The following is a 117976-nucleotide window of genomic DNA, read 5'->3' on the forward strand; positions in this document are numbered from 1 at the left end:
ACAATTTTGCCCATTGCACTATTGCCCATTGCATTATTGCTTTATGATACTATGACAATTTTGCCCATTGCATTATTGCTTTATTGAACTATGACAATTTTGCCCATTGCACTATTGCCCATTGCGCTATTGCTTTTTTGTACTATGACACTATTGCCCATTGCACTATTGCCCATTGCACTATTGCTTTATTGCACTATGAAACTTTTGCCCACTGCTCTATTGCCCATCGCACTATTGCAATTTTGCCCATTACACTATTTCGCTATTGCCTTCAGCCTACCACTTAAAACTTGTGCTTAACGCTAACCGACTAATTCATTAAAGAAAACTCAAAATTGATGAGTAAAAAGGGAAAACAAAATAAAAGTTTGTAAACTGTAGCTTAAACGAAATATTACAACGGTCATACCTTCATCTCTGTGAGGGGAAGCAGCTTGCCTACAGATTTGTACCGAAACTCCCCTCGACCGTTCAAATGGGTCACACCTATTTCAGTCATGCCATAACCTAAAGACAAACGGAAACTACTTCAGACATAAAACATAACTTAACAGTTCACAAGAAGTGGTAAAGCAATTGTTTTTTTATAATTTGAGCATGCTTGCCTAAGATATGCATGCAAAAGGATAGGCAAGTCATTGTCCGCGGAACATAAAGGTTGAACAATCTAGGTAAATTCACGTTGGAACACGCATGAGCTGCTCCATCTTCATTCAGAAATGTTCATGGTAGCATATATTTGCTTCTACTAGGTATAAACACGATAGAGAAAGCATGTCCATGTCTATGGAACTGTACGTTTGCCAAACCTTGGTAAAGACACGGTAGAACAAGCATGTTCCAGCTCGTGGGGCCGTACGCTTGCCCTGTCTTGATAAGTCCAAGGAACCGTTTGTTGGCTCGTCTAAGTAAATATACAGCAGAGCAAGCATGCCCCAGAAGGAGAGAGATCAAGGCTGCCTTGTCTGTTTAACCGTTCACCTTGTTTAATACACAAAAGTACATTCATGCCCCGTTAGTTTACGGTAAAGCGAGGTTGTCCCTATCCGTTTAACAGTACGTTTACCGCTCCTTGGGAAAGACAGGGTAGAACAAGCATGTCCTTGTCCATTCAGTTGTTTGTTTCCTCCCCTTGATAAAGAAACGAAAGATCAAGCACGTTCTGGTCCGTTTAACCCTACGTTTACCACTCCTTAATAAAGACAAGTTAGAGCAAGCATGTTCTGGTCCGTTTAAACCTACGTTACCACTCCTTGATAAGAGCATGTTAGAGCAAGCAGGGTCTGGTCCGTTTAACCCTACGTTTACCACTCCTTGATAAAAGCACGTTAGAACAAGCAGGGTCTGGTCCGTTTAACCCTACGTTACCACTCCTTGATAAAAGCATGTTAGAGCAAGCAGGGTCTGGTCCGTTTAACCCTACATTTACCACTCCTTGATAAAAGCACGTTAGAGCAAGCAGGGTCTGGTCCGTTTAACCCTACGTTACCACTCCTTGATAAAAGCATGTTAGAGCAAGCATGTTCTGGTCCGTTTAACCCTACGTTTACCACTTCTTGATAAAAGCATGTTAGAGCAAGCATGTTCTGGTTCGTTTAACCCTACGTTTACCACACCTTGATAAAAGCATGTTAGGGCAAGCACGGTCTGGTCCGTTTAACCCTACGTTTACCACTCCTTGATAAGAGCACGTTAGAGCAAGCAGTGTCTTGTCCGTTTAACCCTACGTTTACCACTCCTTGATAAAAGCACGTTAGGGCAAGCAGGGTCTGGTCCGTTTAACCCTACGTTTACCACTCCTTGATAAAAGCATGTTAGGGCAAGCAGGGTCTGGTCCGTTTAACCCTACGTTTACCACTCCTTGATAAAAGCATGTTATGGCAAGCAGGGTCTGGTCAGTTTAACCCTACTTGTACACAACACGATTGAGTCAGCATGTCCTTGTTCTTTCAACCGTAAGTAGCTCCTCCTAGGTAAAGAAAAAAGCATGTCCTTGTACGTCCAACCGTACATTATCCACTCCTATGTAAAGATAGAGCAAGTAGTCCTTGTTCGTTCAACCGTACGTTAGCCCCTTCTTAGTAAAGATAGAGCAAGCATGTCCTTGTTCGTTCAACCGTACGTTAGCCCCTACTTAGTAAAGATAGAGCAAGCATGTCCTTGTTCGTTCAACCGTACATTAGCCCCTACTTAGTAAAGATAGAGCAAGCATGTCCTTGTTCGTTCAACCGTACGTTAGCCCCTCCTAGGTAAAGATAGAGCAAGTATGTTCTTGTTCGTTCAACCGTACATTAGCCCATCCTAAATAAAGATAGAGCAAGCATGTTCGTGTTTGTTCAACCGTACGTTAGCCCCTCCTAGGTAAAGATAGAGCAAGCATACCATGTCCTTGTTCGTTCAACCGTACGTTGGCCCCTCCTAAGTAAAGATAGAGCAATCATGTCCTTGTTCGTCCACCCGTAAGTTAGACTGTCCTAGGTAAAGATAGAGCACGCATGCCCTTGTCAGCCCAACCATTCGTTAGACTGTCCTGGGTTATGATAAAGCAAGCATTTCATTGTCCGTTCAACCGTTAGTAAGCCATTCCTAGGTAAAGATAGAGCAAGCATGTCCTTGTTCGTCCAACCGTTCGTTAGACTGTCCTGGGTTATGATAAAGCAAACATGTCCTTGTCCGTTCAACCGTTAGTAAGCCATTCCTAGGTAAAGATAGAGCAAGCATGTCCTTGTCCATTCAACCTTTCGTTAGACTGTCCTAGGTAAAGATAGAGCAAACATGTCCTTGTTCGTCCAACCGTTCGTTAGACTGTCCTAGGTAAAGATAGAGCAAACATGTCCTTGTTCGTCCAACCGTTCGTTAGACTGTCCTTGGTTAAGATAAAGCAAGCATGTCCTTGTTAGTTCAACCGTTAGTAAGCCCCTCCTCAGTAAAGATAGAGCAAACATGTCCTTGTTTGTCCAACCGTACGTTAGACTGTCCTAGGTTAAGATAAAGCAAGCATGTCCTTGTTCGTCCAACCGTTGGTTAGACTGTCCTAGGTAAAAATAGAGTATGCATGTGCTTGTCTATTCAAACGTTTGTTTACCCCAGTTTGGTTAAAAGACGGTAAGGCAAGCATGTCCTTGGCCATTCAACCGCCCCGCTGCCCTTCCTTGGTAAATAAACGAGAGTGCGAGCATTTCCTTCTTCGTTAAACCTTGTATCCCAACTTTGGTTAATACACGATAGTGCGAATATTTCCTTCTCCCTGTAAAATGGTTTCCTGCCTTGCTCAATACACAGTTATAAATACTGGACCTTGTAAATGCAATTTTCGTTGACAATTCGTAACAGTCTGCTGGTCTAATATTATAAAATCGTAACCGAGGAAGATTGGCAATGCTCCTAAGCACCGGTTTATATGCAAGATTCTCTTTTGATTTGCATGTAAGGTTCTTAACAAAGCATAAGCATACTATAACACAATGTGCAATGTGAACGAAACTGTTCATGTTCTCACCTTGAAAAATGCACGGCAGTTTTAGTTTCTCTTTCACTAAGTCCTCTATCTCCTTACTGAGTGGCGCAGCTCCGCACGCTATCTGGGAAACAGACGATAGATCGTACTCGGAAACCTTCGGACTTTTCGCTAACAGCACCATGATGGGAGGAACTAGTTGCAGATTTGTTGGCTGTAAAACGTGGAAACAGTAGTGTAATACTAAGCCACATGTATAACCTATTTATTGGAAATAATATAAAGAACGTAAAATAACGCTCTTGTACATCGATTTGGTCAAATCTGTTTGGATCTCATAGAGAGCGAGTAAATAAATCCACCAGGTGTGGTGAGGGTGGTGACGGCGGTGGAGATGGTCAAGGTGGTAGTTGTAGTGATGGTTGTGGTGGTGCTGTACTGGTAGTACTGGTAGTAGTGGAGGTAGTGTAGTGTTTTTATTTGAGGTGGTGGTTGTAGTGGATACGGCGGTGATGGTTGTAGTAGTAGTAGTAGTAGTAGTAGTTTTGGTGGTGGTGGTGGTGGTGGTGGTGGTGGTGGTGGTGGTGGCGGCGGCGGCAGCAGCAGCAGCAGCACTAGCAGCAATATTATTATTATTATTATTATAAGTAGTAGTAGTAGTAGTAGTAGTAGTAGTAGTAGTAGTAGTAGTAGTAGTAGTAGTAGTAGTAGTGGTAGTGGTAGTGGTAGTGGTGGTGGTGGTGGTGGTGGTGGTAGTAGTAGTAGTGGTAGTAGTAGTAGTAGTAGTAGTAGTAGTAGTAGTAGTAGTAGTAGTAGTAGTAGTAGTAGTAGTAGTAGTAGTAGTAGTAGTAGTAGTAGTAGTAGTAATAGTAGTAGTAGTAGTAGTAGTAGTAGTAGTAGTAGTAGTAGTAGTAGTAGTAGTAGTAGTAGTAGTAGTAGTAGTAGTAGTAGTAGTAGTAGTAGTAGTAGTAGTAGTAGTAGTAGTAGTAGTAGTAGTGGTAGTTGTAGTGGTAGTGGTGGTGGTGGTGGTGGTGGTGGTGGTGGTGGTGGTGGTGGTAGTAGTAGTGGTAGTAGCAGTAGCAGTAGCAGTAGCAGCAGCAGCAGCAGCAGCAGCAGGAGAAGGAGCAGTTATAGAAGAAATAGTAGACCCTAGCCACTCAATAACTCGGTCAACAGCATTTCCATAGTTAATTAATTTCAAACCAACCTTATATTTCTCTATTAGCCGAAGAAAGGTTTCAAAATCAAAGCGCGGCATGATCACGATGCGGGCGCCTGGACAGTGGCCGACGAAACACACCATGTAGAGTCCAAGCGCGTGGAAAAACGGGAAAAACGTCACAAATGTGTCCTTATCGCTGTTCAAACCAGCACACCTGTAAATAAAGCGAAGGCGATGGCTAAGGCGTTGACAGGGTTGTGCATACCACTGGTGTTAGTGTTCAGTTTTATTTTTTCTCTTGAAAAAACCACACAATATGCTAAGGAAGTGTAAACATGTTACATGTTATACAACTAACATTTGTAATGCAGATCATACAGATGAAAAATAATGTTTTACAAAGCTGTACGGCAAAGTACAGATCGAAAACTTGAAATTAATTACTGTTGTTATACATTGAGTAAATGCTAGGTTAATTTCGCAATGCTTTCAATGATTTTAACATTCTTGCTCATAATATATTTTAAACCAAAAATATATCTGTTAATATTTTTGGTTTAAAATATTTTATGAGCAAGAATGTTAAAATCATTTAAAACATTGCGAAATTAACCTAGCATTTACTCAATGTATAACAACAGTAATTAATTTCCAAAGGTAATAAGTTTTCTTTCCATAGAACTGTGGGAAGAGATTAGAAGATAATAGGGTTCAATTTCGTTTAGATGAAAAATGTTGCATTTACGATTAATCCTGATGTCGATGAATCATATTGAGTCTGTTGTTTCCACATAGTGAGTGCATGTCATGTCTGTCCCAGCATGGACATGTAGAAGATTCAAAGAGACATTATCACGATCTACGTCATCAGACGTTTAAATAGCTGATTAGTGTCACCAAGATGTTTGCAACATTGGTAAGTCACCATCATTGTTCATGATATTTTTATTGCAACATATTCTACAGTTTGCGACTGGCATATTCACATTCAAACTTCCGAGTTCTTAAAGAAATTGAGTTAGTTGCATATCCATATACTTTGACCAATTCTGAGTTCGACTGTAATGTTTTCCAAATATTTCGGCTAAAAATCCCCTGAACTTAAAACTTATGTTTTCCTTCCGGACGATGTTTTATTTTTCTTCTTTAATGTTGGTCTTTACATGTTATCGAAACTGTTTTGCGTGTTCAGGCCCCTATGTTCTCTTATGGGAACCCATCCGGAACTCCTCGGCCATTTTGTCGTTATTTTCGACAAAAAAGGCCGAGGAGCTCCGAATGATGGGGACCGTGACCGGTACTTACATCTGCTGGATTGTGTTGGCGACAATAGCGTAGTGTGAAATACAGACGGCCTTAGGGAATCCCGTCGTACCGGAAGACGACATAAGGGCCGCTACAGACGTCCTCGGATCCAATTCCGGTGTCCGGTAGGGGGCGTGACCCGGATCCAGGAGGGACTCGAATGTCTCGTAATCACCCCCGGCTTCTCCATACAGTAACACCTATTTTAAATGTGTTTTTTTTTGTAAATCCATTCATCCAATTTTGTGATAAAATTATTTCGTTTATGAAAATATAATAAAAGTATACTACATGTATATACAAAAATAAGCTTTTATTTGTTTGGTTTTCTAAAAAAAAATCTTGACCAGTACGAACAAATTATTTTACGATGTTTTAACAAAGCGGTTTCGAAGAAGTTATAAAAGGAGCAAAAACGTGTGCAGGCTGTTGCTTGGAAGACCATAAACATACGAAAGTCACGAAGCAATTCTTTCAGCAGTGGCTTATAATATAATATCATGTCTATATGACGAGATTAACCCGTGGACATATTTACCCAAGGGGCAAATGTTTCTCATATATGCACATGGTAATGGTATTAAATTGCGATGCAAGGTAACTCATGATAATATTGGTATCATTTTGAAAGGGTTTACTGGTTGTCTGTTTGATAACGATTATGCAGATTAAACGACGCATAACAATTCTAGATGATGTTTTTTAACAAGTAAATACTAAATATGTGTGTATTCTATATGTATAAAACTCAATGTAAAACCATCCAAGCGTGCCGACGATATACATAACTACATTTAGTACCAATCACTGACGTGTCATTGAGAAACAGTGCGGCGAACAAATCATTAACATAGGGATATAATTCAAACTGAATTCATGTTACAATTACTGTAAATGTTAAAATTGCCTTGAACGGTACGGAATGGTTAATATTGTTTAAGGCAAGTTCTAACATGGCCGCCAGTCGGCCATCTTAAATTCGATCGAGAAAATATCCATATCGAGCACCGCTAGTGTTCATGACAGTTATTAATGTGGAGTTGCAACAAAATAAGAATAACATGAAGATGTAGTTCGATCCATAAAGTTATGGCTTGGTACGTATCAGTTCTGTGAAATTTCATCAAAATATGTTCAATACCACACTAACAATGGTTGTAAATCAGTGAAAACTTACTCGCGCAAAACATAGCGATGTTTATGAACAACTATGCTCGGTACTTATAATTCCTGTGAAGTTTCTGCAGTTTTGGAGGTTTCGCTCGGACAAACTTTGCGACATGTCTGTCCATCCATCCATCCAACCATCCATCCGACATATGGAAAGCACAGCTACTCTTTAGCGGGGACATTATTCAGCTGTAATTGTGTTTGATAATCTTCCATAAATAGTTGTCTTGGAATGCCGTTATCCTTTGCACTATACTAACATGAAACAATACTGTGATGCATTAATACCTTAATGTGTTCCAACCCCTGTGTCGCTTCCTGTACTTTGGGCAAAAGAGCAGACACGGTAAACAGGAACTTGGTGTTGCAGTCTCGGAGAACTTTGGCCAAGTCGTCTGTCGTAAAGGAGGAGAAAGGAAAAGAACAAAACGTTTATATAATAATAAACAATGCTAAGAAAACATGTATCAGAATATTAAATATAATCTGATTGTTCAGGTCTCAGCCTGTCTTCCACGAAATTCACGGTTCCATCTCCGACCAGGTGCGCATGCTCGTGGTGTCTCATAATCAGACACTATATTCGGTGTGTTGTGTGTGTGTGTGTGTGTGTGTGTGTGTGCGTGCGTGCGTGCGTGCTTGCGTGGGTGCGTGTGTGCGTGTGTACAACGTGATAAATTACGTCATTTACGTCGGAAGGCAACATTTTGTCCTAAATGAAGAATTTAAACAAAAATAATCAAATTCCAGTAATTAAACGAAGGTAGGTCTCTTTAAGCGGCTTATATTATTATTAAAATTGACGCACCCTTGGTATACATCGGGCTGATTGGTTGGAGTGTGGCTCCCACCAGTGCGCATGCGTAGAAGGTGACCAGATAGTCAGGATGATTCGGTGACAACACGCCGATGGCGTCATCTTTCATCACACCTGTCGCCTGCAGACCGGAAGCTGCCCGTTCAATGCGCGTGACTAGCTCGGAATATGTCGTGGTATTCTCGGTTGTGGCATCGACCTTGACATAATTAAAACGCATCTAGACTAGGACGTTTTGTCGTAATGCATGAGGAGGTCGGAGATCTATATTTTCTTTCAGGCTACTGAGAGCTCATGTATATTTGCAGACACCGTGGCTTGATGACAAAGACTCACAGATTTACAATTTTTACAAATTTTAATTTTTGTCTTGGAAAGAGGAAATTTTTGCGTGAATATCTGCAAAACAATGATATATGAAGGCTGACAAAAATCAGATTTTAGATTTTCATATTTCCGTTCGAAAATTGATGTTTAACGGTTTAAGAAAAATGCATCAAACATCAATTTTTGAACATAAATGTAAAAATCTGAGATCTTATTGTTTGTCAGCAGTCTTTAATAACTGGTTTCCATGGATTTTCGCAAAAATTTGCTCTTTCCAAGACAAAAAATTAAAAAAAAAGTTGTCAAAACGTTCAATCTGTGAGAGTGCAGCTTTAAAGTCATGACAAAGGCTCTATAAAGTCATAATAATCAGTTCAACTAGCCAAAATGATATTTTACACATACTTGAACATGTATATCATTAATATATTGACATTGCCTTTAACATAAAATGAGATTTGACAAAACAATAATATTACAGAGATTGTCATCAAAACACTGTGTTTGCAGACAATTGAAAATAGCCAATTTTATATCAAAAGATTGGAGACTAAAGTGCAGAGCGGCAAATTATGTAAATGCATGTATGTATGCTATTTCACTGATATCTAAGTATGCCGATACTTGATAGCTACATAAAAAACAATGATGAGCTCATACATCACGCGAATGACTACTATCAGTATTTATATGAAATTGTTATGTTGGTTAATAACACAGCTGAACGCCTCCTACGCTTCCAGGAAAACCTTGACAACGATGAAGTTGCCCGTGTCGAGATGGATAAGCGCACTAAACTGCAATCTCTGTGCGAGACCCGCTGGGAAGCTAGGGCGGATGCTTTACACACTTTCCTATGCTCATTTAGGTAATCTTGAGTAAACATACTTAAATTATACAATGCCTAAATGCTCTAAATCAATATTCTTCAAAGTGTTTATTGTATTTTTTCCTAATTATGTGATATTTCTTAGTCTGTTATCTTATCACTTTTTTATTTAAATTATGTACGTCTGAATAGAAAGGCTTTCGATTGTTCGCTCACAAACCATGCAATATCGAAACATTAATTGTATTGTGTCATGAATTTCCAGAGTTGTTGTAAGTTCCTGGGACAACTTATTTGCAGTCATATGTTACTAAATGTTTTTCCCATCTTTTCACTTACAAAAAGAAAGATGGACGTTGCCGTGCGCTTTACTAATGCGTTGTTTAATGTTACGTCACTATCAAATATCATTTCAGTCTGAACGCAACGATCCAACAGCATGGGACATTATGTACGAAAAGACTATGTCACTAGCAAGAGACATTGGGGTGGAACCGTCCATTCCTCGAGTCCCAGGGCGACAGGCAAACAGGCCTAACGCACCAGCGGCAACACCCACAGAATACTGGAAGGTCAACATGTCCCTTCCTTTCATTGACCACCTAGTTGTTGAGTTAACAACCCGCCTGCTTAAACCGCATGGGAGATTTACTGCACAATATCTTCTGCCGACGAAAGTAGGTTTTCATTCATCCTTGATGAAATAAAATATGTAATATCAATGAAAATACTTGGAATTGCGTAATGTTATACATGTATAGTTAAATAAAATAATGGGGCTGTTCAAAATGGGTGAAGTCCGAAGGACTCCACCAATATTTTGAACTGCGCCATTGCATACCATACCCCAATAAAATGCAACATGTCGAATTTTAATACTTTTATTTAAATTCATTTAAATCTACATTTCTGCTAAAATAAATTGATTATTCAAGAGCATTTTCTCTTTTTTCTTTCTCTCGTTGTTCTCAACGGTGGGTAAATTAGAACAGCTATCGCAACCTAATTTTATACCACAATGAATGCACAGATAAAATAGTTCCTTATTTATATGATTACTTTCTATCTTTTCAAGGTCAAGAATATTATAAATACGTATTCTTGCTTAAAATGTGTGTTTTCTGTCCGTTATCGTTGTGTATTAAAACGCAAAAACCCGGGCGTTATCGGTAGAAAACGTGCATTATTCAGTAAATTCACGTGCCGTTAATGCCCGTTTTTTTGCTTTACATATGCGCTATCAGGGCCCGCATCATAACAATGAAGGCTGAGCGACCAGGCTTTTGACCGAAAGTTGGTCAACGATGCTAACTTTTGCACAAAAACATATTTTAGCATATATAACGTAGCTGCATACAAATACCAAAACATGAAATAAACCACATATAACTTACATTTTTTCTACTGAGTTGTCTTTTCCTGTCAAGCTGATGTGTTTACTAAATAGTTTGTTCTGCAATTGTTTTGACTATTAAAAGCACTAAATTATGTCTAAAACGACTAACTCCTCCGAACTGTAGTTATTTCTGTCGATTTTATTCAGAACATACGACTTATATGGACATGATTCCATTACGTCGTATGCAATGAACAAAGAAATTTCAAAGATGTTTTCTCTGATGCTGAAGATGCTGTTCATTTTATCAAGAACATGTTTACCAAATTTTCAGGCTTAAATTAGTTATCAAAACAAACAATGGTTAAAGTATGACTGAATAGGTAATTAATTGATTACCCAATAGGCATAGTGTGTAAATAATCCAAGTAATCCAGTCAATTTTCTAAAAAACAACACTTTCAAAACGAATGAACACTGCAAAAAATGGCGTCGAAACAAAATGCAGCTGCTGAGTTATGTTGCGGCCCGAATCGAGCTTAATGTAAAACGTTTTCAATGACATCACTCATGACGTCATACAAGCACCCGTCATAGAGGTTATTTTGAACTAACTGTTTTTTGCATTTTCGTGACATTTAACAGCCTTTTTAAACACCAACGTTTCTTCAACTGTTCCATCCATCATGAAACCATCTACATTAAAATCAATCAAATTATCGTTGCTTATCTTTTTTTTAACTGCTTTACTACATGTTACAGTTTTGCATGTTGCCAATATTGGCAAAAATTTTACTACGATTTCATTGAAAAAAATAGTTCCGTTGTAAATATGCCCCGCCCCTTGGTATTATTGCGCCCAATGACAGGACAGAAGTATCGAACAAACGCACGCGATATCGATGGGAAATGCCATTGCACTTTATACAGAAATAAAGTGCAATTGATAAACAACAACCATCGTTTAGGAATGAAGTGTGAATGTAAATATTCTTTAATGGTATCTTAAAACCATTTTTTAATTGTGATAAATCTTATTTGGGAATAAGAGTGCAACTTTAAAGCATGACTCTCAAATAGTTCAGTTAAGTATCAATAGTTCAGTTAAGTATCAATCATTGTGCAAAGAAACAAGTCCTTACAAAATACAAAATGTTGAACATAATGTAAGGTGAATGCTGCAACTTCAATAAAGAATGATAAAATATGATATAAATAACAGCTGTACATTTACATAACATTTATTTTTTATATTGACTCGTTTTCGAGTTAATGCTAGCTTTGATAACCAGCAATAATATTCGGTTACAACAGTCTAAAATTAAAAAGTGTAATTGCATATTAAGTGTTTCAAGTTTTGTAACGAAACCAGCCATTATAATATGATGTTAATTGGAAAAAATGTACGTTGTCCAATTTCAGTTTCAGCTGTATTTTCAAGTACTAGGCTCATGTGGGCATTAGTGTTATAACAAATATGTACCAAAAATGAACACAATGATGTATGGCAAAATATAATAAAACATTTAAAGCTGCATTCTCACAGATTGACCTTTGACAACTTTTTTTTTTTTTGTCTTGGAACGAGCCAATTTATGCGAAAATGCATGGAAACCAGTGATATAAGATTGGTGATAAAATATCAGGTCGCAGATTTTCATATTTAAGTTGAAAAATTGATGTTTTATGCATTTTTCTTAAACCGTTAGTAACCCTTTTACCCATAAAACATTAATTTTCGAACGGAAAGTATTTTACCACTGGCTTGCAGACATTTATGCGAAAATTTGCTCATTCCAAGACACACAAAAAAAAGAAGAAAAATAAGTTGTCAAAACGGAAAATCTGTGAGATTGCAGCTTTAAATGATACATTCATCAGAAATAAGAACAGGCATAATTGCTTACATTGTGTTAAAAAGAAACTCTACTATCCGATTAAGGAGGCTGAACACTCATAGGTTGGCCTAATTCGTTACTCAGATCATCAAAATAGCTACGTTGTATTTGCTTCACATGATTCAAGAAGAAAAAGCAATCATCGACCATTACATAACTCGATATACGATCTCCTCAATCGCCTACGCAGTTATCCACCTTGACGAACAACGAAAAACGAAAGCTAAAATCCGGGATTATAAATATTCTGGTTTCACAAGCTAATTCCCCGGTACAAACATAAGTGTACCGTTTTAATATGCACACACTACTTTGGAAACAACCGCATTATTTATCCGCTACATTAAATTCAATATAGCTTGAATTTCACCTTTTTATTTGTACCGCCATTGGAAAACCAAGTTATGTGAACTCCGAGTTACATGTATAAGCCGCTAAGTTGGCAATCTATTTTGAACCAACCAATATGTGGGCCATATGTGAAATGCACACATACTACCAGGCAAGGCCATCGCCCCTACTACCCACCGAGGCTCGGAGAAATCAGTAATTTAAATGGCCCATCAAGATGCCAGAAATAAATGTTGTGTTATTCTTACCATGGCAACCTTGTCCCCATAGTGCCGGATTTTGTCAAGCAGGTATGCGGTCATGTTTGTCACAGGAATGTCTTCTAGGCGGAGTGGCGGCTTTTCCGACATGACGGCAAATACGTGGGATATTGTGAAGATGTACGATGACACAAGTCTGATCACAGCCTAGCTTTTAGCTCACAATACGATATTTCATATATTGGTATTCAAATACGGCACCCAATCCAAGTATTGTTTCTGAACATTAATTGTCAGTGGCAATTCAATAACTGATTAAAGCTTTCCACAAATGTCGAATCTATCAGTCAACCGACATGTCCTCGACACAATGGAATTAAGTTGAGTTAGTTCACTTACTTTAAAAGTTGTCACAGCTTGCATAAGTCATTAAGATCCTGTTATAGTCGACATGCACTAACTCCATAATTATGCAGTGTTAAATCAGCATCTTTAGAAGGTCACTAATTTAGCTAAAACAATTAAGGCAAAACACGAATCAAATTTTCATAACATAACTTCGTTTGCACTATTATACTAGTTCTATTTATAGCCATCTGGGAAAAATGAATATAGATTTCAGTGTTATTTATAAGAAGTAGAGCGTAAACTATCAAGCATTATAGGTCGTTCACTGAAACACATCTTGCATAGCTCGTTCAATGAAACACATCTTGTATTGTTTAGTCAAGATCATTTGAAAACAATAATGATAAAGATAAAATTACAGGAAAAATTATATTAAATTAAATTAGTTCGCTGCTACATAACTACATTTTGTAAATATCGACCAAAATCTAAATAAAACCCATAATTTTCATAAACACTTCTGTTTTCATATCGCCGATGGTTTAAAAAAATAACAATATGTGTACATAACCTCAGATCTTGTTCTTCCACCTCAGATAAGTAGATATGCTGGAAACACATTAAGATAAATCAAAACGCTGAAAGTGCTGAGAGCTGGGAGAACGGTATTGTAGGTAACGAGACTTATTTTATTGACGCAAAGTAATTTAAAGCAACGAAATGATTTTAAACGAGTAAGGCAACGTATGTGAAGTACATTGAAGTTCAATAGTAATCTGTGAAGCAACATTAAAATGATCTAGAATGGCAACTGATGTCATGTAGTTCAATAGTGTCATATATAGCAACACTAAAATGTGCAAGTAAGGCAACTAATGCCATGTTGTTCAATAGTGTCATATATAGCAACACTAAAATGAGCAAGTAGGGCAACTAATGCCATGTTGTTCAATAGTGACATACATAGCAACACTAAAATGAGCAAGTAAGCAACTAATGCCATGTAGTTCAATAGTGTCATATATAGCAACACTAAAATGTGCAAGTAAGGCAACTAATGCCATGTAGTTCAATAGTGTCATATATAGCAACACTAAAATGTGCAAGTAAGGCAACTAATGCCATGTAGTTCAATAGTGTCAAATATAGCAACACTAAAATGATCTAGTTAGGCAACTAATGCCATGTTGTTCAATAGTGGCATATATAGCAACACTAAAATGTGCAAGTAAGGCAACTAATGCCATGTAGTTCAATAGTGACATATATAGCAACACTAAAATGAGCAAGTAGGGCAACTAATGCCATGTTGTTCAATAGTGACATATATAGCAACACTAAAATGAGCAAGTAAAGCAACTAATGCCATGTAGTTCGATGGTGTCATATATAGCAACACTAAAATGTGCAAGTAAGGCAACTAATGCCATGTAGTTCAATAGTGACATATATAGCAACACTAAAATGATCTAGTAAGGCAACTAATACCATGTTGTTCAATAGTGACATATATAGCAACACTAAAATGAGCAAGTAAAGCAACTAATACCATGTTGTTCAATAGTGACATATATAGCAACACTAAAATGAGCAAGTAAGGCAACTACTGCCATGTTGTTCAATAGTGACATATATAGCAACACTAAAATGAGTAAGTAAGGCAACTAATGCCATGTAGTTCAATAGTGTCATATATAGCAACACCAAAATGAGCAAGTAAAGCAACTAATACCATGTTGTTCAATAGTGACATATATAGCAACACTAAAATGAGCAAGTAAAGCAACTAATACCATGTTGTTCAATAGTGACATATATAGCAACACTAAAATGTGCAAGTAAGGCAACTACTGCCATGTTGTTCAATAGTGTCATATATAGCAACACTAAAATGAGCAAGTAAAGCAACTAATGCCATGTAGTTCAATAGCGACATATATAGCAACACTAAAATGAGCAAGTAAGGCAACTACTGCCATGTAGTTCAATAGCGACATATATAGCAACACTAAAATGTGCAAGTAAGGCAACTAATGCCATGTAGTTCAATAGTGTCATATATAGCAACACTAAAATGTGCAAGTAAGGCAACTAATGTCATGTTGTTCAATAGTGTCATATATAGCAACAGCAAAATGAGCAAGTAAAGCAACTAATGCCATGTAGTTCAATAGTGTCATATATAGCAACAGCAAAATGAGCAAGTAAGGCAACTAATGCCATGTAGTTCAATAGTGACATATATAGCAACAGCAAAATGAGCAAGTAAAGCAACTAATGCCATGTAGTTCAATAGTGTTCTATATAGCAACACTAAAATGAGCAAGTAGGGCAACTAATGCCATGTAGTTCAATAGTGTCATATATAGCAACAACAAAATGATCTAGTAAGGCAACTAATGCCATGTAGTTCAATAGTGCCATATATAGCAATACTAAAATGATCTAGTAAGGCAACTAATGCCATGTTGTTCAATAGTGTCATATATAGCAACACTAAAATGTGCAAGTAAGGCAACTAATGCCATGTAGTTCAGTAGTGACATATATAGCAACACTAAAATGAGCAAGTAGGGCAACTAATGCCATGTTGTTCAATAGTTACATATATAGCAACACTAAAATGAGCAAGTAAAGCAACTAATGCCATGTAGCTCAATAGTGTCATATATAACAACACTAAAATGTGCAAGTAAGGCAACTAATGCCATGTAGTTCAATAGTGTCATATATAGCAACACTAAAATCATCTAGTAAGGCAACTAATGCCATGTAGTTCAAAAGTGTCATATATAGCAACACTAAAATGTGCAAGTAAGGCAACTAATGCCATGTAGTTCAATAGTGTAATATATAGCAACACTAAAATGTGCAAGTAAGGCAACTAATGCCATGTAGTTCAATAGTGTCATATATAGCAACACCAAAATGATCTAGTAAGGCAACTTATGCCATGTAGTTCAATAGTGTCATATATAGCAACACTAAAATTCGAAGTAAGGCAACTAATGCCATGTAGTTCAATAGTGTCATATATAGCGATACTAAAATGTGCAAGTAAGGCAACTAATGCCATGTAGTTCAATAGCGTCATATATAGCAACACTAAAATGTGCAAGTAAGGCAACTAATGCCATGTAGTTCAATAGTGTCATATATAGCGATACTAAAATGTGCAAGTAAGGCAACTAATGCCATGTAGTTCAATAGTGACATATACATAGCAACACTAAAATGAGCAAGTAAGGCCACTAATGTCATGTAGTTCAATAGTGTCATATATAGCAACACTAAAATGTGCAAGTAAGGCAACTAATGCCATGTAGTTCAATAGTGTCATATACATAGCAACACTAAAATGAGCAAGTAAGGCCACTAATGTCATGTAGTTCAATAGTGTCATATATAGCAACAGCAAAATGAACAAGTAGGGCAACTAATGCCCTGTATTTCAATAGTGACATATATAGCGATACTAAAATGTGCAAGTAAGGCAACTAATGTCATGTAGTTCAATAGTGACATATATAGCAACACTAAAATGAGCAAGTAGGGCAACTAATGCCATGTAGTTCAATAGTGTCATATATAGCAACAGCAAAATGAGCAAGTAAGACAAATTTTGACATGTAGTTTAATAGTGACATTTATAGCAACCCTAAAATGGCAAGTAAGGCAAATTTTGCCATGAAGTTCGATAGTGACATGTATAGCACAACACTAAAATGAGCAAGTAAGGCAACCTATGTCTTAAAGTTCAACAGTGACATATATAGCAACACTTAAATGAGCAAGTAAGGCAACCTATGTCTTGAAATTCAACAGTGATATATATAGCAACACTTAAATGAGCAAGTAAGGCAACTAATGCCATGTTGTTCAATAGCGACATATATAGCAACAATAAAATAAGCAAGTAAGGCAACCTATGTCTTGTAGTTCAATTGTGACATGTTTAGCAACTCTTAAATGAGCAAGTAAGGGAACAAATGTCATGTACGTGTAGATTAATAGTGACATGTATAGCACAACACTAAAATGAGCAAGTCAGGCAACCTATGTCTTGTAGTTCAATAGTGACATATATAGCAACACTAAAATGAGCAAGTAAGGCAACCTATGTTTTGTAGTTCATAGTGACATATATAGCAACAATTAAATGAGCAAGTAAGGCAACCTATGTCTTGTATATGTGTGCATTCACTCTCCCTTGCAATTTAAGCTATTATGTAATTATGTCACTCATGATGAACAAGAAAGATCAGAGATGAAATATAGATGGAGTAATGATTGTAGAGAACATTTTCGCAAGGGCATTAATGGCTGTTTGCCACGATTCAATAACATTGTTAATAATATTGATAACACTAGACAATCTGTAAATGACGCTGTTAATGAATTTACGAATGTTATACGTTCTGTTGCTGACCCTTTATTCTCATAATGTCATAATGTCAATAATAAAGCATATTTCCATGTGGACACATGTATTAGAAATAATGATTGGTTTGACGCTGAATGTATTGAAGCGCATAACGTGTATTTACAGTCATTACGTTTGTTTAATAACGATAAATCGCATGAAAATAGATTGTTATTAGTAGAACATAAACGTGTGTATAACAATATTGTTAGTAGAAAGAAAAATAATGCATACAGATTAAAAATGCAAGAAATAGAACAATTAAAAAAAAGTAAGCCTAGAGATTTTTGGAAATATTTTAAACCAAAATCCAAACCAACGGCTGACAGTATACCAAATGAAACATTTAGGGAATATTTTTAGGCATTAGGTAGTAGTGTCTTTGAATGTTTTAACGAAGAGTCTGAATTTTTTTGCAACACGCATGATTTTGATAAGGTTGATGTTTCATTTTCCGAATTAGATCAGCCTATAACTGTCAATGAAACACATATTGCTATTAAATCATTGAAGCATAATAAATCTTCTGGGAGTGACATTCTGATGAATGAATACTTTATAGAGACGTTCGATATTTTGCCTTCGCTTGTATGTGATATTTTTAACGGTATTTTAAACTCAGGATTTTTTCCCGATAAGTGGATGGAAGGTGTTATTATACCATTGCATAAAAAGGAAAATTTAGATGACGTTAATAATTATAGGGGAATTACACTCGTTAGTTACCTGTCTAACCTTTTTACAACTGTACTTAATAAACGCATCGATACATTTTGTAATGAACATAACATAATTTCGGACGCTCAGTTCGGATTTCGGAAAGGGCGATCAACTGTAGATGCTATTTTTATTCTTACCTTATTAGTGCAAAAATATTTGAATGACAATAAAAGACTTTATGTTGTTTATGTTGATATGATGAAATGTTTTGATTCTATTTATAGAAATGCTTTAAGGTTGAAACTGTACAAATGCGGTATTCAAGGAAAACTACTTAGGATAGTACGAGATATGTATCAAAAAGTTAAATCTTGTGTTAAATCATGTTTTACATATTCTGATTACTTCGACTATGCTGTAGGCCTCCGTCAAGGGGAAGTTATGTCTCCTTTTCTATTTTCTCTCTTTGTTGAAGACTTAGAATTATTTTTACAGAATGATGTAGATTCTGGACTTCTAATTGATGATATTGTCCTTACATTGTTGTTATTTGCAGATGACATGGCTATCGTAGGAAAATCACCTGAAGAAATACAACAACATTTGGATAGACTTTTAGAATACTGTAATAACTGGGGTTTATCTGTAAATATACTTAAAACAAAAAATATGGTTTTTCGTAAAAGGGGAGGGCTATTGCCATCAGAACATTAAACCTACAATGGCCAGTCTATTGAAGTTGTGAATGATTTTAATTACTTAGGAACTGTTTTCAACTATACTGGTAATTATGCTTTAAACCAAGAACATTTAACTGGTAAAGCTTTAAAAGCATTAAATGCATTTTTATGAAAATGTAGGGAATATGACCGGAAACTAAAGATTCTATGTCAACTATTTGATGCTTTTGTAGCCCCTGTTCTAAATTATTCTTCGGAAATATGGGTTATACCAAGTCTAAAGAAATTGAAAGAATTCATTTAAATTTTGTAAACTTCTATTAAATGTTAGAAAAATACATGTACAGCAAGTGTTTACGGTGAGCTTGGCAGATATCCTCTTTATTTACATAGATTTGTTAGAATTATACAATATTGGCTTAAGGTTGTAAGAAGTGATAATATCATAATGCGCACTGTATATAGGTATGCATTATCAGACTGTGTAATAGGAAAGAATAATTGGGTATCAAATGTTAGAAAGCTTTTGAGCGAGTTTGGCTTTGGATATGATTTGATAATGCCAGTGTACCAAATGAAAAGTATTTTTTGTGTGAGTTAAAAACTAGAATAATTGATTGTTTTAGGCAAGAGTGGTATGGCTCTCTTGATAGTCCAGTCTTGTTTTTGTATAAAGACTTTAAAACCACTTTTGGTTATGAACATGAAAACTTTATTATAAAGATTTGCATTAGGAATTGCTCAGACACCGGAAGTGATTTTTTTACAGTTTTTAGAACGAGGTTTTTCTCATGTGGGATTAAATAAATCAATTTTATCGATAATGCGACTTTAATTAAAACGTTATTTTAAACTTTCATTTTTATTGATTTCATACTCAGCTCTTAAATTATAGTTTAATAACTCCATAACTTTTAATGGATTATTTACGGGAGAAATCTCAGAAGAAAAAATCAGCTTGAATGGTTTAAATATATAAAGCGATAATTCCACATTAAAAATATGTTTTATATGACTTACATATTATGAACAATACATAACCAGATTTTAACGAGACTACAAGACTGATCAATCTGATTATTTTTGAAGAAACATAAATATCAAATATTGAAAAAATGTTTTCAGTTCATTCAAAATCTATTAAAACTAAAGCAAAAAACCTGAATAAATGACTTTTATTTACATATATTTAATGTTTCTCTGACTCAACCTCCAAGCAGTTTTTTGTTCTGTTTGGTATTCCATTGGGTTGGAAAAGGTTTAGGAAACCAATTTCGAAAACAACAACTTTTCACTCAAAATATTTAAAACACAGGCATCCTTTTACCTTAGTTTACTTAAAAAGGCTTATCATTAACAGATATGATAATATTAAACTGATTTATGGCGTCAATTATTCAATATAAATTCATATATAAAGTAATGCGATGAGTTGGTGGGGATATTTGACCCTGAATATATCCATGTATTTTACAATTTAATAGTAAATTTGTTAAACAACGAGAACCATGTGCTCTAAATTAAGTTTGATGCTACTATGTAGAAAGAACCAATTAACTAATTATACCAAGATTTAATTTCAGCACAAATCACAAACACAATTACTTTTACATCCCACTTAATTATTCCGTGTTTTTTGAGGGAATTTACGAAAGAGACTTTACCAGTTAAATATAAAATAAAACTACATAAAAGTAAACTTGTATACATTGAGTAATTTGCTTAAAGTGTTATTACATAATGTTATAAGTCTGTCTTTCCTTTTCATTATCTACTTAAGCTTTAATTTCGCAATTACCTTAAATTGAAATTTAATGGGCAATATAACCTAGATCTACATATATGAACAGGAAGTACATAAAACAACAAATTCAGCAGAAAAGTTATCCATACGGAATACATCAATCAGAATTACTAAAAACAACAACATACACATATGATGTTTTTTGCGGAATTTTCAAAAATCAAATTTGGCCTTGCCGGTATCCATAGAAACCATGAACAATAAGAACTTTTACAAGACCAGATCCACGTGTTTACAAACTTGAGACATTGCTCTTAATACCTGGCGTGTGTCAGAAAAGTATATCTCGGAGACTATCTTAAATTCGTTTGTTTCTGTAGTTTTTTCATGTAAATATTGAAGGTTGTACTAACAATGTTCTCCTACTTATTGCATATTTGAATGATATGATTGGTTTATAGCAAAGTTTGGATGCATATAGACCAATCAGTAAACGTTTCGACTAATTTGGACAAAACGAAATTATTAAACACTTGTAAACAATTGGTTTTATAGTTATGCATTTCATCAATATGCATTGGAAATATGAAACAGTCTGATAATAAAGTTGATATGATACGGATCAGATTGGTGGACCGATTGCAAGATAATAAAGACCAGCAGCCAATAATAAACAAGTCAAGTATCTATACGTTGGCTAGATTGCAAGGGACCAGAACCAAATGGTTCGAATATCGCCAAAAGAGCTTTCCTCAAAACAAGCATAGAACAAGTCCGTTTGTGGCCGATCATATTTTATTTTTCCTGACAATGATAAACGCAACAATCTTGTCGACCCACACGCATTTTAAGCTAAAGTTCTCCGTTTAAAAATTGCGCGGAATGGTTTCCACAATTCAAAAAAGCTCTATATCATTTTTTCGAACACATTCCAAGTCACGTCATCGTTTCACACACTAATATGTATAATGCGTTTATGCCAACTCGCTATTATTTTTGTGGCGGATCCGTGGTGTAATGGAAACACACTTGACTGTCAATCCAGGGGTCGGTATACACGAGTGCACATTTAAGAACCAGGGTTACATTCGGTATGTGCACTGTGCTGCAAAAATAAAATAAAAAGACTAACAATCTTATCGGAGCACTCGCCGAATGGACAACCCGAGTGCGAGTAAAAATAAGCTTACGCTCCACCAATCGCTGTCATTTTCAGCAGTGTTAATCTCTTTCAAAGGTTTCCATCGGTCATTTTTAACACAGATGTTTTCATGTCAGGCTCTGTGTCGGTGTTTTTTTTAGCAATTTCGCGTAACCTTGCACTGTTCGTCCGTTTGGGAAGGCATAAAGTGTGCATATTTAGTATGTAAAAGTCACGTTAGTATTATTGATAAATAAATCGACTCTATTATTAAACTAACTGGACTGTGCTGAATAGATAAACCAAGCAGATGTTCAAACTGGACAAATGCGCAAAAGCTACAAAAAGTATGTGTCGTAAGAGATGTGATACATCAGTAAGTAAGATTCAAGGCTTTGTTTACCATATTATCAATATTACGTTAGTTTTTGGAAATCTATTTTTTGTCTTGCAGTTTTTGTGTCATCCGGTGTCTAGTCCCTTTTATCGCTGGTTAAAGTTGTTCTGTGGTAAACTTAAACCTAGTTAGTAATTTAATTCGGGTCATTAAATCCGTTTGTATAAACGCATAAAAATGCAGCGGCTAAGGTAACCTACTTTGGCATTTTAACATAACCACTGCTAACGAAACATCTCACAATGCACTAAAAACATGGTTCCGGTCAGTGCGTGTTTACCGCTTTTTCTGTAAACATTGTTACCTTTTTTCGGCAAATACCACGATATTAAAAATCGCTGTTTTTAATGAAACAAAAATAACAAACAAGTCCATTAGCGCTTTTATTACCATATTAGCGTAAAGATGTACCTGTTTATTAATTATATACCAATATATAGGGCCTATGGTTTATCTTTAATACTGAAATTTGACAAGTCTGTGGCTAAAATGTCATTGTTCTGACTACTGCTAATACTATTAGTTCAGTAGTATAAGTTAAAAAATGTCCTTACCTGTTTCAAGTGCTTATTTCCTTTTTTATTGAATTCTGTGCATCGGCAGCTAGTTAATTAATGACAAACTTAATTAAACCTGCCAAACATCTGATAATGGTAGGTATTCAACCAAATATCTGAAAATTGTTTTCAATGTTTAATCTCCTTTGTTCACTGATAGTTTGATAATAATACACACGCAATTCACCTCAGGGGATTAGCTCATTTCTGAAAAAGAGGTGTTGAACTGTTACTTTGCACACATCTGTTGATCTTGCATCAATTTATAATGCATGAGCATGCGAACACCATTGATATAATATTCACCAATGTTTCGCAAATTTTTTAAAGTAAATACCAGCTGCCAAGATATTATAATGCTAACCCGAAATATAAATATCACTTTTATTCAAATGTTAAGGTATCGTCCATTCAACTGTTATCTAATCGGCTAACATGTCATTAATAACTGACCAATAGACTGAACGAAGTCAATGCTGTATGCTCATAAGATGGACTTTAGTTGCATATTGAAAACCGCCCACTGCCTTAGATATGTAATCAAAATATTAAGAAGAATACAACCATTTAACTACTTTTCACATGTCTTTTGCATCTACAATTATTTGCTTCTTATTTTGAATGATTTTCTTTGATAGTTTTTGGTGACACATCATAGTCTTACGCCTATGTTTGTAAGATACCCAAACGCCAGTACATCATCAATGGTAACATGAATGCGTCTTTAAACTGTACTCACAGAAGTCGGTTCAAGTTTTTCCGAAAAAGCTTGCATCATTCGCTGGTGAGAATAACTTAATTTCTATACAATTGGTTTTCGAATAACTTGACAAAACGAGGGTGATAATCAAACGATAACCACTGGTTTGGACTAATCCACGTCAATACCATTGACTGAAGTTAACAGACGATACTGCCCATATTTGAGAAAAATCAAAGAATCAAAAATTTCCTTATGGTTGAAATGCCCACAACACCGTAGCCACCTTGTGGCACATCGAGGCAGCTTCCTTGGTTCAAATTTGCAGAGCAAATAATTGAAAACTAATTTCCTAACATTCATGCAATTTAAAATCAAGTATATGTTTACCTGTTGGTTCCTGAACGTGCGTGTGAACGCAGCATTAGCGCTTCAAAAACACTCAAACATGAACACAATCAACCATGATAGACCCTCGTTCATAAAAAACATTCCAACTCCAAAGGAATACTCTGCGATTTTGGGATTTTCTCAGACATAGAAGATTTGTTTTGTCTTTTGATTCAGATAACCAAAATTCATTGAAAATGTATTTGGTATATCTGAAATCATTGTTTGTTTACTTCAGTTGTCTTGCAATGATCAGAAAATTGTTGAAAACCAATTCAATCTCACTTCATTTTAGCGAACTTGTCCATGCCCCTTAAACCCAATATATGATTTTAAGAAAATATTTTATTTTCGCTAGCTCGTTAGAATGAAAGTGTATATATAGTGCCAGTAGTACGAAATTTATGGCAGTACACCATGACCGAAGTGTCAACCAGGACGCACAAGAGAAGTCCTAGAAAAAAATCTGGGGATCATATCTCCAGAATCTCATAGATTGCCTTGGTTTAAATATGTCTCTCGCTATGGCACTGATGGATTATAACACAAACTAAAAGACAAAATTGACTGTTTCATATCCAAAACTGTTAGGCCCTTTAAAATATTATTGAAACTTTAGGGCTTTATGATGTCATACCTGTTTAACGACTAATTATTTATATCCCAAAATCAATGGGCCATATGAATTGATATACTATATAACAGAAGTGAATTAGGTTTGAGCGACACTGTAACAGATATTAGTTATGCTCATAAATACCCGACCGAGTTTGGTAAAGAATGCATTATATGGCATATTTTGTGAAATGGTCAATATTTTGTTAAATGATCACATAACTGAAGTCAACAGCTCAAAATGGTTGGTTAACAAAATGGTGTATACAATTAATACCAAGTTTTGACAAGAAATACTCAATTTTGTGGCTGGATAAGAAAACTATGCGTCAACAAATGCAATTAAAAGATATAGAACATTATTACAATATACAATTATTAATTAATGCATCAGTTGGTTTACTACCTTTAAGTAAACTACAGCTACATGCTGAGTGCTAAAATGAAGAAAACAAGATTTATATTTCAAGCAAAACATTCATTGTTAAGGAACAATTGTGGCCCTGGTCCTATTTTGCACGTAACCACCTTAGTTATCTTCGATATCGCCTTTTCTTTATCCTAAAAATACTTCACAAAGTAAATTCGATTAAGTAATTCCTTGCGAATGACACTATTTCTATTCTACTTAATAAACGACGTGCACAAAATTATACACGTTTCTGTCCAACTATTTTCTACGAAAACACAAAGTTCATTGCTAGATCACTCGTATCAACATCCAGGATAAAAGGTTGTGCAATTTAAATTGGTTGTTTGGTCAAAAAGCATGCACTTTGATTGGTCGCAATCGGCAGTTTTATTGGTCAAAACATTCCTGATATAAATAACTATTAAAGAGGAATCCGGCTTGCAATATTCGCTATGCATTTCATTTTAAAGTAACCGACTATAAACACACTTAAGAACAAGTAAACAAATTTAATTCATACCATAAGAAAAGTACTTCAGTCCAGTATATGTTTTTTCGAGTAAGACTGCAAACGTTTTGGCAATCAAATTAAAATGTGGAACATCTTTTGCGTCACAATCAATAGTTTAACACGACTTAGGTAGAATTCGTCACAATTTTATTTCACTGATAAATGTTAACAAACCAGCGTACAGCATTAATTTAGAAGTACTAAATATGAAAGCTGGTAAAGTTTTTGTCACTATACATTTATAGACAAAATGTAATTGTAAAATTGTAACATTTCTTTTAATTTCATTTTTAGTGTTCATATTATCATATATAAGGTGCATTTTTTTTGGTACAGACAAGTGAAGAAATGCAAACCAAAGCAACCAATTTGAGGTTCAGGAAAAAAAGATTAATAAAAATTATATTTAAAGGCTAAGCAATATTACAAATAACATAAATCATTATAGTGCTTGTTAAATGTTATTCAATAAGAATTCGTTACAGTTACAAGATCATATTAAGACTGAATTGAAATCATACGTAAATATACTTGTTTCTATAAGTTTGGCTTAAAGTGGGAAGCAACAAGGAACTCTGTTTTAATCGAACACTTACATTTATGAACGAAAATTATAAAGTACATGAATACGACAAACAACCCAACGTCAATTAAAAAAACGAAAGTAGATCACTAGAGAATGATTCAACCATTTATCTTCGGTAAATATTAAATCTTTCTCTTATTTTACAGTTGAATTAAAATGTAAAATTCTGGAAAAGCCTGATATTGTTTTGGATTTGATCAAATTACAAATGTGATGCTAAATTTGCTACATTGAAAGGACGTAATCAAAGTATCTTCATTCATTTTACGAAATAAAGTATTTAATAGAAACGAGATATAGTTTAAGCTTCAATGTCCTTCTCAATTCTGTCGTGAATGTTTTGTGTTGTACATATATCAATTGTCCACTCTTTATGTCTTAGCTCCGTAGTTTATCCTTTGCATTATGCTAGGCTTTTGATTATCTTGAATTTTAGTGCGGAGATCCGTACGACTCATTTACATTTTGATTCGTCTGTAAGCTTCCATGTGCATGATAAAGAGTGGTTGAGACGTTACACCACTCAATGAATAAACAAACTTGGTTGAGTAGTATTATTCATTTTTAAAAGGTAAGTGGCCACAACAGAAAAGAACCGGTACATGACCTCGCGTGGCCAACCATGGGGAATCCCGATAATGATATGTAAAAAAATTGGAAGTTTTCAAAAAATATGCGAATACATCAACAAGGGCGCCGCTGAGCAAACGCCGACGTTTATCTGTTGTTCTTGTCGACAAGGGTCAATGTTTAAGTTTTGGCACAACGTCAACAATAACACCAAGGTTATCCTAGTTCCATGAAACATTTTCCCATTAACAGATAAATGTAAAAAAAAATCAACCTTTACCCACTATACATTATGAATAACAGATGGGCACTAAAATTTTCAATTGAAAATGAACACAGGGGGCTGTAGAGTCAACTTCAACGAACTTTTGTATTATTTTTTCACTAGTCTAAAAACTGGAGTACCTTAACTCATTAAAGTTAAATATTGATTTGCCTTGCATATGTGTATTTCCTCTAACAAACAACCTCTTTGTACTTAGTTTTCTTTGATTATCTTCAATAGTTTTTGACTTCTGGACAACGTGTTTTGACACATAGCTTTAAATAGTGTTGGTACCAATACCCAAAGTATTTTCATCATATTAGTAACACTGTATATCATTGTATGCTATTAATATGGCTATTGTGTTGTTACAGTCTACGTCCCACTGTTATATTATCATTGTAAGCTATGAAACTTAATGTCTATTCAAGGAAAGGAAACCGACTTATACTTAGGAGATCATTTGCTAGAAATTATTTGTTCAATCGGAGAGAAATTCGCTGAAAGGGGCTTTACCGCGAATGGCGTTAAGGACATCTCGTTAAAGAGTTGCTGCACAGATCGAGAAAAAGATAAAACTGTGACTTCCTGAGAGCAAGTAATTACCATTCAAAGAAATCCATTATCCTAATGTAGAGTATAAGTATCTTCCATGGCCGAGAGGTTAAGATAGGTTCATCCAACTCGAGCGTAGGGTGTTTTGCGGAAACGAGGTTTACCGAGTTTCAGCAAAACACCCTGCGCTAGGGTCGGGATGAACCTATCTTACACGATCGGCTATGGTAGATGCTTTTTCACCCACCAGAGTTAAACAGAATTAAGTAAACTGGAACTCTTTTGTGCTTAGTGAAAATAATTTCGTATGGATATGCGACAAGTCGTGGTTGTCATTGATATGCGCCTAGTGATTCAGATTATGTCAAATCGGTCTTTAAAAAGTTTGATGGAGAGTGAACCATTATTAATACTGTCATTTGTTTCCGTTCCGGATAGAAAAATCTAACCCGAGGGCACCTGCGTTGCCAGGTAACTAGGCTTGCCGAGTTACCGGCCACGCTGCGTGCCCAAGGGTCGGTTTTTATTATCCGGAACGGAAACACATGATTGATATTTTTTCTAGCACACCTTAAATTACATTTTTCTTGCGAAAACAATACATAGAAAAGCGCATTTTTGTATTTTCACCAAAAAGCGCGTGCGATTATGTTTACTGACGTCATGATGCGCAGTAATTTTTATTCAATGCATACGTCAAGAAGTTCCTTCATTATCACGTCTTTTAAGGGTTATTTTGTTTTGTTTTGAAGGTATATTTTTGTAAAGTTAATTTTTATGGAACTCATCTATTGAAATCTCATATTGATGGTCACATGGAGTGTAAAATAAAAGAAATGAATAGTATGACGTCACAGCGTGTGACTCATCTGGCATGGGGGGATGCCAGATGGAGTTTTCCAGCACGGCTGAATTCACAAGAAATGCCTATCCGGTGTGCTAGAATGGTTCTTGCTTGCACAGCAATATGGCAACGTAGCTATACAGTACAAGAGTTTTTCTTATATTTTTAAAACACACAAGAGCCGTGAAATAGGGGACAAATGCTTCTTAAGTGCAATCAGATTAAAAGGATAATGCAATTACTAATATACATATGTCAAGAAAAAGTAACATATAAGCGTATGCCATACCCATCATGTTTGACATAAAGTGTTTGGGAGTGATGAAGTAAGAGGTAGGGTCGTCGGTCGTGCATGCGACACATCTTCTTTATGTACCAACACATATGTAAAGTGATTTATAATCCCTTCTTGCACAACAAAGCTACAGGCCGCTACCAAATGCGATTAAACGTCATTCTGTTTTGAGCACAGATACCTATAATTTCAAAATTTATGACAAAGTTTAAGCCCTGACATAATTACTATATGTGCATACATATAGAATGCAATACTGAATAAGCTCTTAGTATGACCTTGAACTTTTAAGTAGGTTTGTTGGTCTTGCACACTCCACTTCGCATTTATGTACCCAACACAATTGTCAATTTATATCAAATTCAACTCGAGCATGACAAAGTTATATTATACTGTTCATGGAACTAAATTTTTTATTTATGGATTGTTTTACTACTCAAAGACTTCAAAACGGTTCCCTTACATCAGGACATGTAACCCAGTGGTCATTTTGAGTGTGTTTTCATTTTAGGTAAAGAATATCCGGTCCCATTTTCTCGAAACTTCTTAAGTCTCTTATAATATGATCAAGCTTAGCTCGATATTTTTGGTTTGTATTATTTGCGTCATATGTACTTCTTTAAGAGATTTAAGACTTGAAACAGGAATAATTTTTATGATAATCACGATAAACTTAATGTATTGTGGTGTTTTAACGTGAATTTTGCATGTCTAAGATTAACTTGAATGTCAGTGAAGTGTACTATTGCATAAATAATTCAGATTCTCAAAAGAAAAGTCATTAAGTTTAACTGCTAAATTGAAATTGAACGTCTTCTTGCAACGTAGTCAAATGTAAGGATTTCTGACACAGTAAACCGTCTTTATAAATTCTAGGTTGGTATCGATGGAAATAGTTCCGAATGAGCCTGAATCTGTGACAATTATGTTTTCTGCCTCCTTTGATGACAAAGACACTTATTAACTTAATTTTGCTTTCTTCGTGCTGATGTAAAATAATATTTTACTATTTTTATTCCACTTTACTATTATAAAAGCGACATCAAACGAGCTATATATAATGTGATACGTTTGATGTTTAACATGCGTTATAACTGCGATTAAAGTTGATTTGTAAAGACAAGAATGTCAACATGGTACAGACGTTTGCCTAACACATACAAAGTTAACGGTGCCACGACCACAAAAGAAACAAAAAAAATAAACAAAAACAATATTTATTCACGAACAGTTGTTGAAAATAAATTTCCAATAAGTCATGTTAGAAGTTAGATACCTAGAATAAGGATCAATGTCCTAAATAAAAAAGCTCCCAAACAATTTTCATTGATAATGGTATTTCAATGTCGACATTAATAAATCTACAAGCAGTACACTATATGCGCACTATTTAAAGCAATCACTACGTTCATAATGATTCCCTAAAAAGGTTGGAAAGTTTCAAGTAATTCATTCTCTATAGAATAAGAACAAGTCACTCATTCTCATATATTCAATAACTATTGAAAACTCTTAAACTGGACAACCTGTGAAATGATAGTTATGTCTTTGGAACTTTTTTGTTTTAATACACTTCCTTCCTGTTATTGCAATTTTGCACCTCAACATAACCGTGGAAGGAATTCTAGTTACATAACTCAAGAAAGTTCTTGTCCGTTATCTGAGCCGAAACTCACTATCACCATAAAAATGCACGCGAGTGTTATGGCAAGGTGTAAAGTAGTGAAAAGTCATTGACACTAAACTCACTTTGGAGATATAACACACACAAATTCATTAACGTTGTACTTAAAGCATGTTGTAACAAGGTTTATTTCGTTTGTAGCTATCAAGATAAGTTTTGATTCTTGATTTTTTTATTGTATTCTTTATTTTAGTCGCTTGTGAGCTTGTGATCTACAGTATAGTCGACAATACTAACATTTGTACATACTCGCATTATGAATCAGGCATACTTTAAAAGGTCTGCATGGGTAACAGGTACTAATCTAAAATATTGTGTGTTTGTTTTCCTGGTTATCCTAGAATCGTCTTTATTGCTTTGCTAGCCGTATTAATCTTAAATAATGTGTGTTTGTTTTCCTGGTTATACGAGGCATATTCTTTATCGCCATGCTAGTCGTACTATGTGTGTTTGTTTTCCTTATTTTGCGAGGTTTCGTCCAGAATAAATGAATAAAAAAAATCCAAGCAGCACGTTTTTTTAAGAAGTCCATGTTTGTTTCTTCTACTGGGTATCTGATGTATGGTCATTATCTGCCATGTTATTCGTCCTATCGGTTCTAGAATAGTGTGTTTTGTTTCCTGATTATCCAAGATGTCAGTATTTTCCGCCGTAATAGTTTTGATATTTCAATACAGAATAATTAAATGGAATGCGAAACAAGAGGTCCTTTTTTGTTTCCTCTGCAAGTAATTTCTGGTATGGTAATTCTCCGCCATACTATTTGTGTAAGTCGGATTCCAAAGTAGTTGAATGATGTGCCCGATCAATGTTTGGTTTTTAAAGATATCCATGTTTTAACATCTACAGTTTATCCGAAGTAAGGCTCTTATCCGTCCTGTTAGTCGTGTTATTCGTCTCCTTATTATTAAACTGAAATGCCTGACAATTGTTTGTTTAAAAAGTTGCCAATGTTTTAATTTCTAAAGGTTATCCGAAGTAAGGCTCTTATCCGCCCTGCTAGTTATGTTATTCGTTTCCTTTTTAATGGAATGGAATGCCCGATCAATGCTGTTTTAAAAGTAGTCTATGTTTTAACTTTTACAGGTTATCCGAGGAAAGGCAATTATCCGACATGCTTGTCGTGAGATTCGTTTCCCCATTGGTTAAATGAAATACCTGACCAACGTTTGTTTTTAAAGTTGTCCATATTTTAACCTTTACAGGTTATCCGAGGTAAATCCATTATCAGCCATGCTAGTTGTGTTATCCTCTTCCAAAAAACTATAAAATAAAATGCCTAAACGAACTGCTTAGCTAGGTCTGGTATCATTTTCCCTAATGGTTGAATAAAATGCCCGATCAGCGTTTTTCTTTACTTGGCATTGTTTGTTTATTTTACTGTTTATCCGATGTATGGTCATCCGTAGCCTTAGTGTTGGTTGCCGGCCCTGATCCGGTATTCGATTTGAACATGGCGCCGTTATTTTGTACTGCAGATTCAACCTTTGAGTGAACAGCATGTATCTGAAACAATTAAATGTTTATGTATGTTTATATACAATCAACATGTCTTTAACCAAACATTTATCATATTCGCTAGCTAGGCCTAAGTGTCTTGTTTTGTTTGCCATAAGTGTGCGAAGTATATGGGGATATTTTACTTTTTTATATTCTTATGGCCATTTTAATAAGGGACTTACATTCGTTTACAACAAACAATTTTAACTCTAGACTACACAATGTCAAATCGGCTTGTTATAAGTTCGTGAAGTAAATGGGGTTGGATATTCAATTATGTGACAAGAAGCATCCACTTAATTACGAACAAAGATACAACTTTACATACTCCACGCCATTTAGAATACAACGTGGACCACTATATATGTTTAAATGTGTTAACGAATTAATAATTGATTGTATACTCACTTATCTTTCTTTCTAGGAATAAAAAAAATGTATTGTTACAAAATAAGATTTAATAGCCATGCTAATGCAAACCGTTATCCAATGATGTCGTATACCTTTGGTAGAAATACCACAAGCTGTGTGACTGTAGTTCCAATGATGAGACATCCGGACGTGATCCCATACAGCATGACAACCTCATTCTCCATGATAAGAGACAAGGTGAGGCCAACCGCGCTCAGGACAACCACGTTGTATAGACAGAGGCCAATCTGGTGAGAGTCGTTCAGGGCCTCGATCTTTACCTGAAAATGTTCATGGAAAATAGAACCTAAATAAATTTAGTTCCAATATTTTGGCAACTGAACTGCTCATGATTTAACGTACGAAAAATAAAAAAAAACTTGTTCTCGCTATTAAGTTACAATGTTGATATACGGTTTAAATAACATAACATAACATATCGAACTGTTTTTTTCTGCATTAAATGCTTTCACATTTGTAGCCTTTAAAATACGTATACAACCCATTCAACAAATATGAGTGTAGTCTGAGTGGTGTTCACACATTTGTGTTTCTAGTTCAATGTCTTATTGGTCATTGCCTTGTGCGTCGTAACAAACTGCAATGTAATTGTCTTTAAAGTTTCATGTTCGTAAGCGTTCAGGGAATTTATCATCCGGATTTTTGGGAGACTTTCTAAAAGAAAATTTGAGAACTTCTGGATGATTTTGCTTAACTAATGGACTAAATGGTCATATTAACAGGGTTTTTTATGTCTTATTTTATTTTATTGAGAATTTCGTCAAGAAAGACTTTGTGTTTATCTTTATTCATATGGCATTAATGGATATCTTAATTAGTAGTGTTTCATTAGATATACTTTAAACACATCGGAAAAGTTACTTCGCCGCAAAAAAATATTGCTCTTAAAGAAGTATAACTATTTATTTACAGGCAGGTCATGAAATATTTAGATGATCCACGGACGGCAGTCAAAGTATGACGAGCGTCATTGGGGAACAGCGTCCTCACACGATATGTTCTATTTACATTTGCAAACAGCGGTGCGGAACGTACACAATAATAAATCGATTGAGTTCCAATTTACAATATATTATTAAAGGATCGTGCAGTGAACTCGAGTTTGACTGACCGTTTCAAAGCGAAAATGCAATCATTTATCAGGAAAGGGTTTTTCTATGCGTGTCTTGGTCTGTTTGTGTTTTGTGTGTAAGTGTTTGAGTCTCTTTTAATGTCGTTTTGGTATTTCATATTTAATTGGTTTAAGGATAACAGTCGAAAGATAACGAGCGTCATTGTGGAACAGCGTCCTCACATAATATAAACTGATTGGACTTAAATTTGCAAACAGCGGTTCGGAACGTACACAATTTTTAAAAATACTCATCATTTATCGGGAAAGGCTATTTTGATGCGATATGGTCTGTTTATGGTGTGTGTACGTTTGTGTTTCTCTGTAAGTGTCGTTTGGGTCAAAACTTGTGCCTCTAAAAACGGTTTTTGAATTAATGACTACTGGCCTTGTACAAGACACCAGATACAACTGCAAGATTTTTTTTTTAAATGCATAAAATTGATACCGCTGTGTACAACGCATTGCATAACTGATGAAGCACAGCAAAGTTTTTGCTTATTTTTTCACTTAGATGAGCCGTGTCAGATATATGTGTGTTATTAAACTCTGTATATCTATAAGCTGTGGGACTAATACGAACCATTTTAAATCATCCTTACAGTTTTTCTTTACAAAAACCTAATTATCTTAATGTACAACTCGAGCACAGCTTTTAAAGATACTTCGTTCATCCGTTGGACAAATAGTAATAAATCAATCAAATGCCCCATACTGGCAACGCCTACATTCCGTATACAAGTACCAATAGGTTTTTTCTAAATTGATATTAGTTAAATTATATAATACAGCTAAATTAACTGTTTCAGATCTGGAAAGATTAAGTATATTTCATGACACATATAATAAATATACTCGTTAGTGTAGAGCATGATCGTTGTTTGCTGTTATGTTCTAAAATGTCACATCCTTGACACCCGACTCATTCGTTTAAGTTTTCTTAAATGGTGCATCATTTAGAGCTGACTCATTCTTTATTTATTATAATAGCGCCTTCTGGATACCCGACTTGTATGTTTGGTCTTAAATGGCGACTACTTGACACTCTTCTTTTACGTATGGTTTTTATTGGCGTCTCCTTGACACTGGACATAAACTCGTACGCATTGTCTTAAATTGCGCCTGCTTGACACCTGACTCGTACATATGTTTTAAAACGCCTCATCCTTTGCACAAAACCCGACCCATAAGAGCCGACTAAAATGGTCCCTTCTTGACCCCCGACCCATGTTTCGAGCATGAAAAAGCGCCTCAAAAATACCCGACTCATATAAACAGGGTGTTTCATAATATATGTCCCCTTTAAAAACTACGTTTTTCCTAATTTCCTGTTGGCCGGGCTTTTAATATGGCACAATCCAGGGAATAGTCCAGAAGTGGTTAAATCATTTAACGAAAGCAAATCATCAATTACAGTTAATATCAGAACCATGACAATACATATTTAGATTCAGTGTTGAATATGAAACAAAAAGGTTTGAAGAGGGCCAAGAGACAGCCTAACAACCATTGATGTCTACGTCCCGTTTTAAAATGAGAAGTCTGTGGAACTAAAGAAGATATACGATATGTAAAACATCTGTATGGTCTGTTCTTCGGGTGTAAGTTGACATTGACAACGCTGCAAGTTCTACCAGTGTTTTTAGACTTCTAAAGAAGGATTTAAAGCATACACCATAAATTGTTTTCATTGCATTTATCATTTGAAACGTAAAAACATTTCAAGCAGTCATTTGTAAAATGGATGATTTAGACGAAGCCTTTTTCCCTCTCAATGTCCACGTAAATAAAAAGAACTGTAGGTATTGTAGAATTGAACAGCCAAATTAGTATAATGAGATATTCTTGAACGCTGAAAAAGTTACAGTCTGGGTAGCCTTGAAGTGTTGTACGAATTATAAAGTTGTTCTTATTAAGAATGATGATGGCAACAAATGTCGTGACCTGAATGTTTGGAAAAATATATTTTGCAAGCATTGCTAAGGAAAGCTATTTATATACTATCTATGTTGTTAACGTAAGACGGAGCCATTTGTAGAAAAAAACTGGTGTCATAAGAAACTTTCAACGAAGACTTGCATTCGTAAATGCAGAATAAGGACGTCATGTGGAACAAATATTGTAAACTGACTTATTAACAAAGCATACTGTAACGTAGATGAAATTATAGGTTATTTAACATTGTTCTGTACAATACGGATATATATTTAGACGAGTACACAGCTTCGAAAGTCATATTATCATTATTATTATTATTATTATTATTATTTTTTATATTATTATTATTAATAATATTATTATTATTATTATTATTATTATTATTATTATTATTATTATTATTATTATTATTATTATTATTATTATTATTAAAAATATTATTATTATTATTATTATTATTATTATTATTATTATTATTATTATTATTATTATTATATTATCAAAATTATTATAATTATTATTATTATTATTATTATTATTATTATTATTATTATTATTATTATTATGATTAATATTAATATTAATATTTAACATTTTCTGTACAATACAGAATATATTTGTAGGTATATAATAAAAAGGTCATTTGAAATATTCCGTGTTTACAAACGACAATATTGATCCAATAATAACAGAAGCTTTATTGTAACGCTTTATCTAGAAATATATCTGAAATAACATCATATTAATAATGGAATCATGTATATGGTTTTGATTAGCAACACCTGAACATCGGACGGATGTTTATGGTGTGAACTGGCGCCTCCTTGATACCAAACTCCTTATATACCCGACTCGTAATTATGTTCTAAAATAGCGCCTCCGTAATATCCTCCACATGTATGCTCTAAAATAGCGCTTCTTTTATAACAAACTCATGTTAGTGGTCTTGCATAGCGCCTTGATACTCGACTCGTAATTAAGCGCGTCCGTGATACCTATGGTCTAAATAGTGCCTCTTTGCCACTGGAACCGTAATTATCGTCCAAAATAGCGCCTCCGTGGTACCCACACACATATAGGGTCTTAATTAGCCTCCTTGTCATGACCGACTCATGTGTTTTGTATTCGATAGCGCCTCCTTGATACTCGATTCGTATTTATGGTCTAAATTAGCGCCTCTGTGATACATTACACATATGAATGGTTTAAAATAGCGCCTCCCTAATTGCCGGCTGTAATTATGGTCTCAAATTTCGCAATCCATTTACCAGACTCATATTCATGGTAAAAGAAATATACGGCCTTGATTCCAGACGCATGTTAACGGTCTAAGATAGCGTCTTCTTAACAAACTTTTCAGAGTTACTGCTAAGCAAACATTACAGTTGGGCGCATTCGATGACATATTACCTGACTAATTAGGTCCTTCACAGACGATTTCCATTTCGTGCCTTTTTTCTCTGTCGTAATGAATACGTTGAATGATTTTAAGTGTGGTTTTCCGACCAATGTTCTAAAGCGAAACAATACATGTTGGAGCATATGATTTTCATCAAATACCCCTACGTACCGACTCACAGATGGTATTCGGGTCATGTTTTAAATATGATAAGGCATTGTAAAGGTTGACCTTACGTGTCGTGTTTCCCAGGCAAGGAATGCTCCAAACGACAGAAGGGCGCCCTCTATAATGTAGATGGCCCAGCCGAAGTACACCGAATAATCAGACCTGCACATGCGCACAAACGGTCGAATTTTAGCGTCGTTTCCTTCCATATGCATCTGAAAACAAAAATCAAATAATAGTTAATATCTGCATATCGACTTCTGAACATACTAAATACTATATTGAGCTTGTCCCTGTCGTTTTAATGTCTTTATATCATTATGATTACAATGTTAGAGTTTGACTTCTCTAAGAACACCTTTATACAAACAGTATAACACGAAGGTCACCTCTTTTTCTATGTACTGCACTACTACCGAATGCGGCCCAACTGCCTCCCATGCAATAAGGACGCCGGTAATCACAGCAACTAGGATACCGATTATTGCAAGAAGTTGGTAGTCTTTAATTGTCTAGAAATGTTTAAAACAATTATTAAGTAAATTTGTTTTTAATAAACTCGGTTTAGGGGCAATTTACAGGGAACTTAGTCGAAATTAAACAAAAGATGCAAATAAAAATGCTTGTGCTATAATAATGTCGACACATGATTCAGATGAAAGCCAAAAGGGCCTTGGCCGTTGTATTTCTCGTAAAAAGTAGGTTTTATAAACAAATACAATTTGAAACCAGATATTACGTACCTTAATACAAAAATTTAGAGACTGTTCATGCGTTTTGATTTGTTGCAACACGATACCATTAAGATGTTGATTAAAACTCTTACCATTCTAAGAAGTTTTTTGTTGGTGAAGATTCTGTAAACTCGCCATGTTTTAGTGAATAGCGCACCAAATGTCACTGTAAACCCGATACAGAAGAGGCAGACGCGAGCCTATACAAGTAGAAAAGGATAAACTAACAGAACCAAACATTTACAAAAGGAAAGATGTAAAACACCATCGAATACAGTTTTGTCCATTCCAACATCAACTTTTACGTGGATTGGTGGTGTTCGTACGTTTGTATCTCTTGTTAAATTTTGGCCCTTACCTTGTGTCTCTAAGGATGTATAAAAACACTACTGGGTTTGTCCCTGAAGTTAATAGTGTTTTATTGTAGCCTTGTTGCTTATATGTATGTGAAAAATACATATTTCAAAGATAATATATCAATATTACCTTTTCCATGTCGGTCTAGTTAAAGTTGTATTTGAAAAGCATGAAAACCCCATATACATGTATGCTAATTATGAAAAGAAACAGTGATGTTTAAAACAATAATTGAATACCCATGTAACAGTGCAAGTTTATAAACAAAATGGCAAATACAACAAAAATGGAATACGCATTTATTATAAACAAGTGAGTTTTGGGGAACATATTTTTTCAGGACATTGACAGTGTCGATATTTCACAATTCATTGGCAATGCTTGAAACAGTACCATCATACCTTGCACAAGCCTACGTGGTATTCTGGACAATAAGTACATTAAAAATTTAACATTAAAGGACCGTAACTTTGCATGAAACCACATTGCCTTCACATATCACAGCCGTATTTTCTGAATATTTGATGTAAACGTATCGGTTTAATTGAAACTGTTTATTATAAAATGATATATGTAACGTTGTAAACAAACTATTCCATAGTTTACATTTTCCATAATCATCAGTAGAAATATACTTAAGTAACAAACAAGAGCGTCCCGTAGTGATCGCAAATACGTGTATGTTGTTCCTAATGGTTTCTTCCTGATAACTATGATGGCTCTTCCTATAAATGCAAAAATTGTCACATGCAAAGCATTTTCCAAGATTAGAATGAAAATCTTGAATTGGTTTTGTATTGTGCAAGGATGATGTGTTGCATTTTTTCTTCGACACACAGGCAAGCTTAAAAGGACCACGACATCACCTTGCAAACAGCTCCATGCGTCGTCTCTGTCGGTTTGAGAAACACAGTTGAGTAGCACATCATACATCCAAACAGTAACACGTTGTTAATGTTCGGAGAGGACATCTTCACTGATCTAGAAATAAATAGTAAACGATATGTCGACTACTGGTTGACACATAGGATTAAATTAAATTAATCATATACATATTTAAAAACCGTTTCATATTGACGCCCTACTGTGTCTTGTACAAGTGTGTGAGGTAACACAAAGCATGACATGCTCTTCAACATTGGTATGATTCATAAAACAATTATGAATAAAACGTTCATACATGTTTCGTGTTGGCATTCTCTTCAATAGATACTTAAAAGGCAAGACTCGAAATATGAATATGAAATGACCGCACATTACAGTGTAGACATACCACGTGGTTTGTCACGTCACATTTGGTTATTGCAAGAAGCAAATATATTTCGCTTTTAGAATTTTTTTTTGGGAAAATCGCTGTAAGTTTGATATTTCCATATCATTTTTACAATACATAGGGCAGACTTTGAGTAAAATTGAACACTATACCTTGTTACTGAGCGATATGTTGAGCAATTTATATTTTTAACCAAATGATAAAAAAAATATTTTTGCTTTTCGTAATAATAGAATACAAAAATTCTTGTTATTGAAAAAAATAAATAACCTTTCTGGTCTAGTTACCACGTTCGCCTATCAAACGGAAGTTCCATAATGTAAATTCTATCCACAGGGTATATATAATCCTACACATGAGGCCAAAATTCTATAGAAATATGAAATTTTTGAATTCTGTTATTACGAAAAGCAAAAATAATTTGGTTATAGGAAAAAGAAGTTTAGAAAGTTACAATGGCCAACCTCTCTCATTTTTTCCGCAAGCACAATTGAAACATGTTTTCCGATAAATGTTGTCTTACAGCATTAGAAAAACATATACATGTTTATATTTGACTAATAAATACCACAATCATAATGCATAGTAAGTCACACAATTTATTTATCAGGAAACTCATCCCATCAACACGTTGCACGTCGTCGGTTTTTGACAAAAAAGTTGAGGTATTGCGTCATCGGTTGCTTTGAAATGCGAAATAGTTCACATTAGTTGTGTACCAATTTAAACCCTGAAAGAACAATTGTTGTGCATACACGTGTTTCTTTTTACCGAACATGATGTTGACTCGTTCGAATCGTTATGTCACGTGGTCAGCTTTTGTCTTGTGTTAGACCTATTGCCCACTAACACGACTTTTACATTGGGGGTCTCTCGTGTAATATTAGTATAGTCTTAATGGCTGTAAGTTTAAACAGTACTTCTGCTTAAATCTGGACTATTGTGCCTACCCCTTTTCAAGAAAGTTTGTATTGTTTTAACGTACCTGTTGCTCCTGAACACAATGTTGAACCCAAACAAGGAGAGAGCCAGGATGATTCCACAGGCTGCAAGGGTACACAAGGTTATGTACATTACTGGAGGGATGGTGATCTCTCGGTAGGTCACGTATGTCGAGTCACGTGGTATTTTGTTGCCTGGAAGAAATATTTGTAGTCTCAATTTGTAATGGCCGTCGTGTTTATACAAGTAAGTAAGAACAACGACATTAATCTTAAGCCATGTTGGATAGGAGCATTTTCTTTTTGTATACCAAGCAAGTCTGAAGTGTTGTCTAGTAATTTTACGGATTTTTTTAGCGTCTATAAAACGTCGCCTTGTACTTCGTTTATAGTGTTATCTTTAAAAACAAACTCTAAGAAATCCCACCATAATCAAAGACTAAATCCAAAACGTGTGAAAAATGTTATCTTGATATACTCTTAATATAAACCAACAGGCAAGGGGCCTACAAACATGCATAGACAGATATATCACATTCATCAACACTCACAATTACTGAGCAAAGACACATAAGCGGGGTTTTCGGTAAGTTTCGGGACTAGTATGTACGAACAGACCCAACGACAATACTTGCTATTTATAACTAAGTACTATAAGTATTATTATATAAGGTGAATATAAATGCTTATAATTCATTCATTTACAATGCAAATAAAATTAAGTTATTTTTAATTAAACTAGTATTTTTCATTGATTTCAAATTCACAGTCATGTGACAATTACTGGTAAAGCCTAAATGATATGGATAAAAAAGAAATATAATGGAGTTAAAGATTTTCTTCGAGGAGTGACATTTTGTCTGCTATAACCATATTAATCTGACAAAGTTATATACATCCACATGTGGGCGATATAATTGTTCAAGCAACTTGATGTAAATGGCATCAAACTAGCCAATCAAAGCGTAGCGATTTTGGCCTGTGTAAACAAGTCAATTTATTTATTTGGTAGTGACGTCAAACCTAATGATCACCTTAAGATATTTTTGAACTGTAGTACCGAGTCAGATAGGCCGAAGGCAGCAGTTCAGAATGTCATCCACGACACCGAGGGGCAAAAGTTTTCACTGTTGAACAAATGCAAATGCAACAACTGTTTTATTACCTGATTATATATTTTGTTTAAACACGAAAGAGACAAATACCTTTATAAAGCGAATATATTGAAGTTTCACATATTGATTTTAATTACAAAACCAATACCGGAAATTCATGAGTTTAAACGATATGCAGTTTATTTTTACCTATGATGGTGCCTCACGCGCGTGTAACAGTTCAAACTGTCAATTGTTCAAAACATTGTAATGTTGATAACTATTTGTAAAACAGTCGAAATAGTGAATTACATTTATATAGGGCATCGGTTAATAATTTTGAGTGATATTTTCAAAAACCTTTTCAAAGCATTTATAAAACAATTTCAAATGACACAAAATAAATATGGTTTTCTTGGCAACCAAAATCAACATCCTTGTAAATAAAATACCTTATGTGCTTTTAAACGATAATATATAGGTCGGTTATAGTTATTACAAATTAAACTTTCGTAAATTATCACGGTCGCTCTGGCTCACTTTGAATTAATTCGTATAATTTGTAATATATGAACTAGACCCTTTTCATGCTCAATCTTTTTTAGACAGAAATGTTATACGGTGAGTCGAAATGCTATAACTAATTTTAAATAATGATAGTAGGACGTGCACGATTTCAACATATTTGTTTATTTCACTCTACTTTTAGTTTACAGTCCTATCTGTCATACTATATGTTTTACAATATTTATTTAAAAACAAAAACAGTTTCACTTTCCAGATAATATGCCAAGTTTGAGCATGGTATAAGGATTTTTGTGGCAATAATACTCGGAATGTAGACAGTCAATTGATATATGTACAAAACAGAGTACTCAAGACGGGATCGAAAAGGAAGCTTTAAAGCTAATGATCTGTTATGTCAGTAATTCAATTTGCTTGTGCTGGTGAAAATGACGCTATGGTTTACACTATTTAACTGGTTATAATATGGTTGATAGGTTGAAAGGTGTCATACCTTTCCATTTCAATACTCCTTTCAGCCAAATTATTTGCTTGGTATTAGTCGCCTGTGTAACATAACCGACATTCACCCTTTTTCCTCCTGAAATAAATAGAAATTCAAGGAATAAATTTTCTTTTCATTAGGAAACAGTAATTGATCAAACGACGATAAACGGTTATACGAGTAGAATTGTAAACATAAAGTGGTATACTTTTTGCAGTGACTGTTCAAAATGTTTAAAATTCGTAAAATAGGCATACTGTTAACAGTTTCATTTGAATTCGGTAGTCAGTTTGTTTAATGGCAGGATATAAACGAACGTTTCAAACATAATATAATCAAAATTAAGGCATGTTCTAAAACATTGAAGACCTTCTACCTAGACTGTTAACGTTTATACCAAACTAAATGCAGAAATGTTTTACAAGTGGGTATCTATTAAGTTCTAGGGCAAGAGTTATGCCCAAATCAATTCAATATCTTTACATGTATTGTCTCCTTCTTCCTTGTATAATGAACTCTAAAATGAATCTGTATTCTAAGACTTAAATCATAACTCTACATTGCAACCTTTATAAATTACCGTATAAATACAGACATAATATTTAAAATATGTACTCTTAATATCGCTATTCATATAATTGTCAATATTTTAAGAACACAAAACCACAACAAATATATTTGGAAATTAAATACATACTTTCATACATCACTAGTAGTTGTACTATGATAAGTGTTTGCTTAAAGTATGTTATGACACATAATGATATATCTAATAGCGAGGAAAAGGTAACTAGAAAAGCAACGGTTTAGTGGATAAACCTGTATAACGAAATGATTTGTGTTGTGTGTAACCTCAGTCGTTCGTTTCTTTTCTTTGTTTTGGCAACGCGGACGCATTAAGACACACACACAGATTTCGAGATGACTTAATAAAGATGATTCAATTACACAAATTAATAATATCCTTAAAACAGCAATTATACAGCGTCTCGTTCATTGACATGCAAAACACATGCAAATTGTTTCCTTTAAAAAGTGTTCCAAGTTACATTATTATAGCTCCACCGATTTGTCAGTTATGGCAACTGCAAAAACAATTGCACAACGCAAACAATGATGAAAATGACTTTACGGGTATCATAAAACACCATTGGTTTTCGAAATAGCAGACGAGCTAATAATATGTTAGTTATATATAGTATTGCCAACTATAAGGATACTGACTGTTTTGAATTCCGGACCTGTACAAGCAAAAGCGAACCTTGACAATTACAAAAGTACCTTGAATGCGTTGTAACACCATGCTCTTGTCAGGATCAGCGCCTCCATCTTTAAATGAGAGGCGGCCGGATATTCCGACGAATGACGAGTCCGCCATACAGTTAAATATGATTTCGTTAATGTCGCCGTCGGCGTATGCAAACTCGGCGAGCGTTTTGTCATAACCTGTTAGAAAATCATAATACAACGTGGCATTTTAAATTCCTTGAGGTTAATTTGAGCTCTTTCTTGAATATTTTGTATCAAATGTGTTACGTTATTTAAGGAAAATGCAGGGATTAGAAAAATACAAACTCATAATGCGGTGTTTTTGCAACAAGAAACCTTAAACTAATAATTTAGCTATACAGAAAATCTATATATTGATTAATTTTTCTCCCACCTCAGATTAGTAGATCCAAACATTTAACCTTGCTAGTAATTCCTATCTTGCCCTCGGGCAATAATAAAACAAGTACCCGTATGGAACTCCTTTTTAATGGTCATCACATTGTAATTACCTCCTTTATTGAAGACTGCCGTCTGTAGCATCATAGAAACCTTGTCTTGTGGCAATATTTAGAATGCATATTAATTATTTCTCGCTTCAGTTGTCACCATAAAAAAGTTTTCACGCACCTTTCAATAAATAATGCTTCACTCTCCTCATAACTATTTAAAGAACGATCTGACTATTAACATAATCTGAATTCCATGCGCGCATATCCATGACAACCACGAATTATCACATATCCATACGCATTTATTTTCACTACGCACAAATTAATTCTAGCAAAACATATATTTTTTCTTAATTTTGTTTAACTAAGGTGGGAGAAAAAGCATCTACCATAGCCGCACGTGTAAGAAAGGTTCACCCCAACCCTCGCGCAGGGTGTTTAGCGGAAACTCGATATACCTCGTTTCCGCAAAGTACCCTACGCTCGGGTCGGGATGAACTTATCTTACACTCTCGGCCATGGAAGATACTTATAGTCTTATTTTGTCTTCTGTCGTATTAGTTAGATGACCTGAAGTAAGAACATAGTGACCGTATTTTATTTCAGATAATCTAACTGACTAAGAATACAACCTCATTGACTGAGACATTGTCCATGCATCATCTGACTCAAGGAGTGTGTATTGGATGAGAGGCAGAAGACGGATCCGCGAAAGTTGAAAATCTTAACGATTAAGCTTAGTACCATCTGCAATTTTATTGGCTGAAAATCTAGGTTATATTCTAAACCGTATCAGCCTTGAGTTCACACCAAAGAAACGCTAAGCATAACTTAAAAAAATCTGAATATAAGTATAAACATTGGTTCACTAAGAATACAACCTCATTGACTGACACATTGTCTATGCATCATCTGACTCAAGGAGTGTGTATTGGATGAGAGGCAGAAGACGGATCCGCGAAAGTTGAAAATCTTAACGATTAAGCCTAGTACCATCTGCAATTTTATTGGCTGAAAATGTAGGTTATATTCTAAACCGTATCAGCCTTGAGTTCACACCAAAGAAACGCTAAGCATAACTTAAAAAAATCTGAATATAAGTATAAACATTGGTTCACTAATTATGTCGTGTCCTTCTTGTCCTGCTCAACATTGCTCTATTACCTCTACGCGTTAATTCAGAGTCGGTGCAGTGCAGTGCTAAGGCGGCAATCCAGATGTGGTCGTACGACTGGCCGACAACACCTTTGTACATATCAAGGTCTGTATTATAGCCTGTGTCGTTGTAGTAGCGATCCAAGAATTCTGAAACTGTAAATATTTGTTTTTTGAAGGTGAATGACACAATTTTTCCTTAATAATCCTGTTTTACATCATGTGACAACAAAGTCATATTGTTTACATGCTCATGTGGTTTAAAGATTGTTTTAACATGATGGAAATTGTAGATTGTCCATAAAATATCAAGAACCAAAAACTAATTTAGCCACACCTAGTTTAAAAAAATTGACACATAGTTATTATTTACAATATACCCAATACTATATAAGTACATTCACCAAATTATGCTTATCATTTATATTTTATTTCTTTCATAAATAAATTACTCAAGTTTTTTATTAATATCTATTCAACCATGTGACATAAATAAACAAAACAGGATAGTGTCTACACATAAAGGAACGTTATCACGCGATGTGCGTATATACATACTGGCGTACTCATTTCTTGAAGGTACATGGATAATGTGTGACCTAAAATTGAAGTAGAGAGAGGGAAAGAGTTTTAACAGTTTTGCTTCATTATAATAGTTTATGACGTTCTTTTTTAATATGTAAGAGCTTGGGTGATTTACAAAGAAATGCGATAATATCTCATGAAAAAGAGGCTTCCAAGCATTTAGTGAAATTCATCACCAATTGAATAAGTATTACGAACATTATAAAAGCGACGTCTTTCAATATCTTTGGAGACAATTGCGTTTTAAGCTCTATGTATATTTTTGACGCAATTACTAGTTGTTTGTTACTACCGTCGTGCATCGCTTCCCTTGTTTTGGCAACAATATAAAGAATTTTAAAATGACGTATGGATAATCAGCAGTATTCTAGCACACCGGATAGGCATTTCCGGTGACGTCAGCCGTGCTGGAAAATCCCATCTGGCATCCCCCCATGCCAGATGAGTCACGCGCTGTGACGTAATACTTTTCATTTCTTTTATTTTACATTTAATGTAACCATAATTATGAGATATCAATAGTTGAGTTCCATAACTATTAACTTTACAAAAACACACCTTCAAAACAAAACAAAATAACCCTTAAAAGACGTGATACTAAAGGAACTTCTTGACGTATGCAGTGAATAAATATTAATGCGCGTCATGACGTCAGCTAACATCATCGCACGTGCTTTTTGGTGAAATTTACAAAACTGCGCTTTTCTATGCATTTTTCACAAAAAAGTGTATTTTAAGGTATGCTAGAAAAAATATCTATCATGTGTGTCCATTCCGGATCGAAAAATCCGACCCTCGGGCACGCTGCGTAGCCGGTAACTCGGCAAGCCTCGTTACCTGGCAACGCAGGTGCCCTCGGGTCGGATTTTTCGATCCGGAACGAAAACACATGACAGATATTATAAATACGGTATTTCAATTATTGCGCTCAGGAAAAACAAAGACAAATGTAAAATATAAATTTAATTTGGCCGAAATAATGGGCTGCTAGATTTGAAATGAAATTAACATAGATATAAAGTTTTGTCAAAAGCAGCCAAAAATCCTCCATGAAAGAATACACTACATCAGAAAGCATAATAAAGTGAAAAACATCATATAATATTCAATATCCTTAAATAAAAGAGGGAAGAAAAGGGGTAACTATGTAAACAAAGATAAAATTGAGAACTTGTCCGACAAAAAGAAATAAAAGAATCGGGCGGGAGGGAGGGAGAAAACACACGTCAGAACCGGATTAAAACTAGAGAACAAGTGAGAAAGGCGCCAAAATAAAGAAGGGCGGACAATTAAACATGCGGCGCTGAGAAAGAGTCCCCTCCCTTGATAATTATTAAATTTTCTCAAAATTAGTTAAATGATATTATTATTTCTATTATTAAAAGTCAAACCTTCTGGAAAAGTCATTTTGTGTATTATATGAAATGCAATTTGGTAACATGTTTTTTTATGTGAATATGTCCAGGGTCTGTATTACATAGGTATCTTAAGAAAATAAAAACAAAAGTAAAGTGTAATTTTTTTTTTTAAATGGTGTATTCATTTCTAAAAATTCAGTTTACATATTTTAAAAGCAGAATACACGCTAAACATAACATGTGCATAAGTAAAATAAAAAGGAATTTATAGTATGGAAGCTACAAATTCACCACATTCAAGTTGCTAGTTTGATAATTTGACTGTGTTCAACTCTTTAAATTTTATAAAGGCAACTTGGAAATCATCATCATCATCATCATCATCATCATCATCATCATCATCATCATCATCATCATCATCATCATCATCATCATCATCATCATTATCATCATCATCATCATTAAACAATCAAATGTAGCTAACGGAACGGAATTGCATATATTGAGATGGATCGTTTGAAAACATAGAAAACAAACTAGGCGACAATGTTCAATAACCGTCATATATTATTTTGTACATTTTCCATCGTTATGGTGTTGTAACAACGAATATCATAGCGATATTAACAGTAAAACATATACAGTTGTAATTAAAGAAAAAACTGCATATGTTTAAATAGTGATAATTGTTTTAGAAATAAGCATAAATTTAGAATCATTAAGGAAATTGTGATCCTATTTTTGAAGTGTTTCTTGGAAACTCAATGCTCAAATATTGGTGTAAGAACAAAATATTTTTTATATATATATTATATGCCTTCAGATGGTCTTTGAGACATAATTGATTATCATTACTTTAAAACTTTAGCCTTTTTGACTAAATCAAACGTATGCGCGCACAAAGCTTGGCCAAACTCTCATAACATTATTTCTGAAATGGCTTGACATCATCGAAAATTAAGCATGCGTTTCCAATTTAATACAAACTGTTTTACGTTCGAAGCAAAATCTAAAAAAAGAAATTTTCTTGTGAATGCCGAAAGTAAACATTTGCACCACTGTTGATATTTCATTTTCAGTGCTCACTTGATGAATGACAACTGATTTCTCTATGAGACAGCCATTTTCTATATTGTTAAATGATCTTGGCAAGCAGAAAGCCTGGTGTGTCATTATTACTGATCTCATTAATTGCACCTCACAATTTCACGATTTAACGATTTAGTGTTAAGACATTATTTCGTACAATGAATGAGTAACGCTAGATTTTTAAAATGTTCAGTTTCTTATTTGTGAAGAATCGTTACTTAAGGTGGAACTCGACTATGAATTTTTTTTCGAGTTACTGTCTGAAAATTGGCATACGAATAGAAGAGCATATGCCAAATTAGGGACTGTTTTTACATTTTCAATATTCGGAACAGTTTTGAAACTATGACTCCTCAAAATATACCACTGACGTCAATTTCGAGACGTCTCTCATATTTTTGCGTTCCAGCTACAATAACCGATAGTTTCACCAATTCTTCGTTTACCGCTAAGAAATTTAAACCTCAAGTGCGTCTTGTGAAAACGTTCACGCACATATATTTTTCGTTATCATGTTTTACGTTATTTATTTAAAATTCGTCTTTAACGTCATTTTTCGCGGGAAAAACGGCGTCGTGTTTCGCTGAAAAAAGTGCGCTTTTCTTTAATTCTTGAAAAAACTGCTCGTTTAATTTTTGATTTTTTTAACACTAAGTCGGTTAGAGTTTATTAGGTAATTTCTTCGTGGATCGGAAACCACGGTCGCCTCGCTGCGTCCGCTACCTTAGGTTTCTTATTCACGAAGAAATTACTTAATAAACTCTTAACTATACTAAGAGCTCCCAACGTTGTATTTTTCGAATCATTGCACAATATTAAAATATTAAAAATATAAGCCTGATTTGAGCCAGACTAGTTGGTTATAATTTACGGCTGAATTTAAGAAGGCGCCGTTTCCTGCCAAGGCCACCTTGCACTTTTCCAAACCAGTACACATAATTGTAAAATAAGTGGTATACCTCTTATAGAATATCAAAAGCCGGAGCAAGCGGACATTTATTGCTTAACAACACGGTGTCATGCAAAGTTACTGAACTACAAAAAAATCAAGTGCCATAAGAAATAACTGAACTAATTAGAAATCATGTTTTATCAGAAATGACTGAACCAATAAGAAAACAAGTGTCATAAGAAATTTAATGAATCAATCAGAATTAGAATTAGTTTTGAATCTCATATGGTTGAACATGTATGAGTTTATCCTCTTTTTCAGTGTGTGTATACCACGTGATAAATACGTCATAAATGCTACATCGGAAGGCAATATGTGCTTCGCATGAAGACTTAAACAATGATAACATTTTCTTCACCATTTTAAATGAAACAAGAGCAGTCTATGCCGCTTAAAGAGCCCCACGTTTTATTACCAATGCTTCATTAGGTGATAAGTTTCCTCAAATACTTCGACAAACCAGTTTTCAAAATAATGTTTTGACAGTGCTCAATCAGGCGGCGTTTGTTTGAAAAGGTTTGTCGAAGTGTTTTATGAAACTAAATCAAAATTTGGTAAAATACCGAAGGCAGGGCTCTGTAAGTGGCGTAGAATGCGCTAGGTTTGATTTAAAATGGTGAACAAATAGTAAAGTTATCTTGTTTAAAGTCTTCATTTGAAGCAAAATATTGCCTTTAGACGAAGCATTTATGACGTTATTTATCACGTGGTATACACACACTATATTTTATTAGTATTGAGGTTGTCGAAAACGACAATGTGGTAAAATACACATTGTTGACTTATTACATACTGACATCAGTCTTATTTACAAACACAAACATGAACGCATAATTTACATATAGTATGCATAAAGAAACAACATAAATTTACCGGTCATTTCGTGAATACCCCTCTCTTCTCTGGGGTTATAATTAACGGCTGAAGTTAAGAAGGCACCGTCGGCAACTAAGGCCATTTGCTCCGGAGTACAGTCAATGTCATTCTGTTTCATCAGCCAGAAACTACTGGAGAACCAGCCCGCAAACACCCACACGATCTTGGCGCCGTACAAACCTACCTTGTATGCCTTTAATGGGCAAATAATTAAATTAGTTTAATCGAAGGTTAACAATTTCGGTGAATGAGCTAGTCAAAAACAAGATGAAATTTTAATGCGGAATGAAATATTAAGATATTGGAGGAATTATAGCAGTTAAGTAACTTAATTACTTTTTCCGACTGCGTATTACTCTCAGAATTATAAACTAAATATAGAACGGATTATTTACTGTAAAAACTGATAATTTTACATACATTCATTGAACTAGTAAAATCATGCATGGAAGAAAATATTTAATAATACAATATTTTAGTTATATTTTGCTGTGAAAAAGAAATGGCCAGAACGGACAATTTTTACAAATGGTTTTATGGTAACAATTGTTTCGAAGTTCTAAACGGTTTTTCATATGTCGGTGTATATTTTACGAATAGACTGTCTTTGTATAAGATGGCAGAGTCTGTTTTTCAAGGCGAAACGTGTTTTGAATCAAGTTGCTATTTCTTTTCAACACTAGTGCTATGTACCTTATTCAATGTATTATAAAGTATTTGATGCAAGAATAAGTCCTATTCTTTTATATGGGTCTGAGTTATGGGGACTCAAGAATATACAATGTATTGGAACTGTTCATGTTAATGCGTGTAAGAGATTTCTAAATGTGTCACCGAATGCTTGTAACGATGCAGTATTAGCTGATCTAGGAAGATTTCCTATGTATATAATGTATGCAAGGCGCTGTATGAAATATTGGATAAGAATTTTGAGTTTGAAGAATGATAGGTATGTTAAGAAATGTTATGATATGCTTTAAGGCTTTGACTCTTGGGTGTCGAATGTAAAGAATAAGTTGTATGTAAATGGTTTTGGATATGTGTGGGAGCGACAGAGTGTGGGTAATAAAAAACTTTTTTGTATAAATATGTTCAAAGGCTTAAGGATCAGTATGTACAAAATTGGAGGGAAAAAGTTTTCTCAAATAGAAAATTGTTTCATTATGCTAACTTTAAAAATAACTATCAAGTAGAAAAATATGTCTATGTTATAGATATTAAAAAAAATAGAAGCTGTTTTGCAAGATTTAGGAGTTCATGTCATAATCTCATGATAGAAAAAGGAAGGCATTATGGAATCGATAAGGAATATCGCTATTTTCTATATTATGAATGTATTGTAGAAGACTAATTTCATTTCCTACTTGTTTGTCCATTGTATTCACGTATACCCGTATAGTACATACCAAGTTTGTATTACGACTATCCAACCTTACAAACATTCTACAATCTGTTGTCATGTGAGAATGAATTGATTATAAACAATACAGCTTAATTGTACACCATGCTTTTAATTTTCGAAATGAATATTTTACATATAATGGTATACGCACCTGATAATACTCGTACACTATCTATACAATTATTAAGTTAACTATAGCTAACACCTAAATTTATTACAACATTGTTCTGCTAGATATGTGTATGTTTGTCTAATATTGTCATGCTTAAATTTGAATTTGAATGACCAGTTATACCTGTTGGAATGATATATGTATTTCTTGTAGAAATGATTGGGCCGGAGACCATATATCATAATAAATATATATCTATCTATCTACAACAAAAATCCTTTTCACGGTAATTGGCTGTACTTCACCTCGATTTAATAAATACATACAGTGTGATTCATCGATTGTTATGCGAAATATTGTACGTATTACTGAGATGTTGAGATATTGATGGTGTTTTTTTTTTCATATTGGAAGAAAGTGTTGAATTTGACAGACTTGCGTCCCGTAACTGCGGGCAATTCACATACTGAAGTATACAAACATAAGTATTTTTCTAAACATTTTAAATGCATTGTACTTAAAATCACATCCTCTTTGGTAAAGTTACGAAAAATTAATAAATCAACGCATAGTTCTAGAAAGAAATCTTGTAAAACGGTGCAAATACACAATTATGAAAAACAGTTCATGTTATTCTAGATAAACCATCACGAAACGAAATACATAACCTGTAAGAAGGAAATGCAGCCAGTGTGGGTGTCGGTTTATGAGAGCAAAATGCAATTACTTTTATTTTCTCAGAATTTTTTTTTTTACGAATATCAATTTTACAACTTGATTTCAGACACGCCAATCACCCTTGAAGGTATTTACACCGTTTATTTCAAAAGCCTCCAACTTTTTATTAGACAGTATGGTAATTGCCCAATGATGCAACCTTAATGATGCAGTGGTGCAAACTTGGTGATGCAATGATGCCATCTTGATGATGCAGTGATGCCACTTTGGTGATGCAATGGTGCCACCTTGATGATGCAGTGATGCCACCTTGGTAATGCAATGATGCCATCTTGACGATGCAATGATGCCACCATTGTGATGCAATGATGCCACCTTGATGATGCAGTGATGCCACCTTGGTGATGCAGTGGTGCAAACTTGGTGATGCAATGATGCCATCTTGATGATGCAGTGATGCCACCTTGATTATGCAGTGATGCCACCTTGGTGATGCAATGATGCCACCTTGGTGATGCAGTGATGCCACCTTGGTGATGCAATGATGCCATCGTGATGATGTAGTGATGCCACCTTGATGATGCAGTGATGCCACCTTTATGATGCAGTGGTGCAAACTTGCTGATGCAATGATGAAATCTTGATGATGCAGTGATGCCACCTTGATGATGCAGTGGTGCAAACTTGGTGATGCAATGATGAAATCTTGGTGATGCAATGATGAAATCTTGGTGATGCAATGATGCCATATTGATGATGCAGTGGTGCCACCTTGATGATGCAATGATGAAATCTTGATGATGCAATGATGAATCCTTAATGATACAATGATGCAACCTTGATAACGCAGTGATGCAACCTTGAAAATGTAATATTTTTAAATCTGTATTCTGTAGTTCGACTGTTGTAACTAAACATTTTTTTATGCAGAAATGGTAAGACCTTTTTCAGGAACTGCTATTTACGACATAATTGTATAATATTCTTACGGCACACAGCACTGCTCTCGCTCTGTCCTCATACATCGCTGTCATGATAATCCTGGCATCACGTTTCTGTCAATATAAAGAGGATATCTATATAATGTAGAATGCTACAATATATGTTTGTATTCCAAACAGCAGTACATAATAGAAAGCGTACAGTTTCATATTCGTTTGTTAAAAATGATAGGTTTTGATTAGCTATTGTTCGGCAATCGTCCTTACTTTCTAGCGATTTTTATCATGCAATGTTCGTACATTTACTTTCATGTCGGTGTTATCCATATAATTGATTTACCTGACCTATTTTCGTTACACTGTATTTGCTTTTTAAACCAGGATAAGAGTACTTCTGCTAAAAATCTATATCCATGTGTAATAGTGTTTATTGTTTCTTTGACACGATTACCTGCCAAACCAAACCTGCTTCAAAATTTGTGAAAAGCGTCATTAAAGAAGTTTTTGTATTGATACCTATTTGTTCCATCCGGTGTCCACTTGATTTTCGACTGCGTTTCTTGACTTAATTAAAGTTATTGAACAATGATTAATTTGTGAAAGATATAAGAAACTTAAACACTATAATCAGTAATATCTAGTTTTTACTAGAAAATACAATTATAACTGACCTAAGGTTATCTTCCCTAGAATTGTTTAACGTTGCCAAAAATGTACAATGGTAACTATTTGTTACTGATCTTCTTTACTCCAGACCTGTTAAATGCAATCGAGAAAGACGAATGACTACTCATTATTACTGACCTTCAGGTTCTCGACCCTAGACTTGGGATCGTGCACAAAAATCTCCTGGCTAATTATGGTGGCATTCAGATCCGAAGCTCTATGAAAGAAGTCGTCCGTGACCTAGGTCAAAGGAAAAAAAGACCGTTAAAGTTGGTAGACGAGATCCTTTTAAGGAGTATGCAGTAAATGCATCCTTTTTCCACCATGCAATATTAACGCACAGTTGTTCCTAGTTTTTTTTTGGTTGTGAAGCATTTTCGCGCAGCATTTTCAAAACACAGGGGCACTCATCCAAACCCATTCCGTCATTGAAGTACAGATTAGTACCGTCTAGTGCGGACGATTAACTCTTTCGTGTTCTCATCATGAGAAAATATTACTTTTTATTAAAGTATCTACCAGGTGTTATTTCTTTTCATAACACTATGTCTACTATTGAACTTCTTATTTTGAACTTAAGCCTAAAATATATAATCATAATCATAATTTTCAACAAGGCAGTCCAAAGGACGGCTATTTCCCCAGCCGTTGTTTTTTAGTATATGTTGTTTTTCTCACAACCTGACTGGTACGTTGAATCTGATCAAAATCATACACAACCACTGGTCAAGAGTGGGAATATACGAAATACAAGTTGTTTGATCGGTAACCTAAATATTCTTGGATATACGAATGAACATATTATAAAAGGATATTTGTTAGTTATTCATATTGTGTGTAGTGTAGGTACGATCAATGTCAAGGTTATTTTGGCTAATGAAAGAAGGAAAATGAGTCCTTGATTTATAACATCGATGAAATATCAATCTGTGCAACTTGTTTAACAATTTCAATTAACATGTATATCTTATCCTCTATTTAGCATTGTCATAATATGGACCCGAAACTTCATGATGGATTACTGGCACAAATTACAATTGGTTCGAGTTCTTGGATCAAATTCAGTGATTGTTGCTAAAAGTACATAAATGTATAAAGTCAATAAATCCAGTAAGAATTGATATGTCTACACTGCTAAATTATGTTGTGATATTGCAAATATTGGAACTATTATTGACCAATTACAATAATTCACTGTGGTAGCACAATCCATGTCAAAAAGTGGTCTGTATAAGCCAAGGGAATCACTCCAGAGTTTGCCTTGAAGTTTGTATATACATGGTCGATCATTCCTGCCTGGACGTGAGTGGACTGATTATGTTGTCACAACAAAAGGTTCCAAATAGTGGGTCACTCAATGAAGACAACATTGGTACCAAGTTATATGGTTATCCATCAATGCATAAGTAAGTTATAGCGCGGACACGAGCATGTGTACTATGACCTATAAATGTCAGTTGTGACCTTGACCATCGAGGTATGGACCTGGGTCAAGGCCACTGCACTTCGTCTCAATGAGGACAACATTTGTACCAAGTTATAAGGTAATCAATCAATGCATAATAAGTTTTAGCGCGGACATGGGCATGTGTACTCTGACCTTAAAATGTCTCGTGTGACCTTGACCTTTGAGGTATGGACCCGGGTCAAGGTCACTGCAAATCGTCTCAATGGGAACAACATTTGAACCAAGTAATATGGTAATCCATCAATGCATAATTAACTTATAGCGCGGACACGAGCATGTGTACTCTGACCTTTAAATGTCTCGGGTGCCCTTGACTTTTGAGGTATGGACCCGGTCATGTCACTGCACGTTATCTCAATGAGGACGACATTTGTACCAAGTTATATGGTAATCCATCAATGCATAAGTAAGTTTTAGCGCGGACATGGGCATGGGTAATCTGACCTTTAAATGTCTCGTGTGACCTTGACCTTTGAGGCATGGACAAGGGTAAATGTCACTGCATATCGTCCCCATGGGGACAGCATTTGTACCAAGTAATATGATAATCCATCAATTCATAATTAAGTTATTGCGCGGACACGAGCATGTGTACTCTGACCTTTAAATTTATCGGGTGACCTTGACCTTTGAGGTACCCGGGTCAAGGTTACTGCACATCGTCTCAATAAGGACGACATTTGTACCAAGTCATATGGTAATCCATTAATGCATAAGTAAGTTATAGCGCGGACACGAGCTTGTGTACTATGACCTTTAAATGTCTCATGCGTCCTTGACCTTCTAGGATTGGACTCGCGTCTAGATCACTGCACATCGTCTCAATGGGGACAAAATTTGTACCAAGTATTATGGTAGACCATCAATGCATTAGTAAGTTAGGACAAAGTGCATTCATATAACCCCCTCCCCACTCCGTGGCGGGGGATTAACAAAAGGATAGTTTCATAAGTACATAGAAATAATTGTTGTTGTTTCTTGCTAAGCATACCTATTATTTCGAAATAAGACAGTGAATGGTTGGAGCAAAGGCCTCAATTCTAGCCAGAGTGAATGCTCTAACCGCTTCATCCTAAAACTATCAAAACACTTAATGCAATCTGGCAGTTGTTGTCTGAAATTTTCTAAATCAGACTCTAGCTGCGATTGCATGAGAGTAAGATGGTTTAATTGCATGATTATTACGGCCTTCGAAACATCGATGATACTCGTTATTGCCAAATCATTATGCTCTTTTTAGCGAATAAGTGGTATGTAACTCGGTTTATATCGGCTTTATGACAGTATAACCGGCCTTTTTGTATTTAAGTCTAGACGGAAGTTGAGCATTATTCCTAGAAAGTATACATTCAAAAAGACTTGTTCATAGTTTGTAAAATGTACTTTTTACGGTTAGTTTTATGATTACGAAATAAAGTGTTGGAACTCATTAGGCGTGTTAAAAGTAAGTAGGTGATGGGTGGTACTTTCAAAAATGTTGGTATATGCTCAAATATTGTCTTGTATTGTCTAAAGTCCCGATTTCGGAAAGCGTTAGTAACACGATTTATCAAAAAGGCTGTAACTTGATTGTTTGATTGGCATTATGTCACGCGAGACTACCAATACATTCAAATCAGGTTAAAATATCCGTTATCTTGTGTATGAGTTATTGTGGGCATGTGGATATGTTGTCAGTTTTCCAAAACAGATCTTGACTATCGTTCCCACTACAACCAGGATTCTTTTATATTTTTATTTTTATTTTTTTTGACATCCAATGTCTTCATTTCCAAGATGTCTGGAAAGTGCTCAAACGAATGATGCTATAACTTGTTGTCCATCCCATTTGTTCTTTTGTGTGATTGCTTATTTGTATGTTTAATTTGATGTTTACACAAGAGATCAATCAAATAATAAAACTTGAATTAGCACAATGTCCGCATTACCACAGCGAGCCTTTCCATTGACTGATAGGAAGTGACAATACAAATTGGAGTCAGTTTAAATGATAAGCCATCAGCACGATGTATGCCATATATTATAGACACGGTACATACCACGGAGAAGAACTCAAGCGCTTGATGGATTGTGGCGACCTTCTTCCAATTAAATTCCCGCATCAGTTGGATCCTCGCCTCGTTCACCATCTGATCCGGGGTCGCTATCCGAAAGAACTTGGGGAACCGTTTCCGGTCCGATAGGATGGGCGAGGAGGAGCCGTATGATAACTAAAATGGAAAGGTTTGAAGGGTGGATGTTCATTAAGTTTTGTAACCCCCTAGTTAACTGTTTTACTGACCGTTTCAAGGCGGTAACCCCTACATTTGGTTATATGTTTACGATCTGATTTGATGTTTGTATTTGGCATATATTGTATGTTTGTGTTTCTCGTTTAGTGGTGGTAAGGTTATGGCTCTGTGCCTTAATCACAATGTTTGGCTACTGAGCTTTCTTCATTTGTTTGCACTGTATTATTGATGAAAAATCTTCGCATCTGTCTTAAATGCGCTCACAAAGTCATAAAAGCTATTTGAAATATGTCCATACTTGCAAAATGGAAGTTACAGATTTACAACACATTTTTACAAGCTCTTTCCACCTCAGACTTTGGAAACTAAAAAGGTATACTTTTAGACGCGAGTGCTAATGCACCAGTCAATTGTAACCACGGCCCCTCCAGGTCCGGAGAATAGCGGGGACTTTGATTTTCGGTCCAGCCAAGCCCGGGGACGAATTGATAGTAAAATCCCCGCCAAATGCCCCCACACCCCAGGGACCCTAAGTAAGGCACATTCCCCGCTATATTTGGCGCGAATACGAAACCACCGCATTCACCCGGCACTGCGGGGCTACCAGGAAGGTAAAAACTCGGCCCATTTTCCCGGCTATCCCCGGTATACCCCCGGACCTTGGGGGCCGTGGTAACAATTGACTGATGCATAGGTGACACTATAATGTCAACTAATCAAAATCGTTCTGTCAGTGTGTGGAAGTATGAAATTACCAATGATGAGTATGTGAGAATTTAACAGGGTCACCTCACGTGAAGTATAATAATTTCAAATGATGAATACTATGCACTCAGGTCAGCTTCAAAACATAACATAGTTTGAAATAAATACCTGGTAAATTATAAGTTGGAAAAGCTATGTTCATATTACAATTGTGAAGGTTTTATATTGTAATATTTATAGGGATAATAACAGACCATGCGTTAATATCCTTCAAAATGAAGTCTTCCTGGTGAATTAAACTAAGCACTGTAATTTGCAAAACCTAATAAACATTTTTTTTATTTATTTGAAACAGTACCTGTGATTTTTGTATAAACATGGTATCGGTGAGCGCATTGAAATGATTATTAATGTCTGTTTTAAATAGGTTATACTTTTTAATATATAGAGAAATGAAAAAGTTCATGTTTGGTTTATAGCATGTGTATAGTATTGTGAAGACCTATTTGTTCTTATGATTCCTTGAATACATGCTTGGAGTATTCATTATTTATTGCAAAAACTGAATATTTTTCTTTTCAGAAGCCAACATTGAAAATATGAATTTGTATAGTCAACACTCCAATATTTTTGTATCAATATGTTGAATTATTATTATTATTATTATTATTATTATTATTATTATTATTATTATTATTATTATTATTATTATTTATTGATTTATTTTTATTTATTTTTATTAAGTAGTGTTATTATTAATATAAGGCGTTAGCAGTGGCTTTAATTTCTCCTTCACCAGTCTCATTCATCAGAGGATTGAAAAAGATTAATTCAATCTGTTATATGTATAGCACCATCGCTCTGATGTACGAGTAGCAGAATTTGTACATTGACCTGACGAAAGTTAATAAATGTGAATGAACTGATTCAGATAGAGTAAGTTATATAAGGCCTTCACTGAGTATAGTTCCAGATGGAGTAAGTTATATAAGGCTTTCACTGAGTAAAGTTCCAGATGGAGTAAGTTATATAAGGCCTTAACTGAGTAAAGTTCCAGATGGAGTAAGTTATATAAGGCCTTCACTGAGTAAAGTTCCAGATGGAGTAAGTTATATAAGGCTTTCACTGAGTAAAGTTCCAGATGGAGTAAGTTATATAAGGCTTTCACTGAGTAAAGTTCCAGATGGAGTAAGTTATATAAGGCCTTAACTGAGTAAAGTTCCAGATGGAGTAAGTTATATAAGGCCTTAACTGAGTAAAGTTCCAGATGGAGTAAGTTATATAAGGCTTTCACTGAGTAAAGTTCCAGATGGAGTAAGTTATATAAGGCCTTCACTGAGTAAAGTTCCAGATGGAGTAAGTTATATAAGGCTTTCACTGAGTAAAGTTCCAGATGGAGTAAGTTATATAAGGCTTTCACTGAGTAAAGTTCCAGATGGAGTAAGTTATATAAGGCTTTCACTGAGTAAAGTTCCAGATGGAGTAAGTTATATAAGGCTTTCACTGAGTAAAGTTCCAGATGGAGTAAGTTATATAAGGCCTTAAATGAGTAAAGTTCCAGATGGAGTAAGTTATATAAGGCCTTCACTGAGTAAAATTCCAAATGGAGTAAGTTATATAATGCTTTCACTGAGTAAAGTTCCAGTTGGAGTAAGTTAAATAAAGCCTAAACTGAGTAAAGTTCCAGATGGAGTAAGTTATATAAGGCTTTCACTGAGTATAGTTCCAGATGGAGTAAGTTATATAAGGCTTTCACTGAGTAAAGTTCCAGATGGAGTAAGTTATATAAGGCTTTCACTGAGTAAAGTTCCAGATGGAGTAAGTTATATAAGGCGTTCACTGAGTATAGTTTCAGATGGAGTAAGTTATATAAGGCCTTCACTGAGTATAGTTCCGGATGGAGTAAGTTATATAAGGCTTTCACTGAGTAAAGTTCCAGATGGAGTAAGTTATATAAGGCTTTCACTGGGTAAAGTTCCAGATGGAGTAAGTTATATAAGGCTTGCACTGAGTAAAGTTCCAGATTGAGTAAGTTATATAAGGCTTTCCGTGAGTAAAGTTGCAGATGGAGTAAGTTATATTAGGCCTTCACTGAGTATAGTTCCAGATGGAGTAAGTTATATAAGGCTTTCACTGAGTAAAGTTCCAGATGGAGTAAGTTATATAAGGCCTTAACTGAGTAAAGTTCCAGATTGAGTAAGTTATATAAGGCCTTCACTGAGTAAAGTTCCAGATGGAGTAAGTTATATAAGGCATTCAATGAGTAAAATTCCAGATGGAGTAAGTTATATAAGGCTTTCACTGATGAAGGTTCCAGAAGAAATAGTAATACATGGCCGAACCTAGGAAAGGTTCCAGAAAGGTTTAATTTTATAAGCCTATATCTTAGTACCAGCTGGGATAAGTTATATATTGCCAAACCTGAGTAAGGTTTCAGAAGGAATTATTAATTTATGGCCTCATCTGAATAGGATTCCAGATGAAATTCGTCAAATATTATCTCGCTTGGGTAGGATTTAAGAATGGATAAGCTATATATGGCCTAAGCTGAGGGGATTATTAATATATGGTCTTAACTAATTGGGGTTTCAGAAGGAATTAGCAATATATGGTTCCATACATAAACTTTCTTGAGAAGGATGCTAGAACGATTTAGCAATATATGGCCTGAGTTGGATAAGCTTCAATAAATAATTAGTTATATATGACCTTACTTGAGTAAGGTTCCAGAGATATGAAACTTGTGCGGTGGCCGCGGAGCACGTTGAGCAGCCATCTCCGAGCACCATATGATATGGCAGACCCGCTTGAAGCTCCCGCAACATCCGATACACGGATACACCCTCGCTGCACTGAAATAATGAAATAATAGCTTATTACTTAAATATGCGAGGTTTGCTAAATATATATATAAATAGTTATATTATTATGGACAGGATACAGACCAATACATTCGTGTTCATCTAACATGAGTTAAAATGCTTTTAGTTCATTGCTCGTTTGTAGGGAAGACAACATTTTGATACATGTAATGCTCGGTCCGACCACAGGACTGAGTGCGTGATAATACCACACCCATAAGGTCAAGGTCATCTCTTTTAAGGCAAAAAACAATTAAGGCAAAAAAACACCTAGGTTTTTTCTATCATGGAGGGAACTGTTAGTAGTGCTAAATCAAAGTAATGGTAGTATCAATATGTATTACTTTACACTACAGATAAGGACATGTCTAGCTTATCTAGCTATTGTCAACTCCCTGTTTGAGAGGCGATAACTAGGCAAAATCACAACCAAACTTAATTACGTTTTGAACTCGTTTATAGCCGAACTAATATCTACGGCCCAGTAAACCCCCAAAAACCATCTTAAGTTATCAAGTTTAAAACAGCTTAAAAGATCAACGATTCAACTCGAGTGCCGTAACCGAACACCTTATATTGACCAAGATACCTATCCTACTGAAATATTTGTATTGGTAACCTTTCCAATTCAAATTCTATATTCAAAACATCACCCCACTCCTCCGATCCGCTCACCTATAACACTGAGGACCGATTGGATTTATTATTTCTATACATAGCTTAGTTGTCATAACGTTGTGTACAGTTATTTTATTGATGTCAATGTCATTGCATAAACTAAATATGCATGATTGAAAATAATAGCGAACTTCTCCTTGTATGTATATAATTCTTGCGAAGACAGGCAGGTAGTGTGTATGTGACATTAAGGAATATGTTATAAACAAAATCAATAAGCTTATTCCTTATGTAATTGTCATAATGGTTTCCTATTTGTAATACTTCAAGCACTACTAGTTTTTCACGATGCAACAAAGATAAAAAAAGTATGACAGCGCTATTTGTTTTGCCTGTTTATTTGAAATGGTAATGCAAAAAGAACAGCCCGATCTGTCCATGACTCAAGTAGGAGGACAACATAATAATTGTCAAAAACATTTTAAAATAAATAAATATGGAAAAACCCTCCTATTGATCCCCTATATAGTTGCTTAAAGACAATTACCAAAGCAAAATGTTTTCTACAAATGTTTTTTGTTTCTCTAAGTTGCGACAAAAAAAGAAATATCAAAATATTTCCTTACATAAATGTGCTTCCCGTGGTAGAGAACATTTTTTTATTTTTTTTATTTTATATTGATTATTTTGATATGGGAATGACACTCATTATTTAAGATTTATCATATTTTCGATTCAACTATTTCTGCTGCTCTGGATACATAATTTAAATGTTTTTGAGATATAGTTTTTTTTTGTAAATTCATTCATTAAATATGTTAAAATTTAAAGTAAAGTGATATTTATATGAAAAACTACAGAAACAAACACAGTTGCCAACAGTTAAATTCAGTAAAAGATGGTAAAATAATGATTATGGAAATACATATTTGATGGGACCACGTGCCTATTCATTTGAATGATTTGTCACTGCAGTTATGGTTTACATATTTATATATATATATATATATTATATATGTTATAATTCATGTACAAGTGCTTTTTAAGCATGATAGCTAAATCGAATCTCAGAATAGTTTATTAATGCAGGTCTGCGGTCATGTGTACTCGTCAGCATTCGAGAACCCCATAAAAATTGAATTTCGGATAACAGCTATTGACAACGATTATAAACGGATCGGTGTCACAGAGTTCTTAATTAGTATAAGAATGAAACAAAGAATACGAAGTTCTTATTTACTGAGATAGAATTAATGTCATGAAACTGACATTTAAATTAGCCCTTCGTTCAGTAATAAAGATTGCGTCAACCGTATGCGATTTGGTTCCAACTTGAAGATAATGAAACAGGGATTCAAAACAAAATAATTTACCAACGCTAGCCAACGTGAGCGACTGTAAGTCTTAATTGTATTCAGGGCAGGACTATGTTTGTATTGAGTAAATCATTTATGCGCTTAACTCGGCTTTTGTATATTTGTTTCCAAGAAGTATAAGACCAATATTATTTGAACTATTTTTCAAATACAATTACACAGCTTAGTACAAACGGTGTTTTTTTATTTTCTAATTTTAAGGATCGGGAAGGGACTCATTAGCCGAAACAGTAATCTCAACGCCTTATATATCATTTATTGCCTCAGCCCCTATTGATGAGGTGAAAAAAATCTCCTCCCTTCAAGTGTTTGTAACCAAACTATTTAATTAAAAAGTTAACTCGCTGTTTACAAAACGGAATTTCTTGAAACTTAAAATGACTTGTAACCTATCTTATTTCTAGAACAAGGGTATTTATGTTTTCGAAAACTGGTAGTGTGATATGAAAGTTCGGTTACTTTCAGCTTAAAACATTTATTTCAACTTGATTATTACGCAAGCTGACAGATTTTAGAATCACGATCGAGGCCGTTTCCTTGGAATAGACCAGAGCTGAATATCCATTTTGAGAGACCACGAGAACTTAGCCCTAATGGGGGTTGAACCCAGGACCTCTTGGAGAGGTAGACCCTTATACCATTAGACATATTTCGTGCACCCTTTTTATGAACTTTTCTTGTTCTTTAATACCTGCATATATATCACGAATTTCAGTCGATTTTGGGGTAATATAACGCCTACAACGACAATAATAAGTGGAACCGAAAGAGAACAACCGTGCCTAATCTGTAGATTTACAAGATCAAGAGATCATTTTTAGTGCAAAGATATTATCAACGGTTATCAATGAAGTTTTTTTAAGTGCACTTATTTTCCAAAAAATGTACGAGAACATTTTTATTTTAAGCTGAGCATGAATACATAACCAACTTACTCCGCCGCCATTTATTGAATGATAATTTTAAAGGTCGAATGTGTTAGCGAAACAACTGCGGATAATCATTGGATATTAAACAATTTTCTTAGTTTAAGAATGTGTTTCATGGTATATGGATATTCAGTCATATTACTGTCAAAGACCAGTCTGTTTCGTTTGAAGACAGGTCGTTTTCCACGTAATGATGAGGAAAACGCTAGGTTGTTGACAAATTTTGAGGCGTGGGTGGGGTAAAAAAATCAGTTAATCTGTAAATTGTGTGAATTACGTGTTACAACGCCAAACATTTCAAAATACATTTGAACGATGATATAACATTCTATTTATGTTCGAACAGTTGTGTTCGTCTGTAATTTGTTTGGTTTGAAAACAACAAGTGTTCGAACATTCAGCTTCAAGATCAAGGAAACGTTTGAAAAGCGTGATAACTATTTTTCTAATAAAGAATTGTTAATTTCCAAATATATCTTTATTTTTACTTATGGAACATTTCTTGAAATAGTTATGCATACATTTGCTGGTTCAAAGATAAGTGTTCTGTTTTGATAAAGGGGAAGAAATTACAATGGATTTTAAAGTAGTTCTGAAAGTGGATATTTTAACTCCTTGTTTTGCAGTGAAAATATCAAATTCACTGTTGTTATTTCACTGATAAAACTCCATAGTTCATCGAAAAGCATGAAAGAACGGGTCCTCACTCATTTCATTAAAGGAAACACTAAAACGAAATTTAGTCAAAATAATAAATATGGCATTCAACTTTATTAAATGCTTTTTAAAAGCTTGGAACTCCACATTCTTTGTTGAAAAGATCAGTATAATCGAGAACATTGCCAATTTACGTAAATCAGTAAATTAACCTTCTTGATTGCGAACTATTATTTCGGGTAAAATTTATTGCAGACTTATTGCTAAAAACTTGCTGCTTATATATTATGAATATCTAAAATGCCAATTTTCAAGGTCATCGTGCTCTCCGTTTTTGAACAGTAACGAAAAATATTGTACTTATTATAAGTGAAAAAAAAAACAATTAACGTGTTTGTAACTCTTATTTAAGGCAAAACAACAAGGGGGCGGATATGATCTAAAACGACTTTTTTTTGTAAAACTATTTTTAGTTTTGTATTGACTTTAATATTGGTATATTCATCCGACCTAGAAGTTTCTTTCCAGAAATAAGGTATTGCTTGTTTTAAAATAATTACTTCCGCTATCCAATTCGGTTTATTGTTGAGTGTGTTAAGAATACAGTACATGTTCACCGAATTCGACGAAATATCGTTTATGTAAGGTAGGATGGAATAAATTTAGTTCTTTAATAGTTCTTTATTAGAGTACCTTTATTTAACTATTCCTATTAATGTATTTTCCTATATGATTTATTTTCTTATCCTGTAGTAGCTTTGGGTGTTTTGTTTGATTAACTGGTGGTGTTTAAACTGAATCCATAAATAATAATAACAGAACATTTTTTGTTTTATACATTGAAATTAATATTGAATAGGATACAATTCTTCCCAACATAGTAAATTCATGTAGTTGCATTGTATATGTGTCGCGAATGAAAATGGTTCGTCTCTCAGGGCGACTGGAATTATCCAAATACACTTTCATGAAGAAATAAAACAATAAAGTTTCCAAATTTATCAAACGATGTTTACGTCTCCATCGAAAAATATGAGTGCAAATACATCAAATTACACACAAGACAAATTCACACAATGCCAACATATATATTATAGTAATAAAACATACCTGGACTTATCCAAATACATTTTTATGAAGAAATAAAACAATAAAGTTTCCAAATTTATCAAACGATGTTTACGTCTCCATCGACACAATATGAGTGCGCTGTGCACGAGGAAAATACCGCGACCAGCTGTGCACGAGGCTAACTAGTAAATATAGAAAGTGAAAGCGAAAATGAAAGTGAAATTAGTATATGAATTAGTGGATGATAGGAATGATTGAAATGCCTGAAAGGAATGAAAGAATAGGAAAATGGATTATCACAAGAAAGATGGACTTGGGAGGTATGTGTACTGGATAAACATACATGTAGACATATGACACTAACACAAACATATAGAGCAGGGCAAATTGACCCCGCGACATATGATTATATCCAAAAATTCAAAACCTTACAGTGTGTTCCCAATAACTGTTTTACGCTTAATTGTATTTCTATTTCAACTCCAAAGAAATTACAAAATCATAAAGTTTAAAGTCTTCATTATCAGGCGTTATGACATTGTCAGCAACTAGATTTACAACTTTTGGAGCAAGTTTATTCGTTATGTTAAAACATATATTCTATTTTCAATGCGGGTTGTTGATGTGCACTTATATTGCTTAATTTAAAGGTATGATAACCTTTTTCTTAAAATATTTGCTTATACTTTATACACATATTCCAATGGGGAAATAGGTCACAAGTTGTTAATATATTATCGTCACCTTTTCTATATGTATGCAAACATTTTAACTTTGATTTTGATTATTCATACTTTTTATCAAATGATAATCCAATTAAGTCTAAAATGTTATGTCAGAACGTTTGATAAAACTCTACCGTAATACCATCAAGTCCAGGACTTGTTCTTCTTAAATCATAAATACACTCTTGTAGTGTTTTTGTTTTCATAAAATGCCCCCAAATTGTTTTAGGCTTATTAGAATACACGTTATAGTCAAAGTCAATAGCATTTTATATTGGTTATTATGATCCTCGTCTTTAAAGTTTTATGTTTATTAATCTTTATAAAATTTCACCTCCTCATTAAAATTTTAGTATCTAAAGTTTAAAGTATTCAGGTTCCGTCCATCTTAACTGAATAAATGAAATCCTAACAACGTCTATATTTTCAGGATTTAATTTTTCAATATTTTTCCCTATTAAAAAAACTACCTTTTTTCTGAATCATAATTCAACTTGCCTTTAACTACGGTAATATTAACGAAATTATATCGTCCGGATTGTTGTATAACGATTCATATAAGAATAATTTATTGTATTTATTTTCGAATTCATTAAGACGGCTATGGCGAGTTTGTGGAGTGTATTTTGAAAGGTCAATCATTCTATTTCTAAATGTTATTAACTTTAAGTGTAATGATTTGTTGAATAATTGTGTCTAGAAGACTGATGAGTTTAGTTTTATACTTATTATCAAGAAGATAGTTCTTTAATAAAATCCTATACGCTGGCATACTTATCTTATGGTACATGAAATTGTTTGTCCGGAAAAATGAAAGCTGGCCGATTTTCATGTAACTTGGTACAATTACTTCTCAATCAACGTACCTCTACTTTATCAATGTATGTTTAGAATAAGGATATTTTAATTTATTGAGATACAGCCACCCCTAGAAGTGCACGTGCCTTTTTGGGCTAACGTTGATAAAACAATAAAGCATACTGACTTAACGGCCGGTTGTATTTCTTTCTTAGGATATTGCTTCTTGCATTTTGAATAAAAAATATAGTATTTCGAATTTTAAAGTAGACAAACATTTATTATTTTATAGGTCTTTTAACGAAAAGTTGTTAACTATGATGCAAAAAAAAACACTTCTTTCACCAGGTAAATATGACGTTTATTTTCAAAACTGAGTCCGTGAGGCCATAATTTGATTGCATGAATAGAAAAATAATAGAAAGCATAATGAAAAATATATATTAGTGCGAAAATAGCCAAACAGAAGTATTTATAAATGACAACAAGTTCGAATCCATGCGTTATTATGTAACGATTTGTATCCATTTCTTTGATTGATTTATTTTATTATATGTGCCAAATAATCTTGATTTTATCGATTTGAAACGCAATAGGGCATGCGAGCAATTGATCAAGAAGCGCTAGCACGCTTCATGGAATTTGCTCGCGTGTCCTACTGCGTAATACAGCATAAACGCACGAAAATGCGATCAATCCTTAAATGAAATTAATTGTCTTCCTTTCAGAGTTGAATCATTAAATGACACTCACCATCGAGTCTATGTAAGTGTACGTTAGATTGTATCCGGGTAAGATCCGAGGATCATTGTTGATGTCATGGAGCGCCATCTTGACCGGAAGAAGCACCGCCCCACCCCCGACCCATCCTTGACCGCTCATTGGCAGCAACCCGAGTAACCGCAATGTAGTGTTAGCCTCGTTCCCATAGCAACTGTTCATGCATAAAAGGAATATCGCAAAATACATAACTTTCATCATTTTTATTCAAATTTATGAACAAATGTTGTACTGTTTTTCTTATTTATGTTGCGATAATTACAAAATGTATTCACGAAGAGAATAACAATCCTTTTATACGGAACTCATGCTTAAGTCCTTGTGCTACACGCTTCTCTAAAAGCTTTCATATAATTGAAACACATTGCTTCTTATTTTAAATTTATCGGATATGTTATTGGTTTGCTTTGAAGTATTATTTCTCATCAGCTAACGACAATTTTGTTTCAAAGACCTGAATTGTGCATTAAACTAAATACGAAACATTGCCTGTAATCTGAAAGGAAACATTCCACAACAATCATGGACTTATTGAAGTCGATTACATATCTCATTACATATCTCATTTAGTACAATAAATTGGCAATTAAGAATCCATGACAGTATTCTCTTCCCAAATGAAAAATGGGCTTTAACCCACTTAAACGCGTTTGTGTTAGTGTTTTTTTTATTTCTATAAAATGTGTTTTACGCGGGTTTTTTTTTTTTTTTTTTTTGGTTTAAATATGTTAGTTTTTAGCGGAGGTTTTCGACAGCATATGTGAATTTTATGCACAAAACAAGTAGGCTTAAGTAGATATCTTTTCGACAAAAGTGAGCAAAAAAGCATGCCTTTTACAATTGAAGTGAGACTTTATGTCCCTGAAGCGGGGTTTTTACTCTAAAAAATGAGTTTTCAGACACAGAAGTGAGTCTTTCAAATTGGATGATTAAAAAAAATGCGTCTTTTCATAATTAGTGAGTTTTTCGCAGAAGGAAGACACTATAATCAGATTCAAATTACACCCGCTTTTTAAAGCGTGTATTTTTGCTATGCTGACTTTTAGAGAATTCAAACATTCTTTAGTGTTGATTTCCTTCCCTTTATAACTATTATTTATGAAAAAGACACAAGATCAGAATAACATCATTAAGAAATATATTTGTTAGGAAATGATCTAAGATAGTGTGATATTTTAATTATCACGAACAACAAGTAGGCTTTTCATCAAAGTCAACAAATGCAAAACAGTACAATTTCTAATTTTTCTCGTAGCATCTGTTCTTATGTACTCAAGAAGAGCGATAGCTGTCAAAAATATGCCCTTATTTGAGGACACCATGTTTGGTTTTATGAAATCGGTTGAACGTTAAGCCAAATTAGGGGATCTTCTAAAGTAACTAATCAGACAAGACCGATTTTAGGTAATATATATAATAAAATCCGGGTGTTTCATTGGTTGACATAGATCAGAGAAAGCACTACGACCTTTCGATAATGTTCTCTCCCTGGGCGATTTGGGGTTTATTTAAAATTCTAACTTTTTATTTCACTGATGAACCATTTTTTGATAATGTTAAAAAAAAAATTAAGAAAAAGTGGAAATTTCCGGTAACCGACCGGTCTGTGCCGAACGGCTAAAGCGGTTGTCTGATTTAATGAAAAATTATTTCATCGGCCTCGTAGTGCGCGGCTTTCGATATTTGAACATATGCAAAAGCATTTATGAAAAGCTTTTGTGAATAAGTCATGTTTTTGTGCTTCGAGTTCGAATACGGCAACATATAATGAGATCGGTACTATTTTTACCCATATACTAGTGAATGGCCAATTTTATGGACCAACACAATGTCATGATTTAGCATGTTCATTTGTAAAGCATTTAATAACTAATTAATATGTCATCCGTGAGCATTGTCATATTAAATAACAACGCACTTTTGAGATAATGACTAAAGTACATTTTTTAACTTTTGGCTACTGAGCTTGTTTCTGTTGCTTTTCACATTTTTAGTAAAAACTTATTGAAGGCATGGTTTTTATGTTTTGTTTTTGTTTGGAACAACCAATACTTTCTTCGGTCGTAATTGAAAGACAACAAAACCAACTTATTCATAAATTAACTGCTTCTTTAAGAAAGGTATGTTTTATTCATAACTTTTGCTCACGTTTTGCTCACTTACAAGTATGTAGGTAAAAGTGAGTATTCAAACTCGCTTTTAAGGAAAAGAATGGTTTGTTGTTGCTTTTAATTTTAAAGCTCGCTTCTAAAAGTTATGTGCGTTTTTTTTCATCTATCAATGGGTTAAAAGTTTGTTTTCTTTGATCTTAAAGGGAGTCAAATATGCGGGGGGTTTTTCATCGTGATATGGCTCTTGGTAAGCTAAAAGACCCGCTTAAACCTGGTACCAATACCATCGTGTTTAACATAGGTTAAACACTGTTTAACACCGAGTTTTTCTCGCTTATTTGGGACGGGGAATAGGGCATTAGAAATAATTTTGATCAATTTTAGGGATGTTTACACCAAAGATTATGTCTCCTAAATTTTAAGCAACTCGCTTACAGCGTTTATATTGGTATAACAGTTACTCTGTTTCTACAGATGACATAAATTATATAATTAACTATATATGATACCTGAAATAACAAATGAAGTACAAATTATAGGGAATAAAAAAATATTGCTAAAAAGGTACCATATGATAAAATTATGGCACCATTTTTCAATGAACAATATGTTTGTGGAACGATGAAATTTCTTAGGGTATATATGTATCAGATATCATGTGCCAACCAAGCATTCAGTAAAAAAATTCAGCTTTGATTATAAGGGTACCATATGTCAAAGGTTACCTTATTTCCACTATATTTTTTAGAAACAGATTAAAAGTATTGTACCACTATATTGAAAGGTGCCTAACTAATAAGAATAGTCATGTCACACTTCTTTGCTATAGAAATAGAAACAGCACAATGTGTATACAATTGAAATATTCTAATGCAACGTATTTATTTTAGTAAGTAAAAAACTTAAATGCGACTTTTTTGAAAACATGATAAAATCACTTGCAGCATTATTGCACTTAAGGGGCGATCTTTCCCAACTATTAAGTATTAATTTCAAAAGACATATAGAATCGCATATTCAAAACGCATGTCTCAGCATTACATTGCATAGGGCTCTTTTTAACTTGCATCTACAATTAATTTTAATACTTAAAGGTTACTAAGAATAGGCTTAAAATCGATTACATGACTTTATCCAGTTTATTTTCGACTGAACATCTTTCAATATAAACTGGCCAACTAAGTGTTCTAATAACAACAGCATAATCATAAATCATGTAAATTCAAAAGGCAACAATTATCAAATTTGTAAGTTGATTTTCCTTACTCTCCGCGCACCACAGCTGAATACTTTACCAACTGCCTTTCTCTTTATATATATTAGGTCGAACAACATGTATAGGTATATTAATCAATCTTCACAATATTTCATTTGGGAGATGAATACATAACTCTGTCATTATAGCTGTAAAAGTTTTCATCTTACTTTTTTCCCCTGAATAGTATTATTGTTTTCCCATTATTTCTAGAGATGAGCAATCGGCTGGATTTTTATTATCGATTGCTCGGACAGACACACCGATGAATTAATCCGATAAATTGAAAGTTTGAATGATTGTATTTAGTGTCATTTCGCATCGCGTTAGTAGGTGCATGTAAACTAACTCACACTTATTTAATGGATTAGGAATCAAATAAAATAAAGAAGCAAAATAATAATGTAGTCTGTAATTTGTATCTTTTTCCAACAAACTGAGAAGCACAGATATGTCAAATTGTCAACAAAACAATCACAAATATTAGATAAGTTGTGTGTGAATTTAATGTAGGGTCAGAAAACTGAATATTCAATGAATCATGATGAATCACAATCAGTCCCTGCCTAGAATAAATTGATAACAAACTCATAATATGATAGAGCATTTACACTCTCAACAATAATGACTGGTAGTACTGGACTCGAAGTTAAACATATAATCTCAAGTAAATATCAAAGAAATTATCACTAATAAGTTGCCAAATGCTTTATAACTGGATACCCGGGTGATGAACAAAAATGTCACGTGACCACAATGTGGCTTTTTGTCTAAAGCTATGACATTTTAACACTAGATACGTGTGTTTGCATTCCGGGACACTATTTGTTTCGAAGTGTTCTTGGAAACTATGCAAACATGAATGGTGACCAATACACCGATCGAAAGACAAAACAATTCTTTCTTTTTTGCGCTATGTCTCTTTAACGAACTCTCGCGTATAACAAAAATATTGATAATAAACTTACCTGGGATGACGATCAATCGAGCAAAAATACTACTTGCGTTTGCATGTTTGGTCACGTGTCCTTTTTTGTTCATCACCCGTGGGATAATAGATATTACAACTTCAACTAATATAAAGATACACTTGTATTCAAAATCAATACATTCACTTGTATAACAAACATACATTTTGAGTGATAAACCTTTAACCACTTACCACATAATGCGTTTATGGAAAATATGAATTACTGATAACAAGGTTGTAACCATGAATTTAAAAGCTGAAGACGCTAAAATATAAAACGATTGGTGAGTGCTAAAATATTTCATAAGATTATCATTCTTTCTCATCACTTGTTTTCATAAATCTAGTTAATCATCAATAGGATTCAATATTCGTATTCAGGAATATAAACATATATAAGAGTTAAAAAAAAGTTGCCAACATAAAATCAGTAAACGAGTCACTTCAAATGGTGATGTAGTTATCTATGTCGTTAACATAATTTTAATTAAATTAAATTATAATTACCTGCCTAATACTGCCAAGGATTCTTAATTGTCATTTTTTTTATTAATTTCATTAAGTCTAAGATTGTGACAGATTAGTGGAAAATTATTTGTATGTAGTTTAACGCACGATCTATTTCTAAGGAAATAAATTTGTCGTTAGATCATGCGAAATATAGTCAAAGCTAATCAACAAGATTTCAGATCATTTTATAATAAGAAGCAATATGTTTCAATTGAATGAAGGTTCTCAGAGAAGCGTTCCGATTAAAAGGATTGTGATTCTACTTGTAGATATTGTTTTGTAATAATCACACCATGAATTAGAAAAAACAAAAACAAACAAAATATATATAATTTTTTAAAAAAATATGACGAAATTTATGTTTTACGCGATATCTATAATATGCATGAACATTTGCTATGGGAGCGAGGCTAACACAACGTTGCGGTTGCTCGGATTGCTGCCAATGAGTGGTCAAGGATGGATCGGGGGCGAGGCGGTGCTACTTCCGGTCAAAATGGCGCTCCATGACATCAACAATGATCCTCACATCTTGCCTGGATACAACCTGACGTACAATTACATAGACTCAATGGTGAGTGAATCACTTAATGAAATTCAAGCAATTCTTTAGCATAGGAAGGCTTGCTTATTTTGTACAACTTGAGTCGTACACATTTTTTTATTGTTATTGTACTAGTCGTGTAGCTTTAATATCTCCGGGAATGACGGTAGCAATGTTAATACCTAGCTATAGATATGTTTTATGTGCTTAATTTTATGTTCCCCTTTTTGATAATTCTACTGGCAGTAAAAGTTAAAGCAATTATACTCCTATTTCGTACATGCCATTATCTGGGTGATTGACAATAACTACAATACGAAATGGAAAAATAGTATTTTTAAGACAATCATACCTAACTAACAATTACTGCTTGTAAAGGACAAACAATTAATTTATAAATAGCCTCAATATTTCATATAAACAAATATCGAACGTAGACTTTTAACATCGCTCAAAGCAAATTAAACAAAATATATAAATGTTTCCAATACAATACTTCCTATTTTTTGCGAATTTCTTAGATCGGATGAATATACAAATATATACTTCCTATCAAAGTCTATACATAACTACGTTTACGTTTGCAAAAATGCTAAAGCAGTTTGGGATATTATCTGCGATCTGATTGTCTCTCTGAAACTGTTAATTGTCTTCCACTCAAATGCAAGAGGTTCTTGCGTTATTGTACAAAAAAGGAGGACCCTAAAATCATGAAAATAGGCGACCTATATTTATTTTTAATATCCACTATCTATTAGCAGTATTGTTAAAGCAGTACGTCTGCAATCAGTTTTACCGATTCTTAAACATCTCAATCAAAAAAGTAATATATTTAAGTGTATATATATTTAACATTAGATTAACTGGTGACGCTGTCGATAATACTGGTATTTTCAGCAAAGAAATTACAATTTAAGGATTTCTAAAATCTTTTGATACAGTGGAATGGAAAAATATTTTAATAGTTGCGCTTCATAGTTTTCTTTTGTTGTTGTTTTTTTTTTGTTCAAAATATGTGAAGACCCTTCATTCTAATATAACATCCGAAATCGCAAATATTGGATTGATCTCTGGATCTTTTCTATAACGTGGTATTCGGCACGGTTGCCCTCTTTCTGTTTTACTTTTCGTTTAAGTTGATGAGTCATTATACAAGCCCTACTAAAAGTGTGATACGCAGGTTTAAAATAATTAAGGTTTTAAATTTAATAAAACAAAAATACATGGCATTTGGATAGGGTCAAAACTCACCATATTTATATTTATTTTTATGACATTATTTATTTGCGCAAGCAGATTAAAACCGATGAATAGTATGTACCATTCATATTACGGTTTGATAAAATTACAGCTCATTTGAAAAATGAAAGTATTTCTATATAGTCTTTTGTTCTATTAATTATGTTACTTATAAAATTGGTTAAGCAACGTGTACAAAATCTACTAAGCACAATTTTTAACTATTGTTGTTGACAGCTCTTTGTATGTATTGTGGGTAATATTTGTATATGCTCTGTGTCCAAAAAGAAAAGTCATAAATTGACAATTACAAAAAGAAAAGAAAGGGTTCTTGAATTCATAGGAGATGTCATTCTATCATATTCATACATGTTTTCATGTCGTCACTAGTATTATAACTCACAAACGCTGGTAAAAAACAAATGATCATTGTCTCGATTTCCAGATAGCAGATCGTTACGATCTTTTAACGAAAAACCTCTAATGTTCCATAATTTCATATTTGTTCCCAATATAAATACACATTGTAATGTAAATTTACGAGTTGTATTTACCTCCAAAACAGATTAATTTAATCCATATTTGTATTGTTTAGCATGAGCTTTTTTTCACCCAGGAATGATTACAAAGCATTCCGAAGCTGAAAATCACCTCCAAATACATCCGTTGTCTCAATAGCGGAAAGAATTTTATGGTTTCCAAAGCTGAAACATCACTTTCGCATTATTCAGTTGACTTAACAGAGAGTTGATTTTTAATTAAATTGTTCGGTTACAAAAATTGAAGAGGGAGATAGCGTTTACGTAAAGAATCTGTAGCCTACGCTATAGAAGGGGCTATAAAGGCGTTGCAAAGACTGTTTCGCTTAGTCCCCACCCCGTTCTGTAAATGAAAGAAAAACATAGCTGAGTAACTGGATCTGCAAAAACCTTCAAAATGCATTGGTTCTTTACATCTTGGAAATGATCTACTGAAAAGCAAAGTTGATTTATGCAATACAAACATGGTTGAATTAAGGCTAACAGTCGCTCACGATGGCTAACGTTAGCAAACTGTTTGTTTTGTATCCCTATTGATATACAGTGCATTCACTGCAAAGGGGAACAAAATGGCAAACGTTTGCCGCAAACATCATTACTGAACGAAAGGCTATTTTAATACCAATTTCACGACATCTATTTTTATCTCTGTAATTTAGTCTCTCGTCGTCTTCGTTTAATTCCATGACCAAGTAATCAGTACCATCCAGCAAAATGTCAGCTAATAATCGTTTTCAATGGTTGATATCCGGAATTAAATCTTGATTGGATTCTCGAAGGCAGACATGTACATGTGCTCGTAGACCTTCAAAATAAACAACATTTTGTGAATCGATATCTCCACTTTACTTGATTAGAACCAGGCGTGAATGATTACTTTATATATATATATATATTGATATAATATGTCGTTGTTATTTATGTGACACTATAGTTAGGACAAAGCTTTAAAATGAATTTTTTAAAGATATTTTTTTGTATATCATATAGACTGCCTGCCTGTAATTTCAAATGTGATTAAAATAAAAGAAGAAGAGCTTTATTGGTTTCAATCATGCAGATATTGTGCAATGATATTGGCATGTTGTCTTGTGTTCTTTTGCTCACTGAAAAAAGTTTAACCAAAGTGTACACAACCGTTTGACAGGTAAAACAAATATATTTGTGGAAAAACGTATGCTTAGAAAAAGCCAACTTAGGGGATGAATTTAGAAGTAAATGAGTCAATCAGTTCATAGTCTATGGTGATCTAAGGAGCGAGATGAATTTTACAAATCACAATTGAAAATTGAAAATCTGACCAATAAAAAAGATTTAACGGACAGTCATTTTGTTTCATTTAAGGTGTTTGTTTACGGTACGCGAGTTGATTCGTTAATCATACGTTTAAGTCTGGATAACTTGAGGTGGTATTTGAGGGAAACTGGAACGTCAATGTTTAGGTTCTAAACGAGTTCAAAAAAGTTATTATGCTTGGTTGTGATTTGACGTAGTTATTGCCCCTGGAACAAGGTACTCACGATATCTATACGGGCTATTCACCTACCTGTCTGTATTATATATTGATAATGTATTGAAACTATCCTTTTTGTGATTAGCCACAGTTTTTGTTGCAGTTCCACATTGATTATTTAAAAAACCGTACATTTGTGCCTTTATTGTAATTGATTATGGGGATGACTTTGGCCATTCGGCCATGTCTGTGAGACATTTAACACGCATATAATTCCTGTGGTCAGACAAAGCGAGACATGGTTTCCGATGTTGTCTTCCCATCAAACGATTAATGTATTAAAAAACTTTTATCATGCAATATTAAAAAAACGTATTGATGTCATCCTGTCTATAATAATATAAATACGTCAACTTGTTTAGAAGTTTTGAAATTTGTCTTCAAAGATCATGACGAAACGTCGTTTATCTAAGTATAAAGCATTAATTTCAATACTTCAGTGCACAGAGGGCGTAGCCGTGTATCGGATGTTCCGGGAGCTACAAGCGGGTCTGCCATATCACATGGTGCTCGGGGACGGCTGCTCAACATGCTCCGCGGCCACCGCACAAGTTTCATATCTCTGGAACCTTACTCAGGTGAGTCCATATATTACAAATTATTTATTGAATCTTACTCAGCTTAAACCATTTATTGTTAAACCCTTCTAGAATCCTTCTGAAGTAGTCCCAAATATAACTAATTCACTGGAATCTTATTAGATAAGCCCATGTATTACTAATTTAATTGTTTGTTGGAACTTACTCAGCTTAGGCCATAAAGGAAGGTGATATAGTACAAGCTCCTTCTGGAACCTTACTCAGTTTAGGCCATATATTGCTAATCCCTTTTTTGAATCCTACTTAAGGAAGGTAATATATAACAATTCCTTCTTGAACCTTACTCAGTTTGGCCATGTATAACTTATTCCTTCTGGAACCACTCTCTGGAGAAGCCCTTTATAACTAAATCCTTCAGGAATCTTACTCAGGTTAGGCCATACGTTGCTAATTCCTTCTAGAACCTTACTGAGATTAGGCCATATATTACTTGTACATTTATTTTGACTGTTGACTCAGCATTCCGCCATAAACAATTCCTATTCAACACTCAACTCGTATGGTTATATTGGTTGCAGCTTAACGGCAGTGCAAGTGCACTTAAACTGAGAGGACATCTTATCGAAGAGCGTAGGGCCAAACCTTGTACGATCAAGAATTTTACTTGAATACTGCTTTTAGATCTCTTGGGTTTGCAAAAAAGGCTCTATTTTGAACTTTTGATTATGTTCTGTCATAGTAACAAACATTTTGATCACATTTCACACTTATTCATTATTTATAACCCTATGAATCGTGAGAGATTCTCCTTAACAAAAAATATATTGGATACAAGGCCGCGAGCGTTCCTTTGTCCAAGAATTTCATGTGACTTGGAGATATCTACATTGGTTATAAACATTTATATCAGAGTTATATGTCGATTGCTTAATGACATCGTCTAAATTTGATATTGACATCATGTGTTTTCATGTTTATTTTGCAACATTTTATTACATGTATTTACAAGTTCACACTTACAAAAGTAAATGAAACATAGTTCTATACAAAACCTTTTTTTAATAGTTTCTACATACTAGTATGTGACCACATAGATTATCCTTACCGAGGAAAACAACTATATGATAGGCTCTGAATTTTGAAAGTCGTTATTTTTCAAACAAATGCTTCCTGAAATGAAATAAATGATATGAATGTATGTTTACAAAACATAATTATACAACGAAATACTTTCAGAAGCGATTTATAGGTTATACATTGCAATATATTTGTATACAAGATTTATCTTACAGTGTACTTGAATTAACTTATTAGTCTGGTTTAAGGGTATCCGTGATTCGGGAGGGGTATTTTGCATTATGCTGGAGGCGCTAAATATTTGGATGTGCTCGAAACTCAGTGGGAGTTGGTAGGACCCACTAAACAGCGTTCACATCTATGAATATATCAACTTATAACAATCTTCTCTTTGCCATAATATCCATTATCTGGCGAAAGGTTCTACTACTTTCTTATCAATTTGAAAAATAAGTGTTACGTAATGCAAAATACTCCTTTGTGTTGAACGCTCGTGAATTGTAAATATGTGTAAACATCCTTCATTATATTTATTCATAGAATTGAATTTAAAAAAAAATACACGAAATATAATTTCAGGAATTTTAATATTATCAATCCTTAAATTAGGATAGAAAAATCAAAATAAACCCGTTTGATCATTTGTCAAGTTTTTTTCTCTGCTCATTTTCGTTAGAAGTCAGTCTCCTTTTTAACTACACGTTTGTTTCAACTATATACTTTTTACCCGCGTCATAAAAATCCTTCCTAAATGCATTTCGTGATGTTTGGACTTTCAGTCATTTGATTATATTCTGCGTTACTAACAAGGCAGTATGATTAGGTTACAAATAATGGAGTATGATTGGGTTTCTGCATGCTACCCTCATCCGTAATAATTACTCCGTAAAAGGGTGGGCATATGGAGGTGAAGGCCACTTTCGTACATGATGGATCGACATAGATCTTAGTCGTATCATCAACCAAAGGACTGGATATGGCGACAGGAGCTATACTTACAACGTCGACAAAAGATTTAAAATTACCGGTGATGAGGGAGCTGACAACGGCGACGGGGGAATGACGACAAATGGCGGGCGAGTAACCACCGGTTTGCTTGAAGCGCCTATGGTGTTTAATTACAAAATTCAATAACAATGGCGACGACTGGAAAAAGAGCGATAGAGCGACTTTGACATGGACAACATTATACCAGACAGCATAAAACAGATATGCACTTTCCTCGTCTAGTATGGGTCATAAGGCTCTCAGCCTTTGGCAGAGTTTTATTTTTAATTAATAATAATATGTAATCACACGCAAGCAGTTATTAAAGAAAACAATGACAGCAAAAAAAAGCATTTCTAAATTACACAAAAACCTACTTTTTAAATGAAAAAAATGATAAAATCCTCAAGTGCCCTATACCCATTCCGATCGTTCGAGTTATATTCGCAATACTCATATACGTGTTCACAGAACGTCTTTCAACCCATTCTCTCTTTGATCCAGATTATAGTGCTCGTTATTATAAGTATCTTCCATGGCCGAGAATGTAAGAAAGGTTCATTCCGACCCGAGCGTAGGGTGTTTTGCGGAAACGAGGTTTACCGAGTTTCCGCAAGACACCATGCGCGAGGGTCGGGATGAACCTATCTTTCACGAGCGGCTATGGTAGATGCTTTTTCTCCTACCTCAGTTAAACAAAACTAAGTAAAAATATATTTTTTGCTGGAACTCTTTTGTGCTTAGTGAAAATAATTGCGTATGGATATGCGATAATTCGTGGTGGTCATGGATATGCGCGCAGTGATTTCGATTATGTGAATAGTCAAACCGGTCTTCAAATAGTTCTTAGGAGAGTGACGCATTATTTCTTGAAAGGTGCGTGGAAACTAATTTATGGAAACATTTGAAGGGAGAAATAATTATTTAGCGTTCTAAATATTGCCACAAGACAAGGTTTCCATGATGCTACAGACGACAGTCTTAAACAAGGGGGGTAATTACAATGTGATGACCATAAAAAAGGAGTTCCATACGGGCATTTTATCTTCGCCCGTGGGCAAGATAAGAATTTCTAGCATGGTTAAATTATTGGATCTACTTATCTGAGGTGGGAGAAAATGTCCTCTGTAATGTCAACACATGGGAACTGGTTTCTGTGAATTTAAATGTTTTTAAATTTGAATTAAAGAAGCGTATATCCGCAGTGTTGTCGAACTAAATTTTTATTTTAACATTAAAATGTTATATTACATTTACTTGAAAGTCATAATAAGATATTACTTATTTACTCTTTTGTATTTTGTTCGTCAGTTATATGTCATCCAAATTAAGTTCTTTCACTCACTTCTATGATATTCTTGCACCACACAAGGAAACATATGAACTAAAACATTTAATGACTTTTTGAGTGCATTTCAGGTAAGGTATGTCGAACATATTTTTTTCATCAATAATTCAGTGTTATCTACTGGGCAAATGACTCTGGTTAAGGCACAATGCCAAAGCCGAACAAACACTAAACGAGAGATGCAGAGAGTACAAAACACGGACATACGACAAAAAACGTAAACATATTAGCAAATGTTGGGGTTACCGCCCTAGAAGGGTCAGTGAAACAGAAGTTGACTAGGAGGTTATAACCCTTAATTTTAATAACAACAAGCTTTCAAACATTTCTATTTCAGTTATCATACGGCTCCTCTTCGCCCATCCTTTCAGACCGTAAAAGATTCCCAAAGTTCTTTCGGATAGTGACTCCGGAGCAGAAGGTGAACGAGGCAAGGATCCAACTAATGCGGAAATTTTACTGGAACAAGGTCGCCACAATCCATCAAGCACTCGAATTTTTCTCCGTGGTTTGTACAGTCGATCTTACATATGAAATACATTGTGGTGATGGTTTCACTCGCAATATTTGTTTACACTTTATATATCAATTCTGGAAACTTTATCTTAGGTCATGAAGACATTGTCAAATAAGAATGAAGGAAGGCAAAACGTATTCGCTTCGTTTTAAGCATTCTAAAACTACTCACCTTTTTATAAATACTTTGTGGTACAAAAGGATTGTTCTTCGATTCATTGAATTTAAAATCAAAAACTATATAGTTTATCATATCACAGGAACTCGTTCATGTTTAGTCAGCATCTAATATGAGTTTACACGGTAATGCATCTGAACTCCCTTATAGTATATATTTTACACTCTGATACCCAATATAAAAAAAAAAAAACCTGGTTTGGGGGTTGGAGCAAACCCACGCTTGTACAGTCACGGCAAAATTAGAAAACTGATACTATGTTCATTCGTCCTAAAGGACTCATAAATATGCCGACGGATATTTTAACCTTTATTGAACACATTGGTAGCATCAGGTGATGATGTCAATGCGCTACAGTCTTTTGCTGAATCGCGTTACAATGCCGCTTTGCAAATTCGTGCACTTCAGGCATTTTTAACATTACATTAGCACTATTGCCTAATGATGCGGTAATAGTCAGTTTCTTTGCTGTTTCGAGGGCCGTAACCATCATATTATTAAACTGTCTTAATACTTACGATCATGCTTCCGCCAACTGGATTGCCGTCTAGAGTCTGATTTAGAAATAATTTAGAAAGCTTCTGACGGCAAACCCCAGATTTGCATGAAGTCTTTAAATTGGTTTTATTAATTGGGTTGCTAAGCGGTTCGCGCATGAACGCTGGCTATAATCGAGACTTTGTTAACAATCCGCCAGTCTTATCCCGAATCAATAGGTTAGTTAATCAAAAATAAAGTAATACTACTACATACTTATTAAAATAACCTTTTGTTGAACATTATGATTATATAATACAAATTAGATGTTAAAAAAATCAATTTAAGCTCAAGTCGAATGAAAACACATAAGACAGATTGCAAATACTAATACTAATACTAATACTAAAAATAATAATAATAATAATAATAATAATAATAATAATAATAATAATAATAATAATAACTTTATTTCATGAGTTTTTTTTTTTAATAACGAAATTGGTTTACATCATAAACAAGCATTTATAATCCTTTATATTTCCGAGTGTTTTCCTCCGCGCAGCGAACATGCATTATCTTCAAACCAGGAAAAAAGAATCAACTGTGCGTTAATAATGCTTGGTGGTAAGCCTTTGCCTGGACGGCATTTTCTTTAACCAGATCTCGTCTTTAATATCAATTAGTACGGTCTTCCTTTTCTTTTGAATAGGTCACGGACGACTTTGTTCGGAGAGCTTCGGATCTGAATGTCACTATAATTACCCAGGAGATTTTTGTCCACGATCCCATGTCAAGGGTCAAGAACCTGAAGGTCAGTAATAACGAGTAGTCATTCGACTTTCTCGGTTCCATTTAACAGTTCTTGGGTAGAGAATCTTAAGGTCAATAACAACTAGTTATTATTATATTTTTCTTGGCTCTTGAGTAGATAACTTAAAGGTCAGTAACAACTAGTTATCATTGTACTTCATCGGTTAAGATTACAGTTAAGGGCGCAAAACTGTAATATCAGTAGTAAGTAGTAGTCCATGCATTTTCCCGACTACGCTTAACACGTCTGGGCACAGAACCTTACAGTACGTTTTATATTGAGTAATCTGGTACATTTTCGGCTTCGTTTGACAAGTTTAACGTGCATAACCGTTAGGTCAGTTGCAACTAGAAATAATAATTTCACACTCGCGGTTTCGTTACACAGGTCTTTATAACAGAACCTCAAGGTCAGTAAAAACTAGTAACATATAGTTTTAATTATATATTATCGACAACGCTTAACATGTCTACGGTTCATAGTACGATGGTCAGTTACAACTAGTTATAGTTGTGTCTTCTCTGATATGTTAATCAAACCTAGGGTACAGAACCTTTAGTTCCGTTAAAAGTAGAACATTTTAATTTTTCATTTACGTCTATAGATTATCAAAGATTGCGCATTTGACTCAACCCTAACCCTTAACCTAACCATAACTTTAGTTATGATCATACAATGATCTCTTGTTGTCTTGTGTCCTTTTTTCCAGTTTGTTTAAGGTAAAATCCGGGTTATAGATTGGCGTCCCGGTATCTTTCACAGTTGACATTGAAGATTTATTTCGTGTTATAAAAACAACAGTTTTTTATCTGATCTTCAGGAAATCAGTCAGAATACTCGGTAACATAATATTTAACCTTTTTTAAGCATAATAATGGAAGTATGAGTCGTCTTGGATCAACGACTGGCCCAGACCAGTGTAAGTGTGTGTCTGCAGCATTTAATTTTAATTTTACCATTATAAACATGCATCTTGCAAAATTGCTTTTATAAAGATAAAAAATTCGGCCTAATGCGGTCTGTATTGACCCTTTGTACTTTTGTATTACGGGTAGAGGGTATATCCATAGTTGAGGGACTCTCTTATTCATTTAATGTTGGCTAATATTTTTTGTCCTGTTTGAGAAAGCTTTTGATGTTGCCATTCACAATGTTTGATGGATAAAACTAGTGCAGTCTTGTATTAGTTCTAAAAATATTACTAAAATGAAGTCAATTAACAGATATGATAAGACTGGTATCACATAGACTACTTTGATACTATAATAGTTGTTAAACAAGGGTCAACTCTTTTTCCACTGTTATAATTGACATTAAAGATGCAATAAATCTTACTAATCTGACTGAGTCAGATTTAACTTGTTATCATTTGTATGCTGATGTTTGCTGATTATATATTTTCCATAAAAACAGGTAACTTTACAAACTCAATGAGAATGTGTGTATTGGTATTCGTGCAAATTTGGTCTGTAAATAATGTGCAAATACGTAAATTTGAAAAGACAGAAAACTATTTATAACCTCGGATGGCTTAAAAAATAGAAAAATATAAAGGATTGCTTCGTATGAGTTATTTTTCCTTGAACTGTAAATACGCCTTATAAGCGGTCAAAATATTAGGTGAACAACCTTTTAATAACCAAGAAGTCTTTCGATTTCAAAGATTTGATTTAACTCTGCAGACCTCTAACGTTGCAACGTGGACGTACATGGTGTGTTAACCGTAACATTATTCAATCGGAACACCGTTCATTTTTCATCGAACGAACCTCGGATGCATGCCGTTACATTAGTAGAAGTAGTTCGTTAAATTAATAGTAAATCTATTGATTAATTATAGCGTTTTAAGGTGTTATTTGAATCATTGATTTCAAATTAATTGCCAGTGAAGTGTCTAATTGCATAGATAATTATTTTTCCTTAGAGTATTAGAGTAAAATTCCCTAGGCTTTACTGATAAATTGAAATGACTACGCGATTATATGCAGCATAGTTACGTGTAAAGAATTCTGATATTGTAAACCATCCATTTACATCCAAGGTTGTTTTCGATGAAAAATGGCGGTAGTTCTCCGATATATCATTGTCATGCGAGGAGCGAGTACTAAATTTATGGGTATAAAAAGGCTGGCTGCGCTAAGTCCTTGTTAACCAAAAATATATAGAAGTAAATAGCACTCGTCATGATCACGCTTGCTATGTTTAATGGTGATTTATATTAATAATTTTGGTCTTGGATTTTGTTCAATATTTTTTATACCTCATAATATAACAAACTACTGTTAACGCAGAAAATAAAAATATCAGTATGCAAAACATGATATGAGTTTTTATCTAATAAAAAAATGATGGTTATCGTTTGTTTGAAACTGATTTGTTTTAGAAACTCACATCATCGATGTTTAAATATATATAATAATGCTATAATGTATGTCGCAGAAATAATATTTGTATAAGATATGCGTGGCTGACACTGGTGAAATAACAATACTTCATGTGTGGTGTAAATCAGTGAGAGCATTAGAGCATTATAAAATATGAAAATCAGATAGGATAAATTAAATAGTTTAGCTGCTTTAAGAAAGACCTTTCTGCTAAAAAGTAAATAGATTCGTTCTGCTAAATTTTAACTTGGCTTAATTAAATTGTTTTCCAATAAACATGTTTGTTAGGATTTTCATATTACTTTTTATGAATGGATATAATTCAGTACTTTCATACTTATATACTTATGACATTAATATACCTGAGGTATAATTGTTTGCAGTTATTAATGTATGATATATGTCTTAGAATAAAAATAATAATCATGCATGCACATGTCCAATGGTAGGCTATGCCGATTGCCCATAAACTCTAAACCAAAACCTATTGTTGTTTTTTCTAACGCATGTATAACCATACACTTTTCATTGCATACTGCTGTTTTGTATGCATGCATTACTATAATATTATTCTTAATATCTATCCTCTTTATATTGTCAGGAGCATGATGCGAGGATCATCATGACAGCGATGTATGAGGACAGAGCGAGAGCAGTGCTGTGTGCAGTAAGAATAATATACAAATGTGTCGTAAATAACACTTCTTAAAAACGTTCTTACCACTTCTACAAAGAAAATTGTTCAGTTATAACATTCCGACTTCCGTATACAGGTTTAAAACCATTGCATCGTCAAGATTGCATCACTACTTTATCAGGGTTCCATCATTGCATCATCAAGATTGCATCATTGCATTATCAAGGTTCCATCATTGCATCATCAGGCTTGCATCACTGTATCATCAAGATTGCATCATATCATCATTAAGGTTGATTCATTTTCAAGGTTGTTTCACTGCATCATCATGATTTCATCATTGCATCATCAATGTTACATCATTGCATCATCACATTAAGGTTGCATCATTGCATCATCAAGATTGCACCAAGCATCATCAAGGTCGCATCATTGCATCATCAAGGTTGCATCCATTTGTCACAGGGTGAGAAAAATGTGCAGCCAGACCGGGACGCGAACCCGGTCAAATGCAGTAACATTCTAAAATAGCATGACCACTTTTTCATCAGTGTGTATTTGAAACCTCTTCCAATATTTCTTTTAAAAACAATACTTTTAATTGTTCCTCCATCTTAACGATATCAAAGTCGATACAGTTATAACTAGGATGCATTTAAACTGTTAAGAAAATAATTAATGTTTGTCAGGATATTTCAGTACGTGAATTAATGTGCTGTTAATGGAGTGTTGTGCTGTTGTTCCATGTTTCTTGTTGGTGACTTTTTGCTTTGGTGTTCTATGTCATTGGCGTTTACCCTGTACCTTACTTTTTATGTATTTAGTTTCAAACGCGATGAAGTTCAGACACCTATCGAGACAAACATGTTTTGTAGCATTGTCCCTTTTTCCTTTTTACAGCAAAAAAACTACTAAAATATCAGCAAATATTTTCATCACAGCATGATTTTGGAAGTTTATTGCATTAATGGCAGTATTAGTTTGTATTTTCCACAAATATTTTATTCCATATCTATTTAATAATTCTGAAAGAAATACTCAGCCGAAAACACAAGGGTAATAATCATCCTTACTTAACTCTTATAATTCCTCAAATATCTGATTAATCTCAAAGTTTCAAATTATTTTTTGACTAGCACATTCAACGTCACTGTCAACGTTAGATCCAATAAATTAATTGTTTGCCTATTAAAGGCATACAAGGTGGGGTTGTACGGCGCCAAGGTCGTGTGGGTGTTCGCGGGCTGGTTCTCCAGAACTTTCTGGCTGGTGAAACAGGATGACATTGACTGTACTCCGGAGCAGATGGCCTTGGTTGCAGAGGGTGCCTTCTTTACTTCAGCCGTGCATTTTAACCCCATAGAAGAGAGGGGTATTCACGGAATGACGGGTATATTTATGTTGTTTCTTTATGCAATATATATGTAAATTATGCGCTCATGTTTGTGTCTGTAAATGAGACTGATGTCAGTATGTAATAAGTAAACAATGTGTATTTAACCTCAAGGTCGTTTTCGATAACATCAATATTTATAAAAGAAGATAAGCAGAATTACATGTATACACATACACGTGTATTGCTTCAAAATACCTCGTAAAAATTGGTTCAGCAATATCTGATGACAATTGTTTTCTAATTGGTTCAGTGATTTCCGATGACACTTGGGTTTTTTAATTGGTTCAGTCATTCTGAAAAAAAACATTGTTTTTTCTAATAAGTTTGGTATTTTTTATACTAGTAACACTTGCTTTTTAATTTGTTCAGTCATTTCAGATCACACTTGTCTTCTATCTGGTTGTAAAAGCAACACATGTTCGCATGCTCCGGCTGTTTTCTCATTGACTGGCTCCTATAACACTTACACTGCTTATTTTAAAATCAAAGTGCTGAAAGCACTGATGGACTAGGGCTTCATTTAGGGGAATGTTGATAACCATGTTCTAAGCATTAAACAAATCGGCTCACATCAAAAGGGGTCACTGTTTAATGGGCTAGCTTAAACTTTAGACTAAAACTGCTTGCAAGCTGCAAAGGAAATTTTAAAAGTGTGGGTAGGGGGACGGGGGGGCTAAAGTGTTTAATCAGATAAAGTCATAGTTCTTTTGAAAATTTCAATGTTTAAATCAGACCTAAACAAATTAATTCACGTGGTTGGTGTATGTTAACCAAAGTACACATACTTGTTTAATTTGATTAAATCATTTTATATCAAAGGTTTGTTATTTGCAGTTTCAGGGAAGATTTTCAATGATGTAATTATATCCTATATAGAAAACCTGTCACCTCTTTTTCAGGGGAGCTTTAAACTACAGGGCCATACTTTGTATAATATTTGTAAATGACATCAATAAATGCAACAGTAGGCCATTCTTGTATTGTCCTCTGTCTCTGTCCTGATAGCTCCCTATCTCAATAGTTGCAAATGGTTGTAGGTTCATGATTCTCCTGGTCATTGGTCATACAGAAAGATGTTGAATGTAGAATCAAGAAGCTTTCATTTCAGGCACTCCGAATTGAATAGAACTGTAACATTTGGAGTGCCTAGAATTTGTAAGATTCCTAGGCAACATGTATCAGGTGTGGCAGTACATTTACTTTACTACAGATACTTTTACCCGTCCTTGTAAATCTAAAAAAGCTTTCATTTCGCAAAAGTAGTTCATATATTAAACTATAATAAGGTTGCTAAATCAGAGTTTGAATAATTATGATATCTAGATGTGCCTTTAATTGCAGCAATTTAATGTCCAACTCATGATGACAATTGAGCTGGTTAAGCAATACTGCATTTCCTTGGTGTGGGGATTGCATTATATACTTGAATAAACAAACAGTTTTTGCGTTGGAAAGTACAATGTATTGACAATGTTACATGCAATTTTCTTGACCTGACTCCATCCAAGCCTTAAATCTTAGATCAACATGTACGTGGGGCTATGTATTTTGTCAATGAGAACTATGAATTATGTTCAATTTAGTGCCACTTATATCATTCCGAATACAAAAACACTAGCATTTTCTTTAAAACCACTAGCATTAATATCCTATGTTATGATAAAACCATTGCCAAGGTGGTAATTTGAAAACACTAGAAATTTTATCTTGTCAGGGTTTGACATAGTCTTTCTAGGCAGCTGGACTTGTTTTGCAGTTACTTTGAAAATCTTCAAAAGCTAAACTGATCAAGACTGGAGCAAAATCCTCACAATACCAAAAGGGATTTTAAAGACTTACGATATCATTTTCATATCACCAATACCATTATTTTTTATCTACAAACTTAAGGCAACATAAAAATGTTTTACATTAATAATGCAATGAATAAAACATATTGCAATAACATAGCAATCAAGCCTAAACATGAGATTTCAACATTTTCCAGATAAACAATAAATAAGTTTACTTAATAATTTTCTCGATACTTACACAAGCTGGAAAATGGTCTTTTTTGAATACTTCACATATTTCATGGCTTTCATCATTCAAACTAACATTTCGCTTGTTATTTCAATATTCAATGATTTGGTAAACATTCATAAATGATGGTTAAAATTAAGATTCATACTAATCATGCCTACCAAAAACACCTGACTGACCAATTAGAATCCAATTTCGGCAGGGCTTATTGGCGGTTCAGTGAATTAACCATGACCTCCCACAATCTGCACTGATCAACAGTAAATGCATTGTTTCCATTGTTCTTATTTTCATAAAGTTAGAAAACAACTGCAGTGAATAAAATTTATTCCTTATACTGAGAGAAAGTTTAGAATGAACGAAGCCGACGGTTACATTTAGTGGGATATCAAATCCTACAAATGTATTCATCATTTCATGTAAATGTATTTAGTTTTGAAAATCTAAAAAGTTTCAATTTTTGTATATTTTGTGCTTCATTTAATTTCATTGAAATTTGTTTTTCTTAGTGTTCAATCCCAAGCATACTTGTTCACATTTAAGTGCAAGAAAAGTCTCTAAATTATGATCTGAATAAATGTTTATATTAATGTTAGGTCACATAAAAGATAAACAATGTATTGTGCTTTTTAAAAATAACAGTTTTTCATCTGTTTAAAATTATTTCAAATGCTGTGCAAACTATGACAGGAATAATTCAAGGGAATATTTGTTTGTGATTTCTAGCATTTAAATTGCCTGAATCGCATGAATATTTATAAATCACGTAAGGTACCGGGTATTCTCAAATTGGTCACACTTGTTGAACTTTGTACTGTCTTCTTTTTGTCTGTCTCAAATTTAATACAGCATTGGCTTCACCTGTTGTTTATTAAAGGGACAGTACACCAGAATGGCACCAACAAAGTTGGATTTTTTTCTTTAACGAATCTAAGGACATTTTTTAATAAACTATTTTATTCTTTGATATCGTTTTTGTAAATGAAATACCATAATGTAAAAATATTGCAGTGCAGTGTCGAATCCACTATGCTATGAAAACTGGGTGGAATTTCCAGATATATACCTAACTCGCTTAAATCACGTAATAACATCAACGGCAGATTACGCATAAGGAATGAATTATACTCGGTAGACATACAATGTACTTAGTAATCTTTTTTTATGGAAAACACACGAAATAACTGCTATTAATAAATCATTTGTAAACTATGTGCATCATTAGTTAGTAAGTTTCAATGCATTAATTCGGTACACATCGATACCAAGTTAATGTCAGGTTTCTATAAAAAAGAAAGTGGTTTTTTTCTTTTTCATTATTAATTGAGTACAGCCCATTTAAAATGTACCTTATAATGTCTGTGACTTATCAAATATTTAATAGTAATGGTCTGCGACCAAGATTTGTTTGAATTATCAAGGTTTCAAACTGCATTGTGTATGCGATTGGAAAGCTAATCTTGAAAGCTCCCTTAGCATGATTTTTAAAAAATAACATAGACCCTGCAAGGTACTTATATTTGGATGATTCATAAAGATTTGCACAGTTATTTATGTATAATTGCATTTATTGATACAGGTTACCTTTTCAAATCTATTATTTAGATTGCAAAGTATAACTTATATAAATAAATATATATTATTAACTTCTAATAAGTAATTAGTTAATTTGTCAATTGCGCACCAAAACACTGAATCTGTATGTATACGCAAGCTTATGCATCAGTCAATTAATTGTAACCATACACCCCCCCCCCCTCAGTCCAGGGAATAGCGGGGACTTTTACTTTCGGTCCAGCCAACCCAAGCTAAAATCCCCGCCCTGCAGGGATGATCTGATGGCAAAGTCCCCACCAAATCCCCCCCAGCACCCAATGGACATTAGGTTAAGCCACATCCGCACTGTATTTTCCACGAAGACCCGATACGGCGGGGCCACCTGAAAGGTAAAACATGGCCCATTTCCCCGGTATACCCCCGGATGTGGGGTCCCTGGTTACAATTGACTGGTGCATGCTGATCCATAGTAATCCAATCTCATGCCAAGACGATTTCTGGTCTGACATCTCCAGGTAAGTTATTCTTAAGCAGAAAAAAGCCTGGACAGCATTTGAGAAAGACTGTTGTGAGGTTAAATCTTCATTACTTCACTATGCCACAACATTGGTTGATTACTGATTTTCATTTTTGGCGAGGAAACAAAAAGTGAGCTCAAAGCGTCTTCAGACAAAGAACTTTATGCACCAGTCAAATGTAACCACGCCCGCACCCCCCCCCCCTCCAGGTCTGGGGAATACTTTGACTTTCTGTCCAACCAATCCCCTATAAAATCCCTGCCCTACCCTGCGGGAACGAACTGGTGGTAAAATCCCTGCCAAATAATCTCGCACCCCAAGGATCTTAGGTAAGGATACTTCCCCGCTATATTTTGCGAGAAGACAAAACCACCGCAATCATCAGGCACTGCGAGTACACCGCTGAAAAGTGAAAACACTGCCCTTTTCCCTAGTATACCCCGAGGGGGTGGTAACAATTGACTGGTGCATAATAAAAGTAGAAATCAAAAGTGAGCAGGCAAATGGCGATGGTTTATCACACAGTGTCATTGAACAAAATGTACTTACACTGAGAATGGCTCCAAGACATTTCTATGCACATAGGTAAACACGCATCATATTCATAAGCCATATGCTATGCACATATTCATACATTTGGCTTCATTTAAAATGAAACTTTATAAATAAGTATGCGCATATTTGATATTTCTTTATCTCCATTTTGCAAAATTGAAATCACATGATTTTATAAAACGAACTTGTATTGCTTGAAATTATACGTGTCAAATTAAACATGCTATCCACTGTAAGATGACAGTAAATCCGTCTGATGGTGGTAGTCATTCAATGGCGACTTAATTGATAAATTTCTTCAATATAACACGTATAAAATTCACATCATCAGCATCCGGAAGTAGTGATAACATGTACATGTGTGAATCATTCGACCGCTCTGATCAGAATGAATGAGTCAATAAAGTAGACTGGTACCCGAATTTACTTTTCCTCAAGAACACAAGTTATAACGTTATACAGGTACGCGGCATATGTGTTGTTGTTTTTTTTATTTTACATTTATAGTATTTAAACAATCAATACCAAAATTCATGCTGTATTTAAAAAAGTGCTGAGTGACATGCAATGATTAGTTAAAAAAATAAACTTTGTATTTAAAAAGAAAATGTCACGGCAACATGCAAATTATGTCAAAAAAAGAACAGCCCTGTTAATAAATTAATACCAACATTCTGTACAAAGGATAACAATACTTTTTTTTAAAAACAACAACAAATATTTTGGTTGTTTACTACTTAGACCGCAAGCTTGATTCGTTTTACGTACCCAAAAGACATTTCGAATGCGCGACGGGCACCGTGGTTAGCTGATACTGGTCTCTTTTCGGATAAAAGAGAAAGCGGCTACCAGTCTATCAATCAAGAACTTTGAACGGAAAAAGTCGATGCGTACTTTTCCAATATGTTCATATTCTTATTGCATTTAATCTGACCGTATGCAAGAACATTCATGTAGTTAACCCGATTAACTCACTCGCTACGTACCCATTTCTTGTGCTTCATTAAAAGAACATACAATTGGCTTGTCTTGTTAGGAGAACTATTTTTATTGGATGTTTTCATTGTAATCAGTTCTGGTACTACTTTGATTATTCAAATTTGCTAACGACAATCCAATCAAAATACAGCGTATGAATACATTACGTCAGTGAAGCCCCAGATTCGGCTTGAAAATGCAGACATCGCGATTACGGCTATGAACTAGGCCACAAGTGCCCTAGTCCAATTACGTGTAATGGTTTGGAAAAGTGTGAGGTGGGCTTGGTAGGAAAGGGTGCCTTCTAAACGTCAGTCGTAAATTATAACCCCATAGACTGGTGCTGATCAGGCTTATATTTTAATATTTCAATAATGTGTATTGGTTCGGACAAATGCAAAGTTGAGAGCTCTCAACTAATATAGCTCAACACGACCCTTCAGAGAGTTTCAGAATCACTGACATTTTGTACATTTCGTTTGTTTTGTAGCTTTTATGCATTAGTCTTGTACTGTTTAAAGGGACTTTGTAAACCTGTTGGCTACTGGAATGGTTAATGTAATTCACGTTGTGGTAATAGCTGAATTTACATCAATAGTGTCACGTCAAAACAATGCCAATGATTTTCAGGCCACACAAAATTTTCATTTACTCAATTAAAATGAATAAGACCATACACTATCATAAATGACGCAACGCCATTGGTCCAGGACTGGTCACGTGGTGACCCTATATTTTTCCATATTGGGTCACCAAATTTATATCGTATCATAATGGCGTCTATTTTCCGATTCCGATGAATAAAAGAAACATTGAAACATGTAAACAGGTTATCGACGTGATATATTATACCTTACGGTGGTCACCTAATTACCCTGCAAATTATCCTTAATACGCCCTTTTATATACTCCTTTGCCGCTCGTTTTATGCCCCTCACACATCGTCGAGGAGGTAGGCTTTCGTTCATTCGCCGACATATGGATAAATAGTTCCAGTTTTCTTTAAATTAATTATATGATAGTGTTTTGCTGCAAACAGTTTATAAACATTCGTCATTTTCCAGATTGATAGTGAAGAACACGATTTTCTGACAGTTAAACGTGTGGTGGACTTTACTTTTATTTTTAGCAAATTAGTGTTTGCTTTTACCGGGAAGTTCGTATCAAAGTAAGGCGATTTGAAAATATATTCGATAGTTGATATAACGTCCGCTATGCCTTACTAGTAAATACTACATAATCTTCACCATTCATAGGTTCCTGCAGGTGCTATTTTACTATCAGCCAAATAAATGCGACAACTTTCCATTGATCAATTACAGTGTGTGTATACCACGTGATAAATTACGTCATATATGCTACGTCGGAAGGCAACATTCTGCTTAAAATAAAGACTTAAATCAAAGATAACTTTTTTTACTACACCATTTTAATTAAAACAATGGGCAGTCTATGCCCCTTAAGGAGCCCCGCCTTCGTTTTTAACAGAAGTTTGATAAGTTGATTAGTTTCATCAAACACTTCGACAAACCTGTTTCCAAAATTACCTTTTGACAGTGCTCCGTCAGACGGTCGTATTGTGAAAAGGTTTGTCAAAGTGTTTTAAGAAACTGAACTCTCAATCAAACTATGGTGAAAGACCGAAGGTGGGACTTAGTAAGCGGCGTAGACTGCGCTATGTTTCATTTAAAATGGTGAAGAAATAGTGAGGTTATCTTTGTTTAAAGTCTTCATTCGAAGCAAAATATTTCCTTCCGATGTAGCATTTATGACGCAATTTATCACGTGGTATACACACACTGAATTACACCGAGGCGACTTTAAAGGAATTGTTATTATGACCAATCTGATAGCAAATAAACTAATTTTATACATGGAAATACTTTGTGATATACAAATTATCGTTATCATGTTAATATCCTGTTTAAATTTTGTCACTGTAACTGGTGGCAAAATTGCCTTAATTTGTATTTTCCGTAATGTTTTACCAAAGGTAACCGAGACAAAATAAAATTTCAATTTAAACATTTATTGTATTGGTACATGTGTTTTGCTATGTGTGTATTCTGTTGTAAAAATGTTACAATAAGTTTTAACAAATGAAAACACCAAAATAACAATTCCAAAGTTTACATTTTAATTAAAATACGTTATTTTTTCTTAAGCTGGTCCTGTAATACTGGCACTGGACTTAATCTCATAAAGATCGTTACCAAATTTCATAACCTATGATAAACGATTGACTCTCCCAAAACGCCTGACTTTTGATAAGCTTCTTGACTATTGATTTCACTGAAATGCCGTATAAATGCTGATTACACACAATTCATTTTAAAACCTGCTTTATATCGTTAACAGAACAAAGGGAAGCAAGGTACAACGTAAGAATCAAACAAATAGTAATTTTGTCAAAATTATTATGTAACTTAAATCTATTACTTATAGAAACTTACCACTTGTATTGCGAAAATATTGAGCTTTAAACCACAAAATACCCCGTCTCTTTTTAATGTTCGAAATATTAATTCAATTGGTGATGAATTTGAATATTTGCTTGAAAGCCACTTTTTAAGGGATCTTATCACATTACTTTGTAAATCAACAACGTTCTTACAATTTGAAACACTTCATGAACCGTAATAATGAAGCTTAAATCTATTACTCATAAAGACTTACCACTTGTATTGTGAAGCTTTAAACTACAAAATACCTATTGAAAGACGTCTCTTTTTTAATGTTCGAAATACTTATTCAATTGGTGATGAATTTGAATATTTGCTTGAAAGCCATTTTTTAAGGGATCTTATCACATTTCTTTGTAAATCAACCAAGTTCTTACAATTTGGAACACTTCATGAACCGTAATAATGAAGCTTAAATCTATTACTCATAAAGACTTACCACTTGTATTGTGAAGCTTTAAACTACAAAATACCTATTGAAAGACGTCTCTTTTTAATGTTCGAAATACTTATTCAATTGGTGATGAATTTGAATATTTGCTTGAAAGCCACTTTTTAAGGGATCTTATCACATTTCTTTGTAAATCAACCAAGTTCTTACAATTTGGAACACTTCATGAACCGTAATAATGAAGCTTAAATCTATTACTCATAAAGACTTACCACTTGTATTGTGAAGCTTTAAACTACAAAATACCTATTGAAAGACGTCTCTTTTTTAATGTTCGAAATACTAATTCAATTGGTGATGAATTTGAATATTTGCTTGAAAGCCACTTTTTAAGGGATCTTATCACATTTCTTTGTAAATCAACCAAGTTCTTACAATTTGGAACACTTCATGAACCGTAATAATGAAGCTTAAATCTATTACTCATAAAGACTTACCACTTGTATTGTGAAGCTTTAAACTACAAAATACCTATTGAAAGACGTCTCTTTTTTAATGTTCGAAATACTTATTCAATTGGTGATGAATTTGAATATTTGCTTGAAAGCCACTTTTTAAGGGATCTTATCACATTACTTTGTAAATCAACCAAGTTCTTACAATTTGGAACACTTCATGAACCGTAATAATGAAGCTTAAATCTATTACTCATAAAGACTTACCACTTGTATTGTGAAGCTTTAAACTACAAAATACCTATTGAAAGACGTCTCTTTTTTAATGTTCGAAATACTTATTCAATTGGTGATGAATTTGAATATTTGCTTGAAAGCCATTTTTTAAGGGATCTTATCACATTTCTTTGTAAATCAACCAAGTTCTTACAATTTGGAACACTTCATGAACCGTAATAATGAAGCTTAAATCTATTACTCATAAAGACTTACCACTTGTATTGTGAAGCTTTAAACTACAAAATACCTATTGAAAGACGTCTCTTTTTTAATGTTCGAAATACTTATTCAATTGGTGATGAATTTGAATATTTGCTTGAAAGCCACTTTTTAAGGGATCTTATCACATTACTTTGTAAATCAACCAAGTTCTTACAATTTGGAACACTTCATGAACCGTAATAATGAAGCTTAAATCTATTACTCATAAAGACTTACCACTTGTATTGTGAAGCTTTAAACTACAAAATACCTATTGAAAGACGTCTCTTTTTTAATGTTCGAAATACTTATTCAATTGGTGATGAAATTTGCTTGAAAGCCATTTTTTAAGGGATCTTGTCACATTTCTTTGTAAATCAACCAAGTTCTTACAATTTGGAACACTTCATGAACCGTAATAATGAAGCTTAAATCTATTACTCATAAAGACTTACCACTTGTATTGTGAAGCTTTAAACTACAAAATACCTATTGAAAGACGTCTCTTTTTTAATGTTCGAAATACTTATTCAATTGGTGATGAATTTGAATATTTGCTTGAAAGCCACTTTTTAAGGGATCTTATCACATTTCTTTGTAAATCAACCAAGTTCTTATAATTTGGAACACTTCATGAACCGTAATAATGAAGCTTAAATCTATTACTCATAAAGACTTACCACTTGTATTGTGAAGCTTTAAACTACAAAATACCTATTGAAAGACGTCTCTTTTTTAATGTTCGAAATACCTATTCAATTGGTGATGAATTTGAATATTTGCTTGAAAGCCACTTTTTAAGGGATCTTATCACATTTCTTTGTAAATCAACCAAGTTCTTATAATTTGAAACACTTCATGAACCGTAATAATGAAGCTCAAATCTATTACTCATAAAGACTTGCCACTTGTATTGTGAAGCTTTAAACTACAAAATACCTATTGACAGACGTCTCTTTTTTAATGTTCGATATACTTATTCAATTGGTGATGAATTTGAATATTTGCTTGAAAGCCACTTTTTAAGGGATCTTATCACATTTCTTTGTAAATCAACCAAGTTCTTACAATTTGGAACACTTCATGAACCGTAATAATGAAGCAAAACTGTTGAAACTCTAGTATAGGATATATTATAAATGCGACCTGTGTCCACTTACTAATAGGTAAAACAGCTAGTTTAGTTTATGGCTCTTCAAATTTCATTATCAAACAACATATGTAAAAAAAACAGGCCTGAATTATTTTCATGAACATGTACATAATATGATTGTGATGCCCCATGATGTTAAACAATTATGTAGATAAATGTGATAGTCACCTTCAAAAAACAAATATTTACAGTTTCAGAATTCTTGGACCGCTACTACAAAGACCCAGATTATAACCCAGACCTTGAAATATACAAAGTTGCCTTCGGCCAGTCGTACGACCACATCTGGATTGCGGCCTTAGCACTGCACTGCACCGAGACTGAACTAAGACGTAGAGGTAATAGAGCAATGTTTGTGCCCAGGTTGAAGGACGGAATTACCAACCAGGACACGACACACATGGACATTGCATTAAGTAGACCAATGTCTATAACTATATGTTTTTCTTTCGTTATACTTTGCGTTTCTTCAATGTTATCTAAAGGCTAATATGATGTAGAATACAACCTACATTTCAGCCATCGAAAGTGTAAATAGTACCAAGGTTAATCAATAAGAATTTTAACCTTTTGCGGCGTTTTGATATACGCCTACTGCCTCTCATCCGATACACACGCTCTGCGTCAGATGTTGCGTTCACGATGCGTCAGTCAATAAGGATGTGTTCTAAGTCTGTTAGATGACTTGAAGTTAAAATCTAAATAATAAGGAAGGGCTACGCTCACTCCGCCCATTCTTAATCATTTAGAGTTTACTTCATGTCTTACCATTACAAAGAACTGTTTCACAATTTATAAACTTTTTGTTTGGCTAATGTTTTAGTTAAAGGTTTCTGTTTGCAATAAATTCGCAGAGTGAGCTTGTACTTGGCTAATCCATGCATTTGACTGTAATTACATTGCACAATTAAAACAAAACATTGTGCTCAAATAAGTCTCTGTGAGTAATCATTGTCATGGTGTATCATTCATATTTTTCAACAGGTTACGAGAAAACGCTCGGCGAGTTTGCATACGCCGACGGCGACATTAACGAAATCATATTCAACTGTATGGCCGACTCGTCACTCGTCGGAATATCTGGCCGCCTCTCATTCGCAGAAGGAGGCGCTGATCCTGACAAGAGTATGGTGGTACAACGCATACAAGGTACTTAGTAATTATGTTGATTTTCGCTTTAACGTGTACCGTATTAAATATAAGTATTATCCTTGTCCTAAGACATGCCTCAGTGATTCCATTAAATCAAATGACCAACTTGATCTTGCTGTTTGAGTTTTAGGTCATCCGATTCAATTTAAAAAAAAAAACGTCTGGATTCAAAATAAAAACAAATGTTTGCAGTATGCTTAATTTACGAAAATTTTATATTTTGAATAGTCACTGCAAAGAGTAAAACGCTTTATATTTACAATTATACTTGAATAACTGTTCCTACTTATAATACAATTCATCGTCGTTTGATCAATTACCTTTGTCTTAATGAAAAAATATCCTTCGACCATCTATTTCAGGAGGCCAAAGAGTGACAGTCGGCTATGTGACACGGAATACCAACACCAAGCGAAGTAACTGGTTTGACGGAGTGCTGAAATGGAAAGGCATGTCATTGTTGAACCTATCCACCACATTATTACCAGTACAATAGTCAACAAATACTAACATTTCTTTCACCAGTACAAGCAGTTTGAACTACTGACAGAACATAACATAAGCTTCAAAGATTCTTTTTCAAGTCTGTTTTGATTGTTATGCTTTGAACATACATCAATTGACTCTCTACGTTTCACGTATTATTGCCAGAGGCATCCTTCTGTTATGCGCTCAGTCTTTGCATATCTGGAAAGTGAAAATGTTTTTATTTTAAATAATTATTGTTAAACCTAGGTATGAAAATATAATTAATGTGAAATAAAAAGATTTGTTGAAAAAGTGCGTGTCCTACTAACACTTTTAAAACTTAGTTATAGCATTTCTACTCACCGTATAACATTTCTGTTGGAATAATGAGCATAAAATGGATGTTGTTCGTTCATTAAACAATAAACGAATTCATTCCAAGGCAATGATAGCGACCGCGGTAATAAATTCATTTAACTTCTTATAGTTACATGAGCTATAACCGACCCATATGTTATCGTTGAAATTAACGTAAGGTTTTCTATTTACAAGTATGTTGATTTTGGATGCCTATTAATCCCAGATTATTTTGTGTCGTTTTAAATTGTTAATGCTTTGAATAGGTTTATGTAAATGTCATACTAAAATGTTACAAATAATTGTTATTATTAGAACGGTCAATTTACATAGAAGTACTAAGCGAGAAATTCCTGTTAAAATAATATCAATTGACTAAGGGGCATCCAAATGTAACATTATTGCTAATCGCTTGATGAGATGGCAAGTTAATTTGTACACTGAATATCTTAAAGAGAGCATTAGGTTTGACGTCATTACCAAATTACATTTTAAATATATTTGGCCACGTAGGCCAAAAATACTTCGTTTTGATTGGCTTGTTTGATGTCATTTACTACATGTTAAACAATTATATCGCCCACATGCGGATGCGTGTAACTTTTTCAGTTTAAAATCATTCTTACGTCATGGCTGTAGATAACTGTCCTTGTAATTACTCATTTGGTTTAAACAGCGCAATATTTATTTTGTAATATATATATAACAGTACATATAAAAGTATAGGAATGAGGAGAAAAGCTTATAACGAACCCCTTTACTCATTTGTATTAACAAGACGGCCCTTTAAAAAGAGTGTACACTTGTTCCTTTCAGACAACAAAATACCACGTGACTCGACATACGTGACCTACCGAGAGATCACCATCCCTCCAGTAATGTACATAACCTTGTGCACCTTGGCAGCCTGTGGGATCATCCTGGCTCTCTCCTTGTTTGGGTTCAACATTGTATTCAGGAACAACAAGTATTTTAAAACAATACACTATGTCTTGAAAATACGCAAGGATACAAATGTGTTAATTGAAACCTCAGCGGTAGGCACAATAGTCCAAAATTAAACAAAGATCCTGTTTAGATAAACACCGATAAATGCCAAACAGTCACTTCACGAGAGACCCACAGTGTAAAACACGTATTCATAAAAAACAGGTGTAACACTATTTCCTTTGCTCTAGAATGGACAATGAACAAGAGTTTAAGTCATAGAATTCCATGATGTCTAGTGTCAAGTACATACACACGCCAGCTAGTTTATTTCTTTACATTATGATCAACGTCAGTATGTAATTTTATAAACATATGTGGGCATTTTGGGTGTATTTAAAAATATGTATTTTTATGTATGGGAAAAAATCATGAGATCGTTCTTTGAGATGTGTAAGTTTATAAGTACATAACCATTTTAAAGAGCAATTCCAAAAAGTTTTGTAGTATGTGAATTGTACATTGAAAAAGTGTAATATTTATTTGTATCTTCTGACGATCATCCTTGTTAAAACATTAAAAGACCGTATATTCATAATTGTTTTAGTATCATTTTATATGATTAATTCAAGTAAATCTTACCTGTCAACCAGTAGTCGACATTTCGTTCACTCTTTTTTCTAGAACAGTGAAGATGTCCTCCCCGAACATAAACAACGTGTTACTATTGGGATGTATGATGTGCTACTCAACTGTGTTTCTGAAACCTACAGAAACTACACATGGAGCTGTTTGCAAGGTGATATTGCGGTCCGTTTAAGCTTGTGTGTGCGTCGGAGAAAAAAATGCAAACACATCATTCTTGCACATTACTTAAAACCAAATCAATATTTTCATTCAAACCTTGGTACATGCGATGCATGTGACCATTTTATATTTCTATGGAGGACCATATTTCTGGAGATAATAATTTAAGCATTCGGCTTTGCCTCACGTTCAACTAAGAAACACAACGTACAAGTATTTGCGCTCTCTATGCGGCGCACTTGTATTACTTTTTAAAAATTCTGCTGGTCTCATAATTATTGTAAATGTAAAATATGAATAGATCGTTTACATCGTTACGCATATTATTTAATAATGAACAGTCCCAATCAAACCGATACCGTTCACATCGAATCTACAGAAAATACGGTTTAGCTATGTGTAGGCAATGTGGCTTTATGCAGAGTTACGGTACTTTTATGTTTATTTTTTAATGTACTTCTTGTCCAGAATATCATTTAGGGTAGTGTGAAGGGTGATTGATTCTGTTCCACTTAAAGCATTGTCAATGAAATGTCACATACCGCCTCTGAAAATATGTGATTCCAAAATGTCATTCGTATGGAATTGTTGCAATTTCTATTTAAGCTTTGTTTGCCATTTTATTTATAAACTCCCATTGCTCCTTGGGTATTTAATTCTTGTATAAAGCAGCACTGTAGTTCTTTTTAAAGCATCCATGGATAAGTGTTATTTTAATTTTCAAATATCATTTTGATTTAACCACATGTAAAATGAAATTTTAATATATAGTATTGAAATTTACTGTGTATATTTGTAAAACAATTCAAACAACTAAGTCACAATTATGCACTAATAACTATAGGGATAAACCATTTAGTAAAACAAAAAAAGGAAATGCAGTTAAAATGTACAAGGTAAAGTCAAAACGACACATAATGAGAGACACAAACGTAGAAACTACTACACATCCACGAATAAGTTGATGTTGGAATTGACGGGACTTTATTATAGTGTTTAATTTCTTTAACTTTGTTAATGTTTGGTACTGTAAGTTTATCCTTTTCTACTTGTTTAGGCTCGCGTCTGCCTCTTCTGTATCGGGTTTACAGTGACATTTGGTGCGTTATTCTCTAAAACATGGCGAGTCTACAGAATCTTCACCAACAAGAAACTTCTTAGAATGGTAAGAGTTTTAATCATCATCTAAATGGTATTGTATTGCAACTACTCAAAAAGCATGGACAGCTTCTTATTTTTAAAGACTCGTTATACCTTCCTTTCAATTGTTAAGAATTTGACAAAATCTACTTTTAACAAGAAACACTCCGACCACTTTCGTTTCCATCTGACTCAGGTGTCAACATTATTAAACCACATTTTTATCCGCATCTATTATTCAGTTTCGACTTAGTTCACTTTTTCTTGCTAAATTACCCCTAAACCATGCTTATAAAACACATTTACTCAACACTTGTTCAAAACATTTCCAGACAATTAAAGACTACCAACTTCTTGCAATAATCGGTGTCCTAGTTGCTGTGATGACCGGCGTCCTTATTGCATGGGAGGCAGTTGAGCCTCATTCACTAGTTGTGCAGTACCTGGAAAAAGAGGTGACCGTCGTGTAATACTTTGCAATCTCTAATATTGTAATTATTATGACATATATTGAAATTAAAACAACAGGGACATGCACATTATAATATTTAGTTAGCACAACATATAAAAAAACTAACTAACAACATAAACAGCAAAGACATTTTCAGCATAAGCGAAATACTGATTAATTAGCTTCATATACCCAGCGTCAAGATGCAGACATGAGAACTGATTTTATTTTTGTTTCAGGTACATATGGATGAAAACGACGCCGAAATTCGACCGTTTGTGCGCATGTGCAGGTCTGATTATTCGGCGTACTTCGGCTGGTCCGTCTACATTACAGAGGGCGCACTTCTGTCGTTTGGAGCATTCCTTGCCTGGGAAACACGACACGTAATGTCTTCTTTTACAATGCCTTCTCATGTTTAAAGCATGACCCAAACACTTTCTGAGAGTTGATAGGTAGGGCCGATTCTTAAAACAAAGAAAAAATCATGTGAGGTGGGCGCTAAACCATAAATGTGCATTTCATAATTTCTGACCCATATCTGACCCCATTTGTAATGTGGCACTAGTACCTTTAATACAGCCAAACGCAGTACAAATCAGTTTTCTTACCCTTATATAAGAAATAAACCAGTTTTGTGTTATGTATAATACATATAATTTACCATTACAACATCCGTTACATTATTATTTGTTAATAAGTCAGTTTACTAGATATGCTATACATGACGTCCATATTCTGCAATTACGATGGCAAGTCTTCGTTGAAACTTGCTTATGTCACCAGTACTACAAATGACACACAATTATTTTTTGATAAAAGCTTTTAGTTTATATTCGAAGATAGTTTCTGGTATGTATACCTTGTTTCTAATATATCAGCAAAGCAAACACTCTCAAGTGAGATCATATCGGGAAAGTGGGATCGCCATTCACAATGTGTCTGCAATTAAATGATGTCAGTAAATTAGTTTAGATTGCCTTCGCAATACTCCTTTGCAATATTGGCAAATAATATCCTTCAAATCACTCATGTAACGACATTTGTAAATCGTGTCTGCATTGTCATCATCATTCTCAAATAGAAAGACCCTATTATTCCCGGCTACCCAGACTGCAACTATTTCAACGTGCAAGGATTTCTCAGTGTAATAGTTTGTGTTTTTAGTTTTACAATATCATCTTGTTTTCCTGGGCATTAAAATGGGCTTCGTCTAAAAGCCATACATTTTCAACAATGTGGCTTTTTGCAATCATTCATTTTGCAAATGACTGTCTGCTTGTAATGCCCTTACGTTTCAAATGATGAATGTCATGGAAACAGTGTATGGTGTGTGCTTTGAAGCATTCTTACTATTTATAAACATTATAAAACACTGCTAGAACTTGTAGAGATGCTTATGTCAATTACCAACCGAATAACCGACCTGTCAGGTTTAACATTGCATAGTCTTCATCTGTTTCATGCACTCCTTATTTTAACATGGATCGTAGACGTCAAAGGTTGTTAGGCAGCCGGTCTGTCGTCTTCCGACCCTGTATCTTCAAACCTTTCAATATTTTGGACTATCTGTTTCTTGTTCAATTTCACTAAATCTGGACACTTATTTTCGAGGACAGCTATAATGAAACACCCTGTTGACATGAGTCGGGTATCATTAAGGCGCATTTTCCGACCATAAACTTGAGCTGGATGTTAAGGAGACACAATGTTAGTCCTCACTTATGAGTCGAGGTTAAATCAGGTGCAATTTACGACCATACGTATGTGCCCGGTGTCAAGGAGACGCCAATTAAGACCATACGTATGTGCCCGGTGTCAAAGGGACGCCAACTAAGACCATACGTATGTGTTCGGTGTCAAGGAGACGCCAACTAAGACCATACGTATGTACCCGGTGTCAAGGAGACGCCAACTAAGACCATACGTATTAGATGTGTCCGGTGTCAAGGAGACGCTAATTAAGACCATACGTATAAGTTCGGTGTCAGGGAGGTGCCATCTTAGACCATATATAATAGTCAGGTGTCAAGAAGGTGCCATCTTAGACCATACGTATGTGTTCGGTGTCAAGGGGACGCCAATTAAGACCATACGTATAAGTCCGGTGTTAAGGAGGTGCCATCTTAGTCCATATGTATTAGTCCGATGTCAAAGAGGTGCCATCTTAGACCATATGTATTGGTCGGGTGTCGAGGAGGTGCCATCTTAGTCCATATGTATTAGTCGCGTGTCAAGGAGGTGCCATCTTAGACCATATATATTAGTCGGATGTCAAGGAGGTGCCATCTTAGACCATATGTATTAGTTGGGTGTCAAGGAGTTGCCATCTAAGACCATATGTATTAGTCGGGTGTCAAGGAGGTGCCATCTTAGTCCATATGTATTAGTTGGGTGTCAAGGAGGTGCTAGTCGGGTGTCAAGGAAGTGCCATCTTAGTCCATACGTATTAGTCGGGTGTCAAGGAGGTGCCATCTTAGTCCATATGTATTAGTCGGGTGTCAAGGAGGTGCCATCTTAGTCCATATGTATTAGTCGGGTGTCAAGGAGGTGCCATCTTAGACCATATGTATTAGTCGGGTGTCAAGGAGCTGCCATCTTAGTCCATATGTATTAGTTGGGTGTCAAGGAGGTGCCATCTTAGTCCATATGTATTTGCCGGGTGTCAAGGAGGTGCCATCTTAGACCATATGTATAAGTCGGGTGTCAAGGAGCTGCCATCTTAAACCATACGTATTATTCGGGTGTCAAGGAGTTGCCATCTTAGACCATACGTAATAGTCGGGTGTCAAGGAGGTGCCATCTTAGTCCATATGTATTAGTTGGGTGTCAAGGAGGTGCTAGTCGGGTGTCAAGGAGGTGCCATCTTAGACCATATGTATTAGTCGGGTGTCAAGGAGGTGCTATCTTAGTCCATACGTATTAGTCGGGTGTCAATGAGTTGCCATCTTGGTCCATACGTATTAGTCGGATGTCAAGAAGGTGCCATCTTAGACCAGGTGCCATCTTAGACCATATGTATTAGTCGGGTGTCAAGGAGGTGCCATCTTAGTCCATATGTATTAGTCGGGTGTCAAGGAAGTGCCATCTTAGACCATACGTATTAGTCGGGTGTCAAGGAGGTGCCATCTTAGTCCATACGTATTAGTTGGGTGTCAAGAAGGTGCCATCTTAGTCCATACGTATTAGTCGGATGTCAAGAAGATGCCATCTTAGACCAGGTGCCATCCTAGACCATATGTATTAGGCGGGTTTTAAGAAGGTGCCATCTTAGTCCATACGTATTAGTCGGGTGTCAAGGAGGTGCCATCTTAGTCCATATGTATTAGTCGGGTGTCAAGGAGGTGCCATCTTAGTCCATATGTATTAGTCGGGTGTCAAGGAAGTGCCATCTTAGACCATATGTATTAGTCGGGTGTCAAGGAGTTGCCATCTTAGACCATACGTATTAGTCGGGTGTCAAGGAGGTGCCATCTTAGACCATATGTATTAGTCGGGTGTCAAGGAGGTGCCATCTTAGACCATACGTATTAGTCGGGTGTCAAGGAGTTGCCATCTTAGTCCATACGTATTAGTCGGATGTAAAGGAGGTGCCATCTTAGACCATATGTATTAGTCGGGTGCCAAGGAGGTGCCATCTTAGTCCATATTTATTGGTCGGGTGTCAAGGAGGTGCCATCTTAGACCATACGTATTAGTCGGGTGTCAAGGAGGTGCCATCTTAGACCATACGTATTAGTCGGATGTCAAGGAGGTGCCATCTTAGACCATATGTATTAGTCGGGTGTCAAGGAGGTGCCATCTTAGACCATATGTATTAGTCGGGTGTCAAGGAGGTGCCATCTTAGACCATATGTATTAGTCGGGTGTCAAGGAGTTGCCATCTTAGACCATACGTATTAGTCGGGTGTCAAGGAGGTGCCATCTTAGTCCATACGTATTAGTCGGGTGTCAAGGAGGTGCCATCTTAGACCATACGTATTAGTAGGGTGTCAAGGAGGTGCCATCTTAGACCATACGTATTAGTCGGATGTCAAGGAGGTGCCATCTTAGACCATACGTATTAGTCGGATATCAAGGAGTTGCCATCTTAGACCATACGTATTAGTCGGGTGCCAAGGAGGTGCCATCTTAGACCATATGTATTGGTCAGGTGTCAAGGAGGTGCCATCTTAGACCATACGTATTAGTCGGGTGTCAAGGAGGTGCCATCTTAGACCATATGTATTAGTCGGGTGTCAAGGAGTTGCCATCTTAGACCATACGTATTAGTCGGATGTCAAGGAGGTGCCATCTTAGTCCATACGTATTAGTCGGGTGTCAAGGAGGTGGTATCTTAGACCATACGTATTAGTCGGGTGTCAAGGAGTTGCCATCTTAGTCCATACGTATTAGTCAGATGTAAAGGAGGTGCCATCTTAGACCATATGTATTAGTCGGATGCCAAGGAGGTGCCATCTTAGTCCATATCTATTGGTCGGGTGTCAAGGAGGTGCCATCTTAGACCATACGTATTAGTCGGGTGTCAAGGAGTTGCCATCTTAAACCATACGTATTAGTCGGATGTCAAGGAGATGCCATCTTAGACCATATGTTTTAGTCGGGTGTCAAGGAGGTGCCATCTTAGACCATACGTATTAGTCGGGTGTCAAGGAGGTGCCATCTTAGTCCATATGTATTAGTCGGGTGTCAAGGAGGTGCCATCTTAGACCATATGTATTAGTCGGGTGTCAAGGAGGTGCCATCTTAGTCCATACGTATTAGTCGGGTGTCAAGGAAGTGCCATCTTAGTCCATACGTATTAGTCGGGTGTCAAGGAGGTGCCATCTTAGTCCATATGTATTAGTTGGGTGTCAAGGAGGTGCCATCTTAGTCCATATGTATTAGTCGGGTGTCAAGGAGGTGCCATCTTAGACCATATGTATAAGTCGGGTGTCAAGAAGCTGCCATCTTAGTCCATATGTATTAGTCGGGTGTCAAGGAGTTGTCATCTTAGACCATACGTATTTGTCGGGTGTCAAAGAGGTGCCATCTTAGTCCATATGTATTAGTTGGGTGTTAAGGAGGTGCTAGTCGGTTGTCAAGGAGGTGCTATCTTAGTCCATACGTATTAGTCGGGTGTCAATGAGTTGCCATCTTAGTCCATACGTATTAGTCGGATGTCAAGAAGGTGCCATCTTAGACCAGGTGCCATCTTAGACCATATGTATTAGTCGGGTGTCAAGGAGGTGCCATCTTAGTCCATATGTATTAGTCGGGTGTCAAGGAAGTGCCATCTTAGACCATACGTATTAGTCGGGTGTCAAGGAGGTGCCATCTTAGTCCATACGTATTAGTCGGGTGTCAAGGAGGTGCCATCTTAGTCCATACGTATTAGTTGGGTGTCAAGAAGGTGCCATCTTAGTCCATACGTATTTGTCGGATGTCAAGAAGATGCCATCTTAGACCAGGTGTCATCTTAGACCATATGTATTAGTCGGGTTTTAAGAAGGTGCCATCTTAGTCCATACGTATTAGTCGGGTGTCAAGGAGGTGCCATCTTAGTCCATATGTATTAGTCGGGTGTCAAGGAGGTGCCATCTTAGTCCATATGTATTAGTCGGGTGTCAAGGAAGTGCCATCTTAGACCATATGTATTAGTCGGGTATCAAGGAGTTGCCATCTTAGACCATACGTATTAGTCGGGTGTAAAGGAGGTGCCATCTTAGACCATATGTATTAGTCGGGTGTCAATGAGGTGCCATCTTAGACCATACGTATTAGTCGGATGTCAAGGAGTTGCCATCTTAGTCCATACGTATAAGTCGGATGTAAAGGAGGTGCCATCTTAGACCATATGTATTAGTCGGGTGCCAAGGAGGTGCCATCTTAGTCCCTATCTATTAGTCTGGTGTCAAGGAGGTGCCATCTTAGACCATACGTATTAGTCGGGTGTCAAGGAAGTGCCATCTTAGACCATATGTATTAGTCGGGTGTCAAGGAGTTGCCATCTTAGACCATACGTATTAGTCGGATGTCAAGGAGGTGCCATCTTAGTCCATATGTATTAGTCGGGTGTCAAGGAGGTGCCATCTTAGACCATACGTATTAGTCGGGTGTCAAGGAGGTGCCATCTTAGTCCATACGTATTAGTCGGGTGTCAAGGAGGTGCCATCTTAGACCATACGTATTAGTCGGGTGTCAAGGAGGTGCCATCTTAGACCATACGTATTAGTCGGATGTCAAGGAGGTGCCATCTTAGACCATACGTATTAGTCGGGTGTCAAGGAGTTGCCATCTTAGACCATACGTATTAGTCGGGTGTCAAGGAGGTGCCATCTTAGACCATACGTATTAGTCGGATGTCAAGGAGGTGCCATCTTAGACCATATGTATTGGTCGGGTGTCAAGGAGGTGCCATCTTAGACCATACGTATTAGTCGGGTGTCAAGGAGGTGCCATCTTAGACCATATGTATTAGTCGGGTGTCAAGGAGTTGCCATCTTAGACCATACGTATTAGTCGGGTGTCAAGGAGGTGCCATCTTAGTCCATACGTATTAGTCGGGTGTCAAGGAGGTGCCATCTTAGACCAGACGTATTAGTCGGGTGTCAAGGAGTTGCCATCTTAGTCCTTACGTATTAGTCGGATGTAAAGGAGGTGCCATCTTAGACCATATGTATTAGTCGGGTGCCAAGGAGGTGCCATCTTAGTCCATATCTATTGGTCGGGTGTCAAGGAGGTGCCATCTTAGACCATACGTATTAGTCGGGTGTCAAGGAGTTGCCATCTTAAACCATACGTATTAGTCGGATGTCAAGGAGGTGCCATCTTAGACCATATGTATTAATCGGGTGTCAAGGAGGTGCCATCTTAGACCATATGTATTAGTCGGGTGTCAAGGAGGTGCCATCTTAGTCCATATGTATTAGTCGGGTGTCAAGGAGTTGCCATCTTAGACCATACGTATTAGTCGGATGTCAAGGAGGTGCCATCTTAGACCATATGTATTAGTCGGGTGTCAAGGAGGTGCCATCTTAGTCCATATGTATTAGTCGGGTGTCAAGGAGGTGCCATCTTAGTCCATACGTATTAGTCGGGTGTCAAGGAGGTGCCATCTTAGTCCATATGTATTAGTCGGGTGTCAAGGAGGTGCCATCTTAGACCATACGTATAAGTCCGGTGTCAAGGAGGTGCCATTAAAGACCATGTATATAAGTCGGGTATCCAGGAAGCATTTTTATAGAACGTACAAATAGGTTAGGAGTAAATGATATGCCATTTAAGGAAATATGTATGAGTCGGGTGTCGAGGATGCAACATCTTAGAACATAACAGCAAACAAAGACCATGCTCTGCGCCAATGAGTATCTGTATTATATGTGTCATGAACTATAATTAATAAATCCAGGTCTGAAACAGTTATTTTGATATAACTGAGTTATATCAATTACTTAGTAAAGGGAATGTAGGCTTTGCCAGTATGGGGCATTAATTGATTTATTAGTATTTGTGTTCAATGGGAGAAATTATTGTATCTTTAAAGCTTTGCACGAGTTGTACGTTAAAGGAATTAGCTTTTTGAAAAGAAAAGCTATTAGGATAATTAAAAGTGATTTAAAATTGGTTCGTATAGGTCACACAGTTTGTAGCTACATAGAATAAAATAAGTTCCCGGTTGCTCAGCTGGTACAAGACAGTTTAAAGACGGAGTATAATTACTCGGGGTTGACAGCGGTATTTTCTTAAAGGAGCCCGGCCGGCCGGAACTTAGACCACGTTCCGAGGCCGGGCTCCCCGGGTTGGACACGCAAACGTGACGGCTATTTCAAACGGTACCTCGTTTGGCCCGATCGGACTGCCGTCGGCGGAGATATGAGCAGGCAAAGTTTCGACCGGGCTAGCATATCAGCTTTGTATTGCAGAGATGGTTTGGCACGCAAACAATTTCTTATGATAGTCATTTTTTATAAACCAGCTCGGTGTATGTAAATGGAAAGGTTATAATTGTTGAAATTAATTGTTAAACTAATATTTTACATATAACTGACATCGAATAGAAATACTTTTAAAATCAAACTACAAATGATGGTGTTTTAATTGAATTTCTTTCAATAACAAACCCACCTTTTACAAGTTAACCGGATCTTGGTAATACATATTTGTTTCAGGTGTATACCGCAGCGAGAGTTCTTTTTTACATACGTATGCACCCCCCCCCCCCAAAAAAAAAAAAGCAAAAAAAAGCGGGGAGACATATTGTTTTTGTTCTATTTATCGGAGGGGGGGGGGTCATCTGTCCTTCCATCTTTCCACCACCAATCGTGTCCGCTCTAGATCTCTTGAACCGCTTGAAAATTTTCCCCATATTTCGACTACGTGAAGAGCGCATGTTACAACCAGCATATGACTATATTGTGTGTTCGCTCTGTATCTCTTGAACCGCTTTAAGGATTTTATAACTTGCAACAAATAATCACCATATTGAGATGATGTGCCGAGGGCACATTATTACACGACATTATTTATTTGGTCTAGTCCAGTTCAGTATATGTTTTATTTTGAAATGTATCTCCTTTCTGGTGTATTACATATATTACGTATTTTGAAAATGACGTGATTTTGCCCTAACAATTTAGCGTCATATACATATATATATCAAACCTTTATTCTAAATATAAGTAAACATTTCTCTTTTTTTGGCAAATAAGTGTCATGAGATATAAATTTCATACTTAGAAAATATAACATGAGTCGTCATTCAAGGCGATATTTATTAATTAAACGAGTATTTAAGGGTCGGCCACAATGCAAACGTCGATCGAAGGACCAAAATTTAAAATGTTTAAAAACATCCACTATTTTCCATTATGTTTTTGAATAACTTTTTTTATTTGAAACGATATCATCAAAAACTCTCAAGACAGCTTTGATTAGGTAGTCTGGGGCATTTTGACACAAAAACAAAGTAATAATGTCGACAGACTTTTCCGAAAGAATGTGAATGTTTTTTGATCCCAAATCTGTTAAAATCATCTTTTGTAAATTTGTTCAACTCCTTGCTACCCCAAAACAGGTCACCAAGAATGTATGTTTTACTCCTTAAAAAGATCGATCCTCAAAACTAAATAAAACATGAACATTTAAAACGTTTTATATTTTACCATCCCTACCCACTTTTGCACTGTGGAAGGTCCTTGAATTATAGAAACGAGCCATGTCTTATTTATACCACTTGCTGTATACAAGTTAAATAAATTTCGTATTAAACAACAATGGATGAGAAAAACTATATCTATTATATGCTTTCAGATGGTTAAAAAGGGGTAAACAGAGAATCACAAAATTGATATTTCAGTGTTCTAAACCGTTTTAACGTCCAAATCAAACGTCAGCACGCACAAGGTTGGGATAAAATTTCAACGACGTCATTTCTTAAATGATGTTACTATCGCATACAATTTGGCGCGATTTCTTTTACAACCTGCAATTAAATGCCATTTAATATCCCTTAGGCTTATTATAAATAAAATATTTTAGTTTTAGTGTTCGATCGCACATATTTCACCTCGTGATCACGAAAAGTAAATACTTTACTCATGGCTCCACCATTTGTGAAATATGGCGTTGGTGCTCACTCAGTGAAAAACATAAGCTCAGCAATTTGTGGTGTGTATATTAATTCGTTAGCAGTTTGGCATTCCAAACATGGGACATTTGTTATTCGGGTTCTAACATTTTGTAAAATTTCAGGTAAAGATCGAGGCCCTGAACGACTCTCACCAGATTGGCCTCTGTCTGTACAACGTGGTCGTCCTGAGCGCGGTTGGCCTCACCTTGTCTCTTCTCCTGGAGAATGAGGTTGTCATGCTTTATGGGATCACGTCCGGATGTCTCATCATTGGCACTACAGTCACACAGCTCGTGGTGTTTCTACCAAAGGTGAGCGATATCATTGGAACTACAGTCACACAGCTCGTGGTGTTTCTACCAAAGGTAAGCGATATCATTGGAACTACAGTCACACAGCTCGTGGTGTTTCTACCAAAGGTAAGCGATACCATTGGAACTACAGTCGCACAGCTCGTGGTATTTCTACCAAAGGTGAGCGATATCATTGGAACTACAGTCACACAGCTCGTGGTGTTTTTACCAAAGGTGAGCGATATCATTGGAACTACAGTCATACAGCTCGTGGTGTTTCTACCAAAGGTAAGCGATATCATTGGAACTACAGTCACACAGCTCGTGGTGTTTCTACCAAAGTTGAGCGATATCATTTGAACTACAGTCACACAGCTCGTGGTGTTTCTACCAAAGGTGAGCGATATCATTGGAACTACAGTCACACAGCTCGTGGTGTTTCTACCAAAGGTAAGCGATATCATTGGAACTACAGTCACACAGCTCGTGGTGTTTCTACCAAAGGTGAGCGATATCATTGGAACTACAGTCACACAGCTCGTGGTGTTTCTACCAAAGGTGAGCGATATCATTGGAACTACAGTCACACAGCTCGTGGTGTTTCTACCAAAGGTAAGCGATATCATTGGATAACGGCTGACATTAGCATAGCCATTGAATTACATTTTTTTTCAGAATTCGATCATTCTTTGTTTTCTTGTTAGGAAGATTACTGATTATTCATTCAATTATTAATTCGTTAAAATTGGTATCTGATGTTCCACGTTGTATTCTTAATGGAAAGAATTTTGTGAAGTTGTATTATTGTCTGTAAATAAGCGAAAGCTATTTGTCAGGCACTTAAGATGACCATAAATATCCCATCCCATTCACTTCACAAACGTTTGACAAGTGGAGTTGAGTTTGTATAGAGTTAACTTTTATAATCGAATGTCAGTACCTTATTAAGATGAGCATAAGAATAATAAAGTTTTTAGTAAATTATTCCCCGTAATTGTATAACCAATTCCAAAAATTGGTGAAGTATGTGGGCTTGGTAATCACATATACTTCACAAATGTATAGCAATACCACCTGGCTGTCGACTATGTCACATGTTTCGTTTAAGCATGTTGATTGTTTCAAAATATCCTGCTATCAAACTGAAAATTAAAACATTTATTATTGTTTCAGATACATGCCGTTCACTCAAAGGTGGAAATCGAAGTACAAAATACCGGCATGTCCGCATCGAATACCAGATCGAGGTCGGCAACTAACACGAAGAGTGGGGATGACCATGCCTCGGATAACAAGTAGAAGTAACACACAATGACTAGTTTAGAAACAAAAGTTGGACGGGCATTTCAATTAATCATTCAGGAACAGGATACCAGGACTAGCCGGGCGGTTAATGACCATAACGAGTAAAAGAAACACAAATGGACTTTTTAAGAAACGAATGTTCGTCGAGCATTTTATTTGATAATTTTGGGAGAGGATAACACGATTAGCATGTCGGATAATGGCCTTACCTCGGATAACCAGTTGAAGAAAAAGCATGGACAACTTTAAAAACAAACATTTAGGGCATTTCATTTAAACATGAAGGCAACGAATTTCACGACTAGCAGGGCGGATAATGGCCTAACGTCTGATAATCTGTAGAATTTACAAACATTAACTTCGTTTAATGTGAAAACCTACAGAAACAAGCTCGGTAGTAAAATGTTTAAACATAAACCCGGTTTAATGGCACTGGGTCAACGTCAAAGACATAGAACACAAAAACAAACAAAAAATCACAAACAAGATACATGAAAGAACAACACAAAACTCTACAAACAGCACAGTGCATACATACTATATATATAAAAAACAAGGTCTGTTTATCAAGGATTGATAGGTAAAACAAATGTTGGTCGGGCATTTCATTTACATATTCTGGAATCGAATAACACAAATAGTATAGCGGAATATTACCAAACCTTGGATAATCAGGAAAACAAACACACACCGTTCTAAAACTGATAGTACGACTAGCATGGCGGACAATGGCCATACTTCGGATTATCAGTAGAAGGAATAAATATGGACTACTTTAAAAAAGTTCTACTCGGATATTTGATTCAATCATTCTGTAACCGATTAACACGACTAGTATGGCAGATATGATCGTACTTCAGAAAATAACGAAATCAAACACACATTATTATAGATCCGATAGTACGACAAGCGAAACGGATAATGACCATACCTCCAAAAACCAAGAAAACAAACGCATATTATCTAAGATCAGAATGTACGAATAGCAAAGAGAATAAATAATAATTACCTCGGCTAACCAGGAAAACAAGCATATTATTTTAGATTCGATAGTACGACTAGTTGAGTGGATACATTCGGAGCTCCTCGGCCATTTTTATCGAAAACAACGGTACATCAGTTAAAGTAGTTCATTTTTTTTAATTATATCATTAATTAAATGTAGTGTTTTAGAGTTGTATTTATTGATCTAAGTTTAAATTGATTGCCAGTGAAGTGTATAATTGCAAACATAATTAAGATTCCCAAGAGTTAAGTCATAAATTTAGCTGCTAAATAAAAATACTACGCGATCTAATTGCAGCGGACTTAAACGTACCACTTTTTGAGTATGTAAACCGTCCAAATACACCCGAGGTTGTTTTCGATGAAAAAATGGCCGAGGAGTTCCGAATGTAGTGGATAATGACCATACCTTGGATAACCAGGCGAAATAACAAAAATAGACTGCTTTAAAACTCAGACTCTATTCAGTACGTCTTTAGTATAACCTGTTACCCAAGCAGACCTTTGCAATATGCCTGATTCATACTGCGAGTACAGGAGCCAAAACAATGTCGACAACACTATAGATCACAAGCTCTGAGATATTCAGATCAAGCGGAAAGAATAAACTTGCATTTTTCAAGAATCAAAACATATCTTGATAGCTGAAAACGAGTTAAACATGGAACACAACATGCTTTAAGTACAACGTTAATGGATTTGTTTGTGCTATATCTCTAAAGTGAGTTTAGTGTCAACGGCATTCAACTATTTCACTCATTTCCATATATATCACTCGCGTGCTTTCTTATCGTGATAAGGACTTTCTTTGTACGAGTATTGTATTTAGAATTGCTGTGTGTGTGTGTGTCTTTCTGTGGTGACAGTAAGTGTTGTCTGTTGGTTATGTCTGTACCTTTGACTATATGTGACAAAAACTCCAAAACATCTAGCATCAAGAATGTTGCTTCAAAGCACTTTCTATGTATTCAAAAATATAATACAAAACTCACAAAACTACGTCCACGTAGCATACGTTAACCGACAAAGGACTCAACCATTAAAACTCAGGGCCCGCATTCTCAAAGCATCATGATATTGATTTTGATTTTTTGAAAAAAGTGAAGATTTAGTTAGACAAATCTAATATAACTATTATAATGTAAACTACAGGGCAAATCTCAGTAGTCAAGTATTATTGAATATCCTTAAAACAAATCATATCTGATTTATCTCCTTCAAAATTATCAGCTATTGATTTCTATCACTATGAGTTCTTACCAGTTGATGATTTCATGATGCAAACCCTTGCTCAATTTATTTTGAGCAAAAAGAGATCAGCATCGAAACAATTCGTCAAAATTCACACAGAAACTTGTGTCTTGTAGTTGTTGAACTGCATGCCCTAAATACACGGTGCCGGTTATTTGCTTTTCTAATAGTGTGTATTTGTTGTATTGAAACTATTACGACACTCATTGCATAAAAGAAATAGTTTTACTTTGACAACAAAAGTTACGTTATAATCTATCATGTAAATTACTCTTACCTTATTCTGCGATTATCCATTATCAACATCCACTGAAAGAACCTAAATTCTCCAGCAAATTATTTGCTGATAACCTTAGTTTGCAAAACAAATGCATTCGTTACAATAGTTTCCCTTCAGATTTAATTGATCAAAAAGGCAAATTAACAAACGGTTAAAATATACTAAATATAAAATAAATTAAGCAAAATATTAAGGAGCCCCTATTGCTTCCTGAACTCTTTCAATATTTTCTTTCCTCTAGTGATCTGATCTTGATCAACACATTTACTCTCCTAAAAGGTGTTCGGAAAAAAACAACGTCAAACGGTGCTTGGGTTGTGCGCCAAGTGTTGGATGCGTCACCTCATAACCTATTGTGGCTAATGGTTGTCCATCCCTGCCCTTGTTGTTATTTGTGTACTGTATTCATATTAGATATATTGCTGCATTGTTTAATTGACTAGTTTTATTGTTAGGTGAACTAGATTCATATAAATAGACTGTTGTTCCCTTTTTGGTGATTTTAATGCATAAATCAGGATTTGCTTAGAGTGTTATAGAATTTTCTATTCATTCAATGCATAGAAGTTTTAGAATCAACAAGATTCGAGAAGATTTGAGAGAACTTTCTTAAGGATGTTTTGTGCTTGGGTAAACTTAAAGTTTCTAAATATATCTGAAATATTGGATTTAGTTTAGTTTTTCTATGAGCATAACGTTTCAACCTTTTGAGGGAATTATTTTGAAAATACTGTTGGATTTAAAATGTGAGCATGCAGTGTGTTCAATATTCAATGTGGATTTCATCATGGGGACATTCAAAATACCAGGATCAATGAAGAATGTCAATGTTTTATGAATGTTTTCACATTATTTATTCTAGGTATCTAAATTTAAGCATTATTTCTTTGAAATTTCTTTTGTTAAACTGTTCGTTAATAAATGCTGTTGTTATTTTAAGTTTGTTGCTGGTTTGTTTTAAAGGTCGTTACATGGTAAACATTGTATTATGATATCCTCTAGGCATATTTCTGTATCCAGAAGGCGTCTCTCTCTAAACAAAAAAACACTTTTATCACAGTTATGCATATAAAACATAAATCGTATAAAATTATGTCAACTTTGATAAATATCTTTTGATATCGCTTCTATTAAAGGGAGGTAGAGGAAAAACACAGTCGAACCCCGTTGGCTCGAATTCGAAGGACCGGCGAATTTACTTCGAGCCTCGGAAAATTCGAGTCAAGCGGGAAGGCTTACCTTCAGTATGAATAAATCGGTCCTTCAATGCAGTTCGAGCCAACGAGGAATTAGAGTCAAGCGGAAAGGCTTACCTTCAGTATGAATAAATCGGTCCTTTACATTCAGTTCGAGCTAACGATAAATTCGAGCCAAGCGAGCCAA

The 117976-nt window shown here is 34.9% G+C and overlaps 5 protein-coding genes across 5 annotated transcripts in view; 2 read left to right on the plus strand and 3 right to left on the minus strand.

Annotated features, from left to right (window-relative positions):
- LOC128238686 (uncharacterized) overlaps window positions 1–13169 on the minus strand; it is a 16241-nt gene extending 3072 nt beyond the window's left edge. Inside the window, exons 1-7 of the mRNA XM_052954826.1 lie at window positions 12904–13169; window positions 7906–8113; window positions 7386–7492; window positions 5928–6127; window positions 4668–4836; window positions 3503–3674; window positions 413–510 (exon numbers count right to left, since the gene is read on the minus strand). Coding sequence (XP_052810786.1) covers window positions 413–510; window positions 3503–3674; window positions 4668–4836; window positions 5928–6127; window positions 7386–7492; window positions 7906–8113; window positions 12904–13005 — 1056 coding nt within the window. The 5' untranslated portion in view covers window positions 13006–13169. The remainder of the gene's footprint in view (window positions 1–412; window positions 511–3502; window positions 3675–4667; window positions 4837–5927; window positions 6128–7385; window positions 7493–7905; window positions 8114–12903) is intronic.
- Window positions 13170–31609: 18440 nt separating this feature from the next.
- On the minus strand, window positions 31610–43566 carry LOC128227326 (gamma-aminobutyric acid type B receptor subunit 2-like). Its single transcript, XM_052937737.1, has 9 exons — window positions 43470–43566; window positions 42198–42284; window positions 40130–40280; window positions 38738–38852; window positions 37607–37714; window positions 37170–37292; window positions 36849–36995; window positions 32236–32424; window positions 31610–31738 (listed from the first exon to the last, which is right to left on the minus strand). Exons 1-9 carry the CDS (start codon window positions 43564–43566, stop codon window positions 31610–31612), a joined length of 1146 nt encoding a protein of 381 aa, XP_052793697.1.
- A 1460-nt stretch (window positions 43567–45026) lies between these two features.
- Window positions 45027–67993, minus strand: LOC128227335 (gamma-aminobutyric acid type B receptor subunit 1-like). Its single transcript, XM_052937747.1, has 7 exons — window positions 67916–67993; window positions 60842–60979; window positions 57231–57401; window positions 53862–53963; window positions 53106–53171; window positions 49922–50117; window positions 45027–45220 (listed from the first exon to the last, which is right to left on the minus strand). The coding sequence occupies exons 1-7, from the start codon at window positions 67991–67993 to the stop codon at window positions 45027–45029; spliced, it is 945 nt and encodes a 314-aa protein (XP_052793707.1).
- A 5180-nt stretch (window positions 67994–73173) lies between these two features.
- LOC128227337 (gamma-aminobutyric acid type B receptor subunit 1-like) lies at window positions 73174–98406 on the plus strand. The gene is made up of 8 exons (XM_052937762.1): window positions 73174–73362; window positions 77064–77201; window positions 80912–81082; window positions 82458–82559; window positions 85545–85610; window positions 86775–86970; window positions 97739–97885; window positions 98402–98406. The coding sequence occupies exons 1-8, from the start codon at window positions 73174–73176 to the stop codon at window positions 98404–98406; spliced, it is 1014 nt and encodes a 337-aa protein (XP_052793722.1).
- Window positions 98407–98599: 193 nt separating this feature from the next.
- On the plus strand, window positions 98600–114051 carry LOC128227343 (gamma-aminobutyric acid type B receptor subunit 2-like). The gene is made up of 9 exons (XM_052937776.1): window positions 98600–98696; window positions 99062–99148; window positions 100341–100491; window positions 101136–101250; window positions 102316–102423; window positions 102731–102853; window positions 103089–103235; window positions 112582–112770; window positions 113926–114051. The coding sequence occupies exons 1-9, from the start codon at window positions 98600–98602 to the stop codon at window positions 114049–114051; spliced, it is 1143 nt and encodes a 380-aa protein (XP_052793736.1).
- The last annotated feature ends 3925 nt before the right edge of the window (window positions 114052–117976 follow it).

This window comes from Mya arenaria, chromosome 1 (genome assembly GCF_026914265.1).
Source record: "Mya arenaria isolate MELC-2E11 chromosome 1, ASM2691426v1".
Classification (NCBI taxonomy): Eukaryota; Metazoa; Mollusca; class Bivalvia; order Myida; family Myidae; genus Mya; species Mya arenaria.

Coding starts and splice junctions, on each gene's coding strand:
- LOC128227326 (XM_052937737.1), bottom strand. CDS start 43,566: ATGGCGGACTCGTCATTCGTCGGAATATCCGGCCGCCTCTCATTTAAA. Junction 36,996..37,169: donor TGCAGTACATAGAAAAAGAG/GTGACCTTCGTG, acceptor TTTTGTTTTCAG/ATGCATATGGAAGGAAACGA. Junction 31,739..32,235: donor TTGTGGTATTTCTACCAAAG/GTATACGACATC, acceptor TAATTGTTTCAG/ATACATGCTGTTCACTCAAA.
- LOC128227343 (XM_052937776.1), top strand. CDS start 98,600: ATGGCCGACTCGTCACTCGTCGGAATATCTGGCCGCCTCTCATTCGCA. Junction 99,149..100,340: donor CGGAGTGCTGAAATGGAAAG/GCATGTCATTGT, acceptor TGTTCCTTTCAG/ACAACAAAATACCACGTGAC. Junction 102,424..102,730: donor ACAAGAAACTTCTTAGAATG/GTAAGAGTTTTA, acceptor AAACATTTCCAG/ACAATTAAAGACTACCAACT.
- LOC128227337 (XM_052937762.1), top strand. CDS start 73,174: ATGAACATTTGCTATGGGAGCGAGGCTAACACAACGTTGCGGTTGCTC. Junction 81,083..82,457: donor CACTCGAATTTTTCTCCGTG/GTTTGTACAGTC, acceptor TCTTTTGAATAG/GTCACGGACGACTTTGTTCG. Junction 86,971..97,738: donor GGGTATTCACGGAATGACGG/GTATATTTATGT, acceptor AAATATTTACAG/TTTCAGAATTCTTGGACCGC.
- LOC128227335 (XM_052937747.1), bottom strand. CDS start 67,993: ATGGCGCTCCATGACATCAACAATGATCCTCGGATCTTACCCGGATAC. Junction 60,980..67,915: donor ACACTTACATAGACTCGATG/GTGAGTGTCATT, acceptor TCATTATTTCAG/TGCAGCGAGGGTGTATCCGT. Junction 50,118..53,105: donor CGAGAGCAGTGCTGTGTGCC/GTAAGAATATTA, acceptor TGCCCATTAAAG/GCATACAAGGTAGGTTTGTA.